The sequence below is a fragment of the Narcine bancroftii genome, chromosome 9, assembly GCF_036971445.1.
Source record: "Narcine bancroftii isolate sNarBan1 chromosome 9, sNarBan1.hap1, whole genome shotgun sequence".
In the NCBI taxonomy this organism is placed as follows: domain Eukaryota; kingdom Metazoa; phylum Chordata; class Chondrichthyes; order Torpediniformes; family Narcinidae; genus Narcine; species Narcine bancroftii.
In genome coordinates this window covers 23,075,434-23,219,612 of record NC_091477.1, presented here as the reverse complement: position 1 = coordinate 23,219,612, position 144,179 = coordinate 23,075,434, and the positions used below count along the sequence as shown (strand labels likewise).

At 39.3% G+C, this 144,179-nt stretch overlaps 2 protein-coding genes across 7 annotated transcripts; both read left to right on the top strand.

Moving 5' to 3' along the window:
• Positions 1 to 48,785: 48,785 nt before the first annotated feature.
• Positions 48,786 to 54,512, top strand: LOC138743302 (TRAF-interacting protein with FHA domain-containing protein A-like). Of its 4 annotated transcripts, none has more exons than XM_069898432.1 (2): positions 48,786 to 49,210; positions 52,449 to 54,512. In XM_069898432.1, exons 1-2 carry the CDS (start codon positions 48,988 to 48,990, stop codon positions 53,000 to 53,002), a joined length of 777 nt encoding a protein of 258 aa, XP_069754533.1. In that variant the 5' UTR covers positions 48,786 to 48,987; the 3' UTR covers positions 53,003 to 54,512. The 4 variants fall into 4 exon arrangements, with proteins under 4 accessions (XP_069754533.1, XP_069754536.1, XP_069754535.1 ...); XM_069898435.1 differs by lacking the exon at positions 48,786 to 49,210 and adding an exon at positions 49,326 to 49,426; XM_069898434.1 differs by lacking the exon at positions 48,786 to 49,210 and adding an exon at positions 49,431 to 49,511.
• Positions 54,513 to 74,785: 20,273 nt separating this feature from the next.
• Positions 74,786 to 107,119, top strand: macroh2a1 (macroH2A.1 histone). Of its 3 annotated transcripts, none has more exons than XM_069898431.1 (9): positions 74,786 to 74,965; positions 84,427 to 84,619; positions 86,883 to 86,989; positions 88,348 to 88,545; positions 92,167 to 92,277; positions 95,916 to 96,006; positions 102,363 to 102,452; positions 104,551 to 104,725; positions 106,484 to 107,119. In XM_069898431.1, the coding sequence occupies exons 2-9, from the start codon at positions 84,448 to 84,450 to the stop codon at positions 106,647 to 106,649; spliced, it is 1,110 nt and encodes a 369-aa protein (XP_069754532.1). In that variant the 5' UTR covers positions 74,786 to 74,965; positions 84,427 to 84,447; the 3' UTR covers positions 106,650 to 107,119. The 3 variants fall into 3 exon arrangements, with proteins under 3 accessions (XP_069754532.1, XP_069754529.1, XP_069754530.1); XM_069898428.1 differs by lacking the exon at positions 95,916 to 96,006 and adding an exon at positions 94,854 to 94,953; XM_069898429.1 differs by lacking the exons at positions 74,786 to 74,965; positions 95,916 to 96,006 and adding exons at positions 84,269 to 84,291; positions 94,854 to 94,953.
• The last annotated feature ends 37,060 nt before the right edge of the window (positions 107,120 to 144,179 follow it).

The following is a 144,179-nucleotide window of genomic DNA, read 5'->3' as shown; positions in this document are numbered from 1 at the left end:
TAAAATGAAGCTGCTAAGGTTAAAGGTTATGCCAGGGCATCACTCACAGACAAAGTCCCTGGAGCTGCTAATGTAAGCTGTAGTAAGAACATCCTGAAAGCACATCCACTTGAGACTAACTACAAGCTGCTCATGCCTCTCAAAGGACTTATGATGTTGACTTTTCTGTCATCGGATCCAAGCTTACGTTAAGCCCTGGAGCTATAGAAGCTTATTGACGTTTAAGCAGTGAAATAAATCCTGTTGCTACAATTCTCTTCATTAAAATAAATACCCTGAAAACAGTGGAGAAGCTAAACATCTAGTCCTTATTTCGCAAGCATTACATTATTTCAATACTTTGAAGAGCAAAGGATTATTTTTTTTCTCCTTTTTCAAACATGTATGATGTTCAATTTGTCCAAATAAACAAACAGAAAGGCAATTCAAGTCCTTAAGAAAAAACAAAAGTGAAACTCTTTGAGCTCAAGTTCATTGGGTTATCAATTACATTTTTTAAGTATGTCACTTTTCTTTCAAATGATCTAGTTCCATAAAATTCTATCTGACCTTTAATTAAATTCTTTTGTTATTATTTTGCTCTAAAAAGTTCCATAGCGGCTACTTCGATAAAAATCTGGAGATGACAGGATGTTCAAGAAACGTGTAGCCTTAGGGAGGTGAAGGGCTTTTACTGCAGCAGGTTGGTTGAGAGGAAATAATAGGATTTTCCAGGATTCACATTGATCTTCAAATGAGAAAATCTGCTTTACTGTTACTCAACACAAAAAGAGCCAAGTCCTTTTAAATCAAATGCACATTGATTCCTCTTCAAGGAATCATTATCAGGGGCTTAACAGAATTCCAATGCCTAAATACCCAAACTCTCTCATTTAGTGTTCAATGAGATATCTGTCTTAATTGTCATACACCTCTGGAGCTCATTAGAAGGAAAGAATTGTCTTGAAATGGTCAAAATATTTAATTTTTGTCTGGCGGTATTATGCTTGCTTTCTTCTAATTTCCTAAAATTTTACAAAAACTCCTGAAAATATGTAGAACGGGTTGAATTTGATTCCATGAAACCTGACTGAGCTTTGCTCTAATTGCATTCAAATGAACAGTCTTCACATGTGTGTCAAGTCACTGAATGTTGACGAGTTATTCAAGATTTCAGAGATGATGTATCTGAATCAACCCTCTTCTCACTTGAGATCTAGTATCATCCAGTACAAATGGAAATAATTAGAAAGCAGTCATAAGAATCCCTGATATTTTCATTGTCCTCCATCTTTAGAATGTTATAACATGAACACAATGTCCATCAAATCTGCAGATTGATGCAATTTTTAATTACAATACCTTGTTCTCTCTTAGCATTTGTTTCTCCCTCTGATTCAGTGTTTACTTATTTAAGATATAACTGAAGGCAATGGTATAAAACAATGCCAGAATGAGACAAAACTTTAGGAAATTATTTTAAATAACTTGCTTTTAGTGTAGGATTAATTATCATGTTAAAATATGCTTCCTTTTAGGAGATTTGATTAAACTAGTCAGTTCTTGTGGTTTTCTTACTTAGGGCAGCAGCGCCAGTGATCGGGACTGCACCTGGGTTTGAATCCCATACTATCAGTAAAGAGTTTGTACGTTGTCCCTGTGTCTGCGTGGGTTTTCTCTATGGGTTTCCTCCCACCCTTCAAAAGTTTACTGAGGTGTAGGGTTATGTGGTGTAAATTGAGTGGCACGGACTCGTAGGGCCGAATTGGCCTGTTAAAATTTAAAAATTTTAAATGAAATGCCAGAGTGCTATCCCATCAAAATTCAGATACAGTATAGAAACAAGCACTTTGGCCTGACTCATCTATGGCAACCTAGATGAATGTCTACACTTTCCGCATTTTCTTGCATATGGTCCATATCCCTCTCTTCCTTTTCTGTCCAAGTACCTATCCAAATGGGTTGCCTGTCTAGCATGCATTGACGGTTCTGGGAGGTGAGTGGAGGAGAAATTCCTCTTTTCAAAATACAGTACCTATAGTAACACAATTCTTATTGGCATCTGGAGTAGTTCCACATCCACAAATTACTTGGTCAATTTGCAGTCATCAAACAAGACTAAAACTGTATTAATTTCATTTGCTAATGCGATTTCCAATAACATCTGTGGATTGAATCATTAAGAGGGCTTGCTACAATAGAAAATTTAGTAGAAAAAATTATAATCACCAACTAATTTAGCAAATTGTACAAGCTTTTTATAATTTGTTGGAATGTTGGCATGGCAGGGCCATAGATAATGTCAGTGAATGCCGTGAAAACATTTGGAATTGCATTGCTATGAAAGAATTTATTGAAGATCAGATGAGCATGCACATGACCTGTCAATTTGCCACTGAGCTCTCCATTGAGCTCTGGGTGTTCTGCAAGTTACTGAACCAAGAGGTTGGATACAATTCATATTTGTTTCTTCAGCTTCATAAGAAGCACCCCAAATTATTTAAAAGCTGTCAGTGATCAACATTTAAAAGCAAAAGAAGGCCAATTAAAAAAAAAATTCTGCTTATATTTTTTCTTGTTAACTGCAATTTCATTCACTTTATAACAAATTTATCATATTTTGAACTTTTTGGGATTTTTTTGGCTACTTGCAAATGTCGCTGATTATCAGAAACAGAGAAAATCCTCCCAACAGCTTACGCTGTTGAAGTCCACTCGAGTAGTCCATGAACCCTAATTCATAACACGTGAGTTTGATCTCCCCTTGCAGCCTCTTGTGAAATGGCCACAATAAAGATGCAGGCAGGGCCCAAGAAGCTGTGTAGTTGCAAAATATTACTTTCGGCATTACTGTGAGTCACAGACCTAAATCAGTGCAATCCAGTAGAATTGATTCTATAAATCTATAGTAATATTACCTGGTTAAAAATATCAAATGAACAATTCAAGTAGAATTGGTGAATGATGAGAATCATTCTATAATTATTGACTTAGATGATAGCATAAAATGCACCTCCATGATAGTTTTCTTAACCTTCAAGATAGTATACCCTGGAAGAGTACTGTAAATTGTTTAAACATGTCATTTATATAACATTATGAAACAAATGACTCATCTTGCAATTTATTGAAACTAAATAAGTCTCTTGGTTTAACAAGGGAGAGTGTGGTTAAAAATTGCCCCTTTCAGCTAGGAATCTGAAGATGGGAAAGCATATCATTGCTTCACTTTTCTACAATAGATGATTGCTTCATGTTTTGATTATCCATGCAGCATCAAGGACAAATAAAATCACAGACAACGTTTAACTTCTATTTATATCCTTTTTTGTCTCAGATATTCGTGAATGAGGAGAGCAAAATTATTATGTTCATTTTACCTCGTTGAAATTTTGCTAAAAGGTTGAAACCTCCAAAGAAAATTTGATGGAGTGGCTGGGCTGTGGAGCATTCAACTGTAAACCTAAGAAGCAAATAAAAAATAAGGGATGAATGCATTCTCTATGACCACATACAGTCATTGAGTCTTACAGAGCAGAAACACATCACTTTCTTGCATATTGAGTAACTATATTGAGTAACAGAGGCCTTAGAATAAAGCCAGGAACTTTTTAAAAATATGTGGAAAGCATAGTTTCAATATTTAGATCTTGTTCTAATTTTGCAAAAAAAAAAGAATTTATTTGTGCTTAATCTGGTTTGCAATAAAACAATGTTCTTTGGAATATTAAAGTAAATTGAAAAATAACACATTAGAAGATAAATGATCAGATTTCATGAAGACATTATTATGTTTCTCCATCTAAAGTGGAACTTTCATTAAATAATTGTGAAATGTTTTATTTTTTGTTTTCCTGTGTCGGGAACTGAGGTTTTCTTTTTCTGATTCATAAAATTTAATCTTTGAACACACTAAGGTTCTAGAACATAGAACATTATGGACAGTACATGCCCTTCGGCCCACGATATTGTGTCAACCCATATAAACCCATTCAACAAATGAAGCCTCCAGCTCATAGTCTAATAATATTCTAATAAAACAGAAAATGTCAGAGCTATGGATAAGACCAGGTAGCATCTGCGAAAGAAATTGTATTCCTCAGATGCACCCCGATAAAATGAGTATTCATAACATTTCTGGTTTTTTTATTACAGATTTTTAGAATCCTGACTAAATTTATTTTGCCTTACTCCATGACCTTGAGTCAAAAGTGGCACAATATTTATGAATTGGAGGGAAATTAGAATTCTGAAATCTGAGGGGCACAGGTATTGTGCATCAGAATGGAGGTGAGGTAGGAGGAGGTGGAAAAGTAATCAACATTTTAGTCTTTCCAGAATCATCCGTTCAGTGCAGGAAATAATTCTGGAGTTGCATTATGTATTGTTCAAGTATACTCTTTCTCTTTTACCCTTTCATTGAACCATCGTCTTTCTCCAAATCTGCTTCCTCAAATTTACCATGGTTTAAGCTAGTTTGGAAATACACTTCCAAAAAAAAGAGAGCAAGTTTCTTCGGAACCCATTAACATTTTGCTAGTCTCCAAGACATTCAAAGCATTGTAATTTTTTTTTACAGGCCACTGTCAAGGCTCCCCCAGACTGACACCTATCTCTTCTATTTTACCTCATGTTCTTCTTTAAGTACATGAGATAAGATAGAAAGTTAGATAGCAATCCAGGAGCATCATCCCTTGCGTTGTTGACTTTATTTTGTCCGAACCTCCTTTGGAGTTAATGCGACAGCTAGCTATATACAGTGTGGTTTAATTGCACAAATGCAAAAGAGGCTGCTGGGGTCATTAGAGTGAGCTTAATGATAGGGACTGAAGACAACTGTTTTAGGCTTTCCAACATGGTGACATAGTTCTTGATTTTGGACAAGCAGTGAAGAGTTAAACAGTTGTTGAATGTTTCATATGTTGCCAAGGGGCAGGGCAGAACTGAAAAAAAAAAATCAAATGGATAGATTCTTGGAGAAGATCTGAATAAATGATGCAATTGAAAAAAGAGCAAGCATTGCAGTTAATTCTCCAGCCATAATTGATATGTTAAGTAGGGGGCCAGGATAGTCCAGTTCCAGCTGGCTGGATGATACGAGAGGTTAGATGATTCGATGGACAAGTGTAATCTTTGGCCCAAATTCAAATTAATATTCCACTATGAACTTGTGCACATAAAAGCATAACCTCATGTCTTATTGAGAGAGGGGAAGATGTAACTGTTCTTCAGTACTCCTAATCCTACATGCTCTTACTCACTAAGGTGAAATAAAAGATCATTCTGTTTATAGGCCAGGCTGGAATTTCATTATGAACTTTAAATGGCTTCCAAGTTCTATCAATTTCTCCCTACACCTGTTTTTATAACTGCGTATATCACTCTTTAGTTCCCTTGGAGAAAATAAACTATGGACATACATGGAAGAGTTCATTTGTGGCAGAGTCATTTAGAGAATGTAGCATTAATTATGATTTAGCATGCTTGATGCGAGCGAGTAAACAGACTGGAGACACATACTGTGAGCTCTGAGGTCACAGCAAGAATGTTTATTTAAACTTCGCGCGCTTGCTTTTCAGCTGTGCAGCCAGACCATGCATACGCCCTGCCACTTATGTCACACTGACCCAATATGCACGCCAACTTCTGTCATGGGGCACGTCACCATCTCTGCCGTGACTGCCCCACTAACTGAGGGTAACAAGCAGAGCCGATTCGTTGTGGCAGATTTGTGTGTCACCACAATGTGGTATTTGACTACAAAGGTTCAAAAGTTTAATGGAGTACCTTCTCTGGTACAATGTTGCTCCCCTGTTCTAAATGTCCTGCAGGATTTCAGCAATCTTTGGGAAGCATAGACTGTCAGAGAAGCAAAGGCATTTGGAGAGGAAAATTAATCTTTTGAGGTGAAAGCACAATTGAAGTTGAATAAAAAGTCACAAAATCTTTGATTCAACAACACCAATATACAAAGCAAACAAACCTCAACCTTTGATTTCCAGCACAAACAAAATGGTTGCAAACAACAGATCAATAATCTTGAATCTATTGAAAGGAAATCAAAGAAATTTGGATGCTGGAATTCTAAAATAAAACAAGAAAATGTTGGGAATACACAGCATATCACCCTGGACAGTAGACTGAGCAGATGACTCTTTGGAGAACAATTTGTTCCTGGAGAATATGAGGGAAATGACATTGTATAAAGACATGGATGACTATAGAGAAAAGACTATACTTGAGTACATGAACAGACAGAAAGGGAAATGTGCTCCTTCAAAATGAAATGTAGGTATGAGATGTGTTGAAATGGACCTACTGGATTAATAGAAATGAAGGTGCCACATTCCTTACCTATTCTGATCTAATGAGCTCATTATTCCAACTGTGACAACGAATCAACAAACAAGGTGACAACGAATCAACGAACAAGGTCCTGCGTCTGATTCGACACCTCCAGCTGCACGTTCTTGGGTTGACAACTCTCTCCTTTCACTGGCTTGGCTGAGCATGTCCCGGTGAAATCTGCCCTTTCACATCCAATCAGACTTCAATATCATGGCACATCACTTCTCCCTTACCATCTCTCCTTTAGATCTTTGGCAGCTTCATTAAATTTAATGTTTGCAACACACCTTTAAATTCCCATGGTAAAAATCAAATTGCCTGCAGGCTCATAACTTGAGATTAGTTAGATACTCTGTCTGCCATATTTCGTTAGCCAGTCTCACTTGCATTTTATTTCTAAAGTTGTGACTTCTTGTCTCATGCCTGTATGCCACAAATTCAAACCAAAAGCTGAATTGATAGCATGAAGAGCAGCAATAAAGGAATGCAATACAATCTGAAATTCTATTTTTAAACAATATGTTAATGAGAGGCCACATTTATCCTGCTTAGAAAAATGTTAAAAGTGCTATAATAGTACAGCATATTTCTGATTATCTGAAAGCCACTTTACTTCAATTACCAGTTATCCATGAATATTTTCGGCAGTGACATGATGTCACAAGTTGAAAATAGTTGAATTTTTTTTAACCCGCTGTGCTCAAGTGGGACTCTGATGTGCTGTTAGCACCATTTTGAATCTAATGGAGCTCTCGTGTACTCAAGTGCACTGTTAGCATCATTTTGAATCCAACAGAGCTCTCGTGTGCTCAAGTGGGACTCTGACGTGCTGTTAGTGCCATTTTGAATCCTCGTGCACTGGTCAAAGATATAGCTGCAATGGCAAAGCGGTCTGCAGATAGCACTGTCAATGTTAATGAAAAGAAAATGAGGAAGCATATGCTTGTCTATAGAAGAGAAAGTCAAGCTGCTGGCAAGACTGGACAATGGCGTAAGTGTGAAACGTCTAACTGAGGGGTATGGTGTTGGAATGACCACTATCTATAACCTGAGGAAACAGAACGATGAACTGTTGAAGTTCTATTCTGAAGGTGATGAACAGAAATTAATGAAAGATAGAAAAACACTGCATAAAGGTAAAAGTGAAGAACTCGAGCGTGTATTGATGGAGTGGCTCTGACACCGTCACAGTGAACACATGCCACTTAATGGTTTGATGATCTTGAAAGGAACAAAGCTCTCTCATGATGAATTGCGAATAGAAGGGAACAGTGAATATTCAACAGGATGGTTTACCAGATTTAAGAGAAGACATGGGATTAAAATGTTAAAGATGAGTGGCATAAAAGCATCTGCTGATCATGAAGCAGCGGAGAAATTCATTGACGAGCTTGCCAAGATCATCGCTGATGAAAATCTGATGCCAGAACAAATCTATAATGCTGATGAAACATCATTGTTTTGGCATTTTTTCCCCAGAAGAACACTGGCCACAGGTGATGAGACAACCCCTGCAGGAATTAAGGATGCCAAGGATAGAATAACTGTGCTGGGATGTGTTAATGCAGCAGGAACACAATGTGTAAGCTGCATGGGGTAGGCAAAAATGTGCATTTTCTTGTTGTTTTAAAAGAGTGAGTTACTTATCAGTCCATTGTTATGCTAACAGAAAGGCATGGGTCACCAGGGATATCTTTTCTGATTCGTTTAACAAACATTTTGTGCCAATGGTCATTCTCACTACAGGGAAGCTGGACTGAATGATGACTGCAGATTCTTTAAATTCCTCAACAACTGTTCTGCTCATCCTCCAGCTGAAAATCTCAACAAACGGAATGTTCACATCATGTACCTTCCCCCAAACGTGACTTCCTTAATTTAGACATGTGATCAAGATATCCTTACATCAATGAAGAGTGAATATAAAAACGTTTTCTTGAACAACATGCTGTCAGGAGTGAACAGAGGCTTGGGTGTGACTCCTTTTCTAAAAGGAGTTTACCATAAAGGATGCCATTTTTACTGCTGCCAATGCTTGGAACATAGTGACTAAAGACACAGTTGTACAATGCCAGGCACAATCTCTGGCTTGAATCTATGTTTCTTGATGATGATGAAAACGATGGTGATTTTGAACGATTCCATTTGATGGGGAGAAAAAATGTTGTCTGATCTCCTTTCAAATGCAAAACAATATACCTTCTGAGTCTGTCAGTAAACTGGAAGCAGAGGATATTGAAGAAGCCGTTCATTCACTGACCAATGGTGAATAGCTGCAATTGTTCTGCATCAAGGTGAGTATGAAGAAGAGGACTTAGTTGACACTGCAGACAAAGTGCCTATAGACAACATTGTGAGCATGTGTGATGGACTTATTGATGCACTAGAGCAGCGTACATTCATAGCAGAACAAGAAATCACATCAGTGTATAGAATCAAAGACAGACTGCTAAGACAAAAACCATTATTAATGAAGCAGATGACGCTGGAGGAAACATTGGAAAAGTTGTCGAGCAGAGATTCTAGTGTTTGTTGCTGCATTTATCTTATTGTTGTAAGCAGAGATCACATTTTTTGGTAAGAATTCAACTTTATTTCATTAAACCTTCCCCTGTTCTTTGTTGTTGTTTTTACCGCTGACACGATACAAGTATTATGCTGATGCTACTGGGTTGGGATCAGAGCAGGGATCTTGGGGTCCCAGGCAGGTTCCGCAATGGCGGTGGAGAGATCTCGGGGATCCGAGCAGGGACCTCGGGTGCCTGGGAAGGTTCGGCCACGGCGGTGGGGAGGTGTTGGGGATCTGAGTGGGGACCTCAGGCACTTGGGCAGTATCAGCTTGGGGAGGTGTCTGGTATCTGAACAGAGATCTCAGGCATCTGGGCAAGTTCGGTGACAGCGGTGGGAGGTGTCAGGATCAGTGACGGCCAATACAAGTATTGTTTAAAATGGGCTACAGATCAGATATCCAGAAATTGCAGTTAACCAATACATATCCGGTCCCAAACATTTCGGATAATTGGATATGTACTGTTCTTCAGAATGAAGTATAGGAATTTGCAATAGGTCTTACAAAATGCTGGTCAATGTATAATGCTGAATCCATAATACCATTATGATAGATTGACTGGCCAGAAGTTCTATATTGTCATCATTTCTAAAACGTACTTAGTTATCTGAATTTAAACCTGACATAATTTTGAAACTGAAATTTCTTTCTTACTTGAATTATTTAAAGATTGATCATATAATATTATTTTGTTTACATGCTCAATTGACTAAACATCTTCAGAGCAATAACCTCTAAACGGTAAAAAAAAAAGGTCACATTCTACACCATGTCACTTGATAAAGAACAAGGCAAACATTCAGAATAATATTCGTTTCACTATGTAATCAAATATTAAGCATTTTAATTCAGTAACTGCATTTATACTTTGGTGGTAGGGAAGTGCTGATCCTCTACATATTTAAACCTTTCCCCTTCATAGATCTTGATTTCCAGAAAATTTGAAATAGAGTTTGTTCAAGATAAGAAATAAATAATTCAGTCACTTTAAGAGTTTTTCGTCGCACAAAGAAATTAAAGTTGATACTGCGCAACTCATGTCATATTAAGAAGGGTGTAGTTAACTATTTTCAAAATGTTGGAATAGCAATCTAAATTGGAATTGACACTGATAGAAACTGTAGTATTGTTGTACAAGTGTTAATCACAAACAGACCAATTTCTGCAAAACTTTTAACTTTATAAGAACATAAGAATAAGTTTTGTGTATTTTGCCCCGAGATCTGTTGCACTGACGGTATTTTCACTTATCTGTGTAGAACAGGCCCTAGAAATAATTGACGCTCCTTCGGTCCAACCATTTCCTTGGTGATGATTCATGAACAGACATTGGGTGATAAATTGACCTTCCCCTGGTGTGGAGTGATCAATCACTGTGACACCCCCCAAAAAAGTCAAATAATAGATCTGCCAGTCTAAAGCACCGTACCTTGATGAATAAATGGAGAAATGATTAACAAACCTGCCAAGGCCCAGGCAGCAGAAAATAATTCTCAAGTTACATGATAATGCAGAGTATCTGAGCGAGACCTGTTCTGTCGTGCGTGAATGACTAACAAATTGATGTGGTGACATTAGCAGCTGCGTTGTTCCCTATACCCTGCCTTGCATATAGTATTACCATCATCCAGCAAGAATATGTCTGTTATGTACTACTGTTCAAGTAAAGATATTCAGTTTTTAACTTGCCAGTCATTATCCATTTGTTATTTTCTGGGGAAATTAGAATTTGCTTTTTTCAAAGAAATTAATGCAAGTAAATGTAAAGTTAGTTTTTCATTCAATGGTAACATTTCCATTTTTAACTACTATAAGGGAAGCATATTATTTTAAACCTACAGATAATCCCAAGTGTCCTATGGATAGGTATTTTATGAAACCTACAATTAATCCAAACCATCACTTAGACAGGTGTATGTATACAGTTCAATATCAGCCTTTGATAACCATGCTTTGTACTTTAAAACTGCTAATTTCAGGTGGCTTTGGAGTAGTTCTTTTATGTAGGACTCCTCCACCTGACAGCATGAGATTCATATTTCTCTTATGGTGGGTAATAGAAGTTTCACCTGTTTCATACACAATGTCCCAAGAGCATCAATTCATGAAGTCATAGAAAGGCTGAAAATTTTAACTCTGATACCCCATATCACCACAGAAACCCTTTTCTCCATTTGATTTCACTATCTTCTAGGCCACTCTAGTTCATTACAGCCCGTGTCATCACAGTCCCAAAGAAGCTCTACTGCAAACAATGGGGAGTGGATCTGAAAACTGGTTTGAATCTGCCCATTTCCAGGAACCATACTCGTGGCTCAGATGTTACTGCTCAGCATGTTGAATGCTGTTCTGCAGTCTGAAGCACATGATTTCAATTTACAGCTCATGCAATTGAAAATGAACATGTCTGGCGATACATTCTACAAAAACTTACTGAAAAAGCAGAATCTCTCACAAGTGACAAATGATGTTGGAGAAACTGTACATTTGTGTAAGCATGTGGAAAATTTTGGTGAATTATTGGATTTATTTAAATACATATCATTGTGGCCCAAAGGGCCTGTTTTCTATGCTGTAGTGTCTAACATGTTAATTTGAATGAATCCTTCAATTTTTAGGAACCATTCTGACTTAATTCTATTAGTTTATAATTTTATTACATGAAAATTAATTGCCTTTGGTACCTAACAAGTTTCTATGTTCACGCCAGACTTATCTTTAACATCAGCAAGTTAATAAATGTGTTTAAAAAATAAAGTATTGATTTACAGAAATTCATATGCCAGGGCATATAAAAGTAAACCTATTATATTTGACTCTACCCGCATCTTCCTGTCCTTTGAATCAAGGCAATAGTGAAATATATGGGCATAAATTTAATATCCGAGCAATTTGAAGTGCAATTCCACTGCAAGGTATGTTTTAAAAATTGTGGGCCCTTCCAATACCCCAACTAACTTACAGATCTTGTATATTTTTAAAGGGTGGGAGGAAACCAGAGCACCTGGACAAAACCCACGTAGACATGGGGAGAACATACAAACTCTATACAGACAGTGGCAAATTGAAACCCAGATTGTTATAACTGTAATAGCGTTGCTATTATGATCTATTATAACACCCAAGAAACGACTTTTGTGATTTATATAATATGATTTCAATATTTTATATTTTATCATCATAGCTCTCCAGTAAAACACAAATGATCTGATAACATAAATGATCATAATATTTAAACAAAGAGAAGGTGGAATTTCATATCAGATACAGTTAAAATGCCCAGTGAATTAATATGAGCTACAAGAAAGTGACATCCTTTACAGGTTTCAGCGACATAACAACATGTAACAATAAGGTATAGTTTGTGTTTATCTATTATCTGAAAGAAGAGCCCTATTCTTTGACTGAAGATTCAAGTCGAACAACTTTTCCATAGTGTACAAAAAAAAGCATGCTATTTTTCATTCTGCTTTCCTACTGGATTTCACTTTAGCAGACATTAATTAGACTTGCCCTAATAAGTTTAGGACGTTTTATTCTTTTTTAATATGGCAAGTTGATGAAAGTGACATTCTCAGGAATTTATTTCTTGAGGGTGCCTGTGAGTCCTTAACTTTACAGGTGGTTGTAAGAGTGGTGATGTTGGAGATGGGGGAACGGTAGTTCCTGTGACTCTGTTCACACCTTGCACATACCCTTTACCATGAACACTTAAGCATGGGAACAGAGCAAGTCACATAGCATCTCTTAAATTACAGCAATGAGACAAACAGTAATTCAGAAAGAGCTAATTCAATGTTAAATTAGCATCAAAATGTAAAATAAATAAGGAAATTTGATCAAAATTTTCTGTAAAATCCTATGAAGTCCAGAGCTTCTAATCATTCAAGATTCCATTTATTGCCATTGTACTAAAACAGTATCATTTTACATGAAATTGCTTTTGCCTGCTGTAAGGCAGACAGATTCACCACTGGCAGAAATTGCCTGAAGCACCTCTTACTGTCAGAGAAAGAGAAACAAAAGAGAGATATCCCCCCCCCCCAACCCCACCAGAGTCACTGAGTGACCGTAGATTCACCTCCAGTGCTTCCGTAGCCTCAGCAAGCGCACAATCCAATCCAAACCATTGACCACCCGAGATTCAGGTCCGAACCTCCGACACGGTAAGGAAATAATCAGCGCCTTAGGAACCCCCTCACATCCCATTTCCGATACCTGGTACCCCTTTCAGCCAGTTTAGAGCCAGTCTCCAGCAGTCCACAGCTCAGTGCAAGTCTCCCGACAGCAGTCTCCAGCATCCCACAGCCTCCATGGGTTCCATGCCTTGAGTCATCAGCAGCGTGCCGCAGATTCCCCTCACTCGTCCGTTGCTGTGGTCACTGTCCTGTGGGTCATCTCCTCTGATTTTCTTTCTCAGACGGGGGATGGTCTCCCCATTTTCTGGTGGCCTGCACCAGTCCTCTGGAGTCTGCAACCCCTTGTGGCTGCTGCCAATCATAGGCGCCGCCATCTTAGGCACAGACCCCGCAGTCGCAGGATTTTAATGGGTCATTCAAAGCCTGTGTGAAGCTGACAGCAGTCAACTGGGCAGTTCGATCCCACGGGAGCACTGTATCCCCGCTCCTAGCTCCCCGTGGGTTTGCATCAGCACAGTGCTGCCGTAACAGCGACTCTGGCACCATTGCCATGCTACTCCCATGGACTCTATGATAGATATAGCAAGCGATACTGTTGAATAAGTTTGGAATTACTGCATATGACATCACTGGGAAGCCACCTATGAGAATTATTACTCCTTGGAATGAATATTTTGGATTATTGGATAGAGAAGTAGACACTAAGTGGCAGGAGAAAGACCTGTGAGAGAACATGGCCAATCAGAGACCAGTGACAGATTTGGAGCTGACATGATGACTCTACAGGCAGGGAGGCCACTGATCATATTTGCAGGTGAGTATATCATCTTTTATAGTTTACAAATCATGTTGAAGACAAGGTCTTTGATTTTTTTTTGGGATTATTGTAGAGAGTGAAAAAAGGCCCAAGTAATTTTTAATTTAGAGCAATTAAAGTGAAATTATAAGGCAGGAGAGCACACATCATTTTATGCTCCTACTATGGAAATCAAGACACTTCTACTGTTCCCTTTGACCACTTATGCAGAACGTATATCTAGCAGCAGCTAATGATTAACCATTTTATAGAAGTAGAGATACAAATAGATTTATTGGAATATATGTTGAGGGATGTGGTCACATCGGGGGTAAAGAGTACGCAGGATGAAAGGCCACCATCACTAGGTAGAGCAGAAATCCTTTGTGGCAATTTCTATCAGTAAAAGTTATTTTCTTCAGATGTCTTATCAGGGGAAGGCAGCAGCTGCCAACTTCATGGCATCACAGGTGGCTCAGGAGGGAACAAAATACAGGGAGAAGGTCCAAGCAATTCAATTGTAACTGGAAGAGTCAGCCATTTCTGTGACTAAAAAGGATGCTATTCTAAATTTTAAAAATTTAGACATACAGCACATTTGGGCCAGGAGTCCGTACTGCCCAATTTACACACATCCCTGGTGAGTTTCGAACAGTGGGAGGAAACAAGAGCCCCTGGGAAAACTCTCGGAGACACAGGGGGAACATACAAACTCCTTACAGAAAGCGCGAGATTTGAACCCCAATCCCAATTGCTGGCGCTATAAAGGCTTTGCTCTAACTGCTACACCAAATGTGCACCCCTACTCCCGAGTGCTGGGGTCAAGGATATCTTGGAACAACTGCAGAGCATTCTGAGGGAGAAGTTAAGATTTACTAAATGCTAAGATTTACATCGATAATAACTAAATAGATTAAAAAAGGATGAACTCCTATAAGCTGAATGTCAGAAGTTGAGAAGTAAATTGAAAAGTTATCATCTTATAGGTAGTAACCTAAGAATTACTACCAGCCAGGTAGTAGTCATAGAAGAAACAACAGAATACAAGAAATCAATATGTGGCTAAAAGAATGGTATTACTGAAGGGATTTAAATAGTTGAGAGACAGGAATATCTTCTAGTGACTTTGGTAGAAGACTGAGATGTCCTGTGGGGAGTGTTTTCTAATGTTGTTGTGGAGGATTTAATCTAAAATGGCAGAGGGATGAGAATCTATGTAATGAGAGCGAGGACAGGGAGACAAGGAGAGGAACAAAGGGAAGGAAAAGAAAAAGTGGAAAGCAGAGTTATCAAGGTGGAGAAACAAACAGGATCAGAAGGCAAAATTATGCTAAGAGGACACAAAATATTAGAAAGACGAATTGAAGGTTTTGTGTCTTAATATGTGGAGCATTTGTAATAGGATTGATTAATTATTAGTATAAATAGCTGTAAATGAGAATTATTTAATGAGAGAAAGACTGCAGGGATCTTGCGCGAAACTGAATATGCAGAAGTATTTGATATTGAAGAAGGACAGGCAAAAAAATAAAAGAAAATTGGGTTATATTGCTGGCTAAAGGAATTAAAGCTATAGTGAGGAAAGGTATTAGCTCAGATAATGTGGAATCTGAATGTGTAGAGATAGGATCTCTTTGTCTCCATTTCTAGACATTTTCTATAAACTCACCAAGTCTCACAGTTGCCTCGACTACACCTCTTCACACCCTGCCCTCTGTAAGGATTCTATTATTTTCTTTCAATTCCTCTGTCTCTGTCCATCTGCTCCCAGGATGAGATCTTCCATTCCAGAATATCTGAGATATCCTCCTCCTTCAAAAAGCGTGGCTTCCCTCTTCTGCCATCAACTTACCCTGGACCCCTCTGCCCCTAGGTGCAACAAGGGCAGGATTCCCCTTGTCCTCACCTACCATCCCACCAGCCTCTGTATCCAACATATTGTTCTCTGCAATTTCTGCCACCTACAACATGAATCTATCATCAGCCCCATCTTCCCTTCTCCTCCCCTCATTGCTTTCCACAGGATCATTCCATTCATGCATCCCTTCTCACTAATCACCCCTAGTACCTACCCCTGTTGACCACAAGAAATGCTGCACTTATGCCCACACCTCCATATTACCACCATTCAGGGCCCCAAACTCCAAAAGGAAATAACACCACGTAAACCTGTAGGGGTCATCTACTGCATCTGGAGCTCTTATTGTGGCCTCTTTTGCATCGGAGAGATTAGACACAGACTAGGAGATCGCTTCATTGAGCACCTCATCTCGGTCTCTGCTCCATTCCCTTGCCGACATGTCTGTCCATGGTCTCATGCCCTGCCAGACTGTCACTACCCGTAAATTGTAGGAACAACACCTAATATTCCATCTGGGTCTTCTACAACCAGATAGCATTAACATTGACTTTTCTTGTTTCTGTTAGGTCCCTCCCCTGTCTCTTGTTTTTTCACTATCCCTTTATCTACATGACCTTATGGTGGAACACTGTATTACAGGCATTGTACTGGTTGGCCCATCCCTGATACTGTAACTCCTCCCCATTCAGGATTACTAATAAAAGCGATATTACCCAAGCCCCTCTCTCAGTTCTGCCTTGGAATCGGGCCAAAAACATGCAAGTTTATAGCGATTAAAGCCCATTAATTTGACCTGGTCTGTTGGGTCTAATTGATAGCACTACAATTTAATCGCTATACCTACATACCATGGACTAGGCTATTCAAGCAGAGAAGTTGGATACTGACCCCAGAAGCTTCTGTAAAGTTCGATCAGTGGCTGCACTACCTGAACGTCTTTATAAAGCAACATGACATTTGGGAAGAAGTCACTAAGAGAGACCTGTTTTTTGCACAGGTCAGCCTCCACGCTTTCCAGATGACTAGAAATGGTGAGACTTACTTGGGCTTCTGCAAAAGCTGTACTTGACCCTGAAGAACGTAATCCATGCTAGATACCTCCTGGACAGCTGTTGACAAGCTCCTGATGAGTCTGTTGACGAGTACATTCAAGTCTTGCGGGAGCTTATGGCTGCACCGACATTTTGGCAGCCGTTTACCAGGAGGAACTGATCAGGGACATCTGTGTGGCCAGTCTCAGGTCTGATTATATCAAACAAAGGCTCTTGGAGAAAGGCAAACAGACACTGCAAGATGTGGTTGATCTCTCCAAGGCACTAGAGACAGCTCAACAGAATGCAGAGGCTTACTCTACTGGCAGCACAGCTGCCATGTGGGGAACTCAAGTACCGCCATCTTGGGTTGCGGGGTCCCAAACAGCAGCCACTACCGCCGAGCACCCCAAGTGCTATTACTGCAGCCAAGCAAAGCACCCAGGGAAGAACTGTCCTGCCAGAAGCATGACCTGTTCCAGCTGTGTAAGAAAAGGACATTACACCAGGGTACATAGGTCCAGATCTTCCCCTTGCAGCACCGAGTGTGAACAGTGCCTATTGCCATCTTGGACCATGTCACTTCCAGTTTCACTTCTGGTCGCAGTGAACAGCATGGCGGGGACCCGAGCATGATGGCCAGGGTCAATATCACTTCTGGCTTCACTTCCGCTGTTGACCATGTGTGAAGCATGGGGGCAGCCATCTTTGGGGCAGACATCTTGGAGGTTGTCAATGCACACATACAGTAGCAGAGAGTCAAACAATGAGCTAACACTGGCATCCATTGTTTGGGACAGAGCACACCACATCAATTAGCAAGGTCCTCCATGGACATTGAGGTAAACAGCCACATTACTAACTGCTTGTTCAACACTGGAAGCACCGAAAGCTTCATACATCCAGGTACTGTACAGCTCTGCTCCTTCACAGTAACTCCAGTCCAGTGTAAAATATCATTGGGCCTGAGTCCCATTTGACAGAAATTTGAGGGAGTGGCAAAGTAATGCTAACTGTGGATGGCACCAAGTACAAGAATTTTAATTGCACGTGGTGCCACAACTCTGTGCACTGATCATACTGGGGCCTGACTTCCAGTGCCAACTTAAAAGTGCTCTGATAGAATATGATGAGCTCCACCTCTCCCTCATGTTCTGTGATAACCAACTGTTGAAACACCCGCTTGTCTCCCCGAACACAGCCAGCCAGCGACCCGAACACTACCCACTGCTCATGACCTACGGTTTGTCCATCCTCCAGGTCCCACCGCCACCCCCCTGTTTGAAAACTTCACTCCTGACTGTAAGCCTGTGGCAACTATGAGCAGGTGATACAATACTGGGGACAGAACTTTATGAAGACTGAGGTTAAGCGACTCCTGGCAGAGGGCATTATGGAGCCCAGCACCACCCCTTGGAGAGCACAGCTATGATGGTAAAGAGCAGAGAGAAGCACAGGATGGTCATAGACAACAACCAGAACCATCAACCAGTTCACCCTCTTGAACGCCTCCCTCCTACCCTGCATAGTCGACATGGTGAACGAGATTGACCAATACCAGATCTTCTCCACCATTGACCTCAAGTCATCTATCACCAGCTCCTGATCCACCTGGAGGACAGCCCATACATGGCATTTGAGGCAGATGACCACCTCTACCATTTCCTCAGGGTCCTCTTTGGAGTCATGAATGGAGTTTCGGTCTTCGAGAGGAAGATGGACCGATTGGTGGATGGCCACCAACTGAAAGCCACATTTCCCTACTTGAGAATGTGACCACCTGTGGCTATGACCTGCAGGATCACGATGCTAACCTGAAAAAAATTCCTCCAGACATCAAAAGGCCTAAATCTCATGCATAACCAGAAGAAATGCATGTCAGGTCTAATTGATAGCACTACAGACCTGTTGGCCTGCGCTCGTTCCCTTGCCTCCTTCTTCCCACCTCACCCCATCTTTTTATTCTAGCTCCTGCCTGCTCTATGCTCAAGCCTGAAATGTATATCTATTTTGCTACCTATGGACAATGTGTGATCTGCTGAGTTTCTTCAGCACTTTTGTGAATTAAGGAACAGGCATGGCTAACTAATCTACACATAGACTGGGTTTGCCAAATGAGCAGCAATATTGTGAAGTAGGAATTCTTGGAGAGCGTACAGCATTCTTTTCTGGATTAATAATTGAGGAGCCAACTAGAAAGCAACCCACTGATTTTTTTTAAACAACTGCAGATGCAGTAAATCTGAAACGAACATAGATAGCATTTATGGAAAGAGAAACATTTCAGGTTGAAGACCTTTATGCAGAACCAAAATCAGAGGCATTTGTAAATCAGTGACAGGATGGGTGAAAGTCAGCGTGGATTTATTCAATGGGAAACATATTTAACAAATGTACTGAAAGTTTGGTTCAGCTGGTAGTGTTTGAAGCATGTGAGATTGGAAATAATGGCAAAGCAAAGATGTTTTCATCAGGATGATCTTTGTTGACTACAGCTTGACTTTTAACACCATCATCCCTTAAAACTGATCGGCAAACTCCAAGACCTGCAACTTAGCACCCCACTGTGTAATTGGTTCTTGGATTTCTTCACCTCCAGATCACAATCAGTGAGGATTGGTAAGAATATCTCCTCACAATCTCCATCAGTACAGGAGCACCACGTTCTTAGCCCCCTTCTCTACTCACTATACACCTGACTGTGCAGCCCAGTATGACAAATTCGCTAATGATATCATGGCAGTGGGTTGTATAAAGGGGAAACGAGTCAGCATTCAGGGTGGAGATTGAAAACTGGGCTAAATGATGCGACAATAAAAACCTTGCACTCACTGTCACAAGATCCAAGGAGATGATTGTTGACTTCAGGAAGGGAAAACCAGAGGTGTACGATCCAGTGATGATTGGGGGATCAGAGGTGGAGATGGTAAGCAAGTTATTGGTAGTCACTGTCTTGGAGGATCTTTCCTGGGCCCAATGCACCAATGGCATTGTGAAGAAAGCATGTTACCACCTCTACTTCCTCAGGAGTTTGCAGAGGTTTGATGTGACATCAAAAACTCTGGCAAATTTCTACAGATGTGTGGTGGAAAGTGTACATACGGCTCCTTCACGGTCTGGTATGGGAACACCAATACCTCTGAGTGAAAAGCTCTGCAAAAGGTAATGGACATAGCCCAGGACATCACAGGCAAAGCACTATCGAAAACATCTACGGGGAATGCGGTTGACATCAATGATCCACATCACCCAGCACACCCTCTGTTCTTCCTGCTACAATCACAAAAGAAGTACAGGTGCAACAAGTCTCAAACCACCAGGTTCAGGAACAGCTGCTATCCCTCCACCATCAGACTCCTCAACCACAAACTCAATCAGGACTCATACTTCTGCACTTTATTGAATAATTTTCACTCTGTATTGCACAATCAGTTTGTTTACATTTCTTTATTTATTTACGTGTGTAGTTTTTTTTGCACTAGCAATAAGTACCAATTCAACCTCACCCACAGGAAAAGAATCGCAGGTTTTTATGTGATGCCAAGTATGTTCTCTGACAAATTTGAAATCTGGATCTGTATAGATAGTTGGCAGATAGGGAACAAAGGGTAGGAATAAATGGGACCTTTCCTGAAATAGCAGCCAGTGACTAGTATTTAGTACTGGGTCCCCAGCTATTTACTTTATAAATTTAGATGAAGGAATTAAATTCAACATGTTTGCAGACAACACAAAGCTAGATAGGAATGTGAGCTGTGAGGAATATGCAGAAGCTCTAGAGCAGGGGTGTCAAACTCAAATTCACGGAGGGCCAAAATTAAAAACTTGGACTAAGTCGAGGGCCGAACTAAATATTTATTGAAAATTTTCGACAACATCTGCATGTTTTCTCTTCTTTCAACATATGTAATGTTAAACTTTAGGATATAACTTTAGGAGGATAATGTTACAGGTCAGGAGTAGGTACCTCAAGTTCACCCTTTGCTTGACCTGAGGGAAACCTATTTGGTCCCTGTGGAGATGTAGTCAGCATTCACAGGCTGTGTCCATTTTGGCCTGCATCAGGACTCAGCATTTCCTGCTCACTCCTCAGGCTCTAGGCCTCTATTCACCCTCGACCCACCATGACCAGTCCTTTACCCAACCTCACTCCACTCGCTCTGCCTCTACCCACCCCATCCTATACACGCCCCTCTACTGCCTCTCCCCTCAACCTGTTCCTCCCTCTACCCGTCTCTCACCCTCTAATCACCCCTCCCCTACTCGCCCTGCCCCTCCCCTTTTACCTCTTCCCTATCCACCCCTCCTTCTACTCATTCCTCCCTCTAACTGCCCCTTGCACCACCATAACTTCCCCTGCCCATTACTCCTCACCTACACCCTCTGCCCACCCCTGCTTACCCACCCACTCAGGCCCAGCGTGCTGCCGATCAGCCTTTGCGGAACAGCGGGGGCCATGCGCAGCCTGCCATGTCCATCGCGCCGACAGGAAATCACAGGCGCTCGCCAATCCGCCACACCGCTCGACAGGTGGGAGAAGCGACTGGTTGTGCGGGGAGCCTTCCAACTGGCTTGCCGGCTGATGACATCGACAGACTTCTCGTGTTACAATTTTGTTTTCCCCATTCTCCAAGTTTGCACGGTCAACCTGCAACACTCTTGCTCCCTCCGCGTCCCGTGGATCTGATGCCCGGGTGTTGTTAGGATTCCCAGCAGAAGGTTTGTGGAACTTTACCATTCTGGATTCCTTTTTGAGAATATTCTGGCCATCTTTTAAGGGGGGTGGTTTTAGGGGGGAGGGGATAGGGGGTGGGGAAGGATGTGCAATGAAGGGGGAGGATGGTGGGGGTGACATTACCAAAAAACAGCATCGGCTCTCGCTGCAGGGCGGGCCACCTCTAATACATTTTTGAAATGATCTTGCGGGCCAAATATAATTATATCATGGGCCAAATTTGGCTCGCGGGCCTGAGTTTGACATATGTGCTCTAGAGTGATTTAGACAGGTTGAGTGTGTAGGTAAAGCAAGTAGGAAAATACATAGTTTATCCACTTTGGTGACAAAAAAGAGGAAGGCAGATAATTACTTGGATGGTAATAGATTAGCTAAGAGGAAAATGCATTGAGACCTGTATATTAACATGGACTAGCAGTCAGAGTAAGTATGCAGGTGCAGCGGATAGTTAAAAATGCAAATGGTATGTCAGCCTTTGAGTGTGCTGTAGTGATGTCTTACTACAGTTGTGCAAGGTTTTGAAGAGACCATACATTCAATATTATGTCTGGGGTCTTTATCTGAGGGGTGGCCCAACATAGGGCTCTGCTTAAAGTTTATGGTTCCCCTTTCCTGTGAAGCAGTCAATTTTTTGTTGGTTTCTTTTGTACTTCTCTCCTACCAACTACATAAAAACATAATAAAAACTTTATGATTTAAATCCGCCCACTCCCCCCCCCCCCCATTGAGATTGGCTGACTTAGACCTTGTCACTGATTGTTCAACACTTTGGTTGAGCCAGGAAGTTCTCTGCATTCAGACTACTCTGTGTAAGACAACATCGGGCTCTATTGCAATCCAGCAAAATCAAGAGCATGAAGGTAATAAATGATTATGGGATGGAAATTTTTTTTTTCATTTATAAAATCTCTTTCTTTAAAGCCAGAGTGAGAAGGACTTCTGTCAGTGAGTTTGACTGGCAGAAATTAATACATATGATGCCATTAAACAGGTGCCTAGATGTGAAGTGACAAAAACTTTCTGAAGTGAGTTTAGTTCAATACCCGTAATGGGTATTCCCTATTTCAATTCATTCCCTTAAGGAGAAATGAATTTGGAAGCAATTTTAGATTTACTGGGGCAATGGAAGGCATGCCTTGCTAGATAATGCAAAGGATATTAAACCCAAGGATATTACACCACAGCAAGTGATTTTACATGATACTTACCAGGTTGTTTATTAGTTATTACATCACATAATAATGTTCATTTGTTTGAGTGTTGTTATAGAGGTATCTCCCAGAAACTTCTTAAATACTTTGTCTCTTCTCAAAACCATGTTTCTACTTATCAAGTTGGCAAACAAAACTGTACAAAATGACTCTTAAGTGAACATGGGAATAATCACTACATGTATTCTTATTATAAATCTAACTGTACTTAATTTACCATTGTTAGAACCTTACAGGAGTTAATGCATTCTTACAGTACTCAAAACCCTGGTATCGGGAATTAAAGAAACCAGCAGGCCTCAAGCAACCGGCAAAAAAAAATCAAGCAAAAAATTTTTAAAAAATTAAAATAAAGAAGAATAAAATGATAGGCAAAAATATGTAAGTTTAAAATTGTAAAAGCAAATGTTCTCTGAAGTAACACATAAACCAAGGGTGGCCAAACTTGCTTAACATAAGATCCGCATACCATAAGCTTAAGATGTTTGAGAGCCATAGCAATCACGCAATTGCAAGCCACATCCACTAACACAATCGTTAGCCCCTTTCAGGTGGCCATAATACCTGAATGTAAAGCTGCCTAAAATACCCGAATGCGGCTGCCAGGAGGCCACCTGAAAGCAGAGAACCCGTACCCGAGGTGTACTTACTCACCCACTTCGGGGAGGTATATTCTCCACTTCCAAGCGCTCCCCCTAGGCACCTGAAAACAGCTAGCAGCTTTAAGGTGCCTAGCAGGGGGCGGGCTGATGACAATTAGCCAGAGACCCAACTCCCCGCTGCCTGATAGCTTCCCGATGTGGGAGATCAGGGCTGGGGTGGCCGGTGCGGGATTACGGGGCTGGGGCGGCCGGCATGGGAAGTTGCCCACCCTGGTACAGTTTTGTTGGGGAAAGTATTTTCCAATCCTTGTCTTGCAAATCATCCATTTGCAAAATGCTGATACATTACAGATAGTGAAGAAGCACTGTTACAAAGGGAGCAATTTTGCAAAAGGTTTTTTCTAATCAAGTCTGCACATCAAACGTTGTTATTCTCTCTTGCCCCTTTAGTCACTTTCAGGTGCTTGGATGCAGATAATGCACCTGTAGAGCCCCTTTCAGGTGGTTTTGCCTGGGAAATGTGGCTCCTTGTGGGTGTGGACCTTTCAGGTGGCAGTGCTGAAGGCGCTGTTCTGCCATCTGAAAGGTCCTCAGCGGGGAGAGGTGCCCCGATGTCCTGCGCTGGCCACCCATGCCCTGACGAACTGTTAAAGGGCAGAGGGTTAATGCAAGAGGGGTAAAGTTTAAAGGAAATTTGCGAGACTTTTTGTTTACACAGAGTGGTGGGTGCCTGCAACACACCATGAGGAGAGAGGGTTGAAGCTGATAAAACAGTGACAATCAAAAGGCAGGTACATGGAACAGGGACTGCAGGCCACATGCAAGTAGATGTGATAGTTTAGTCTGGCATCAGAGTCAGTACGGTCCATGGGTTGAAGGTTCTGTTCCTTTCTATATTTTTATGTTTATCCCCGACGAATCTCGAGTGGTGCCTGGTGCGGTATGTGTGCACTTTGGACCTTCTACCTGCAGAATTGCTGTTCCCTCAGGTGCTCTGGTTTCCTCCTATGTCCCAAATGCTAGATGCCCAATGGGTTGACTGGCCTCTGTAAGCTGTCCCTAATGGTGACTCGGGGTGAGAGGGGGGGACTATTAGGCAAAGCGGCTAGCAGCTTTCAGGTGCCTAGCAGTAGGAAGGCTGTTGACAGTCAGCTGGTGACCTGCATGCACCTCCCTGCTGCAGACACCTACCCTCCCCACTGGCGACAGCTACCCTCCCTGCTGCCAACAGCTACCCGCCCCGCATATAAGGTATTGCCGCGAGCCGCACATTACATGCCAAAGAGCTGCATGTGGCTTGCGAGCCATGGTTTGACCACCCCTGACATAAACCTTTGGTGAAGATGGGAGCAAATATTCAGCCAGCAGGGTGCCTTAGTCGTGCTTTGGTTGTAGCAGCTGTTTGAATAAAGTTATGTGAAACAGCAATGGTGTCGCCCAGGATAAAAAGCTCATAGATGCCATTGGGGTGACTCTCTTAAAGTGTCTCCTTATTCCTGCTTAGTAAGAGTCGCTCTGGTTAGAAGCTTTATCTGTAAACTTGGGGACGGAGGGTTAATTATCTCTAATGTTATTGTTCGTCTCTCGAGCAGCTCCGTGGAGGAGGAGAAACCTTCAGAGCAGTAGCGATTAAATGTTTTCAAAGAATGTGACTGAACATAAAGTAAAATGCTTTAAGGTTTATACACTCATGCAAGCGATGTTTGTTCAGTGTAAGCACAGTATAGTATTTTTGTCTTTTAAAGTGTCTATCCTTAATGCAAGTGTATTAGTTAGTCATTGTATGAGGAAGTCTCAAACAACAAGAAATGCCCTTATCCGGTATCTACCAATTCCCTTAGTGCTGGATACCAGGGGTTTAACTGTACATTTTATGTACCATCACTGTCCTCAAAGTAATTAATGTTGTCAATGCATATTAAAGTTCAAAGTTCAGATTTATTGCCAGAGTACATATATGACATCACATGCAACCCTTAGTTTTATTTCCTACATGCCAAGCAGAAATTTTACTTATCGATAATACAAAAAAACCTGTACTCAATAAAAGATATGAATACAAAAGAGAGATATGTAAACAAAGAAAGAAATGTAAACAAACTGTGCAATAGAGAAAATAAATCTTCTACAATAAATAATGTGCAAAGTCAGTGTCCTTAAATGGGTCTCTGATAGGTTTGTTGTTTAGGAGTCTAATGGTTGAGGGGTAGCAACTGTTCCTGAACCTGGTGGTACAAGTCTTGTGGCACCTACAGCTCTTTCCTGATGGCAGCAAGAACAGACCATGTCCTGGTTGGTCTGGATACCTGATGATTCTGGCTGCTCTCCGACAGCAGCGTTCCATCTAGATTTTCTTGAGGGTGGAGAGAATTTTTCCTGTGATGTACTGGGCTGTGCCCACTACCTTTTGGAGGACTTGCTGCTCAGAGATATTGGTCCCCCCCATACCAGGTTGCGATGCAGCCAGTCAGCACTCTTCCCTTTGCACATCTGTAGAAGTGTGTCAAGGTTTTCAATATCATAAAACAGATAACCCCATAGTAAAGCATGTACTTCTGACATGGCAAAGAATAAATCAATGCATTGGATTGAAGGTGGGGATATCTCCCAAAATGTCCTTGACCCAGAACAAATTAATACTCATGACTCTGGACAATAAGATCCTGGACATCTGGTGCCAGAAAGGGGTCAGGTGTATCGAGGATTGTTACAAGCAAGGGCACCTCATGTCATTCGAGCAATTGAGGAATAAATATGATTTATCTAATAGAACATTTTTCTGCTATCTGCAACTAAGATATTTTTTGAGGGACATATTGGGACCATCTATGACTATGCCCATGTGCAGTGACATTGAAATTCTAATTCGAAGGGGGAGTGTGCTTATGTTTATTACCATTATGTATTTCATATTCCGAAGTGAGAGCCCAAAGTTGGGCTTATACAGGTGAGGGAAAGGTGAGAGATGGACTTGGGCACAACAATCCATGAGCGGTGCTGGCCAAACTTGTGTCCAGATACTGGTTGGTGCAATACAATTTCTTGCATCAACTGTACCTCATATCTCAAAAACAACATAAATCTAAACAAGAAATCAGAAATGTGCTTTAGGTGTGGTGTGGAGATTAGAGCATTTAACCATTCAATCTGGCTGTACACAAAGGTGAGATCCTTCTGGGAGGACCTGGGGGACATACTGAAAAAAATTACAAAGGTGGATTTTCCACAAGATCCAGAATTGTAACTTCTGGGGAACATTATGGGCGTGTGCTTTAGATTGTCCAGATACCAAATCCAGTTTGTGAAGATCACCTGGCGGTAGCCAGGAAATGTATAGTGGTCACGTAGAGTCCGACTCCCAACTAAATATTACACTATGGAAAATGGAAATACAGAGTTGCATTCCCTTGGAGAAAATCACATATAATTTAAGGAGGAAATATGACACATTAATTAGAGTATGGCAACCTAATCTACAGTATATGGGTCTGAAAATATGAGTATCCTTTTTCAGAATAAGGGTAGTGAAACAATCCTTCCCAACAGAGAAATGATTAGGATTAATGATATGTGATGTGGTGCGGGCGACGTGCTCTATTCATCATTTTTTTTATTCCTTACCTTTAATTATTTGGTAACCTTTTCCTAGGTTTCTGTAGGGGCTGTTGACCCCACAGGTATTTGGGTTTTTACATATCAGAATAATTTATATGACTTTATTCTTAGTTGTATCGGGACAAGGGGGTGGAAAAGGTGTGGGGGATTAAAAAAAAGAACGTGTTATATTGATGTCGGAAGAGATTACATTGTATGTTTGAATTTATACGAATCTGTGAACATCAAAAATAAAATATTAAAAAAATGTTTTGGATGTCATAACAAATCTCCACAAACTCCTATGAAAGTAAAGGTGCTGATGTGTCGTCTTCATGACAGCATTCATGTGTTGGGACCAGGAAAAGTCCTCCAAGATAGGAACTCCCAGGAATTTAAATTTGCTCACCCTCTCCACCTCTGATCCCCCAATAATCACTGGATCATACACCTCTGATTTTCCCTTCCTAAAGTCCACAATCAGCTCCTTGGCTTTAGTGGCATGGTTGTTGTTAATACTTTGCTGTCCAGGTGTTCCAGGACTTTGTGTAGAGCAAGTGAAATGGCATCTGCCAAAGACCTTTTGTTAAGGTAGGCAAATTAGAACAGATCCATGTTGCTGCCCAAACAGCAGCTGATATGCTTCAACACCAGCCTCTCAAAACAGTTCTCCACTGTGGATGTGAATGCTACTGTTCGGTAGTCACTTAGGCAGGTTACCACACTCTTTTTGGGCACAGTATGATTGTGGCCTGTTTGAAACAGCTGGATACCACACCCTGCGAGAGTAGGATGTTGAAGATATTCGTGAATACATATATTACTGTAGTTAATGTAACCTTAATGTGCTCTATCTGGCCTTCAAGTTATTACTGTACATTTATTGTAATTATTGTATCCTGATTGTATGTTAACAGTACTGAATTAATTTATTGTTTTTTTAAAAAAAACATTTACAATATTTTCTGGATGCAGGCTTTTAAACTGAGTTGCATTGGCTTTTTAAAGTGATGGTGTGGGCCTTTGAAACATTGAATGGTTAACCCACAAAGTAGTAAATCAGATGCATTAATAAAGTCTCCACTAGATGGGTTTAATTGCCCAAATCCCCTCATTTGACATTGCAGTACAATTTGTGTTTACGTATCACAATCTCTGCTCTCCTCTTCATTATTTTAGCAGCAAAGTCTGGGCCGATATTAACATCAGAGTGAAATCTCTATCAACAATTTCAACAAACAATATACAATAAATGTAGAATTTAATTCATATTCTGGTTTTGCTAAAATTATTAACAAGAACATTTCACTTGCTGGTTATTCAAATGATATATTGATATTCTTTGTGAAAAGAATTAACTCTTATTCTAATTAATTTATTTTCCACCTTTCCATTCCTACACTTTGCAAATTACTTAATAAATTTCTACTCTTGTTGGTCCAGCTGACAAAAACACAACTATTGATTTAATTATCATAGAACAAACAAAAGAGATGAAGCCTACCTCAACTCTAAACTTCCGTTTTGGTTACCTATATAAAGAAGATTGGAATAATCATGCTTTGAAAATCATATTAACATGGCTCAAAATTGCACATTATCAAAACTTGAAAAGTTTTTATACATTTGAATGATTGTCTTCAAATTGTAAAGATTCCTATGTACTGATGAAATCAGTAATTTCTTGTGTGATCAACTCATAGTAACTTTCGTAACAAAAAATGTAGTTTATTTTACAGCATCCTCTGAAGGATTTTCTTAAAATTAAAATAAAAATCTAAAATCTTATATTTTTGTTTTTCCTGGAAATTAATCTTTTAGCTGCTTAGGCTGCATTAGATGGACAGGTGTGGCAGTTCTGGTCAATTGTTGAACACGCTGTTAGTTACACTAATAAAAACTGAAGTCATATATTTTCCTGTGTGTACATAAAACACAGTGAGTGTTCTCTGTGCGCTCTCAGTCGTGACCCACCAGATTATTCCGCCTCAAATTATCCATCTGTCAGTATATTTCTAACTCTTTTTCTTCCTTGCGAATCCAATCGCTGTGTAAAAGTAGCAGGGGGGCCCTTATTAAAGGAGACCTCAGCAACAGCCTCACAGCTAAACTGCTCTTGTATTACTTTTTGATGAGATTTCAATTTAGGCCTTCAGACAGGGGGAGAAGGTGACTGAAAAACTGCAACAGATGGGGCTGATTGTGCTCTCTAGGCAAATTGAACTAGACATCTGTAGCTGCAAAATACTGCTGGTCTAAAGCAATTAGGACTGGTGAAAAGAAGCCTCACCAATCATCCAATAGAATCTGAACTGCTCACATTACAATAGCTTCAGCCACAATTGAGTGGAAAAGATTAGTATGAGGAAAAACAGCAAAGCAGAGTCAGTAAGCCGGCCAGGCTGATTTGTATTTCTGAGTGAACTTTGAACAATTTAAAGCAACACTGACTATATGGAAAATTAATCAAAATTTAAATCAACAAAAATTTCCTTTGATTCCAATTTTGCTCTATTTTTTAACTCAAAGGTGGTGAGTGGCATTGCATCAAGGCTTTCTATGGGTCCATGGTTCTCCAGAATGTGAACTTTATGAGCAGCAAGTAAAAATTGTGATTTTTAGCCACACATTTATTGGCATCACTAGTGGCTTTACCACTCTAAAGTGAGTTTAACATATGGAGCATGAATCATAAATGATGGCATTTTGATGAGGGATTGGAGCACCTATATTGAATATTTCCTGAAGACATGCAGAGGGCATAGTTTCTTGAAGACATTCACAAATGCTAGTGATGCTATTTTGGATCTAAAAGGGTGGGCTAAAAAAACATTTACCAGCTGCAAGATCCCCACTGATGCTAAATATAGGAGTGACATAGAGCACACATTTATATTTCCCACTTAATGCATGCAACCAGTTTACCCCAACGTGTTCAACCCCTGTAATTAAATGAGACTATGGTTTTAAAAAATATTTTATTTTTATTTTCATAGATTCATCAAACATTATTATATTTTTAACATTCATGTAACATATAGTCTGTATTTATCCCTCCCACCCCCGTACAACGGAAAGTACAGTCAATTAAATTACATCGATACTAAATGAAAAACACCCTATAAATTCCCCCTCCTCTTTTCCCCTCCGAGTTTAGCTTTACCCCCCCCCCCACTTTTACAGGCACCAATAACCTAGCTATTGGCGCCAATTTACCCACCATTTTGAGATGTGTCCAATTGACCCATCTACCACTTGTACCTTCCTTTCTTTGAGCTCCCTGAATTCTTTCTTCTAATATACATTCATCTTTAAACATTAACATTATGAAAAAAAATCCTCTTGTATTCCTCACAATTACAATATTTACAGTCTATCTTTTCCCCTGATTTCCTCTTTCTCCTTTATTTACATTTACATTTAATCCCGAAGCAGTGGCAGGGTTCTTACAAAGTCCATTGCCTCCCTTAGATCCTTAAAAATCTTTCTTTCCTCCCTGCCCTTACTACCTTCAGTTTTGCCAGGTGAAGGAGGGTAAGCTCGATTTAATTTTGTTTAAGGTTCTTTTTAACTGGCTCAAATTCCCTACTGTGTTTCAATAGCGCCACAGTTATGTCCGGGTAGAATAAAACTTTCTCCCCCTCATATTCCATTGGACCCACCGCCGCTGCCGGTAAATTCCTCTGTCTATCCTGGTAGTGAAATAAACTTACCAGGATAGAGCATGGCTGTTGGTTTGACCCTGGGTTGGGGGGGAGGGGGGCAAGAGACCGACAGGCCCATTCTATTTGTCGTTTATTTCCAATTTGTTCCCTCCACAGTATATCTGGCATCCACTTTTTTAGGAACTTCACCATGTCTCTCCCCTCTGTACCATCCTTCATCCCCAAAATTTTAACTGCATTCCTCCTTCTAAGGTATCTATCTTCTCCCACATCCTTAACTTTTCCCTTTCCCATGCATCCATTTAGTTCTCCTTCTTATCCAATATTTCTTCCACTCTCTCAATTCTCTTTCATTTCAGATACCCTGTCAAGTTATCCAGCCTTTCTTTGATTACCCTCTACCCTGCTACCAGTGTCTTCTAAGTTTTTTTTTATCTGGCCAGTGCCCTCCAGTATCTCTCTGGCAAAACCCTTTACCTGTCTTTCCGCTCCCTGTATTGCCCTTCTTTTACCCCCTTCTTCCTTTTTTTCCTCCTCCACCACCTCACTTTCCGACTCCAGGCTGGGCCACCACATTACTTTCCAAATGATTCCTCTGGCCGCACTGCTCCTGGAGTACTCCATGCCCAACACCTTCAACACCTCGGACCCGATCTCTTCACACCCACCGGTTGAAGTGGCCTCACCAGGTAAGCCTTTATTTTCTCCTTAACTTTTTTTTCCAGCCCACGGAGTCCTTTTCTCTGCTGCCATCAGCATCACCGTCCACTCCTCCTCAGCTTGACTCCTCCGACCTCGGGCCCCTGAACTGTCCGTGCCCAACAGCGCTCCCGTGTTACTGCTGACTCCACGTCAACTCGACTTCCCCGACCTTGGGTCCCCAAATCTCCCGTCACCGTTAGCTCCTCCTTAGCTCAGCCTTCATGATCTTGGGACCCCAGATCTACAGCGCCCAACAGTGCTCCTGTCCCTGCCCCATGTCACCATCAGTTCTTCCTTGGCTCGATCCCCCTTCTTGACCTCGGGACCCCAAACTGTCTGCCTCCGACAGTGCTCCCATTGTTGCCCACATCACTGTCCGTTCCCCCTCAGCTCAGCCCCCACGACCTCAGATCCCCGAACCTTCCATGCCCAACAGTGCTCCCGCCACTTCGGTTGCATCCTTCCTCTGGCCCCCTTGAGATCCAACCTTATCGGGGTGATCCTGTTTCTCCCTCCCTACACAGACATGGGGAGAATGTACAAACTCCTTACAGATAGTGCTAAATTTGAACCCCAGTCGCTGGCACTGTAACAGCATTGCTCTAACCGCTATATTAACCATGGCACACTACCTATATGCCATTGCAAGAAACAAAAGGGGTTCAACCATCTCAATATCAAATTGAATGTTTGGCCATTAACTGCAAACTATGCAAGTCAATGCACAGTATCCAGGCACCAATTATAATAGCATTGTTCAACTGCTGTTTGATTCACTAGCAGTATTTGAGGCTGCTAAAGGATAAAGACTGAAGACTCTGGTGTGCAACCCAACCATCTGGGCAGCATTCATTGAATGAAAATCATGCGCAAAGTCTGATGGAGCAAACTATGGACAAGGTGAAACATTTCTGCCAACTTCACCACCATGGAGGAACCCTGCAGCAATCAGCGGAACCATACACAAGATACACCATTGTCTGTTGCATGCAGCACATCCTTGCCAACATGATTTGATGGCTTTTGGCATCAGATATATGATGACTTGCTGTGGAACAGGAGAACAAGGAGTAGGCAAAAGTTAAGAATGAGTCAGAAGTTAGACAACCAAGTGGAAGGGAGGGACAGCCTGCCCAGAAATGCCGGTGATGATCATTAGGTACCACTTAGTATCTAATGGCACGAAGAGCCCAGGATTGGGTAATAACTAATTGGTATGTGTGCCAACTCTGGGCTGAATGGCTGAAAGACAATGGCATTCACACTGGGAGTCTGTAAAGATGAATGATTTGTCCATGATCACCTTAATAAAATGGGCATGCTATAACATACAGCAAAACCTCATATATGCTTTATTTTCATTTTCATGAAGTGTGTTTTGTGTGGTACAATTCTATGACTAGTGAAGAGGGAGGAGGTGATACTTATGGAATTTATTTAGAAGTGTTAGAGCTTGTTCATACTAAATTCTGAGATGCAGTGAACTGAGCAGTGTCTGAGGTCAGTGGTGCAGTTGATGGATTGAGGTATTTGAAAATCCATCCTCCTCACTCTAATCACTCATTCAAGGTCATTGAATTTCTAACAATTATCCACTGTGCTAAATTCCTGGTGAGGCAGAGGTTCAATCTTCTCTATTGCATTCAGTGCTCTTGGTAAGGCCTCCTCCACATCAGCAAGACTAAGCACTTCCTCCGTGCCTAACTTCTCCCACTTCCTTTCTGCCTAGATGGTCTCATAAATGCTACAGTTAAGACTATCTCCTTCACTAAGGTCTCCAGAATATAAGCTATTTGGAGCCAGCTATCTCCACCGGAACATTCTTCACTGTTTCCCAAGTTAAATTCACTTCTTGTATCATTCGTGCCTCCTTCAGCCACTATGTACATAAAGACGAGCTTTAAGTTGTGCAGACATGCTTTTACTGGCACTAACCTCTCATGATATTAGCCTCTTGTTTGATGGATTTTAAATGATCAGATGGCATGATGCAGAAGTAATTCAAATAAACTTGTGCCAGAAAGTAGGGATGATGTCCCAATGTCCCAATGCATGGCCTAACCATTCATACGAATCCTTCTGACCATTTCCAGGGGTCATCTACTTCAGCTCTTTAAGTGTTACCATGCTATGAAAGCACAGGGTATCAGAAACTAGCTCAAATATGTTTTCCAGCACTGCTTACATCTGAAAGAAAATCAAGGGTGAGCAAATTTAAATTCTTGGGAATCACTATCTCGGAGAATCTTTCCTGGACCCAACACACTAATGGCATCGTGAAGAAAGCATGTCAGTGCTTTTACTTCCTCAGAAGTTTGCAGAGATTTGGTATGATTTTGGAAACCCTGGCAAATTTCTTCAGATGTGTGGTAGAAAGTATACTGACCAGCTGGTATGGAAACATTAAAACCCTGCAAAAGGTAGTGGACACAACAAGTAAAACCCTCCCCATCACGAGAACATCGACAGGGAAATGCTGCTGTTGGAACTGCAGCAATCATCAAGGATCCACATCACCAAGCGTAAGCCCTGATCTCACTGCTACCATTAGGAAAGAGGTGTAGGTGCCACAAGACTCGCACCACCAGGTTCAGGAACAGCTGCTCCCCCTCCACCATCAGACTCTTCAACAACAAACTCATTCAGGGACTCATTTAAGGAGTCTTACTTTTGCACTTTATTGATTTTTTTTCTCTGTAGTGCAGAGGTCAGTTTCTTTACATTTCTTTATTTGTTTACATTGGTGTGTTGAATACAGTTTTTTGCCCTACTCTGCCTCGCCTGCAGGAAAAAGAATCTCAGGGTTGTATGTGATGTCATGTATGTACTCTAACAATAAATCTGAAAGCCGATCAAAACTTGCAGATGCTGGAAATCTGAAAACAATAAAAGCTTGAGGCACATAGTAGTTATGCAGAATCCATGGGGGGAAAAAAAAACAAGATTAACATTTTAGTGTAGTAACCCTTCATGAAATGAAACATTAACTCTGTTATAATGAAGAACCTGCTGAGTACTTCAAGCATTGTCCACACGTGTGCCTTTTCATCAAGGACTATGATTGTAACAAGCAGTATGACTCAATTTAATTTCCTTGTTCCAGGGGCTTTTCAGGTCCTTTTTTATAAATGGACTCACAATCCACTGGATTTTTCCTAACTGATTGTATGGCTCCCCTGAATTTTAACGCACTGTTGGCTTATTATTTGTACCTCAGATGAAACAAGACAAAAAATATTTTGAATAATTCTTGGGAGGTACATGGCAGGTATGTTATTTCTGTCATTCAACATCATTCAAAATAAAATTGCGATGCTATTTAACACAGTTCACATTTTGACTTTATAAGTTTACAAATAAATAAAATATCCTTGGCCAAATAAATTTGTTTTGGTGAATACTCTGCCCCTTTAAATTGAATAGGTAGAAAAGGAGAGCACTTGGGGAATTGTGGTTTGTGTGACAAGCAGACAAGGATTTTTAAAAAAATATTTAATACCTGATATTATCGTTAAGACCTATAATCTACAAATTGAATGAGGAACCCACTTTTCTGACAGCAAATTGTTCCAAAACAATGTCTGAAGAAGCGGCAGCGCTTGTGGTCAAAATGATCGCAAAAGAAAAAGAAGGAAAATAAGTGAATGCTCTGTTATCTGATAACAGCCTCCCTGAAAGTGATAATTATAAATGATTGTTATGGAGCTGGAGTATAGATCTTCAATAAAAAATGGAACACCAACTGAGCTAATCCTGTGGTGTGCTCTTGTAATTCCATTCCCCCACTTTGTACGGAAGCTAAGGTGGAACCTCAGAGGATTTTATCAGTGTTAATGAGAGCTGCAAGCTCTGTTATTCATGCATATTTATGATCAGCACATCTTGACTGAGGAAAACAATAATGAAAGCAGCTGATGAGGGGTCATGCCACCTTTAAATTATACCTCATTCTTTTGTTAGGCCAAACATTTAGACCATTGCACAGAAGAATGGTTTTTTTGTATCAGCGTACATCAAAATTCTTTCACAGATTTAGTTTATATATGTATGAAAAAACTTTTAAAACCCACAAAAACTTGATCCGCTTCGCATTCTGTTAATAAGCTGAAATCTAATGCGGCAAAACAGTCCTGTTTTCATGTCTTTCAGGATTCTTGGGTTCCCTGCCTGCAATCCTGACTGGCCAGACACTTCTCATTCTTGTCACAAGCTCTCCTATCCAGGAGTAAAGTGCTGCACATCATCCGACAAAGTATTGTTTTTCAGGCTTTCAATGAGTCACAATGAAGCTGAGAACAAAGAGTTGCTTCTATATTGCACCTTTTACATCCTTGTAGAACATCACAAAACAGCTTGAGCCAAAGAACAGTTGAAGGGTAGTCACTGTAAATTACAGGAATCACAGAAGAGTGACAGAAAGAAAGATCATTTGTCCCATCTTATCTATACTGGCAAAAAGAACAACCTGGCTACTCCCATTCCCCTGCCTTCCACCCATAACTCTGCCAGTTCTTTCTGGTACTTTTATCAACTTTATGACTACCTTCCATCCAACCCTAAAATTTAATTGAATTATTTCCGATACCTCTCTTGCCTCTCTAGATCTCACTCAAGAGGAAAACTATCTGCTGACATTCACTGTAAATCTACTGACTCTTGCAGCTACCTAGTCCACATTCTTCCCATCCTGGCTCCTGTAAGGACGTCACTTCTTTCTCACAGTTTCTTCATCTCTGCTACTTCTGTTCTCAAGATTAGACTTTACAATCTAGAACATCTAAAATGTTCCCCTCCCCACCTTTTCAGGAAAAATGGCTTCCCATCTACTGTGGTTGATGGGGTGTTCTGCTGCTTTTTCTCCATTTCCCACCTTCCCAAACAGGACAGATATAGCGTTCTCTTGGTCCTTACCTTTCATTCAGCTCTTTGATTCTTGTCATTTCTGCCAGCTACATGCACCACCAGACACATCTTCCCCTCCTTACCCCTTTCAGGGCCCACTTTCTTTGTGACTCCCAGGTTCACTCATCCCTCCCCACTCATCCCTCTCTGTACCTCTTTACTCTGCCACCAAAGAAGGTGTGACAATTACACCTCCTCTCTCACCACCATCCATGGACCTAAACACCCCTTCCAGGTGAGGCAGAGGTTCAATCTTCTCTATTGCATTCAGTGCTCTTGATGAGGCCTCCTCCACATCAGCAAGACTAAGCACAGGCCACATTGCTGAATACCTGCACTCTGTTCATAATAGCCTCCTTGAGCTCCCTGGATGCAATCTATTTTACCTTCCCACTCCATTCAACACCAATTTATTTGTCATCAGCCTCCTCCATTGCCATGGTAAGGCCAAATTCAAGCTAAATCCTCAGCACCTTATACTCCATCTGTACAGTCTACAAGCCAACAGTAGAGACACTGAATTCTCCAATTTCAGGAAACCCACACCCCTTTATTTTCTCTCCTGAACCATTCAGGCCCCCTCATGGGCACTGTTCTTTGCAATGAAAGCCCCTAGCCCAGTTTTGCTTCCCCCACATCGTTCTATCCACCTTTACCCATGCACTTAACCCCTTGGGTCCCCTAACACCTTCCCAACCTGGTTGCATTTGCCTATTCCTCCATACTCTACCCTCTGGGTCCCTTACTACCTCCCCCTACTGTTCTATCTACCCATCATCTCTCTCTTATCTGATTCTACTCATTCCTTCCTTTCTAATCAGATTCCATAATCTGCATTTCTGTTGTTGTCTCCACTTATCATCTTCTCTGTCACCATTTCTACCTGCTCCTTTTCCTTCCCTTCTCCACCTGGGTCTTTTTGCCCATCAGCTCCTGCCTCATCTAACCTTCATCTCTTTATCCTGGCTACCTCCACTCTACACTCTCAGTCCTGATACGGTACCATAAACTAAAAAGTTGGCCATAATTTTTTCTAATCTGTCTCTGCAGATGTTCACCGACCTCTAAATTTCTCCTGCATCTACATCTCTTGTGCGTCTCTTTCAAGTACTTGATCCACTCCCTTTAAATGCCATTACCACCATCACTACTATTCCTGGAAATGCATTCCAGACTCTACACACACATTGTTTTTAAAAAAATAATCATTTCACTCTTTGGTATTCTGTGGCCAATCACTTTCACAGTTAGCAAAATAAAGGAAGATCCCACAAGTCCTAATGATGACTCAGTTCAACTTCCGAACTACCCAAGACTGACTGAGTGATACAAGTGTTGTTTTGTACATTTTAATCTAATCATAGGTTGTCAAATCAAATAACGAAGGAGAAAAAGAACAATGATCTATAGTTATCATAATAATTATGAAGGAGTTCATGGTTGACAAAACGTCTGCAGTAGAATGGTATCATAATTTAACCAAGACGGGAGACATTATTTCTTTTGACTCTTACTGCAAGCTACAGCCTATATGGACAGCATTTTAAATGGAAATACTTTCATGAATCATGTTAAAAATATATATTTTGGTGAAATTGTGTCCATTTTGTGAATTGACTCACATCTCTGCCCCTACCTTAAACAATACTTATCCAGCTTTCTTTTAGAAATACAGCCTGCCCCTTTAAGAATTAAAGGGAAATTCATTGTGGCTAAAAGGTGTCAAAAGGCAGTGTCAACACTGCTGAAGTTTCTCCCCCTACTGTTTCAATTAAGAAGTTAACTTGCTGGAAACAAATGAAAAATGAATTCATCGAGCACTACAGCACCACGGAAATGCCTGTATCAAAAGACTACAGCAGGAGGGAGATATTGGATGATGAGCTCCAAAATTTCTGTCCAGAAACAGCACAATGCCTCCAACCCAAAATGGTTTTGTCTTGGAGAGGAAGTTACAAGAGATGATGCCATGCCCATCCACCCGCTTCCTTGTCCTCATTGGTGGAACCCAAACCTGGAAGATGTTGCCAAAGAATGAGCAGGTTTGCTGTCGTGCTGGTGCATACAGCAGCTGCACTGAGGGCGATTGGAATGATGAAGTTTAAATAAGATGGAGAGAGTGACCAACTATTGCTGATTTATGATGACATGGAGAGGCCCTTCAGCCCTCAGTCGATATTGAATTTTCAGATTGACCCTTTTTGTCCTGTTTCCCCCCCCCCCCACTTTTCCCTAATTTGCTCCGTCCCTGCAACTTATTGTACATGCCCATCAATTCCCCTTGGAATCTTTATGTCATTGACCTACATTAAGTTGAAATTTCTAGTAGACAATTTCTATGTAGAGCATCTAATCTTTGGGATGTGGGAGGAACTTGGAGCACCGAGAGGAGACTACATGTTTTTGGCTCTGTGAAAAGAGAAGGAGAGAGACAGACAGAGCTGGGTGAAAGGCAACAGGAGGAAGTAGAGGAGATGAGGGTTAAATGGAAACCAGAGAAGCCATCTGATTGGAGGATGCCCAGATGGAAGATGGGGTGCTGTTCCTCCAATTTGCAGGTCTCAATCTAGCAGTGCATAACCCCATGCACAGACATACCAGCAAGGGAATGGAATGGGGAATTGAAATGGGTGGCCACTGAGAGCTACATGGAGCTACAAGCTTACACTAGCAAGGCTCCTCAACTCTTCTCTGTGACGTTGACAACTACTTTGGTGCTGCCTCATGCATGCATGATGCACTCGTCGACTTTATCAACTTTACTGCCAACTTTCACCCCAACCTCAAATTCACTTGGTCCTTCTCTAGTAACACTCCCTTTTCTCGATCTCTCTGTCTTCATCTTGGAAGACATCTTCTACAAACCCACCAATTCCCACAACTACCTCAACTACACCTCGACAGCCTGTCCCCTGTAAGATTTCAATTTCTTTCTCTTAATTCCTCTGTCTCTGTTACATTTGATCCCAGAATAAGATCTTCCATACCAGGTAATCAGAGATGTCCTCCTTCTTCAAACAATAAGGGATTTCCTCTCCCACCATCAAATTGGCCCTCACCTGCATATCCACCATTGCCCACCCATCTGCTCTGGCTCCTCCACCCCTACATGCAATAAAGACAGGATTCCCCTTGTCCTCACCTACAACCCCACCAGCCTCCATGTCCAACATATCCTCTTCTGCCATTTCCACCACCTACTATGTGATCACACCACCAGACACATATTCCCATCTCTGCCGTCCACAGGGTCTGCTCCCTACGTGACTCCCTTGTCCACTCCTCCCTTACCGTCAATCATCTCCTTGGTATCTACCCCTGTAACCACAGGAGATGCTCCACTTGTACCCACATCTCCTCCCTCACCACTATTCAGGGCCCCAAACAAGTGAAGCAACATTTCACTTGTGAATCTGCAGGGGTTATCTTCTGCATCCAGGGCTCGAGTTGTAGTCTACTCTACATTAGAGGGACTGGGCCCAGTCTGGGAGATTGTTTTGTTGAGCACCGGCTGTCTGCCACAATTCTCCCTGTTGCCACACATTTCAATTCCCTGTCCCATTCCCTTGCTAACCTATTTATCCATGGTCTCATGAACTGCCAGAGTGAATCCACTGAAAATTAGAAGAACAACATTTAATCTTCAGTCTAGGCACCCTCTAATTGGATGGTATTAACATCAACTTCTCCAGTTTCCATTAAACCCCTCCCCCACTTCTTCTTCCCCGTTGCCTTTCCCCAAGCTGTGTTTCTCTCTTTCTTCTCTATTCCCTCTGTTTGCTTTCACAGTACCAAAATCAATTCTCACCTTTCTTCATCATATTCAATTAACACCTTTTGGCTCTTAGTTTGGACTCCACCACACCCATTCTTCCCCCTTATCTCTCCAGTATTTATCCCGACACCTTCATGTTTTTTTGCTTATACCTTGAACAAGGACTCAGGTACAAAATGCTGGTAATATATCTTTACCTTCTATGGTTGTTGTGAGTCATGCTGAGTTCCTCTAGCAACTCTGTGTGTTTTATTTGTATATCTGGAGCCAAGGTGTGCTGTTCCATTGTGCATGTTGCTTCAAGATATTGTCAGAGTCCTTGGCCTTACAGTATCTGATGTTTTCATATCAGATGGAGTGAATTGAATAGGCAGAGGTGATGGTAGGTCCTTGCGTGAAATTTGCAATCACACAATGGTCTCCTCTATGAACTTATTGTTTCCTCTTTCTCCCATATGTTGTTTAATCATGCATCACCACATATGCAGCAACTTCCTTTGAAGAAGACTGCAGAGCCCACCTCACTGACAAAAGGCAAAGGAGGAAAAACCCAACACCCAACCCCAACCAACCAATTTTCCCCTGCAACCGCTGCAACCGTGTCTGCCTGTCCCGCATCGGACTTGTCAGCCACAAACGAGCCTGCAGCTGACGTGGACATTTACCCCCTCCATAAATCTTCGTCCGCGAAGCCAAGCCAAAGAAAACCACATATGAATAGGTGTGACAGGAATACAATACTTTGATTTAGTCTACTGTTTCTGGGATAGTTTATCTCAGGTTATCATACACTCTTTCTACTATTCAGAAGACACACAGGTTGATATTTCATTTTAGGATGTTTTGAATCTGCCCCAGGCATATTCTTCTCCATTCCTGTTAAACCAGGTTTGGTTCTTGGATCTGATGGTGGATCAGTCAGGCATCAACCAGGACGTGAGGCCACATGTACTTTTGAATATTCCATTTGGCAGGGATGCCAGGCTGCATACTGGGGAATGTTCAATCTCCGTAGATGTGACTTTGCAGATGACCACTTTGACCAATATTATGATGGACAGATGCATCTGCATCAGGGAGATGGTAAAGAGATACTCCAAGTTAAACACTCATTTTGGTGTTGACATTTCCTCTGTTGATCCAGATTACAGCTATGTCTTTCAGAAGTCAACTGTCTCAGTGAATGATGAGGATATCCTTGACACTAGACATTTAATTTCCCCACCTGTACTGTACTAACGTCCTTACAATACTTTGGGATTCTTCTAATAAGGCTAACTGATAAAATGGAGCAAATAAATGATCAGCAGCAATCTTCCCTGCCCATGTTTGACCTAATGCTAATATTTCTCCTGGGCTCATGGATAAATGTTAAAGCTACATGGGACTCTTCCTTTCTGAGATAATATGAGAATATTATCTCAGAATATATTTCACCTCTGGAGAAACAGGACAAAGTCCGCAGGGTTTATTGGTTCTTTGAATTTCCGTGGATGATGTCAGGTAATCCATTCACATGTACTCTTAAAGCATTTTGATATAGCAGTTGGATAAATTGGTTGGGTAGTTCAGAGGCAGTTCAGCTATTTTAGAGGCCAGTTAACAGTAAAATAGATTGTTATAGGTTTAGAATCACTGTAGGTCAGATCAATCAAAGATAAAAGTTTTCATTCCATGCAGACATTTGCTAAACCAATGTTAGAAGATAGCACAAAAAATACAAAAACCAGAACCATCAAGAAGCTAAAATGAATCTGCCTGAGAAAAAGCCTCATCAGCGTTTTGGGTTGGAACAATGTTGACAATTCTTTTTCTCCCACTGATACTGCTCAACCTGCTGACTCCTGCAGCCGACTGTTTTTCATGATCCACATTCCATCATCTGCAGTCTCATATCCACCACAATATGATCCGAATATTTAGAGTTTTAATTTGACAAAAATTGGTAAAATCTCCACTTATTTCTTTATCCAAATGTGATATCTCTCCCTTTAGATTATTGCTTGAGATCCATTTGAACCTTTGTTTCCATTTTATTTGTATAATAATTTTAAATCTGACCATTGCATCTTTAAAAACAGCCTGACATATTTCCACATATATATTGAACACATATAATTTTGATTAACACCTTTTTAAAATCTCTCATTTCCAGATTTATTTATTGTAAGATAATTTTGCTAAAATTTATTTAAAAATTACAGGTTTTGCTAATCCTCTGCACAGAGGTATAGCGCCACTTCTTGGTGGCTAATGCAATTACATACTCTTAAAGATTCAAAATAAGGCATTCTGTGGCACCCATTAAACAAATTGATTTCAGCTTGGTAACAGATATGTACATATATGTAGTGCAAGTCATGCCAGTTTCCATATTGAAAATAATACTTAATGGTATAATGTTAATGATCAGTGAAAATGGTCAGAATAGGCTGATCATGATGTCACTCATCATACAATGTTAATTTGACTCCAATATAACCAATTCAGACCTGCAGAGTCTCATAAACCCAATACAGCTGAATAAACATGTAGCAAATGGAAAGAACCATCAGCTCATTATTAAAGGTATTATCTGCACATCACAGTTTCAGGGTTTCAATTAGCTGTTGATACCATTCCATAAGGATGTTGTGCTTTTTAATGTTTCAGTAAAGGTTCCAGTTTCCATAGGAAATAATGTGTTTGGTGCTGAAGGTCATTAACATAGCTTCAAGCTACTGCATAAACCAATTGTCTCCATACATGGGACTATTAGTAGTTATTTTCCTTGAAGGGCAGCATGCTTTGCAGAATGGGAAGAGAGAGAGAGAGAGAGAGAGAGAGAGAGAGAGCGAGCGAGAATTTGCTGAAGGATGAAGGATGGAAGGGAAACAGAATACCACCAGGATGCCATATGCACCTGGGGAGTACAGGAAGGAAATATTTGGTCTGAACATCAATGAGGCATTTGTATTTTGGAAAGAGTCTCTGTTGTGTCGCGCCATTCTTCAGTGTTTCTCTGGTCAACATGAGTTGCAGAATTCCTAGAAGCATCTCCTGAAACTACAAACCATCCCATCTTTAAGAAGTATATATTCGCATTAAATACTACAAACTTGATTTAACGAGCGCTAGTCACTCTCAAAACTACATTCCTTACTCCACAGATAAACAAATGGAAGGAATCCTCACCCACACAACCACATCATTCCTATAGCATGGTGACCAGAAATGCACACATTACTCAAATGGGGTCTAGCATTGTAATAACATCCAGTCTTTTCTTCTACTGAGGCTTGCATACTGTAATCCTTCATCACCACCCTGGGTTGCCACTTTTTAAGGAGTATGAACTTGAACCCCTCTGTTCATCTCTGATCTCTTGTCAAATCTACTCACATTATATGATTTTTTAGCAATTTAAAAGTATTTGACAAAATAATTAGGGTTCAACCAAATTCACCATATACATATCCTTTTATTAAAAGCTGGCTTTGGGTCTTGTGGGTCATATGCTCTTACTGTCACTACCTGATTCTCATGTCTGCAGCCCTACTTACAGCAAGTGCAAAGTACAGACAATGAAAACTCAAGTTAGCAAATGCTTAGGCATGGTATCACAAGCACTGGTTTCCTCATTCATTCTTCATCATTAACTTTGGATGCTTTTATGATCTGCAACCATAAGAACGTCAGAAATCAAATCAGTATTGTAATGTAAAATTTATGGCACTGAAGAACTTTTAGTCCTGTCATGTCCATAAATATGCATCAAGTAGCGAGGGAATTATTATCAGTTTATCACACATGGTTTGAAGATGCCACGGGAAACTTGAGTCCCACATTATCAAAGGAATTATGAGAACTTCAGACTGTAAGGATTCATCAATGAATCAGCTGAAAATGAGCGAGCAAAGAACACTTTCTTGTTGGGGAGTTGCAGTAGTTTTCCTCCAATAACCATGTCTGAAGTGCTTAAGCTACATTGGTTTTATTCCATGGCTCCAAAGATTAAAGTCAGCCCTTGTAGGTCTGGGTTGCTGATGTGTCAGAATCAGAGTTTATATCATAGCACAATCATCTTACATTACTTTAGAAACAGGGCACGAAAAGTCAGGCAGTGTCTTTGGTTCATTGATCATTCAGGAATCTGATGGCAGCGGGGAAGAAGCTGGCCTTGTGCCACTGAGTGCTCGTCTTTAGGCTCCTCTACCTTTTTCTTGAGGGTAGCAGAGTGAAGAAGGCATGGCCTGGGTGGTGGAAGTCTTTGAGGATCAAGCCTGCTTTAAGACACCGCTTCATGTCGATGTCCTCGATGGAGTGAAGTCTGGTGCCTGTGATGTCACAGGCCGAGTTAACAACCCCCTGGAATTTATTCTTGTCCTGAGAGTTGGTGCCTCCATACCAGGCAGTGATGTAACCAGCTAGAATGCTCTCCACAGTACACCTGTAGAAGTTTTCAAAAGCCTTCGGTGACCTACCGAATCTACTCAGACAGCCCACAAAGTATAAGCACTGGAGAGCTTTATTTGTGATTGCATCAACACAGAAGTTCCAGAACAGATCCTCGGAGATCCTGAAACACAAGAATTTGAAGTTCTTGATCCTCTCCACTACTGAGCCCTCAATGAGGACAGGGCCATGTCCCGTCTTCCTTGGTGTCGTTATACCATTCAACGAGCTGCTCTCTCTCCCTCCTATACACTGCCTCATTGCTGTTTGTGAATCTGCCAACAACTGTGGTGCACCAGACCTTAAGAAATTCATTTTTTAAGTTGTCCAAACTTAATCAACAACCATATAAAATATCTTTTGTTGTCAAAAGAAAGATTGTTGACTTTACATATTGATTAAATGTTTTACACACTTCAAAGTTGAATCAATATGGCAATACAAATACTGCCATCTGCTGGTGATGGATGATTCCCCCAGAGAGTTGCCATTCACTGAAACCAATGGTCATTACCAACATGTTTATTATACTGCGCTCCAACATAAATGACATCAAGATATAATGGGTCAGGTTTCGTTTAGCCTGCCTGTTCTGAAATTCATTCACATAAATGGCTGTAAATTACTCTTTACAGTCATGGAAGTCCTTTGTCAAGCTGACTAAATTCTGCAGATAGAACTGGACCAAGCACGTGTGTGGCAACAGAAGAGAGAAATATAGACGTGTGATTGAATGGTCATGAGTATAAAGAGCAAAAATGTTTGAGAGGGTGGTTTGAAAATTCCAAGACCACCCAGATCAATGTACCAGTAATGGCCAAGAAACATCTTCCACAGATACACAATTAAAAATATCCTGTCAGGGTGCATCACTGCGTGGGTCAGGAACTGCTGCGCCCAAACTGCAGAGGATTGTGAGCGTGGTTCAGTCCATTACACAAACTGCCTCTCCCACCATCGATTCCATTTATAACTCCTGCTGCCTTGAAAAAGAACCCAATATATTAAAAGACCCCACGTACCATGGCCACACTCTATTCATCCCCTACTCTCTGGGAAGAAGATTCATGAGTATGAAATCACACAAGGATAGCTTTTTTTCTGCTGATATCAAACTTGGAATGAAACCCAAGATAGTAAAATTATATTGCTTTTGCTTTGTACCAACTAATCTTTGAGAATGTAGAGTGGCCTGCTTCTGAATCCTCTTGCAGGTCTCTATTGATACTATTCAACTGAATGAATTCATCCTAAAGGACTGATGCTTGTGAAAGCTGTTGATCAGTAACAGGAGATAAGTTAAACATATCCTCAAACATTTACAAATTTTACGAGGAATAAATTGAAATGGTGCAAGTGGTGTAAATTTAAATCTTACCTAGTAAAGAACAAAATGCTATTTTGAAACCTTCAGACAATGTCCAGGCAAGACAGACTGTAACTTTGGTGTCTGTTCCAGCTGGAGGCATTTATAACTGGAAGAACAAGGAGAGGGTTCATTGTGTATGGCACCTATTGCATAGCAGAGGACTATGCAACAGTTCTCTAAAAATGAGGCCCTGCCCACAGAAGATATTCAGAATTTGAATTTATTATCATGAACAAGTCACGAAATTTGGTGTTTTGCGACAGGGCATTGTGCATTCATAATAGGAACCATCTTACAATAATAATATAAAGAAATAAATAATAGAGCATGAAAAGTAAGGCAGTGTCTTTGGTTCAGTGATTATTTAGGAATCTGATGGCAGTGGGGAAGAAGCTGTCCTTGTGCCGCTGAGTGATCGTCTTTAGGCTCCTGCACCTTTTTCCCAATGGTAGCAGAGTGAAAAGGGCATGGCCTGGGTGGTAGTGGTCCTTGATGGAGTAAAATCTGGTGTCTGTGATGTCGCAGGCTGAGTTAACAACCCTCTAGAGTTTTTTCTTGTACTGAGATTTGGCGTCTTCATACCAGGCAGAATGCTATGGATGGTGCACCTGTAGAAGTTTACAAGATTCTTCAGTGACATACTAAATCAACTCAGACACCTCATAAAGGCACTGGAGAACCTTCTTTGTGATTGATTGACATGGAGGCTCTGGAACAGATCCTCAGAAATTCCCAGGAATTTGAAGTTCGTGACCCTCTTCCCTTCTGAGCCCTCGATGAGGACTGGGTAGTGCCCCCCTGACTTCCTCCTGAAGTCCACAATCCTCTCCTTGGTTTTGCTAATATTGAGCACAAGATTATTGATGTGACACCACTCAAAGAACTCCTTCCTGTACATTTCCTCATTGCTCTTTATGATTCTGCTGCTATCAGCAAACTCATTTGCATTAGAATTGTGCCTGGCCACACATGTATAATGAGTAAGACAGTGGGCAAAGCACCATCCACGGGGTGTGGCCATGTTGATAATCAGTGAGAATGAGCTGTTGCTTTCAATTTGTGGTCTTCTGATGAGAAGGTCAAGGATCCAGTTGCAGAGTGGGGGGGGGGGGTTCAGTGGCCCAGATTTTGCAGCTTCTTGACCAGCACTGAGGGAATAATGGTATTGAAGGCCGAAGAGGAGCCATATGTATGAATTGCTGTTTTCAAGGTGTTCCAGAGCTGAGTGGAGAGACAGCAATATTGCATCTTCTAAGAGTAAGATTCAGCAGACTTGAACCATCTTGTTTGTTGAAGCTAATTGGAGCTTTGCATTTTGTTGGTCAGGAATGTCAAGGAGACTCTGATCACCAAACAAAATTTATATCTTTTTCTTTAAAAGGGAATGCATGAGGGGAGGTTTTTAAACCAATTCGTTCTTCCCCAGTTTAAGGGACAATGAATTTTACCTATGTGTTGCTAGATTTTGCTGCATTTTAATAGCACACAAGTTCAGGGTTTCAATACATGCAAGTTTCAAACTGTACTCCAACAGAAGAGCATGAACTTTGCAAATTCCTGGTGGCTAGACTAATGCAAAATACTGATATCCTGCACCAAATTGGACTCATGCACTACACAGGAATGCACTGACTTGAATTGAGATATTAAGGCTAAAAATCCCAGAACTGTAGTTGAAATTTGATACTGATAGAACATATCTCCTGGATATGTGATCTGAAATTGACCTGCATGCCTTTTAATCAGTGCAGAATGTAAATAAAGTTTATGGTTGTGTCTTATTGTCATACTGATATGGTGGCAGTAGTTTAGTTACCAGACTGGTAAACTGGAAGTCTGGTCTAATAATCTGGAACAAGGATCTTTGACAGGGTATTACACATTATGGACCTGCTCTCCAAAATGCATTTTGAGAGAATGACAGGAATTAAACCCAGTTGTTTTACACAGACAGAAATAATGTATTCTAAATTAATAAGTGGAGAATATAAAATGCTTTGTTAAGTCTAGAGTCAGGAAAGGTTGCCTACTATGAGGGTTTTGTTTGGATCTTACATCAAACTCTTTGTTGAATCTATCAGGAGGATGCTGGCAGATGAGGGACATTCAAACCAAAGCCTCCCCAGACATAGACAATGCCGTTATTGCTCATATCCACGGTTGGTCAATGATTAACATCTGCGACGAATTTGAGGTGGCCTCTAGGGACAGAAGAGTGTTGGAGAAACTCAGCAGGTCATACAGCATCTACAGAAAGCCATAGATAGTCAATGTTTCAGGCCTGAGCCCTTCTCCAGGTATGTCAAAAATCAAGCAGGCACCCAAATAAGAAAGTGGGAAGGGGGAAGCAACACAAACTGCCATACCTTGACAAAGGGCTCAGGCCCGAAACATTCTACACGCTGCATGACCTGCTGAGTTTTTCCAGCAATTTTGTGTATTGTACAAACTAGCAGTAGGTGTCCATTCCAGTGGGTTCATAACCTTTTTCTCCACTCATATACCACCTTAAATAATTCCTAACTTACTAGAGTATCCAAGTACTCTACGCCTTATGTGCTGTGTTTAGTAAGAGATGACAAGGTGGTATGTGGGTGGATAAAAAGGTTAGGAACCACTGGAATGGACATCTAGTTTGTACAATACACAAAATTGCTGGAAAAACTCAGCAGATCATGCAGCGTGTAGGAGGTTTCAGGCCTGAGCCCTTTGTCAAGGTATGGCAGCTTGTGTTGCTTTCCCCCTTTATTACTAAACACAGCACATATGGTGTAGGATGTCTTCGGTACCCTGTGATAAGTAAGGAATTATTTAAGGTGGTATGTGAAAGGTTGAGAACAATTGCATTAGACCAATGGTTTTCAAACTTTTTCTTTCCACTCCCATCCCACTTTAAGTAATCCCTGTTCCAGAGTAAGGGATTGCTTAAAGTGGGATGTGGATGGGGGAAAATAGGCCAATACAATTTTTTTTCTCAAACAAAATATTTCAGTAACAATTGGGTTGAGAGGAGTGATTCTCAACCTTACCTTCCCACCTTCAGCGATCCCTGACTGATCACAGAGCACCTCTGGCACAGGGATTACTTAAAGAGGGATGTGAGTGGAAAGAAAAAGGTTGAGAACACACTGCATTAGACAGTAACTTTCCCAGCACTCTGTCCCCTCTTTATCAGCTCTCCCCTCCCCTCCCTCTCCCTCTCTTCCTTCTTGTTCAGGTCTGACTGTCTGTCCACGGAAGAAGGGCGCAGGCCCGAAACGTCCACCACCCAGAGCATGTATTTATTTATTTATTTCCCCATTTTCGACTACCTTGAGTCCGCCTCCGACGCACCGGGAGCGAGGGGAACAACGCAAGACGGGCCCGGGGAACCTGGCCCTGGCGCAGGCGCAGGCGCTGCGTCCGCAAGGGTGGCCGGATGTGCGGGCGGCCACGGGACGGTATGGGGGCGGCTCCGGCGACAAGAGGCGGCTCCGTCCATCGGCTGGCGGGGGGGAGGTAAGTGACAGCAGTTCGTGGGCGCTTTTTTTTAATATATCTATATAACCCGAGCAGCTGGGTTATTGGTACCATTTCGGCTTTATTCTTACTCCGGTAGATGCTCTGCGAGGAGGACGTGCGGGGCAGAGGGAACGCTCGGTTCACTTTCCCGCGCATTGTGGCCTTTTGGCGCGTCGAGGGGGAAATGCGGACGCGGTGGCAGCTGTTGGTGAGGTCAGGTTTGCAGTATGGCGTGAACGTTTGGTCACCTAACTACAGGAGAAGATTTACAAGGATGTTGCCGAGCATTGAGGGAAAGGTTAAAATGGTTTGAGCTTGATTTTACATATATATATATATGTGTGTGTGTATATATCTATCTATATATATATATATATATATATATATATATATATATAAATATAATATATATATTAATATATAATAAATATATAATATATAATAATATATATAAAACACACATAAGGAGGAAAAACCCAACCCCAACCAACCAATTTTCCCCTGCAACCGTGTCTGCCTGTCCCGTATCGGACTTGTCAGCCACAAACGAGCCTGCAGCTGACGTGGACATTTACCCCCTCCATAAATCTTCGTCCGCGAAGCCAAGCCAAAGAAAAGATATATTATATATATATATATATATATAGTATATATATATATATATAGTATATATATATAGTATATATATATAGTATATATATATAGTATATATATAGTATATATATATATAGTATATATATATATAGTATATATATATATAGTATATATATATAGTATATATATATATAGTATATATATAGTATATATATAGTATATATATATATAGTATATATATATATATAGTATATATATATATATGTGTGTGTATATATAATATATATATGTGTGTGTGTGTGTATATATATATATATATATATATATATAAAAGAATGTCTTTACTACATTCACAATTTCTCCAGACTTCCTTGTTTCACTCGAGATTCAGAGCTTCATCTATTTCTATTTCATTGCTTGTGGATTGTGAACATTTCACCCATTCCTCTAGTTTGCTCATTGTCTAACTTGAAAGGGCAGCCTGTTTTCAGGACAATGCTACAGATGCTGACGTGGGTACATAAATATGAGGGGTATAGATCGGACAAATGTAAGCACGCTTTTTTTCTCCTGAAGTTGAGTGAGACATGAACTAGAGGATGTGGGTGAAGGTGAAAGTAATTGGGAAAGGTGCATAGATGGAAGACATATGGAGGGCTATCCAGGGGGGGGAAATAATTTGGCATGGACTAGATGGGCCCAAGGACCTGTTTCTGCACTGTAGTGTTCCATGATTCTGGTGAGAGGAGGTTTGTGAGAGGTTTACAAAATTGAGGGATTGAAGGCCCTTTCACATTGGCACTTGGAAATGGGCATTAACAGGGTCACCTGCCAGTGTAAACATTCCCAACCCAGTATGGGGAGGTAGTATCAAAGCTGATCTATTTTGAATGGGTGATCTGGTTTGCAAGGATACATTTGTGAAGCGCTGATGATGTTCTTGTGTGCGTAGGAGGTTCTTAAAGAGGCAGGAAATGGAAAGAGCAAAAAGATGAGAACACTGTTAACTAGCATATGGAAAGAATGTAGAATGAGAACAACAGGAACTTGTCGGGTAGACAACAAACAGTCCAAATGCTGTTCATCAAATTGAACATTTGTGGTATGGAGTAAAATAAAATCCTCAATTACTTCTAGAAGTTCTGATGGTTGGGTGGCAAGACCCCATTTTTACGCATGTGTTTCATTGCACAGCAACCTTGAGGGATCTAATGACCTGGACCCAAAGATCTCTCTGTTCCTCCACATTGTTAAGAATTCTGCCATTAAATATGTACTCCACCTTCAAGTTCGACTTTTCACTTAGCTGGATTGAACTCCATCTGCCATGTCTCTGTACAAATCTGAATCCTGATTATATTTTGTTGGAACGTACAACATACTAATCACAACACATCCAACCTTTGTATCATCTGCAAACTTACTGACACACCCCTCCATATTTTCATCCAAGTCATTTATAAAAACAATCACAAAGCATAGAGGTCCCACCACAGATTCCTGCAGAATGCCACTAGTTACTGACTTCCAGGCAGAATGCTACCCTCTGCTTTCTGCAAGCAAGCCAGTTCTGAATCAAAGAAGCCATGTTTCCATGGATCCCATGCCTCATGACTTTATGAATGAGCCTACCATGGGGAACTTTGTCAAATGCCTTACTGAAATCCTGCACACCACCTTGCCTTCATCAATTTCTTTTGTCACCTTCTCCAAAAATGAAATTAGGCTCATAAGGCATAGCCTGTCCCTCAGAAACTCATGCTGACTATCCCAAAGAAGACCAAAACATCTTTAAATGCTCATAAATCCTGTCCCTAAGAATCCTCTCCAATAGTTTGCCAACCAAGGGAAGATGCAAAATCAGCACTGACCCCTCAGCAATCTCTTCCTTCATATCCTGTAGTAACCAAGGGTATATCATGTCTGGTCCTGGGGATGTAGCTTTATTTTTGAGAAGATCCAGCACTTTGTCTTTCTTAACCTTGAGATTCTCCATAAGTGTAGCCTGTTCTACACTGACCTCACATTCACCAAGGTCTCTCTCCCTCGTAAGCACTGAAGCAAATTATTCATGTAGTTCATTCCCTTCCTCCTCTTTCTCCAGGAACTTGTTCCCACCCTTTATCCCTATTAAGTCTTAGCCTCACTCTCATCATTTTGTTCTTCTCATAATGCAGAATGCATCAGCGTTTTCCATAATTCTACTTGCAAAGGTCTTCTCATGTCTCCAACTCTCCGAAGTTCTTTCTTTCTGAGTACCATATAATTCTCATGAGCTCTTCCTGACTTTTGCTTCCTGAACCTTGTGTAGCCTTCCTTCTTCCTCTTGAATAGCTCTCCCACCTCTTTTATCTTGGGTCCTTTACCCTACCATCTTCTCGTCTCAGTGGGACAAACCTATCTACGACCCTGCACATGTGGTCCCTTAACATTCTCCACATTTCTACAATACATTTCCTTTTGAACATCTGTGCCCAATTTACTTTCCCAAATTCCTGCCTAATCCCATTGTAAATAGCCCTTCCCCAATTAAATACTTTCCCATTTTGTCCAGTTTATTTTTAATTTTCAACAAATATTTTGCCTGTAGGTTTATGAAACTTTGGGATAGAATACTAACTCCCTTCAACTCTCCTGTTAGGAATACCCTTGAAAATGGACAGCATAAGTGAAAATCTTACTCAAGAAAATGTGCCACGCATCTTCATCAGTGTCTACAATCCAGAAGATAAGCAAGATGTTTTCAGCTTCAAGTTCAATGAGCCACAGACATATGAAGCACACGAGATGGTGACCTTTGGTAGGAAGAATACTTGCAACTTCCAGTTGAACCATGGAAGAGCTTCCAGACTGCAGTTTCAGATTCAAGCTTTCCTTACAACTGACAGTTCCAATCTTAAATTTGAGATTAAAAACCTGAGTAACAGATTTGCACTCTTTATCAATGGCCATAAACTAGACTACCTTCAAAAACAACTCCTGCCTTGGAAATCTGTCCTCAAATTTACTGAATTTAAGTTTTATCTGGAACAAGAAGAAGGTGATTCAGTATCCAATTTTGAAGTTGTTTTTAGGAAGGGTTTTCCTTCCTTGTGCCTGGAGACAGATGCCAGATATATTTTTCCTAATGGTCACCATGATCCAAGGGAACCACTAGAAGTTGGTGAAGATCTCGACCAAGACATGCTTTTATAACAGGATGCACATTTTTTTAGGTTTTAATACATTACCTTTATGTTCATCCTTGCTGGTTATTGTAAATGAAAGTTCCAAAACTCCATGGAATAAAGTTAAAATTTTGGATGATGTAGCTTAATATGAAGTACCTAGACTACTGGAGATCTGCATACTGAGTGGATACTGTAACGATTGCTTAACAAGCAGTAATAGGCAATGAACCAGACAATGTTTAATTTTGAAACACTTATTTCTAGCTTTTAAACTATAGTCATAACTTTTAAACTATCCCTAACTAAATCTATCCCCAGTATGTGCATGTGTCTGGTGTGTGTTTGTTATACTTCAAAGTTCAGACTTTCAAATTCAATGTTGAAGTGTAGGCCTTTGAAATTTGATGCCCAGAATTAATGTTGAACTGATGGGAAGACTGGAGTTGTGGCTGCTACAGACTTACGAATTCTTCTTGCATTGCCTTTAAAGAAATGTTGTCCCACACAAGCTGTGGTCATGTCGGCAAGGTGTGAACTGAGCAGCCTCCATAAAGCTTGGAACCCTGGAACCTGTCTCTCCAAGTGACTTCACTGATAGTAACATTTAAAATGAAGCAGTCTCTCCAAGTGACCTCCACTGTTAGTCGCAATCAAAGTGAAGCACTTTGTTTCTCAAAAAGACCCTCCTGGCACAGGTCATTCCATCTATTCACAGAACATGCTTTGCTCTGAATTCCACAAAAATGGGTGGCCATTTTGAAGAGCTGCTTCAAAAAGCTGTTTTTCTCTCCTGCAAAATCAGTGTCTTTGCAAATGTATCGAATTCTGGAACAGACTGTAACAGGCTTCCTCAGTTCTGTCAATGTATCGAATTGTCGCTGGTCTGTGACTTGTGCTGTGATGTTGCTTGTGTTAAATGGTAACTGATCATTCAGTCCCTCCTGTCTTTACTATCCTTTATAATGATAATGCTATTTTACTAAAATGGGAGCTCTTGTATTCATATGTATGAGTTCTTAGACAACACATGGATGAAGGAAAAGGTTCTTTACTTTAAGGTTGTTGTAAACAGCACCATGAGACAGGCCATGAGGCTGCAAGATTCCATTACAGATCTGCATATTGTGTGGCAGCCAAGTCTAATCAAACAGTAAGGCATTGCTAGTTTCCATGTAAACATGATCTCTATCTTTACAGTAATAATACAATTAAGATCCTTGTAACTTTCCTGGTAAATGTACTGGGAATTTTTAATATAGTTTGTATGCCTCTTGAAGTAAGCAACAATTTCACATTTGCTGAAGAGGTAACTGTAGAATCAAAATCTAATAGATCATGATTATTGTAGCATTAACTTCTGATCCATTATGATTAATGTGTACTGCTTTTCGGGTACTTGTATTTTCAGTTATTTTGGTTCATATTTGTAGACTTTTTAATAGTTTTTCCCGTTTTGAGTTTTACCTATCTCGGCTGCACCATTTCATCAGATGCAAGGATCGACAATGAGATAGACAACAGACTCGCCAAGGCAAATAGCGCCTTTGGAAGACTACACAAAAGAGTCTGGAAAAACAACCAACTGAAAAACCTCACAAAGATAAGCGTATACAGAGCCGTTGTCATACCCACACTCCTGTTCGGCTCCGAATCATGGGTCCTCTACCGGCACCACCTACGGCTCCTAGAACGCTTCCACCAGCGTTGTCTCCGCTCCATCCTCAACATCCATTGGAGCGCTTACACCCCTAACGTCGAAGTACTCGAGATGGCAGAGGTCGACAGCATCGAGTCCACGCTTATGAAGATCCAGCTGCGCTGGATGGGTCACGTCTCCAGAATGGAGGACCATCGCCTTCCCAAGATCGTATTATATGGCGAGCTCTCCACTGGCCACCGTGACAGAGGTGCACCAAAGAAAAGGTGCAAGGACTGCCTAAAGAAATCTCTTGGTTCCTGCCACATTGACCACCGCCAGTGGGCTGATAACGCCTCAAACCGTGCATCTTGGCGCCTCACAGTTTGGCGGGCAGCAACCTCCTTTGAAGAAGACCGCAGAGCCCACCTCACTGACAAAAGGCAAAGGAGGAAAAACCCAACACCCAACCCCAACCCACCAATTTTCCCTTGCAACCGCTGCAATCGTGTCTGCCTGTCCCGCATCGGACTTGTCAGCCACAAACGAGCCTGCAGCTGACGTGGACTTTTTACCCCCTCCATAAATCTTCGTCCGCGAAGCCAAGCCAAAGAAAGAAAGAATAGTTTTCCCCTACACTTGGCTGTTTGGTCTTTTCATGTTGCATTATTTCTTTTTCTTTCCGTTTCCATAAAACTTTATAGAAAGTTAAATTAAGCGGCAAAATACATTTTGGAAAATACCATTAGTTAAGCTATTAATCCCAGTATCCCATATTCCAACTTGTTATTATGTGAGGTCCTCCAATGGTGTTATACGTGAATTTATCGAAGGAGTTTGAAATGTTTGGCTACACAATCTTCAATGTACAGGGAGTATAATAGAGGACCATGTACATAGCCTTGTGGGACCCAAGCATTCAGGATGATTGTGGAGGAGGTGGTGTCACCAAACCTCACTGATTGGGTCCTGCAGGAGTGGTAGCTCTGGATTCAGTTGCACAGGGAGGCGCAGAATCCAAGGTCATGGAGCTTGAGGATGAGTTTATTTGACACTATTGTGTTGAAGACAGAGCTACAGTCAGCGAGGTGGACAATGAGCTACAGTTAGACTATTATGTGCTCCCATTTTTCAGTCCATTTTCATTTGTATGGGAATGTCACTTAAAAAAAAATCCTGCAGGCTTTTGAGTGTTTGTGAAACTGATTGCTGGCTGAAGACAACACGTTCCTAAATAGCAGAGTCCTTAAAACCCAGATGCAGAGACCATGTGACAAACAGATTAAGACTGAGTACACAGTTTTGCTTGGGTGGGGGTGTTTTAAGGAGACAGCACAGGAGCAAACAGCTCTTGGAAGAAATATTGTGCTGGATTGGCCTCGTGGTTATAGACTATTTGATTTCCTCCTGTCTGTTATAGAGGATTGAGAATATAGACAATCTGCCCAATTGAGGAATGAAAATACCACTCTGACCAAAAGAGTGAAGGCCATTTTTGTTCGGCTGACGAATGGAAAGGGTTCTGGAAGCTTTGTGAACTTCACTTGCTTTGTGTCCCCTACACCAAAGAAGAGGGGAGTTTTGGTTGGCACTCGTCTAAAAAGAACATTTCATTGGAACCACCTCAACAAGGGTTTTGTGAGCTATAAATATTCTGTCACCCCCAGTCTCTTTCACCCACTTCATGAACTGCTAATTTCATCTAAAGCATGTGTGGCACATCAATTTCAAGCCTATGTGTCAACACTGAATTTCTGAAACAACTTTGAACTCCCTTCCGAGAATTGTGCCTTGAGCTGTAGTGGCTTAGGGTATTCCACACATGTGCCAGTATATTTGCACATAGTAGGGGGTTAAGTTAGATAAATGTATAGATAAGTTAGTTAAATTAGATCAAGTGTTATATTATTGTTTATTAATAATTAAAAATATTGTTTTAAATATAACACTGACTGGGCTAAATTCTATTAACCATATAACCATTTACTGATGCTGTCTGGTACATAAAACAGACAAGATATGGGCTTAATGCAGGCAATTGGGATTAATGTTGATAGGCTCACAACTGGTGCACATTGCTGACCATGATATGTGTGACAAGATGTATTATATTTTATATTATATATTAATATCTCTTTAAAAGGAATGGATTGGCGGGGAGGGGGGGGGGAGCTAAGTGTAGGTCACCACAAGCAAAGACAACTCATTTAAAATGCAAAAGCTATGCATAAGAAGAGACGTCATGTCCACAGTGACTTTACAGAAACTTGGAAGAATGCCTATGGAGACTTCACAAGTAGGTGTTAATTGGACTGATGCTGTGGAGTAAATGGATTATTGTTTTAAAGCAACAGATGACCAGGCAGAAACTGATTCCAGTGCCGGAAATCTGTCTGCTTTCAGTTTGCTGTTCTAAGAGGGGTCATGTGGTTTTGCACGCAGAGAGAGAGAGAGAGAGAGAGAGAGAGAGAGAGGCCAGACAGGATTATCTGAAAGAGAGAACTAACTTCAGGAGTGACTTTTGGCAGGCTTGTTTGAAACCCCATTGTGAAGATGGGTTGTGAGTTCTGAGTTCAGCCTGTTCAAAACCCCTTGTAGTCCTTACAAGAGGAAATGGCTGGCTAGAGTGTTTCTCCTGAAATAAGGGAAACAAGAGGAACTCTATGGTGACCTGGAAGAAGAGGTTATCATTTGGAAAACCCATGATGGGGCAAGTTTCTTTGGCAAGATGCTGAAGTACTGATCATGGGAAATCAGTTTGTGTGTGTCCAATGAGCAACAAATCTCTCTCTGAAACCAACTAGAACCTTCCTGACTGGTAACCATTTACCTTTTCGCAAGAGCCTGGTGAAAATTCATAAATGTTAAATTCTGTGCACAGTATAAGAATTTCCTGATACTGGTGAACTTTGAGAAGTGAGATTGGACTGTGAATCAAAGAACTTTCCTGAACATATACACATTACATTCACATGCACTTAGAATTAGAAGGAGGTTAAGTTGATAGTAAAAAAAAGTTAAAGTTTGATCCGGTTCTTGTTTAAAAAAAAGTAAAAGTAACTATTTGTCTTGGTGAATTTCTATTGCTGCTGGGTTTTGGGGTCCTCTGGGCCTGTAACATATGTATATCACACAAAGATATTGTGTGACTTTTCCAAGATGAGATGAACTACAAGTGTTACAGGCATTAATGAATCAGTAGGCAATGAGAGTGCCTGCATTTCTTTTTACCCTGGAAATGTTGTTGATTGAAATGCTTTAATTATATTTAAATGAATAAGGCGCAACTTTATTAACACAGCTAATGATATAATACAAAAAAATTAACACGTTCAATACTTTGTTACCAATAGTTTAAATCATTGAAATATCCCTATGATGATCCTTCTGTCTCATTTACTAGCTTCATTACATTGTTTTCAAGTAATTTCAATTTATTTTAATGTTTAAATTGTCGACTAATGTCTGTATACTCAATAAAACAGCTTCATTTCTGAATACATTCACAAAAACTGCTTGTTTTCATTATTTTGATCTGGGACATGAACTTCCAACAGTTTTTTCTTTGATCTTTAAAGTAACTTTTTAGGGCTTTTAAAGCTTCTGCAGTTCTAGTTCCCCCTATGTATCTATGGAACTCTTTTTTTAAAGTTTCCATGACTGATTGAAAAATAATATTCAGCAGAGACTAATACCGTCCACTCTAAACTTGTGGACAGGAATCACAAAGTTGAAATGCAAAGTAAGGCAAGTGAGAGAAAAAGATGGAAAAGTTAAGCAAGTCAAATTTTAATGTTAAATGACATTATAGTTTGATATCTTGACTGTGGTATCTCTGACATAATATGCAAATATTATGTAGAATTTTATTTCAACTGGGATCAGTGAGCAGTTTTGGCACCAATTTCATAAACTTAAGATACATTGCTGTTATATCTTGTATAAATGTTCTATTCATTATGTTAAAGATGTTAACACCATACTCTTTTAATTGAATAGAAATATCAAAACATCAATAGACTAGGATTTTAAAAAATGAATAACCCTTTACCAATGATTAAATGTCTAGGTGGACAATTTTAAACATGCTCTAAGGCTCTTGATTAAGTATATTACATTGGAATGCAGCTATGTAGCAACATGACCAGCCAATCCAGTTTATGTCTGTAAATTAATTTTCTGGAACATAAAACAATAAAGTTGAGGTAATGCTGTGTATTATTATTGACACATCACGAAGGTCCTGAGGCAGTTTTCCTTGGTCCCAGCAAAGCTTGAAAAACTCATGCAGTTTGGCATGCAGAGTTTTGCCGCCAGCCTTCCAGACCTCTGGGGGGATTCCATCTATACCTGCTGCTTTGCCACTTTTCAGTTGTTCAATTGCCTTATATGTCTCTTCCCGGGTGAGGACCTCATCCAGCTCTAGCCTACAGCTCGCTTCTTTGCCAGCAGCTCCTGGATTTCCTGGCTGTTTTCGTTGAACCAGTCCTTGTTTTTCCTGGAGGAGAAGCCCAGTACCTCTTCAGTGGATTGCAGTACTGTAGTCTTCAGCTGATCCCAGAGGGTTTCAGGGGACGAGGCGGATTGCATCCTCGAGCTTTGCTTTGAGGTTTGCCTGGAAGTTTCCTCTCACTTCGTCTGACTGCAGGTTTCTAACATTGAACCTCTTTCTAGGGGCTCTACTGTTCCTGGGGTTTGGCTTGAAGTGAAGGTTGAGCTTGCAGCGAACCAGCCGGTGGTCAGTGTGGCATTCCGCGCTGGGCATGACCCTGGTGTGGAGCACATCTCGTTTGTCTCTTTCTCGCACCAGGACGTAGTCCAGGAGGTGCCAGTGTTTGGATTGGGGATGCATCCAGGTAGTCTTCAGGCTGCCCCTCTGCTGAAAAAGGGTGGTTGTAATGACAAGCCGCTGTTCTGCGCAGAGCTCCAACAGGAGGCGACCAAGGAAAACTACCTCAGGACCTTCGTGATGCCATCATCATTACCCTGTACAAAAGCAAAGGCGAGAAATCAGACTGCTCAAACTACAGGGGAATCACGCTGCTCTCCATTGCAGGCAAAATCTTCGCTAGGATTCTCCTAAATAGAATAATACCTAGTGTCGCCAAGAATGTTCTCCCAGAATCACAGTGCGGCTTTCGCGCAAACAGAGGAACTACTGACATGGTCTTTGCCCTCAGACAGCTCCAAGAAAAGTGCAGAGAACAAAACAGGACTCTACATCACCTTTGTTGACCTCACCAAAGCCTTCGACACCATGAGCAGGAAAGGGCTTTGGCAAATACTAGAGTGCCTCGAATGCCCCCCCAAGTTCTTCAACATGGTTAGCCAACTGCACGAAAACCAACAAGGTCGGGTCACATACAGCAATGAGCTCTCTGAACCCTTCTCCATTAACAATGGCGTGAAGCAAGGCTGCGTTCTCGCACCAACCCTCTTTTCAATCTTCTTCAGCATGATGCTGAACCAAGCCATGAAAGACCTCAACAATGAAGACGCTGTTTATATCCGGTACCGCACGGATGGCAGTCTCTTCAATCTGAGGCGCCTGCAAGCTCACACTAAGACACAAGAGCAACTTGTCCGTGAACTACTCTTTGCAGACGATGCCGCTTTAGTTGCCCATTCAGAGCCAGCTCTTCAGCGCTTGACGTCCTGTTTTGCGGAAACTGCCAAAATGTTTGGCCTGGAAGTCAGCCTGAAGAAAACTGAGGTCCTCCATCAGCCAGCTCCCCACCATGACTACCAACCCCCCCCCCCCCCACATCTCCATCGGGCACACAAAACTCAAAACGGTCAACCAGTTTACCTATCTTGGCTGCACCATTTCATCGGATGCAAGGATCGACAACGAGATAGACAACAGACTCGCCAAGGCAAATAGCGCCTTTGGAAGACTACACAAAAGAGTCAGGAAAAACAACCAACTGAAAAACCTCACAAAGATAAGCGTATACAGAGCTGTTGTCATACCTACACTCCTGTTCGGCTCCGAATCATGGGTCCTCTACTGGCATCACCTACGGCTCCTAGAACGCTTCCACCAGCGTTGTCTCCGCTCCATCCTCAACATTCATTGGAGCGACTTCATCCCCAACATCGAAGTACTCGAGATGGCAGAGGCCGACAGCATCGAATCCACGCTGTTGAAGATCCAACTGCGCTGGGTAGGTCACATCTCCAGAATGGAGGACCATCGCCTCCCCAAGATCGTGTTATATGGCGAGCTCTCCACTGGCCATCGTGTCAGAGGTGCACCAAAGAAGAGGTACAAGGACTGCCTAAAGAAATCTCTTGGTGCCTGCCACATTGACCACCGCCAGTGGGCTGATATTGCCTCAAACCGTGCATCTTGGAGCCTCACAGTTCGGCGGGTAGCAACCTCCTTTGAAGAAGACCGCAGAGCCCACCTCACTGACAAAAGGCAAAGGAGGAAAAACCCAACACCCAACCCCAACCAACCAATTTTCCCCTGCAACCGCTGCAACCGTGTCTGCCTGTCCCACATCAGACTTGTCAGCCACAAACGAGCCTGCAGCTGATGTGGACATTTACCCCTCCATAAATCTTCATCCGCGAAGCCAAGCCAAAGAATTATTGACACATAAAAGTTTCTAGAAACAGTTATTTATACGTTATTACATTGGTTGTTTTCAACATTTGATGAGTCATTTATGCTGTATGCAAAAATGCTTGTCTAAAGTGTGCCCACAACTATTCATGATGCTATCATTTAGAAACTCGGCACAGAAAAGGACCAATGCCCAATTCTGCAGGGAATTCAGCTTCAATAAATGTAAGGTTTTCTACAGTGAAATGCTAACGTGAGAATCTGTTGAATTATTGTGGGTCCAATAGAAGCACTGAGAAAGTAGACTGCTCGTAAACAATCAACCTATTCCTCTCTTCCCTAACCCTCTGTCTCCTTTCCTCTAGCTCTATTCCCCTTCCCTTGTAGTGGCAGCTACTCTTCTCCTGAAGAACACACACAACCAGACGGGGTTGAGCTCAGTGAGCAGACTGGTCTATTGCAGGCTGCTGGGCTGCACTTGTACTCCCAGCCCAGACCTGGCTGAGAACTGCGCTGGAGGGTGCTGACATCACCCAGGCGTCACGTGGTCCCCCGAGCCCCGTGCTGAGAGGAAGGGAAACCCCCAACGGTGCCATTTTGGCCGGCTGCCCTGCCGCGTGGCTTACAAGCGGGGCCGGTTCGCCTGCCTATTGGTGAGCCGCCACACCCTCTCCATTTACAGATAATCCACCCCAGCCCATTTTCTTTTGTGCTCTCCTTCCTTATCCATCTATTATTTCTTTGCTGTGGGACTGTGCTCTTACTCCTGCCCCTCCCCCTCCTCGCCACCATTTTATTCAGGTGCCTGCCTAAAGTTTGCTTATACGTTGATGAAGGGCTTAAGCCTGAAAAGTTGGTTATAAAGATCTTTGCTGCCTTTCGATTTTAACGGAGGGAGCACGCAGGAAGACGACTCCATTGTTGGAACTGCATCAGGTAGCACTTCAATCGAAATAATTGATGAAAAAACAACGAAATGCGGGGGGGAGGGGGGAGCAGTGGCGACCCCTGAGGAAGTCGGGGTGCCGTCGCTGGGAGTCCAGACCTGCAGTAAAACTTTTAAAATGCTTTCTGTTGAGTTGCAGCAGGAGCTACAATTACCTTGTTCTGCCACTATGTCAGAGAGAGCAGAGCTGAGATTTACAGATTCACAATGTATGCAATTAAATGCAGTTATTCAACCTATGTTGACATCTCTAATGAATGAGATGGTTCAAATGAATGCTGGTACAAGTTCAGAATTAAATACGGTTAAACCACGTGTGGATGCATCTTATGAAGAATTTTTAAAATTTCAGACTGCTTTTTTGGACTAAACAACAAGTGACTTCAAAAACAGAAAAAGTGTTGAAGGTTGAAAAATCAGTCATAGAACTAGGAGAACGTGAGAAGGAGCTCAAAAGAAAAATAGACTACTTGGAGAATCAAAGCAGAAGGAGTAATGTGAAAATTGTTGGTTTGCCAGAAGATATAGAAGGACAAGATCCTCTTTGTTTCTTTAAAGACTAGATCCCGCAAATATTAGGGCAAGAATTTTTCTCCGGGGGATTGGTACTGGAAAGAGCCCATAGAGCTTTAAGAAGAACATCTTCAGCTAGTCAACCACCGAGACTGGTAATAATTCGATGTTTGAGTTATTTGGACAGAGAAGCAATACTTCGTCGAGCAGTGCAAAATCCAAGACAACAACAAACTCCGTTATTGATTCAGAATAGCAGAGTTTTTTTTAATCCTGTTTTGAGTCAAGAGGTCATTTAACGTCAACGTTGATTCAATCCAGTTAAAGAAGTTTTGTGGCCTAAAGGTTATGTCTACTTTTCGCTATCCTGCAGTGTTGAAGGTGTTTTATGGAGACTATCAATTTTGGTTTTTTGAAAATGATCGTGAAGCAATAATTTTTGCTGATTCATTGCCAGATATAAGAGGACAAAGACGAAGTCCACTATTATCTCCTAAAGAAAAATCTGGTTGTTCTGGAAACGGAAGAAATGGCAGAAATTGGAAAAACGGGAATGGAAAAAGTCTTCCTCCTTCTGAAATGGGATCTCCGAGATTAGAATCTTTTGGATGAAAAGAAGAATTTTCTTATTCTTTTTTTTTGTTATTATGATATTTTAATGTTATTGATTGTTTGGCTGGGGAGGGAGAGATTTGCACTAAGTCCTTTACTAGTCATCAGCCACTGGTGGGTGACCCACACCCAATTTTTGTTTAGGTGATTACTACCTTTTTGTAGTTTTTTTTGGGAGGGGGGGATTTTCTTTATTTTTTCATTATTTTTTTTAATTTTCATTTTAGTTTTTTAATTTGTGATTTTTTTTTCTATTGGAAGGCCTATATGCATTGATTTGAATTTTTATATAAAGATATTATTGGTATTTAGTAATAATAGTAGGTATGTCAAAGTTGAGGTTTGCTACTTTTAATGTTCGAGGATTAAACAGTCCGATTAAACGTAAGCGAGTCTTGGCGTATATTAAGAAAATGAAAATTGATATTGCTTTTTTACAAGAAACACATTTGAATGTGAAGGAAAGGATGAAATTAAAGAGGGACTGGGTTGGGCATGTATATTCTTCTTCATTTAATTCTAGAGCTAAAGGTGTAGCAATTTTGATACATAAAAATTTATCTTTTGAATTACAATCAATGGAGGAAAAGGCAGGATGTTTCTTAAATTGAATTGTAAGATTTTTAGTGAATTTTGGACTTAATATTTATCCCCCAAATGCAGATGATGAAATATTTATTTTATGTTTGGGTCAGGCTAATGATAATATTTTAGTTGGTGGTGATTTTAATTGTGTTTTGGAACCTTTATTAGATAATTCTCCAAAGAAAGTTAAGAAATCCAAGATGGCAATTCAGGTCCAAGAGTTGATGAAAGATCTTAATTTAGTAGATATTTGGAGATGTCTTAATCCGACAAAGAAAGATTTCTCCTTTTATTCATCTAGACATGAATCATTTTCAAGGATTGACTTTTTAGTATCGGCACATTTACAAGGGAAAATACAACAAGCGGAATATAAAAGTAGGGTGATTTCAGATCACTCTTTGTTATAATTTACATATGCAACTTCTGAGAAAATTCAAATGGCTTATTGTTGGATGTTTAATACAATGTTAAAAAATATGGAATTTATTGATTTTTTGAAAAAAACAAATTAATTTTTTTTGAAAGAAAATTCTAATTCTGTTCAAAGTAAGTTTGTATTATGGGATGCTATGAAAGCCTATTTGAGAGGACAAATAATTAGTTATACTTCTAAAATAAAAAAGAATCGATTAAATCAGAGTCTTGAATTAGAGAGACAGATTGATGAGTTAGACAAGGAATTTCAGAAAGATGCTACAGAAGATCAGAAAATAGAATTATCTAGGTTGAAATTGGAATATAATACTTTGCAATCTTATCAATTTGAATGTGTGATTAATAGGTCAAAACAACGGTATTACTAATGGGGAGAGAAAGCACATAAGGTATTGGCGTGGCAATTAAAGAAAGAACAGATTTCGAGGACTATTAATGCTGTTAGACGGAATTCTCTTATTACTTATAAACCTCATGAGATTAATGATGAATTTTATTCATTTTATAAAAAGTTATATACATCTGAAGGAAAAAAAGAAACTGGATCGATTGATCTTTTTTTAATCACAGTTGAATTTACCGATATTAGAGGATGCAGATATACAGGAGTTAGAAGAACCATTTACTGATTTGGAAATTAAAATAGCTATGCTGGAAATGCCGAACGGTAAATCGCCTGGTGATGATGGATTTTCAGTTGAATTTTATAAAATTTTTAATGATGATTTATCTACAGTGTTTGGGGATGTATTACGTCAAGTTGGAGAACATTATGAATTACCTGTGTCTTGTTCTAGTGCTTTAATTACAGTAATTCCTAAAAAAGACAGAGATCCTTTAAAAGTATCTTCATATAGACCAATTTCGTTGTTAAATGTAGATTATAAAATAATAGCTAAAATATTAGCGAATAGATTGGCTAAATTTTTACCCAAGTTGATTCATATTGATCAAACAGGTTTTATAAAAAATAGATATGCTTCAGATAACAATTTGCGCGTGATTAGTTTGATTAATAGATTTTGACAATCTTTAGGTCACCCGATGGTGATATCCTTAGATGCAGAAAAAGCATTTGATAGAGTTGAATGGAATTTTTTGTTTAAAGTTTTGGAGAAATTTAAGTTTGGTCCTTTTTTTTATTGGTTGGATTAGGGCTCTATATAGTAAACCGGTAGCTAGAGTATTGACAAATGGTTTGATTTCGGAATCCTTTAAGTTAACTCGATCAACTCGTCAAGGTTGTCCTTTATCACCAGCTTTGTTTGCGTTAGTGATTGAACCTTTAGCACAGCTGATAACAAAATACACAGATACAAGGTATGAAAGTTTTAGATGAGGAGTATAAAATTAATTTATTTGCTGATGATGTATTGGTGCATTTAATAAACCAAGCTCAGTCACTTTTGCACTTGAAGGAATGTTTAATACAATATGGATTTCTTTCTGGATATAAAGTTAATTGGTAAAAAAAGTGAAATATTACTGGTAAGTGAAGGAGATTATTCAGTTTATAAGAATATTATTAATTTGAAGTGGACTGATCAAATTAAATATCTGGGTATAATTTTGAATGTTAATTATCAATCTTTATATAACAAATTATGTTCCGTTAATGAAAAAAATTAAAACTGATTTGATTAAATGAAAAGATTTACCTATTAATTTAATGGGTAGGGTAAATACAATTAAGATGAATATCTTTCCGTGTATACAATATTTGTTTCAATCTATTCCGTATTTACTTGATAAAATTTTTTTTCAAGATTTGAATAAAATAGTTAGGGAGTTTTTATGGAGGGGTAAATTTTCGAGAGTAGCTTTGAATAAATTAACTTGGAAATATGAGTTAGGGGGACTACGTTTACCACATTTTCAAAATTATTATGAAGCAGCCCAACTTAAATTTATTAGTTCATTGATGGATTTGGTACGGCCTCCTAGTTGGGCTAAAATTGAGATGGCAAGTATTTCTGAATTTGAAATACATCAATTTTTGTTTAGATGGAATATAAATTTGTTACAACAATATAATGTGCCTATAAAACATTTAATGAAGTTATGGATAAAGAAAAATAAAATGACATGCTCTAGGGGTAAATTATCGGCTTTGACTCCATTGTATAATAATCAACTTATTTCTTTTTCAATACATAATTAAAGTTTATTGCATTGGAGATTTAAAGGTATGAAAAATTTGGGAGATTGTTTTAAAGAGGGTAAGTTTTTATCTTTTAATCAGATGAGGGAAGGTTTCGGTATTGATAAGAACTCTTTATTTCTTTATTATCAAATTCGATCTTTGGTAAAATGTATGTTTGGTAGAGATATGATTTTACCTAAAATGACTAAATTTGAGACTTTTCTTATGAAGGTACCAGAGAAGGGTTATATTTCATTTATGTATCAAATATTACAGGATGGTATGGATAAAAAGGGTTGGGATAGATCTAAAATTAAATGGGAAGCGGATATTGGTTTTATTTTTTTCTGAAGATGATTGGTTAGATATCTGTTATGATAGTGTAACTAGATTGATAAATGCACGTTATGCAATGATTAATTAGAGTTTTTTACATCAATTATATTTGATACCTGAAAAATTAAAAACATATTGTTTTCATGAATCAAATTTGTGTTTTAGATGTGGTGATGCGGTTGGAACTTTTTTCATGCTGTTTGGTTATCTTTTTGGAAGAAAATTCAATCTTTTTTAGAATACCTGTATAAGATTAAAATAGTTTTAGATCCAACAGTATTTTTAATTGGATAGTTTGCAACCTCTGAAAGGTTTGGGATTAGATAAGTTTCAGCCTGCTTTTGTGTATTTAGCTTTACCTGTAGCGAAAAAATGTATTGTTAGTATGTGGAAAGATACAAATATGATTGATATTAATAGATGGCATAATGAGATGAAATATTGTTTAATAATGGAAAAAATTACATATGTTTCACATGATAATTATATTTTTTATTAATAAGTTGTTATACTCAGAATATTTACATTTCAATTTATATTGATTATATTTTAATATGTATATTTAACTTTTTCTTTAATATTCTTTCTTTTTTCTTTATGGCTTTCCTTATGAGAGTTGGCTGAAGGGTGGGTGGGGGGTTCTTTTTTTTTTCTATATATAAAAAAAGTTCATGTTTATGTTTAATTGCTGAATATGCCAAATACTATTTGTTTTTTGAACGAATAAATAAAGTTTAACAAAGATAAAGATCTTTGCTATATAAAAAACACTGTTTGACCTACTGAATTTCACCAGCATTGTGGTTTTACTTCAATTACTGCATCTGTAGACTTTCGTGGTTTACAACATATCAAAGAGTTTTGGTTACCCTATCAAAATCAATCTGAAATGATAAACTATGATTCTCCCTTCACAGTTGCTGACTGACTTTTTGATTATATCAATCTCTGGCCATGGCCATTCAGATTAACCTTCCTCCATTTTGTCATTGTTACCAAATGATCAAAATCAACTATTACAATGACTGCCTGATCCATGAAGATTTTTTTAAAAACTGCCTCCTAAACAAAACTAAAATCCTGCTATTGATACTGGTAAGGAGCTTAAGCTTGCCAACACCCACCCACTGTAGGTCTGTGGGTTTGCTATTGGTGATCTGTGGTAAGAGAAAGTTTACTCAAGGTAGTTTATGGGTTAAAATAAAAGGCTAAGAACTACAGTCTTAGCACATTGATGTGCTTATGTTATACTGTATGGCAAATGAAGATATGTAACTGATTTTGTATTGGAGACCACTGCTGGTACCACTACTAGTAGTGGATCATCACCTCTAATGATTCACTACTCTCAGTATCCAAAGATGATGTGTGGACAGTCTTCAGGAGAGTGAATCCAAGGAAAGCATCTGGTCTGGATGGAGTACTTGGCTGACTACTCAAAACCTGCGTTAACCATCTGGCTAGTGTATTCATGGATGTCTTCAACCTCTCACCCTGACAGCATGTGGTACCTAGCTGTTTAAAACAGGCCTCAATCATACTGGTGTTCAAGAAGAAGGTGGTAACCTGCCTAAATAACTATTGACCAGTGGCTCTCACATCCACAGTGATTAAATGTTTTGAGAGGCTGGTGTTGAATTATGTCAGCTTCTGTCTGAGCGATGACATGGATCTGTTCCAATTTGCTTACCACAGCAAGCAGTTCTACAGCAGATGCCATTTCGCTGGCTCTATATAAATCCCTGGAACACCTGGATAACAAAAATGCTTACTAAGGATGTTCTTTATTGACTACAACATTTAACACCATCATCCCCTCAAAACTAATCAGCAAACTCCAAGACCTGGAGTTCAATTGGATCCTGCACTTCCTCACCTCCAAACCCCAGTTAGTACGGATTGGTAAGAACATCTCCTCCACAAACTACAGCATCGGAGCACCACAGGATTGTGTACTTAGATCCTGTACTACATGCTTTATTTCTGATGTTATAGCTTGATTTGACAACAATATATACAAATTTGCCGACAATACCACCGTAGTACAGGAGGAAGATTGAAACTTGGCTGAATGTTGTACCAGCGACCTCGCACTCAAAGCTACCAAAACCATCGAGTTGATTGCAGACTTTAGGAGAGGAAAACCAGAGGTGTACAATCCAGAGGTGGAGAGGGTGAGCAACTTTAAATTCCTGGGGGTCACCATCTCATAGGACTTTTCCTGGACCCATCATATCATGAAGAAAGCACATTAGCAGCTCAACTTTCTCAGGAGTTTGAGGAGGTTGCATATGCAATCAGAAACCTTGGCAAACTGCTGACTGGCTGTATTACAGCCTAATCTAGGGAGAACCTCTGAGTGAAAAGCCCTGCAAAAGGTAGTGGTTACAGCCCAGTATCAATAATGTATCCAAGAAAAGTTGCTGCCATAGAGCAGTAGTAATTATCAGGGATCCACACCATACAGGACATGCTCTGTTCTCACTGTTGCTGTCAGGAAGGAGGTACAGGTACCACAGGGCTTGTACCTCCAGGTTCAAGAATAGTTGCTACCTCTCAACTGAAGATTCCTGAGCCACACTCATTCAGAGACTCATTTAAGGATTCGTATTTTGCTCATTATTTATTATTATTTAATTGTTATATTTCCGAATTTCCAGTTTGTTTACATTTCTTTCATCTTGACTACAGCTTACAGTTATGGTAACTAGAAATTCTGCTTGGTCCACAAGAAAAAGAATCTGTGCTTTACATATTGTCAATATGTACTCTGACAAGAACATCAAACTTTGAATTTCCTTTCCAAAGCAGAGATATTAACTACAACTGAAACAAAAATGTTAATTTTAAATTTTAATTTTTTTAAAATTTAAATTAAAAAATCTATAATTTAGACATGCATCACATAGAAAATAGGTGTAGGAGTAGGCCATTTGGCCCTTCATTCCTACACCTCCATTTTGATCATGGCTGATTGTCTACTCAGTACACAGTACCTGCCTTCTCCCCATACCCCCTGATCCCCTTAGCCACAAGGGTCAAATCTAACTCCCTTTTAAATATAGATAAGGAACCGGCTTCAACTACTTCCTGTGGCAAAGGATTTACCACTCTCTGAGAGAAAGTTTTTTTTTCATCTCGGTCCTACCTCCTTATCCTTAAACTGTGACCCCTGGTTCTGGTTGTCCCCAACAATAGGAACAACCTTCTTGCATCTATCCTGTCCAATCCCTTTAGAATTTTATGATGCCCCCTTCAATCTTCTTAATTCCAGCAAGTATAAGCCTAGTCAATCCAGCCTTTCTTCATATGTGAGTCCTGCTTGTATGGCAAGGAGACCAAAACTGTACACAATACTCCAGGTGTGGTCTTACCAGGGCCCTGTACAACTGCAGTAGAACCTCTCTGCTTCTGTACTTGAATCCTCTTGCTATGAATGCCAACATATCATTAGCTTTCCTCACTGCCTGCTGTACCCACTTTCAATGACTGGTGCACAGCGACACCCAGGTCTCGTTGGATCTCTTCCTAATCAGACACCATTTAGATAATAATCTTCTCTTCTGTTCTTGCCTCCAGAGTGGATAACCTTGTATTTATCCACATTATATTGCATCTGGCATACATTGGCCCACTCACCTAACTTGTCTAAGTCATCCTGCATCCTCTTAGCATCCTCTACACAGCTAACCCTGCCACCCAGTTTCGTGTCATCTGCAAACTTGGAGATGCTGCTTTCTATTCCCTTATCTAAGTCATTGATATATATTGTAAATAACTGGTGACCTAGCACTGAGCCTTGTGGTACCCCAATAGTCACTGCCTGCCATTCTGAAAAGAACCCATTTATTCCTACTCTTTGCTTTCTGTTTGTCAACCAATTATCTTTAAACCTCAATACCATCCCTCCTATACCATGTGCTTTATGTTTGTACACTAATCTCCTGTGTGGGACCTTATCAAAACCCTTCTAAAAGTCCAGATATACCACATCCACTGGTTCTCCCTTATCCACTCTACTAGTTACATCCTCAAAAAATTCTATAACATTCGTCAGACATGATTTTCCCTTCATAAATCCATGCTGATGATTTCACTACTTTCCAAATGTGTTGCAATTGTATCTTTAATAACTGATTAGCATTTTCCCCACTATCGATGTCAGGCTCTCTGGTCTATAATTTCCCTTTTTTCCTCTCTCTCCCTCCCTTCTTAAAAAGTGGGGTTATCTTAGCCACCTTCCAAACCTCCAGAACTAATCCAGAATCTAAAGAGTTTTGAAAAATTATCACTAATGCATCCACTATTTCTTGGGCTACTTCCTTAAGCACTCTGGGATGCAGACTATCCAGCCCAAAGGATTTATCTGCCTTTAATCCCTTCAATTTACCTGACACAATCTCTCAACTTACATTTATTTCCTTCAGTTCTTACCTCACATTAGATCCTCGGTCCCCTACTATTTCATGAAAATTATTTGTTTTCCTTAATGAAGACAGAACTAAAGTAGTTATTAAATTGGTTTGCCATGCCCTTGTTCCCCATGATCAATTCACCAGTTTCTGACTGTAATGGACCCACATTTGTCTTAACTAATCTCTTCCTTTTTACATATCTACAAAAGCTTTTACAGTCATTTCCAAACTGGGATGTACAACTGTTGTATTTCATCCAAGTTATCTTTAAATGATTGCCATTGCATAACTACCATTAGTCGTTTAAGTATAATTTCCCAATCTATCTTAGCCAATTCATGTCTCATATCATCAAATTTACCTTTCTTTTAAGTTCAGAACCTTTGTATCTGAATTAACTCTGTCACTCTTTAACTTAATGAAGAATTCCACCATATCATGGTCACTCTTGCCCAAGGGGCTTCACACAACAAGATTGCTTACTAACCCTTACTCTTACTCAATACCCAGTCTAGAATGGCCTGTTCCTTGACATGCTGGTTTAGAAAACAATCCCCCATAGATTCTAAGAAATCCTCTTCCTTGTTACTCTTACCAATTTGGTTCACCCAATCTGCATGTAGATTAAAGTCACCCATTATAACTGCCATACCTTTGTTGCATGCATTTCCAGTTTCCTGTTTAATGCCATCCTAACCTCACTGCTACTGTTGGGTGGCCTGTACACAACTCCCATTAGCATCTTCTGCCCCTTCGTGTTTCGCAGCTCGAGTCATCAAAGCTGAACGAGATAGTATTATTGCTGCCACACATGAACACTTCTCCATCACAACCTTGTATGATGGCACATTTCATTGTGTGTACAAACATATTAATTGTAGAAACAAAGACTGTATTTGGAACACAGAAGAGGCTTAAACGCTCCTCAACTCCTTCCAGTGGGGGTGATGCCAGAAAATAAAATACTTTTTTCAACAAGATTGAACATCACTGAGATGTGAGACCCAGGATGACGCTGTGTTGATATTTGTGCTTGAGGAGTTTTATCCCATTTAGATATCTAACCACCCCCCACCCACATTCCACTTTCCCATTTTACAGCTAATTCCAGCTTTTTCCTTCACATTCTGGAAACTTGCCAACACTTTACATGCAGGGGCTGATTTTAAATAACTTGTTGGTAACAAAAATATTCATATCTTCTCCTCTGCTATGAAATGTTGAACAAAAAGAAAGAATAATGACCCACTTCATCCCATTGCCTTAAAGTTAAACAATCGACTAAACCTGGGGCTATCGATATATCAAAAGGAATTTGTTTGCACGAACAAGAATCTCATTTAATTGAGTGTCTTTACATTACTCGGTAAGGGTAGATAGTTCTTTACAACATACCTATCTGTAACTTCATGGCAATCCTATCAGCCTGATTTTTTAAAATTATGTTGTAAAGATTCCTGTCTTTATAAAATAATTATATACATTGAGTACTGCAAAATAGTATTTAAATATACATGGCATACTGGTGAAATCAGGCTATAGTCACAGGTGCTGTGACAACATTTAAAAACTATCTGTATGATCACTTGAATTGCCAAGGCCGGGAAAGCTATGGACAAGTGCTGGTAAATTTAATTAGTGTATATGGGTACTTGATAATACTCTAAAAGGCATATTTTGATGCTGTGTGGATCCATAATTTTCAATTTTGGAACAGATGGAAACATTTTTGAATCAGCTGAAATTATAAAAGCACATTTCTACTTTTAAAGTGTCTGGCAATATAATAATTACATTATGATTAGGCTTTGTTTACTGAGGATCACAAAACCTGTATTTTCCCTCAGGTAGAAAATGTGATGGCTTTTTGAAGCAATGACATATTAATTATATTTCTAAAATTGTCAGTCTTATGCTGGGGAAACTGGATTGGTCAATTTGTGAATGAAATTGTGAATTGAAAGAGCATGAAATGTGAGGAAATTTGAATGAAATTAGAGTGCATTGCGTTGATATTTGAATTAGGCTGTGTGATTCTAATACAGTAAAACCCGTAATCCAGAATTCAAGCAACTGGGAAAAAAATCTCAGAAATAAATAGGTAAAGAATGCAAAAGTTTAAAATCGGTGCACCTTGTCATTGGTTTGCCAATCTCAAGCAACTGGAAAATTCACTTATCTGGCATCTAATTGAAAATAATCACATTTATGATGAGAAAAATCACAGGATATCTGTCAAATTACAGAAATAAAGAAATTAAAAGATAACAGCATGATTTAAAAAAAAAGATTTTTGCTGAACAAGTGACTTTCCTCAATGTCACATCTGGACATTGGTTTATATGTTTTGTGAAATGAGAAAAATATTGGATTGGTTACTTAAATAAGAACATTTCCTCAGTTTTTGGATGTTTGTTCAAGACTAAATGAATGATGCAGGAAATAGGTGCTTAGCAAACCTAAACCCTTTCTGACACACTCCACTGTCCCTTAACAACATGTTTTTCATCTTTTCTGCCAAAAAAATATATTAAGCATTGTGGGAGAGACTAATTTGAACTCTGACTTGACACCACTTCTTTGGCTCAAGGCTCTATTTCACCCTGAGTTCAGGATTTCAAACCTCATTTGTAATGGTCCGAAGACCAATTTTTTGTTTGGAGCAGATGGAACACCATGCTATGAGGAAATATTCAGAACAATGTGAAAGCTCATGATTTGTTTTAAATTGAAAAACTTAAGATCTAAAGTTTATTATACATAATCTAGATTTATAGCTGAGGAGGTAGGGTGGAGAGTTGAAGAAATGTAAGGGTAAAATTGAATAGGAGGCCGGATTTCAGCAGTCAATGGGTGAAGGAAATGAAAAGATTGGATAGGAGCTACAAATAAATATTTTGGAAGGGAAGGATCATTAGAGGGATCAATAAATGCTGCACCAAGGAGTGAGGTCGTTGAGGAGGTGAAAGAGGATGTGCGAGTGAAGAAGTACAATAATTTGGCTGAGGGAGGGGAGGGAATGGAAGCAAATCAGTGATATCAGTGTGTCATCTTCATGCCCGTTCCTTGCAAGCAGGGATCATGGGGAAATAAGACAAAGGAGAATTTAGACAATAGAGCAGAAAAGGATGGTGAAGAATTTGAAGGGGACTGCAATGTTGGCTTTTTGATATTTCTCCAATCAGAAAAGCACCATTGTGGTGGGGTGGGGGGCAAAAATGTGGGCTGGAGTTCCAAAGGTCGAGCCACCCAAGGAGCCCACCATCCAGTACACATTGTCTATTATTGTGCCCAATGACAGAGGAAATCCATTGGTGCTTCAAATAAAGGCCGGCTGGTTCCCTCCAACATTCCTGTCTGTTTTGAACTACAATCACAACATTTATAATAGACTTCGGTGAATTTTCTCGTTTTAATAACTGCAATCATTATTTCATGGAAATCGTGGCTATCGGTTCATTTGGAATCGATGCCCAACGCTCAACATGAGAGTCGCATTCGTTTAATTTTAAGAGGCCGTTTCTTTCATTAAAAGCTGCCAAAATTTCAACCATGCAATACATTTTAAACCCGACGGATAAAGATCTCCCCCCCACCCCCTCTCTCATTTCAGCGTGGCGGCGCTTCCACGTCGCAACCACTTGCCCGGACACTGGACCCCTCGGGAGGATGACCCGGAGCCGCTGATTGACAGGTCGGCTGGAGCCGCGCGGCATTTTGGGACAGCCAGACGCTCCCCACTCGGAGTGGAGCGGCTGCCTCTGCGAAGGAGACATATTGTCACGCTGTCATTGTAAGTGATTGACGTTATTTGTGCACTTCATTTGCTTGTAATCGTGGTCAGTGTGTCATCTTCATGCCCGTTCCTTGAGCGTTCGTTTATAATGTGGGTTGTTTAAAGGAAAACGCCCGAGAGGAGTGTAGAGGAGGCCTGGCGATCTCTCATGAAGACTGGACGGTCATTTTTAAGCCATTGGAGTTCTATAATTAGTCGTTGTTAAACATAGCCAAATAATTGCAACCTTCCTTCACGTGATTATCTCACGGCGCTGGAACAGCGACGGTCCTTGCTGCTCCTTGTGGCAAGGAAATGCGAGCCTGGTTGACCGACTGTTGAAGAAACGGATGTTTTTAATAACCCACCAGGCCAACCCGGAAATTGCCAGTCGATTCCCTCTCCCTGTTTTAATGGATTTGCAGCGTCTGATGCCCGTGAGGAAAGATGCAAAGAACGGAGCTCCTTGGAACAATACGCCGCACCACATGACAAAGGCTCGACTGAATCCGGCCGTCAATATTGGGATGCAGACACGAGCTGACGAGAGGAGCCACCTTAGGGGAGACGTGGCTCATGCGAAATAACTCGACCGTAACTTTGCAGTTCCCCCCCCCCCCGTCCCCTCCCCTGCAAAGCTGGACGCGGACACACGTACAGACACTGCAGCATTTTGCTGATAGGGTGCAGTTTGCCCACCTTTGTGTGTTTTAACTTGCCTTGTATTCGTTTCAAACATTTTAAAGAAAGGATTTTAACTTCGACGTGTTCCCATGAGTGATGCTTTAGTCGTGGCAGGCGGTACCGACTTGAAGAACAAGGCTGTTGCCGGCCTGTTACGAAGCCACATTCCCAGAGGCTGCGGTGTGGTTGTAACTTTTAAAATAAAAATGGTTTATGCATCCTGATAAAGAGCGAAACATTGGAAAAATCTGACCCCACGCAGGTCCTTCCTTGCAATTACGACCTGTTCACCATCCAATCAGCTGCTGAAACCCAGCGCTGTATTTTTGATTGAGTCAGCGTGTGGAAGTTTAAAATCTTGAACCAGACTGTGTATGGCCATCGATTCCACGATTATCAGAATTAGCGGGGGTTGAATTCATCGGCAGATCTCAAATGAGTAACTGCAAAGTGAATTCGCATGAGCCACGTCTCCCAGAAGGTTGCTTCTCTCAATTTGTCGTCGATCAATTATATAATGATGTTTGCATTGTTTGAGATTAATTCTGCAATCAATGGCTTTCCTCCAAATCTATTTATTGCGATAACAATTTATTGATTGCTCCAAAGCATATAGGGGATATTGAAGGAAAAACAAAAGTTTACAATAATACCAGATGGGTCGGAGAATAGTGCAGAACTTTGCTTCTGTGCAAATGGAATGGATTCCAACCCCTTTTTATTGGCAATCAGTCTGGTTGTAATAAGTTTTTATTGTAATTTTTGGTTGTTTTCCGAGGTCTGCATAATGAAGCAGAAAAAAAAATTGCACAATTTCAGGAAAAGAAAACATTGCTTTGATTTTTGGAAAGGTATGAATCGTTGGGTAATTGTCAACGAGTGGGAAGCTGTGGGAATTGGTCTGAACACTGAATATTCATCTTTGACAAAACAGCAATTCCAAATTGGTTAAAGTATCATGACATGGTCGTCCATTCTGTTTGATTTACTCATGGTGTGTGTGCATGTGCAAAAATTTCAATGTGGCGCGCGCACACACAGAGCGATAAAGCTCCTCTTGATGCTGAAGTGAGGTGGATCAACTCAACTGCAGGGCCAACAACATTGAATGATGTTCTTATCAGGGAGGTGTATCTGTCCGTTATTCTTCCTTCCACTATGCAATGTCCTTGGTTTATGAGCGTGAAGTTCTATTCTGGTACTGATATTACCATGTAGGCTGAAATTAGTTAACATTGCAGAATTCAAGTAACCTGATTGTTGAAGGTTACTTCATAAAGCGAAGAATGGCCATCTCTATAGTTGACAAACTTTTTATTATTTTGAGGGAATTCTGTGTTATAATAAACTTTTCAGCTTTAATTTTTTTTGTCACATTTTAGCTGGTTCAGTGAGAAGAGTACTTTGCAAGCAGTCTAACAGGGTAGCTCGAACATTCATACAACTATTCAAAGTGCAAGAGCACAATTAGAGTATAGCATTACACTAAGAAAGGAAGGGCAGCATGCAAGCACTGTGATGGGGCTAATTTAAGAACCTGATGGCAGCAGGGGAAGAATGTCATTAAGCACATTGGTCTGCTGAAAGACATTCTTGAACCTTCTTCCCAAAGGGAGGAGGGAGAAAGATAGTGTATCCAGGGTGTGATGGGTTCATGAGGATGGTGACTTTCTTTTCTAGACAGTGGGAAATGTAGATAGGGTCCACAGATGGAATGGAAATTTGTGTGATGTTCTCAGCTTCATTCATCACCTCTGCAGCTTCTATTAATCATGGGTAGAGCAGTTCCCATACCATGTTATGGTTGACCACAACTGTTACTGTGGTCAACAGTGCTTTTTTTAAACACCAGCATGATTGCACTAAGGGATTTGAATCACATAGTACTTTATTTATCTATGCTTCAGATTCATTTTCTACAAAAATAAAGTTGTAGAAATTAAAAAAAACTAGTTGTGAATTTTCTACTCACTGCTGCATGTACAGTGTGGAACTCCAGTTGATAGTTAAAGTTCATGGAAAAGAAACACTTGATCTCTATTGTCCAATCAGCTTCCTGCTGAACTGAGCTTTTCAAATCCAACTGCCTGATTCACCTGACTCCAATTGCCAGGTGAAGCCTTCAGATAAAATCCCTGCTGAAGTCTGCTACAAAGTTGACACAAAATGGAAACTTGTCAAATGGTTCAAGAAGTCTACAATTTTCAAAGAACAGACATTTCTGGGCAAGTATAGTTATAGTTACATCCAAAATACAACTGGAGGCAATTCTGAAGTTTTCAGTGGTACATTGAAAGGCACAAGAGGGTTGAAGGTTGTCTCTGCATTCAACATGCCAACAATTTTTCCTCTTTCACAGAACCTGTGTTCTGGGCTTCTGCTAAGATCCTCACTAATAGGGCTCATCTTCAGTAATTCATTTGCCCAGCTCTATCTAGCCATGCCTGTGTGCTTCACCGGATCCTTCCTCAATCGTTTCCCCCTCCCTGCAACACATACAAATCTACCAATTGATCTTCACCCCCAGTTGGCAATTGGAATTCCCCTCCAAGCAATACATCTCCCTGACTCAGATCAACCTAATTGACTACTAATTGTTGCTATTTTAATTTCCCAACCCCACTGTAGCTGAGGGACTTTTAACCACACCACCTGCTGATTGAATTGAATCTCTTTTTAATAATGTGTGATCTCCCTTTTCAGCAAAACAAAGGTTTTAGAGGATAGAAAGAATAAGTAAAATAATTATGTTCTAAAGAAAGCAAATTTAACATATTGGTAGGGCAAATAGCTTTACAATGGAAATAATTGGAAGTGGGAAAGATAAAATAACATGCCTCTTTAACAAATTTAAATATGATATGTAAATATTATTATGAGGCCAGTATCTTGTCAGCAAAATTTAGTTAGAAATATATAATTTACATCAATGTGATTCTCTGCTAAATAGCTTCAGTAAATTTGCAAGGAACACACAAAATGCTGGAGGAACTCAGCAAGTGGAAGGCAAAAGATAGCTGATGTTTTGTCCAAATCCCTACACCAGGAATGGTCAAAACAGTGAATATCTTTTCCCTTCCATAGATGCTGCATGACCTGCTGAGTTCCTCCAACATTGTGTGCAATTCTCCAGTTTTCCAGCATCTGATGTCCTTCTGGTTTACCTTAGTAAATTTGCTGTTGATGGATGATAGATGAATTATTGCAAAAGGAATGAATCAACTGAATGACCTGAAATACACATACAGAGCCTCAGAAGCTTTGTCCCTAAACATTTAATGAAATTTCTATTAAGATTTTATTTCCTGACATAATGTGTATTACAATAAAAATAATGAAGTTACAAGAATAGCACATATTTTCACTATGGTTAATTAATTTTGGCATTCAGAATCCTGCTTAGCTGTTGGATAGATTGGATGCAGAACAGCGACCTCTGTACTGAGTTTATAATGTGCTTCATCTATGAGCTGAAAGGAGCATTCCTCACTGCAGTAGCACAACACTGTTTTATCTTAAAGAACTTAAAGGATTTCTGAACAGTTCCATATTTCTTTTTTTTGGGAATGGTTTTGCCAAAACCTTACTAATTCTACCTCTGGTCCTATATTATGAAGATTTTAGATGTTCACCAATCAATTTTTCTGAAGCGATTTTTATCAAATGTGGCATTAACTGCAGTTTAAAATATCATAGTCTACAGATCCATTCTGCATGAAGTCTTTTATGTTGTTTCATACCCATATCCTTTGAAGAGCATAAAGCAACTGCCTATGGCCCTTGGTAATGTTGATTGTTTCTCATTCTGCCTTGCTTGTTTACTGCTGAACCTCCCAATATATAATTTTATCTCGTGCTCGATGAGTCCCATACACTCTGAGCTGGCCCCTGTTTCCCATATACATTAGGTTATTCAAAATACTGTGAAGCAATATATCAAAATTTAAATTCTCATCTGTGTTCAGGTTTCTCTACAAGCTCACTGCTCTCTAACTTTATATCCTCATCCAGTTCTCTGAGTCCTTCAGTCCTCCAACTCTGACCTTGAATCTTTTTTGCTTGAATGTCAACAACAGCAGTGCTCAGATTTGCAATTCCTTCCTCAACCTTTCAATTTCTTTACTAACTCCATTAAAATTTCCTTGAGGATCAAGCTTTTTGAATTCTTTTATAATATTGCCATATGTCACTTAGTATGACACTGTTTAAAATTGCCTCCTGGATATTTTCAGTATTAAACATAAATCTAAGCTATTGTTGGTGTTACTGCTGTTGATTCCTAATGTGGCCTTTTGTGTAGTCAGTGGCAAAGAATGTAAAGTTGCATTCATTGAAATGCATTAAAACAGGCAATATTTGCAAATCAAAGGAAGCTTGTAAGTCTGCTTCCCACTCCACAATGTTTCCCTCCCTCCACCACCTTCATTGAAGATATATATGACGAACCTCAGAAAACAGAGTGCTTTTTCCATATCTCAGAAACCATCTATCTAATGATGAAGGTCAGCATTTGGGCATCTGAAAACAATTGAAATCTCAAAACCACTGCTAAATTTATGATCTGCAGCATCAGGTCTGTAATTACTTAAAAGACAGGCATCGAAAGGCAGGCTACATCAACCACATGCCTCTGGAATTCACCTCCATGCTTTGTCATGGAAAGTCGTGACTAGAAGATGGGGGAAATGCTTTAAGAATGTTCTCAAAGCAACCCCATCAATACTTGACAATCCTTGGCCTATGGCAGGACAAACTGCCTGGGTTGAGAATAAGAACATTAAGTTCTTTCAAGTATGTCCAGTAGAATGATTCTATCTCCCAAATTATTCACCTCTCCCACCATGTCAAGTGGCTGTGCCTAACAAGTGAAGGATTTGCTGATCCATGTTGCTTTCATCACACACTTTCAAATCCATAGTAGTAGGATGGAAGCAAGTCACCCTCAATTCTACTTAGGAAAAAGCCAACAAGATTTCCTGATAAAAAAGAAGCAGTTTCTTCTGAGAAGTTGGCTTAGTGAATCCATTATGTTTATTAAGGGAATTCCAGGAATATACCAGAAAATGAGCAGTTATAATGTTCACAGAATTGCTTTCAATTAGTTCTTTAACAAAAAATGTTTATTATAAGATTTATATTTATTCAATTGATGCCAGAAAATGGTATCCTGCATCAGCGTGTGAAGTATGCAGGTAACTTGCTAAACTAATACGTAATCATCTGCTGGTAGCAGCAGTTAGTCACTTTACATCTTGGTTGACAAGTGAATCACGTGTTGGAGAATTGGGACTGAGTTCAACTTTTCTTCTGGTTCGCTGGATTCTCCCAGCTTTATGTAAACTAAAAAATACAACTATGAAACCTGATTTTTCTTGAGAGCCAAAAAATGAAATAGAAGCACTGACATTCTGCTAGTGAACCTTATTTTGTGATTTGCTGGCCTTTATTTATTCATGGGGGGGGGGGGTGATTTGTTTTCTTCTTTGTTGAACCTTGACCTTTCAACACCTTAAATCATAACATTTTGGCTTTGAGCTTGTCCTTCATCCTGATGTTTCTGTAACTCATTCTTCCTTGCCTCATTGTTTTCAGGATTGGTACCAGGAACAACAATCATTTTGCTGAAATTCTCTCCCATTTTGCCCTCTGAAGCCTTAACCCTCCTAATCTTTCTTCACTTGACATTTAGTTTCCAGGTGCCTCTATGAAATGGCTTTGGCTATTTTTTTTTCTTTAAAGCTACTAGACAAATTTCATTGAATGTTATTTTTATAAAGCTTTTCAAAGACATATCCCTTTGACAGACCTACCCAGTGATGCAAATAATGCTTTTAAAATTTAATTCCAATACATTTATTGCAAATTTTATTTTGAAAATCACTAGAGTTCACTTAGGGCTCTACAGTTACTGGAGCAAAAATCAACCTGTGGGAGGATGGGAACTAGATTGTCAGAGCAGATAGAGGGAGTGGAGAAGGGAAAAGGTAGTGAAAATTGAATGTATCATTAAAGATCAGTGGGTTGTACATGGTGGAAGTATTCTCACATGTCTCTATTTCAATGCAAGGAGTATTGTAGGAAAGGCAGACAAGCTTAGAGCATGAATTAGCACATGGAATTATGACATTGTGGCCATTAGTGAAACTTGGTTACAGGAATGGCAGGGCTGGCAGTTCAATGTTCCAGGCTTCCACTGTTTTAGACTCAATAGAATGGGGGGGGGGTGTGAATGAGGGGATGAAAGGGAGAGGAGAGGCATTGTTCATCAGGGAAAATATCACAGTTGTGGTCAGGCAGGACAGACCAAAGGGTTTGTTTACTGAGGCTATATGGGTGGAGCTAAGGAACGCGGAAAGTATGACCACATTCAAGGGGTTGTATTTTAGAACACCCAATAGTCATCATGAATTGGATGAGCAAATCTGTAGAGAGATAGCAGACAGCTGCAGGAATCATAAGGTTCTGATAGTAGGAGATTTAAATTTTCCACAGGTTGACTGGGATTCCCATACAGTAAAAGGGCTGGATGGCTTGGAATTTGTCAATTGTGTTCAGGAAAGTTTTCTAAATCAATATTTAGAGGTACCAACTAGAGAGAGTGCAAAACTGGATCTAGTAGGGAACAAGACAGGACAGGTGATAGAAGTATGCGCAGGGTAACATTTTGGGTCCAGTGATCATAATGGCATAACCTCGGGTCAAGATTCTAAATTGAGAAAGGCCAATTTTGAAGAAATGAGAAAGGATCTAGAATGCGTGGATTGGGATAAGTTGTTTTCTGGCAAGGATATGCGAGGTAAATGGAGGACCTTTAAAGGTGAAATTTTGAGAGTACAGAGTTTGTAAGTTCCTTCCAGGATTAAAGGCAATGTTAGCAGGCAGAGTTGGTTTTCGAAGGATATTGGGGATCTGGTTCGGAAGGTGTTTAGCAGGTATAGGTAACACAGAGCAAATGATCTACTTGAGAAGTATAAACAATGCAAGTAAAACCTCAAAAAAGAAATCAGGACTGCTAAAGGAAGACATGAGGTTGCTTTGGCAGATAATATAAAGGAAAATCCTAATGGTTTCTACAGGTATATTAAGAGCAAAGGGATAGTAAGGGGAAAAATTGGTCCCCTTGAAAATCAGAGTGGGTCGGCTTTGTGTGGAGCCAAAAGAGACAGGGGAAATCTTAATCATCTTTTCATCAGTATTCACTCAGGAAATGAGCACAGAATCATGGAAAGTAAGGAAAACAAGCAGTGAGTTCACGGAACCTATACAGATGAAAAAGGAGGCAGTGCTTGCTGTCTTAAAGCAAATTAGAGTGGATAAATCCCCAGGGCCTGACAAGATATTCCCTCAAATCTTGATGGAGGCTAGTGTAAAAATTGTATGGGCTCTGGCAGAAATATTTAAAATGTCCTTAGCCACGAATGTGGTGCTGGAGGATTGGAGAGTAGCACACATTGTTCCGTTGTTTAACAAAGGCTCCAAAAGTAACCCTGGAAGTTGTAGGCCAATGATCCTGATGTTAGTAGTAAATAAATTATAGGAAGGTGTTCCAAGAGATCAGATATACAATTATTTAGATAGCCAGAAACAGATTAGGGATGGTCAATGTGGCTTTGTGCGAGCTAGGGCATGTTTAACCAAGGAGGTTTCTCAAGGAGGTTACCAGGAAAGGATGAAGGATGTTGTCTACATGGACTTTGACAAGGTCCCACATGGAAGGTTAGTCAGGAGGGTTCAGACACTAGGTATTCTATTAATTCATAGGAATCTTGATGAACAGTAGCAAACATAATTTGTGAGACAAGGATTAGGAAATAAACAGAGAACATATCAAGAAAGAGAGTTAATAAGAGTGAGAGTTTGATAAATCAAATGAAACAAGAGAGAAAGAAATTGGAAAGAGAAAAAATATTAAAATATGGCATTTTAAAAATGACAAATACCAATTCGCTATCTGAGAGAATGATATTCCACATCTTAAATTGTTAGTCTCTGGACAAGATGGTGGTTTATGGGCAATTAACAAACAAATGATTATATGATTAATTATTTTTTTAACTTTGCATGGGAAGTTTAGTGGTCAGTCAAAGTACAAATGGGGCAACGTCTTGAAAAGCATGATATAGATGTTATTTCTGATATTATAAGTAGAATAAATCAGCCAAGCAACAGATGGTATTTTGTTATTTGTATTGTTTCTTCGGTGTAACATATTACTAAATGATTTGTGTCTTAATAATGTTGTTCAGATTATTTTTTTATCATAACAAGCTTGCCTGAAATTACAGAGAAGTTGCTGCCAATTTAGCAGTTTTTTCCCCCCCAAAATATTGTGTTACATAGCCAGCTAACTTAAAACATAAAAACAATCAGAATTCCCAATCCTTATGTTATTTCGAGAAGGAAAGAGAGGAAATCCTACTTTTGAGTGATTTTCCCATTTCATTCCATTCCTTCCATCATAACTAGTGGAAACAGTAAGCTTGCTCCAGGATTTCTGTACTTTGCAATATTTCTCAGCATATATACTATGTGGCCCATAGTCCATTTTAAAGTTGTTTATGAGTTGAAAACAGGAAGTGCTTGTGCTTTTTTTCAAACTTTGGTAAGTTTTCAGTTACACAGGAAGGATTTGTGGTCTGTTGGTTCGTGTGGGATGACAGGTGGGAACTGAACTGTTGGGTTCTGTAAAATTTAACAAAATATTTTATGTTCAACAGTTAAGAATAAGGAGGTTTAACATGTAAGGACTTGGATTTACTGAAGTGATTAGTGATTCTGGTTTTTATTTTGGTTAGGTGTAGTTCTTTGTGATCATCATGTCTAGCAGAGGTGGAAAGAAGAAAACAACCAAGATTTCACGGTCTGCAAAAGCTGGTGTTATTTTCCCTGTTGGGCGAATGTTGCGTTACATAAAGAAAGGTCACCCTAAATACAGAATTGGTGTTGGTGCTCCAGTTTACATGGCTGCAGTTCTGGAGTATCTGACTGGTAAGTCAAAATATTTTTCAGGCCTTAAAATGAATATGACTGAATGGCATTATGGAAGATATTTATTCATAGGGGGGTGATTAAAACTGCTAAGATGATCACTGCGACCTTCCTTCCCTCTAACGACGATATCTACAGGGAGTGGTGTTTAAAGAGGGCTCAGAGAATCATTGAAGACCCTTACCATCCAGCCCGTAGTATCTTTGAGATACTGCCGACAAGGGAGAGGTACAAGAGCATAAAAAACAGGACTGCCAGGCTGTTTCTTCCTGCAGGTAGTGAATAAAAGCTTAGAAATTATTTATATATGCAATGCCCTCCATAATGTTTGGGATAAAGACACTTTTTTTTCCTTTATTTGCTTCTGTGCTCCACAGTTTTAAATTTGAAATCAAGCAATTCACATGTAATTAAAGTGCACATTATAGATTTTTTTCAAGGTTATTTGATTATTGGTTTGACCATGTGAAATTACAGCACTTTTTATACATAATCCCCTCATTTTAGGGCATCATAATGTTTGGGACATTTGGCTTCACTGGTGTTTGTGAGTACTCAAGTATGTTTAGTTGCTTCATTGGTGCAGGTATAAGAGAGCAAGGCTTGTTTCAAAGCTTTTGATTACGTTTGGTGTCTGTTGTTGTCATTTTTCAACATGAGTTGTGCCAAAGAAGCCATTATGAGGCTGAAGAACAAGAATAAAACAGTAACAGACATCGCCCAGTAACAGAATCCTAAACTTTAGGATTACCAAAATCAATGGGTTGGAACATCATTAAGAAGAAAGAGTGTACTCGTGAGCTCAGTAATCGCAAAGGGGCTGGTATTCAAAGGAAAACCTCCACTGCTGAAGACAGAAGAATTCTCATCATAATGAAGAAAAATCCCCAAAGCAGAAACACCTCAGGAGGCAGGCGTGGCTGTATCAATGACTACTGTCCACAGAAGACTTCATGAACAGAAATACAGAGGATACGTTGCAAGGTGCAAACCATTAGTTAGCCACAGAACGGATAGCCAGATTACAGTTAAAAGAGGCTGCAGAATTCTGCAAAATTGTTTTGTGGACAGATGAGACCAAGATTAACCTGTATCAGAGGTGATGGCAAGAGCAAAGTATGGAGGCGTAAAGGTACTGCCCAAGATCAAGAGCGTACCACCTTTGCCATGGTTTGCATCTTTCAGGGTAAAAAAATCTTTACTTTTTTGCTGAGATAAATGGACCCTTTGATCTCTTTAAGGAAATCTTGATTGCAAAGCTTCATTGTGTGGATTGCATGGTGCTTATCATTTGCAGAGTTCAGAAGGAACTTCAAGCTTTGCATTTGGAGATTTATACTCTAAATTGTTGAGAAATCATGTTGAATACTTTCATGACAAGTTTACGATTTTCATCTTTTCTGGTCTTTTACATATTTCAATTTTCTGTTTGATATTTAAACAGCATGTTTCCACTTCTTTCCTTTGTCTTGGGCATTATTAATCAATATAGTGGAGAAAATGGAGGAATATAGTACAGAGGGTCCTGTCTGGCTGCATCATTTTGTCAGGTATAATAGCTGCAAAGCTATCAGCTGAGAGGATCACTTTTCTCTATCAACGACATTTACTGGGAGCGCTGCCTAAGGAGGGCTCAGGGAATTATAGAAGACCCCTTCCATCCAGCACACAATATCTTCAACCCACTACTCTTAAAAAGAAAGTACAGGAGCATCAAAATCAGGACTACCAGGCTGGGAAAATAGCTTCTTCTCACAGGCTGTGAGACTGCTAAACAGTATCCTATAACGGTGACAACCGTTCCAAGTATTTATATATATTTATTTTGATTATTTATTTGATCTTTATGCACTGTGTATTTTGTGGGGTTTTTTTCAAATTTGGTCTGAAGAGATGCTGCTTCGATGAACTTATGAAGCACAATTGTACTGCCACTTGTAAATACATAAGGGAGGGGACTTGGAGCAAATTCCTGTGCTATAGTTTGATGGAAGTCCACACATGAACAAAATCACATTGGAACTCAGTGCACCAAATTCAAATTTATATTTAAAAAAATGAAATTACTTGATATTTTTAGAAATTCTTGCTGGTTGCAAATTTTGGATGCTTATGCTTCGATGAAAGTTGACTGTATGAGATGTAATATGTATTCTGTTTACAAATGCACATGCAGGCAGCTTTCTGTTGTTCTCCATTCTGCGTTCGGGACAGTCTAATTAAATTGATAATAATTTTATTAAACTAAATACCAATTTTTCAGCTGAAATTTTGGAGTTGGCTGGAAACGCTGCTAGAGACAACAAAAAGGGAAGGGTCACTCCTAGGCACATTCTGCTGGCTATTGCAAATGATGAAGAACTGAACCAGGTTTGTGGTGGAAGTTCTTTACATTTTTAGAAATTATTTGAAATTTTGAAGTTTTCTGTAGTTTCCTTCCTGTATGTAAACTAAAAAGATGACAAAATATTTGTTTATTAAATAATTGTTTTTAATTCCATAACTGAAGATGTTAACAAAATAGAGTAAAGGAGAAAATGTATGAAACAAATAATCAAAATAAGATTAACTGAAAATATATTCTCCATTTACATGTTAATTATTGGCAAGGAGTCCTACAGTCTTTGCAGTTCCTGTTATTTCACGTCAAGACATAGTGGTTTCCTAGACTGGAAATACTGTAATGTAATGTCTTTTAAATCCTTTACAACAAAACATGTAACTCCTCAACTTTGATTATGTGGATTTATTTGTATAACACTGGACTACATTCTTTTTTCAAAAGGTTTGCTTACTGAAAAAAAAATTGGGGATTATGAGAGACAACCTCAAGATGAACACAAAGATAATTTCAGATTTGCTGTATCATTTAGGAAGTTGGAGAAACATTAAATTAACTTTTATTGAATTTAGCTCATTTAATCGCATAATGATGCTGACACATTGAGTTAGTTCATTTGATCTAAAAATGCTTTTACGCTGATTTTCCTTTGTACTCACCAACTGATGCTTCTGATGGTAATTTTATAGACCACTGAAAATTACTCTCTAAAAAAGGTTAATTGCTTAAAAAAAAAGAAACAAAAGGGGAGTTTGTGGTCAGGTGAGAGAACGAAAAACTTTCAGTGTTACAATAAGGAATGGGACTGTCAGGATTGCTCTGAGAGTCAGCAATAATTCAGTGGACCAAAGAGCATCCTTTGTTTAAAAAAACCTGCCTTAAGTTTTTATTATGCAGTCAAAATTATGATATGAATTCTTGTTATTCTGCCTGATAGCCACAACTGCCATGTTTGTTTTATTACTTTCTGTATCTAAGAATTGATTCAGATTATTTTGTGGTAATTTCCATGATCATATGCTAGAATCAAGGTAATGTGGAAAAATAAAACTTTAGTGATAATAACCTTTTCAAGTCAGTCCTTGATTTTCTGTGCCACTATCTGTTGTCATTTCCAAGCTGCCTCAAAATTTAGTTATCCTGATGGTTTGTTTAGTTTCAGTACTTTACATGATTTCTGTGGTGTCCAGATGCTATTTCATTCAATACTTGAACAGGTAAATTCCAGCAACATACAGTCTGGAAATTTTGAAGTTCAGATACAAAGGATACTTTGGATGGAAGCTCCTCTCATGATGTGTTTGATTTCATCTCATTTGAATGTGGAAATATATTTCATGGTGCAAATAGAATCGGACGTTTAACTTTTTACCCTCTTTTTCTCTAGCTGCTCAAAGGTGTTACTATAGCTAGTGGAGGTGTCCTACCAAACATTCATCCTGAACTGTTGTCTAAGAAACGAGGGTCCAAAGGAAAACTTGAAGCCATCATCACCTCACCCCCAGTAAAAAAAGCAAAGTCCTCACAATCTACAAAGAAAACTGGAGGAAAGAAAGGCAAAAAAGGGTCTGGAAAAGGGGCTAAGGTATAAATTAAAAATATACTTCATAAATTTTGACTTTGTGAAATGTTACACAATGTTAAAATACCTCTGCAAAATCTATTTACTCAAAAAGATAATATTAAATCTCATTTGTTTAGCAATGATATTGATACAGAGAGGTAAATTTTACTGGGAGGTAAATTTTTAAGGTTCACGGTTCCTTTTACTGTCACGAAATAATGCATAAAAATGTAATATATATGATATACTTCAACTTTTGTCTGCTGTAAGGCAAAGAAAGAGTCGCCATGAGCATTGCCCGGTCCCCTAACAACAAGAGAAAAGCCCTTCAAAGTCACTAAGTATCTGTGGATTCACCTCCAGCATTCCCATAGCCTTTACAATTACACAGATTCCTCTTCAAACCATTGGCAACCCGAGCCCCAAGCCCAAACCTCTAATACGATTGGGAAGCCTTCAGCGTCCAAGGCCCTTCGGGAGCCCTTGCCTTCTGCATCCTCTTGAATCCCTGTTCCAATACCTGGTTCCCATCAGCCAGTCTCTAGCAGCCCACAACCTGTGTGGGTCCTTCAACTGCAAGTCCCAGCAACCCCAGACTGAGTTGGTCCTTCAGCCGCTGACCCCTTTGCTAGTCTGCTGCCGTGATCACCTTCCCTGTACGGTTGTCTCCCATGCTTCTATTTCTCAACAGGATGTGTTCTCCCCATTTGTGGTGCACCGTGTCAGTCCACTGCTCCTCCAGAGTCTGCAAACTCTGTGTTACAGTCCCCAGTATAGGTGCCACCATCTCGGGCACAGACCTCCATGATTGCATGATTTACACCTCCATTCCCTATTAGGAAGATCTCAAAGCCTTCTGCTTCTTTTTTTTTATATTTAAGAATTTTAAAACCACATCTACAATTATTAAATGAATAATTTAAAAAATACATGTGTGGTGTGTATATATAAAGTTCCCTTATCCCTCCCTCCCTCCCTCCCCACTCTCCACCCACCTACCCAACATAAAAAGAAAAGCAGAAAAAGATGAGAATGCCCCAAAAAAATTAATTTCACATAATACTGAAGCTAAGGGTTACCAGTGTGGCAAGCTTTCAGAGAGTCCTTCAAATTTTCAAACCAACACATTGTAAGTATGGGCTCTATATTTTCAAAATGAAATTATATTTATTATGCAAATTATAAGTTATTTTCTCAAGTGTAATACAAGAGCGCAATTCAGCATGCCATCTCACCATTCCTAAATCTGTATTTGATTTCCAAGTAATGACTATGCACTTTCTAGAAACAGCCAAAGATAATCATAAAAATTCAATTTGATACATAATTCATTTTAATTTGAAACTAATCACTTTAATATTACCCAACAAAAATAACATTAGATCTAATGGGAGTTTTACCTTTAATATTTTCTCCAAAAATATTTTTATTTGTAACAAAAAAGGTTTTACTCTAGGACACTCCCAAGTAGAATGAAAAATAGAACAAGTTTCTTGATCACATCTAAAACATAAATATGATAATACTAAATTCAACTTTTTTAATTTTTGGAGAGTTAAATATAATTGATGTAAAAAATTATGTTGAACTAATTTTCATCATACTATGTTTACATAATTGGTTCCAATCATTTTCATCTATTTGTCTATCTAAATCAACCTCCTTAATCTTGATTTATGTATTCCTAACTTACGTGCTGTTTTTTGAAGTAATTTATACATTCCTGAAATAAATTTATTCATACCACAATTAATTATTAATAATTCTAATTCATTTTGTCTAGGTAATCTCAGATTATGACCTAACTTATCAATCAAAAAGGCTCTAACTTGATAATAATGGAAAAAAGTATTATTCAGGACATTAAATTTTTCCTTCATTCGTTGAAAAGTAATAAATTTACCAGCTTCAAAACAATCTTCTATTTTTGTAATCTCCATTTGACTCGAAATCCTTAAAAATTGATTATTCATAGAAAAAGGAAGAAATCTTTTTTGATGTAAAGGCATTCTTCGAGAAATTAGACCTTTTCCACCTATCTCATAATCTATTTTATTCCATAATTCAATCAAATGTCTCATGTATCTCTGATTCATATTAATAATTTAGAATTCCATTTATAAATAAAATCCTGCATATGTTCTTTGCCTATTTTACTCAATTCTGCTTCTTCATGGAATAATATTCCAACCAGTTTCTCTTCTCCAAAACTCTCAGCCACCTGGCAGAACTTGGCCTCATCCTAAATAACTTCTCTTTTGATGTTTATCATTTCCTTCAAATCAAAGGTGTAGCCATGGGCCCTAGCATAGGTTCCAGCTATACCTGCCTTTTCATTTGGCTACGTGGACCAGTCTTTGTTCTGAACCTACCCCAGCACCAATTCCCAACTCATCCTCCATTACGTTGATCACTGCACAGGACAGAATTCATCAGTATTTTCAACTTTGCTGCTAAGCATCCTGCACTGAAATTCATGGGCCATTTCCAATACTTCTCTCCCTTTCCATCTCAGGAGGCTGGCTTTGTAGTGAACAGGAATGCTCCCCCCATGACTCTCTCATTCACTCCTCCCTACCCACCAATCGCCCCCTTTATACCTAGTCCTGTCACTGCCTACATGTCATCCCTCACCACCATTCAGGGCACCAAAGTCTTTCCAAGTGAAGCAATATCTGGTGCTCCCATTGTGGCCTCCTCTACTTCAGAGAGACTAGGTGACATTTACTACAAACCCACTGATTCTTACAGCTATATCTACTCCTGTCTCCTGAGAGAATGACATCCCATTCTCCTAGTTTCTCCACCTTCATTCCATCTGCTTTCAAGATGAGGCTTCCGTTCCAGGATATCCGAAATGTCCTTCATTTTCAGGCAATGGAGCGTCCCCTCAACTGTAGGCTTTAGAGCCATTTCCCACATTTCCTCTGTTTCCTCTTACCTTCCTCTCCAAACAGAACGTGGATAGGGTTCCTCTTGTCCTCACTTTTCACCCCACTAGCTTTTTCATTCTGCATATCACCCCCTGTAATCTTTGGTAGCTGTAATGAGACCCTGTCACTAGATACATCTCTCCTTGACTTCCTTATCTGCTCATCCATCCCCACCCACTTCTCTGTGACCCCTGCTGCTTTCCCTTGTTACCACAGGAACTGCAACACTAGCTCTTGCACCTCCCTCAGCATCATCAGGAACCTAAGCAGGGAAAGATTCACATGCATCTCCTCTAAACTAATCTACTGCATTTGGCTCTCCTGATGTAGCCACCTTTACATCAAGTGTAGACTTGAAACTCTTTCACAGAGAAGATACGCTTTGTCTGCAGTGACCAATCTGAGCTCCCTGTTGAATGCCATTTCAGCTCCCATTACTATTCCCACACCAGTCTGCCTGTCCTGGGCATTCTCCACTGCCAGAGTGAGACCCAATGTAAATTAGAGGAATAATTCTGCCTCGACAGACTGTATCCATTAAGCAATCTAATAAGCAGCAACAAAATTAACAAACAAACTCTTGTGCAGCAAAAGAATATTTCTTTGAATTTTTGCAGTCAGGCTTAGATTTTAAGAATTAATTCATGATCTGAATGTAAAACACAGATCTTAATCTAAAGCTAAAAAAGAATGTTTTCTCCCCTCACAGAAGAAACAAACAGAAGTGAGCAAAGCAGCATCAGCAGATAGCACGACTGAGGGGAATCCCGGGGACACATTTACTATTCTCTCTACCAAAAGCCTCTTTCTTGGACAAAAGGTACAGGAATTAATTCTCAGGAATATGGAAAGATAGTAGTCTTTGTGAATTTACACAACCATGTCTTACTCACACATGGTGCTAATGGTGCTATATTAACAATAATGGTGCTATATTAACAATATATTAACAATCAGCCCAAGAATGATCACTTTGAAAACTTGCAGGTAAAGGAAATTGGCTTTTTTATTGCAAATATAGTGAAACCCCTGTTATGTGGAATTGAAGCATCTGGCATCCTCAAGCAACTGCCAAAACAAAATTGCGGAAAATAAATAGGTAAATAATACAACAGCTTGAAATTAATGTTCCTTGCCATTCGCTAATCATGCAGTATGCAATCTCATGCAACCGTAAAATTCACGTATCCAGCATCTACTAATTCCCATAGGTGCCGGATACCAGTGGTTTGACTGTACCTTGAAAATATCCAATTGACATTTGTGCTGAATAGTGCATTTTCATCTCCATTCTTTGATTATACACATTTTTGAACGATTGCAAATAAATTCTAGTTTTTTTTTTTGAGAAAATTATTTCACAAGAGAAACATTTCTATCAAAAGACTTCCATTATCCTTGACACTTTAAAAAGTTACAATTCAGGGACTGTTTTTCTTAAAGGTGTTTCTAAAACGTGATCATATGAGAATTGGTCTATTTTTTGATTGACAGTACAAAGTCAGATATTAGACACAGGGGAACATTCAGTCCATTGTACCATGTCATCTTATAAGTTGAGCTATCCAAAGAGTCCCTTTCCCCATGCAACAATTAACTATTTCTATTCAAGTATTGGTATAATTTCCAAACCAAAGTTCCTATTGAATTTGCTTTCATGATTCTATCACCAATACTTAAGCCTTTGAAATATTTTTTGTAATAAAAATTTATAACTGACAGTTTTTATTGGTGACATGATTTGGTAATTCCTATTTTATTACACTAACAATAGTAATTAATAAATCTGATTTCTTAAAAATGAAGATCCATAACCTTGAACCAATTTTCTGAAGGTCACACATCTACTTCTCCCATTTATTGTTTCTCTCTATTCTCTGAATAGAGAATATAGTCAGGAGTTATAATAAAAAAACAAATATAATAAAAATTTGAACCCATAAAATAGATTTCTTGCACACAAACTACAGAAGCTTGTATGCATTGCATTGATGCATTTTTTTTAACTACAAAGTTAAGAGTTTTATTAAACAGGGGAATTGTACTGGTTCATGGATGAGGCACCGTTGTAAGATTGATCTACATGAAATCTATTAGATACCACTACACTGAGCAACCGGAATAGGTCTGGAACATTACAGCATTGTTCCCATTGATGATGGCTGCCACTGTTTTGACATTCCAGGCTTGCACCCTTCTTCCACCTTTCCTGGCATGAGTGCAGCACAAATGAATGTATAAACTTGCAGCACCCTGAAGTCAATATAAATGTAGCTCTACTGCTTTTTTTTGCTGCAGATCTTTATTTGTTTCTGCTTAAAGTATTTATTAGATTTTTCCTTGGCAAAATATTCTTTGCTGTTTTCAGCTTGCTGTGAAATGAATTTCTTACATTGTTGGCACACTTCTCTGTCATTTAAGACAATAGATTTAAATCCCTCTGCAGGTTGAGCATGTAAACTGAGACAGCTCTGCACTGCTATCTAAACTAGGGCCATATCCACATAACAGAAGACATTTCACCATTTAAAGATTAGTTATCAAAAGCATCAGAGAACTCCATTGATATCTTTAAATGGCTATCTTTGCATCTAATATTCCTCACATATTCCCAAATAAACATTTCTTACACAAATAATTTAGTTACCAACCTCAATGCTGTTTATCCAATCTTGCCATCTACAAATTGGCTACCAGTTTCCTCACATTAAATTAGCAGCAAATTGAAAAATAATTGAAAAGATTGAAATAGTTAGTCCATATCACTTTCTATTTTGAAGGTAGAGTGTTAAATTGCTATTTAATTGTCAACTACGAACAATGTCTTGACTTTTTAACAATTTAGAACATAAATTACATTTCAAAATGCTTTACAATTTAAAATCGAGTTTTTTGTAATCTTAAATCCCTGCTCAGTGTGATAGTTCACCGCCTAATAATAAAATATTCAACCATTTAAAGTTAAAAGTGGATGTTTTTCAGTTCATTCAATCTTCTTTAGGCTTACTTTTTAATCCATTAAAAAAAATCCATGACATGAATTTCATTGCATTGTATTTAATCTTCAGCAGTAGACTTCTACATAGTCATGACACATAAGTTGCTTTCTGCATGACCCAGAGGATCCATGTACAAAATAAGGTCAAGGTGGGCAGTCACCACAGAAACTATTCAGTAATTCAGGTATCAACAGCTATAAGAATGGTGGATGGAGGAGGAAACTGGAGATTAAAATACAGCTTCTGCTTTTGTTTCATAACAATGTATTGTGTTTCTGCAGAGCTTGCTGTCCTTTATCCTTTGCTTCAGTGTATTTTCTTTGTTGTTTCACCCACCCCTCTCCACCCTTGTTTTTCTTCTACCCTGTTACTTTAGTATCAATGCTTTTCCTTGCAGTTACACCTTATTCACAGTGAACTCAGTAACATAGCGAGCTTCGAGGTGGAGGCCATTATCAATCCTACCAGTGCTGACATTGAGCTAAAAGATGACCTAGGTAAATAAAATGAGACTTTGCAGGTAACGTTGGCTGAGAGCATTATGGAATTTAAAACTTGCATCAGATTCTGGGCATTCATTATGACAGAAGATTTTATTTATTCTCACTGTAAACTTTTTGAGAATTGACAGTGAGTACTTTTCCATAATTTATTCCAGTTCACCGTTACCTATTCTAACAGACGGGGCACTCCTTCCTTTGAAAAATCCTTCCCATCGACCAAAGCAAAGTGCTTGGAAACATGAACAGATTTCAAAATATGCAGTTATTAAAAAATGTCATGAAAATCATTCAAAATCTTTGGCTTCTCCAAGAAGTGTTTAGCTTATCTTTTTGATTTGGGGCATAAATATCATAAGGTTTTTTTTAAACTATGATGCTGTACACAGAGTTCCAACATTAGGTTTTTTTTAAATATGTTTTTTTTTAAAAAAATGAACAAAAGGTTTTGCTAAACACTTTTCAAATGGACAAATCTAATTTTAAAATAATTTTCAAAATATAGGCATAATATCAGAGGAACAGAATTTTAAAAAACTCAAAAATTCCACACAAACTTTAGATTTGGTCACTGTCCTATATATCAAGGGTTCTGTTTAGTTCTTCTTTGAAAGGAATAAGAGATTGTTAAAAAGAAACTTTGCTTGTCAAGGGAAGTAGGATTTTTGAAAGATGGTTTATAAGATTTAAAAATCAAATGTTGTGGTAATGTGCTGGTTGATTAGAGTCGAGGAAGCAGATTCAGGCCTAGAGACCAGTGTTGAGGCTGAATCAATTTGAAGATTTCTTTTCAGCTGATCATCAAGTTTTCAATCTGTAATGTCTATGATTTGCTTGCTCTGTGCAATATAAATAGATGTTCTTTGCAGGAATCACCTGTGAAAGACTGCTGATAATCCAGTCTGTCACTTTTCTTTCCAGCATGGTTGATGTTTTGTATGTTTATTTGCCTGTTATAGTTACAAGTTGTGCAGGCTGACATTGCAACAATTGACAGTGATGTTGTCGTTCACCCTACGAACTCTGACCTCTACACTGGTGGGGAAGTAGGTAATGAAAACTTCTGTGCAGTGAGTGCATGTCGATCAGTGGCAAAATATGTCCTATCTTGATTGGCAATTCCTGCTTCCAGCAAAAGCAAATTAGTATATCTTATCCAGTTGCCTAAGTTTTGATTTTGTAAAAATCCTTTTGGTGGTGGCCAGGTTGTTGGTGAATGGGGATAATAAATTTCTCATGATTTTAGGGAGTCTGGGCTTTAATGCAACTTGGACAAGTTTAAAAAAAAAGCAATATTTGAATATCTCAGTTCTGGCACAAGTTTCATTACTTCTCCTTGAATTCTTTGCTGGAAGGATGAAAGGAACTAACAAATAAATTTAAAAACTAACTTTGCTTTCAAATTTCAATTCATGCATTGGTAAAGTCTCTGTTTGTTAGTGTTTCAACTGAGGCTCTATGCCCCAGATAGCATCTTTAGTCCAAATACTTTGTCAATATGATGTGTAGTAGGAAATATTGGTGATGCAAAGTGACCATGCCAAGACATAAAACAAATTATAGTCAAAATTTACTGCTGCAGAAGATCCTCATTATTTTTTGTTCATTAAAATAAATTATTCAGGCTGGAAAATAGCATTCAGTTGTTGAATCCCTTTGTCAAAATTAACCATATCCATGTCATGCTTAATATGCATTAAGCATGGAGCAAAACAACATATTGCCACACAGACTTCAGAATGGAACCTTTCTTAACCAATTTGGCAATTCCATATTCCATGTCTGTTGATTCTCATCATGAGATTACTGCCAGCTTGGTTAATGAAAGTTTTGTGCTGTGTGCTTTGCTTGGAACTTCTTACATTGAGCATTAGCAGAATTTTTGGAGTCCTTGTGATCATGGTTTTCCCATTATATTTTGGTTGGACTTTAGAAAAAATGGAGGAGAGCTTTTTATCTGGATGGTTAAGGCCTGTAAGAGATGTATTTATGATTTTTTTTTTTGTCCTTCATATTAGAAGAAGCAGAGTTGTGAGATTGGTCAAAGTAAGCTTGGTGAGTTTCCTATGCGATCAAATGTACTGCAGCCCCAGAAGATCAGTGGAAACAATGTATATTGATTTTTATCCTAGATGGTATGGAACTTCTTGAGGTTTCTTTCAGCTGCATCTGTTGTACGGAGTAGTAACATTCATTAACATTCATTAATAATCCTGACCTAATTTGTAAATAGGAGAGAACAGGCACTGAGTCTTTTGTTGTGGTATTTTCATCCTTTGCTCTGGTCTTGTAGGTGTTGCTGTTTGATTATATATCATCAGTAATCGAATCTAAGATGTTGGTAATAGAGGTGGTTGGAGATTACTTTTTTTTGCCATGTAACTCAAATCAATATTACCTGCCAGCTCTACATATTATTGGATTTTTTTATCAAAAATGAAGCAGTTATTAGTGAAACTAAAAATTGATAACATCATTGAATAGTTTTCCTCCTGACCATATGATGCAGGGAAGGTAACTGAGGAAAAAGCTGATGTTTGAACCCATTCCCAGATCTATCTAGGTGTTCAGAAATTCATAACTTCCAACTCACTTCTGTTCATATGTTGGCATCTCTCCATTACCTCCAAATAAAATATCAAAAATTTAACATGTTGGGCATTTCTGGACAATGCTTGGAACTTCAGCATAACTACTTGGAATATAGAGTTTGAACTCAATGAAAAATTGCATTTAAATGCCTTTTAAACCACAAAGACTGAGAATTTTTGAGAAGCAGTTATGCAGCTTTCAGAAAATTGAACTGTGAAGCTGGGTTCTAAAATTCCACCGCTAATGTGGCAAATCAGATATGTTAATTTAATTTGCTGTGCATAAAAGGAGAAAACATTCTGATTCATTTGACAAATACAGTCATTAAATGTGGTCACACTGCAAAATTGTGTTTGCTTTTGCAGTTTTTCTTAGACAGGCAATTAACATCAATCTTCTGAACACTAGAGCTATTTCTAACAGCTGGGGGCTCATCACAAGACATCTTTTTAAACTTTAGTTTCCTGGTGGAAAAAATATTTTCAATTTTTTTAAAATAATCTTGCAATTTTAAAAATGTACATGCCCTCCAGATGCATTTGTTGGTTAAATAAATGCCAATCTTGCCACTTTGCCTCTGGTCTTGATAGAATGGGGTGCTCAGAGGGTTGATATCAGTCAGAAATGGGCTAGTGGCTGTGCTTTGTTACTTGTGATACTGCACACTGTATACATCACAGTGAATGAAAATGGTTTGAATTACAGAAGCAAATGCATTTTTAATAAGGCTTGCAGAAAGATTTAGAATCTTTTACTGATCTTCATCCCATATCAGGCACATGATGAAAATACAAGGTATGAGTAATTGAGTGGAATTCAAAAAATTAGACCATCGATATAGATTTTAGATTACAAAAAAAAATATTTTAAAATTTATTAAAATATTCTGTTCTCGTCCAAATTATGGAAGATTCCCACAAATAAATTTGAGAGAGACTGGTTTGAATTGGTTTTGAATAAAAATAATGGAAAAAGAAGCATCAAACACCGAGATTAGTTTTTATGGAAGTGTGGGACAAATTCAAGCAAATATTTAAAAAAAAAAAAAATTAGGATGTAAAAAACCAGGCAACCCGGTTGGCGTAGCGGTTAGCGCAATGCCTTGAGAGCGCCAGCAATTGAGACAGGTCCTGGATTTGAATCCGGCGCTGTCTGTAGGAGTTTGTGCATTCTCCCCGTGTCTGTGTGGGTTTTCCCCAGGGGCTCTGGTTTCCTCCCACCCTTCAAAATGTAGTGGGATGTAAATTAGGTGGCATGGACTCGTAGGGCAGAATTGGCCTGATACAGTGCTGAATGTCTAAATTTTCTAAAAAAAATAATTATTTAATTCAGTATTCCACTGCATTTTGAAAAATTCTGGTGTATACTCAGCTTCACAATATTGAAAACTGTCTTACTAATTTTACAAATAAAGTTATATTCCATGAAGGTAAATTTCCACAATTTTTTAATAATCTGTCTCTGGGACATTGAATGCACTGACTAAACTACTGCTAAACCCAGGGAGTATTTGAATCTTCATGAACTGATTTGCTTCATGTGGTCTGTCTTTAACTGTTGCATGATTAGAGAAAGCCATTACCCTTTTTTTCAATATTGGCACAAGTTTACAACAATATTTAAGATGTAGTGTTGACAGTTTCTGTGCCTCACCATTTTCTGATTAGCCTCCAGTGCAGGGCATTGTCATCAGGGGTGCTTCAAGCCATTTTCAAGTCATTCTTATAACCAGAAAGCATATATTTACTGTCTGTATAGTTACCATAGAAGCCAGAGTTGGTGACCTGCATTATGTTGTATTAATGGGATTAAGGTTAATCCTGACCTCTGCTTTGTCTTATGGAGAAGCATGCAAACTATTTTCCTTCAATATTCCTCCACTGTCTAGTTTAGCAAACTCTCAGTTGGCTCCATTCTCATGTTTCCATTCTTAACATCTTCACCAATGGGTTTGGTCTGGCCTCAACACTGTTAAGCTTGCATTCATCTTTTATTCAAATTGGGATATAATTCAGAACAATTCCACTGCTTTTCTTTTTGGGTTTGCATTATTATGGAAGAGTTTAACTAAACTTATCCTGTGGATAGAGCAATACCATCTCTATTAATGGTATTCCAAATGATGTACAATTTGTGTCATTTGACCCAGATAAAAGAGAATAATAACAAAATTTTTATGATGCCACTTGTAATTGATTCTCCAAAACTTAAGTTCCAGGATGAATCATGTCTTACTGTGGAATGCATCTACTATCTCTTTCCTGGCATCTATTTTCATATTGCCTCCACCAGTATATCAGAGCAATTAGTCTGAATCATGCAAAGAACTTTATTTGTCCACTGCACTGCTGTACTTCCTCCTTCTCCACCAATTTTCACCCACCAAACCACATTTATTTTGCTTCCTATCTTTCTCAATGATGTCTAGTTTATCTCTTAATTCATTGCCATTACTCTGTGGCCAACTATTTAATCTATGGTTGTAGAATTCCCTCCACTTCCTTCTCTTGATACCCTACCTTTTGACAAACCTTTATTCTCCAACTGATAGACCTCTGTCCAGTGCTGGTTTAAGGTATTGCGGGGCCCATAGCATTTATTTTAAAGGGACCCTAATTTGTGCCGGCTGGCTCATGCGCGGTCCTAAATAGTGCTGGTTGGCGCATATGCAGAGTGGCGGGGCAATGAGAGGGAAATGTGACTGTGCCATCCTCAAACCACCCCAAGAGAGTGTCTGACACTAACCCTGCATATCCTTCTTGGTAAGTTTGAAGTAGTCTTAATTATTCTTAACAAAATGATGCAAGCTTTCTCAGATTATTATATATTTAATGATGACTAATGACGTATCTAGGGAACGTAGCACCTATGGCAATAACTGAAATTGCACCCCCCCCCATTAAAATGTACTTACACATTTTGCACTTACACTGTAATTACACTTGCACTTCCATTGCGCCCTCCCCTCCCTTTCCCTGTTAAAACTTAATTACACATTTTGTTAAAACTTACTGTGGCAGTGGTGGTTGGCTCAATGCAGGATCAATGGTTGTCTTCCCTGGTGCTGGCAGGGGAATTAAAGGCCACAAAGATGGCCATTGTTCCCGCATTGAGCCATTGCCATGAGCTGCTGGGGCAGCCCCGAAGCAGCCCAATCAGATGCCGGAGCGGTGCTCCAGTGAACTCTGGCAGCACTCCACCTTTGCTGCTGCGTCGGGAGTTAAATGGGGGCTGGGGTGGTGGGGGAAGGACAGCCAGGGCAAGGAGCGAGGCGAGGATAGTGGTACCCCCCTTTAAGGTTAGCGATTTTAGCCAATTGTCTTCATTATCTGGGGTTGTTAACACAGATTATCGGTATGGCCGCTGCACAAAAATCAAAACGCAAATGTTTCTCATAATTTATGGTATATAAACACAGGGGCTCTTGAAAATCCAAGGCCCATAGCATGAGCTACTTTCACTACTATGTTAATCTGACCCTGCCTCAGCCTCATTTTTGTTTGATTGTATCTCATGAAATGGTACAAAGTTTTTGATTTCTCGATTCACAATTTAAATGCAGCTTCTTGTTGCACATGATCAGAAGGCAACAGCATCTAACTGAGTGCAGAAACCCTGCATTTGATTTTGGACCTTACAGTTGATTAACATGACTTTGCTTTAAAATAAATTGAGTTAGGTGCAGAGTCCTGCTATTGATCTGCCCTTCTGACGTATTGTTGGGATACTGTAGAAGAAGCTTTATATTCAATCCATTTGGCAATACCTGATACCAGCTTTAGGAGATGCAATGAATAGATGATCCCTGTTATTACGGAGTTTGCAACTTCTGATTTGCAAGTAACTGTATGATTGATTTATATAATAGAAGATATTAAGAGATCAATTTCATTTTGCATTGGAGCATACAATCAGTTATGTAGAAAGGGTGGTTTTATAGCAGTTGCCTGATTTTTTTTTCTTTCAATGGAGGGGAAATCATCAATTTCCTAGAAATGGATTAACTGACCTAAAATACCTGCTTACATAAACTATAATCCACCATGGAATTTTGCAGGTCGATCATTTTGCAGGGACAACACATTGAGTAGCACCTGAATTGAGTGCAGAGTATCTTGGCAGATCTTGCTGTGGAAACAGCCTTCTGTATAAAATGACCTCTCATAAATATTTGATCATGTTCGACATCATACAATGAATTTATATTTTGCAGTATTTTCTTGGGGATAAAATATTAGAGGGTCTTATTTGCAGATTAATTTGAATTAAACTCAGATCATGACTAGAAACAAACCATGTAGATTGATTTGGATAAATTGATAAATTTGAAGGAATACCATAATACCAGTTTCCATGAAAGGTAAATCTTAATTATGTTAATTGGTAAAATATACATTCTGAAGAACTTCATTCTGTACAGTTTTATTTAAATATTGAATGTCAACCATAGTAACTGCTCAGTCATCTGGAACATTTTTTTTGATTGCTCAATAATTTTAAAAGACGTATAAGGGGATTGTTTTTCTACAAAGGATTTTAGTTGCCCTGAAAATAACCTTTAAAAGATATGCGGTGATATAGCACACATTTAACAATTTCCAGAACCCCCCTCAGTGTATGAAATCAGGTGCACCTTAACTTTTGACAAATATATTTATGGCTTTCTGTCTGTATAAAATAACCTCACGTGAGATTTCTCAATGGTTCTTACTAACTTGCAAATTCTGTAGCATTTTTTCAGTATTTGGCCATTTGATGTTACCTCAGTTGCTTTTGTTAGAGTAGTACATTTTAAATTCTATCTTCAATATCAGGAAATGCTTTGGAGAAGAAGGGTGGCAAGGAGTTTACAGAAGCTGTGAATGAACTGCGCAAGAAAAATGGTCCCTTGGAAACAGCAGGAGGTAAAATCACTTGTTCCATTTCATAAAATTGTTGAGTCATGTAGCTCAGAAATAAGCATTTTGGGCTTCCTATACCAATCTCATTTGGGTTATAGTGGTGATTGCATTGCTGTTTTAGGTGTTAATCAAGTGTTTTTGGATTCCAGTTATATTTTTTGCGTTTAAGGAAAAAAAAAAATTCTTCCTCAGATTCTGTACAAGCTCCTTTCTCAAACCTATGCCCCTCTACTATGGAGAACATTTCTTACCACCTTACCATCGACCATTATTATAAGCAGGAAACTCTCTCCTCCACTCAAAAGTAAACAAACTCAGTTGAGGATCCAGTACGCCTTGTGATGATCTGATTGTCTCAGCTCCAATTGGAGTCTGCATCCTTGCAACTAGACCTCAGTGAACCCATACTCCAATACAAGTCGGTATCTGTAGAACTGGAACATATTCATATTGTGTCTTTGTGGGATATACCCCAGTGAGAGAATTGCCTATGGAATTGTACTGTATTGATTGAGGGAGAGGCACAAAGAAATGTGTTTTTTTCATGTTAAAATTAACATGTGAATTGGCTGGTAACACACTGTATATAAGGAATGAATAATTGTAGCCTGATATGATCAATGCAAACAATCTTGTCTTCAATTGGTGGCACTATTTTTGTGAAAAAGAAAAAAAAACTATCAGATAATCAAACTGCTTATTTCTGAGCTTTGATGGAACCATTTTCTATCAAGTCTAATTTCTTCTGCTTGCCAATTTTTTAATAATATACTTTAATATTTCTGTTTGTAAACACACTTTATTCCATAGAGGCTAAAGTATTATTCAGGTGAATTACTGCCAGATAACAATAATTAGTTTGACCATACTGCTTGGAATATAGATACATGGACATCCTCCTCTATATTTTTGTCCCTGCTGGATATTTTTCTGATTCATCTTTGTTAGATAAAGCTTTTCAAGAATCTTGGAATTTGTGTTTATAATTGCAAAGCTGGCCTATACCTATGTATAAAAAAAATGTGAAAATTACTGTAAGTATGCTCTTTGCTGCGCTTATTGCTTTGTTACAATCAACACAAGCTGAATGAGTAGAAAGTTTAATTTTACTACACTCTTATTTGTGAAAGCCATTGAAAATGTTGTGCTTTGTTTAATGAGGTAACTGTATATACTAAGTCCTAGTTACTACTGAGAAACCTCTTTGCCCCAGGGTCCCATTCCTTTAGAATAATTATTTCAAAATTCTATGGATTTTAAAATAATAACTTTGAGGTTTATGATATTTCTACCCTAATCTGTGTATCAGTTCCATTCCTTATTTTGCTCTAAAAAGTTATAAAACATGGAGATTTTTATTTCCTGGTTTGCTGATGGTTAATTACACTTGAATGTGATAGGCTGCTCAGTTTGCTTTGTCATCACAATGTCAGATGCCATTGATCCCCAGGAAAAATACTCTTGTCAGACTCTTTACCAAATTGTCATTGGTAAAGTTGAAATCCTGTCAACACCTCATTGATACTTTGTGAACAAATTATTTCAAGGTTCTGCCTGTGCCAGAAAATCCATGTCTGTGCATGATGTTATTTAATTTACATCATTTTGAGCTTTGTTACTACTTGATTTCTGAGTATGAATAAATAACAAATGAGCATTAGATCAAACTAGTAAATTACTCAGCATCTCGATTTCCCCCTTTTACCCTTCAGAAATGCAAAGGAGGAGACCAATGGCATCCCCTAGTACTTTGCTGAACTATGTATGGATCTAGGTAACTAGTATGCCACCGCTGAGATCTGAACTTTTGCAGATTCTAAACATCTACCTTTTCTAACAAATTCAGTAGTTTTAAATCTTCGTACTTACTTCTCTAATATAACAATTCACAATATTTTCACTGGTTCCTTCTAGAAATTAGATAATTCAAAACAAAAAAGGATCTTCTGATGCCCATTTGACAACCCTTTGAATTCCCAAGGTTGGACGTTGCAGATTTTATTTTATTAGGTCTTGGAAAGTACCTTAATCTCATTTCTTCTTTGGGGGGGGGGGAATAATTGTAATCTGATTTAAAAATATTTCACTTTTTTCTTGCTAGCTGTGCTTAGTTCAGGCCATGGACTGCCTGCCAAATTTGTTATCCATTGTAATAGCCCTGGCTGGGGGTCAGACAAATGTGAGGAGCTCCTGGAGAAAACGGTGAAGAACTGTCTGGCATTAGCAGATGAAAAGAAGCTGAAGTCTATCGCCTTTCCTTCAATCGGCAGTGGCAGGTGTGGAACCATTCTTTATCCTGTGGAATGTAAATGCAATTGATATCCATGCACATAAGATGTTGTTTTTAGCAATGCTAAAATCTGTATGGAAGAAATTTGTCTTTGGTGAGTTCTTAACACATCTTACATTTAACAAAACAATCCAGCCTAGTAACCTTATCAAGTAGACAATTTTGTTTGTGGGCTAGACCATAAAACATTATCAAAAATCCTGCCACTAAATCCATATTGGTACATGATGCACCATCAGCATCTTTTCAGGAACCAGATTCCAACTCACCCTGCTTATTGATACACAGAGGCTGCTGAGCTCATACAATGGCATAAAATCCATGTAACTATTTTGATGTAATTTTTACTGCATATGTGGTGTTATGCTGGACTTGATCAGAAGGTTCAGAGCCTCATTTAGATTACTTAAAAAAAGACAAATTTGACCTAGGCCATTGTTGGAAATGTAGGACTTCGAACCAGCCCATCATGTCTTCACAGCTTGTAATGTCAATCTAAAATAATCCCATCTGCCTGCACATGGCCTGTATCCCTCTATTACCTGCCTATTCATGTGTCTGGTGAAATGCTTCTTAAATGTTAGCACCGTATCTCCTACCACCTCCCACCCTATGGGTGTTTTAAAAAAAACCACACGCCTGCATCTCAAATCTCTTGTTAAACCTTCATCGTCATCCTAAGTCCTCTGGTGTTTTTCACCCCAGGGTAAAAGATCTCTATCTCTTATATATGCCTTTCATAATTTTATATACTTCTATTGGGTCAACCTTCAACATTCCAAGGAATACAATCCAAATTTGTCCAACCTTACAGCTATTTCACTCTAATCCAAACAACACTGCGGTAAACCTCTTCTACACTCTGTCTAAAGCCTCCACATCTTTCCAATGGCGTGGCATCCAGAACTGCACACAGAACTCCAAATGTGGTCTAAACAACGTTTATACTACTGCGATTTGACTTGCTAACTTTTTATACTCAATGCCCTGACCAATGCTATGCACCCTCTTCATCACGCTATCCACTTGAGTTGAAACTTTCAGGGAACTATGGACTTGCACCCCAAGATCTTTCTAAATATCAATGCTCTGAAGGGTCCTGCTATCAATTTTATACTTAACTCTTGCATTTGACCTCCAAATACATGACTTCATATTTGTCCAGATTAAACTCCAAATGGCATTTCTCTATTCAAATTTCTAACTGATCGGTTTTTGCTTTGACAATCTTTTCGCTCTCCAACACTCCACCAATTTTTGATTCATCTGAAAATGTACTAATCAGGTCAACTACATTTTCATCCAATTCATGAATACATTTTACAAACAAGGCTAATTCTTGAGGAATATACAGTATATTACAAATTGCACTGGTGCTTGTGGAACACCATTCGTCTGGTGTGAAAAACAAATCTCTACCCCTACTCTCTTACATCTTATGACCCTGGCAATTTTGGACACAAATTTACCAAGTCGCCATGCATTCGATGTGATTTAATCATTTGAACTAGTTTTCAATGAGGAACCTTGTCACATGGTGGGAGGTTAAAAATCACCCACTGCATTAACTCTGTTCTTCCATCTTTCCATGTTCTACCTGCTTATCTGGTCCTCTAGCTCTCGTTGGCTATTGGATGGTATTTTCTTTTGGGTCAATTCTTCTGAATGGTCTGGGTTTCACAACTTGCATTTTCCTGTGTACCAGTGGCTATGCAATTCTAACCAGTTGTTGATTCCTCAACAGAAATGGGTTCCCAAAACAGAATGCTGCTCAGCTGATCCTGAGAGCCATTTCCAGCTACTTCGTATCGACAATGTCATCCTCAATCAAAACTGTCTACTTCGTTCTCTTTGATAGTGAAAGCATAGGGATATATGTCCAGGAAATGGCTAAACTAGACGCCAATTAAAGATGGAGACTCACTGAAAGAGTTCCTCAAACATTGTGATGCAGACCACTTTTTTTGTAAGTCACTAAAGCCACAAAGGGCAGGCAATTCAAACGAATCTGGTTCTTAATTTTACAAGGGCACTGACATTTGGCTTGAAAATGGATTGTGCATTGTTGTCAGAAGTCACTAGAATTCATTGTAATTTAGTATATATTTTGTAGGTTTTAATTTTACATCAGAAAAAGACAAAATGGATTGCTTGTAGTCCAATGTTGCTAATCTGAATATTTTTAATCCTTAATCGGGGAAGATGGGAGATACATTTTGTGACTCTGTGGTGGTACATTGATGCATCAAGATAACTCTTTGAAATCACATGGTGCTACAAAACTGTACTTTGTTTACATTACATCTAATCACCACAAATGGTTGTCAAGAGTTATGATAAAATGGAATTTGTCATTTGTTTATTAAATAGTTGGACTGTGGTGGCACATTTCTCTTTTATAAATATGTCATCGTGTTCTTTCATTCTGTTTAAAATCAGTTCACAGTTACTAATGCAAACAAGAAAAAAACTGGCTTGGAAGAGGAGCAGTCATTATGCATAGCCATTTTCAGACCTTTGAAATTTATTAGAAATTCTTCCCACTTGTAAAGCTGAAAAATAGGAACCTTTGGTGGAAGTAAATTTCTTGATGTCAGTGACACAGAGGTTAAAGTCAATTGTTAGTTGTGGCAGAAAGTTATACCAGTCACTAACTAAAGAGGCTCCATAAAACGTTCTATATTTAAATAGTCTGACTGTCACCTGAGTGGCATTCAGTGCACCCCTGCTCCCTTCTCTCCTTCACCAAATTACCTCCAGCCCATGACAATTTGCAACATAATCATGTCATCATCTTATTTTTGGCTCCAACAAGCACTCTTATATGTCAGCAGTTTCCACTGACTTTTGCACAAGAACCACAAATAAAGCACATTCAGCATCTCTGATTTAAAAACCTCACCAGATTCTCTCAGGTATGACGTGCAATTACCACACTCCTGTGTGGACATTTCACCGAGCCAGCAATTGTCCTGCCCACTGAGAACCGACACTGACAGGGTCTCCCTCACACCCAGCACTGACCCCACTGAGCACTGGCACTGCCAGGGACTCTGTCATACCCAGAACTGTCTTTACGAAGCATGGTATTCCCTCAGACCCAGGGCAGGAGTGAGTAGCAAATCACTGTCGTTCATGCCTCGGTCCCATGCACTATCCACACTCCTAACTCATCACTTTTGATAAGGGGGTGCATTATTCCCTGTGGAATTACCCTGGTGAATACAAACGGTTGAGCAGATGTATATATAAAAAAATACAGCTCACAATGACTGAAATCTACTTGAAAGGCAGTTACAAGGGAACAGTTGACTGACAAGATCTTGCCAGCTAGCTAAAACCGATTATATCAATATCTAGCAGCCTCGATCCATTTGCCAAAGTAACAACACAAAATGTTGGTATAGCCAGGAATCAACCTACAACAATAGGAAGTCATTTAGGAACAGATAATGCACTGACATGAGAACTGCAGATGGAGCAGGAGTTGACCATGCCAGTCGAACTCAAACAAGATCTCTTGTCATAGATGGCCTACCGAGGAATGTGTGTGCACAGCATTCAACACCTGTTGGGATCTGTGATTTAAGTCGTTCAAATGACTTGAAAGTAGAACAATGATTTGTAAAATTGGCAAGAGGATCAATGGTAATTGTAGAAGGTATAACACAACCTATCTCATTGGCCTGGAGACTAAGTGGCGACCTGGTGGTGACTCGAGTCTCCATGACGTCTCCTGGAGACTAGCCGGGTCTCCAGGGAGGCGCGGAAATTCAAACATGTTTGAATTTTTTGGAGACTTTCTCCGTCAGTTGCGGCGATGTCGCAGAGACTAATTTTATCCGCAACTGGGGTGATGTCTCCGCGACCTGCTGGAGACTGTGGCGACGTCACCACGACACTTCTTGACTTAGAGACCACATGACTGAGCGTGTGCTGGCATCACTCCTGGTCCAAGTCACAGGTACATACCGGTCAAGGTCTTCATCATTTGGTACTTGTTCCTCCTGCTGCTGCTCCTTGTACTGCCTTGGAAGAGGCCCCACCATCTTGTACTGGGTCAGGTACACTCTCTGGTTCTTGACAACAGATGGCATGTTACTTCCTCTTCTCTGCATTCCCTCCAACTGGTTGGTATGCTGTCTCCACTCTCCAGGGGCAACTTCATGGGTGTGTGGGTCCTCTCTGTCAGCTGAGAGTCTGATGTCTGTCATATTGTGGAGTGAACAGGCAGCAAGGACCACCTTTTCAACCTTCTGGGGGCACATCATTGTCATGGTGTGGAAGCATCTGAATCTGGAAAGAAAAAAAATAGAAGTAGAATTAAAGTAATTGTATTTGGTGTGTTTACAATCTGGCACATATGACTGTTTGGCAGGAAAAAAAAGTGCTGCACACCTGTTTGCCAAAATGCCAAAGCTGTTCTCCACAATAAGCCTGGACCTGGACAGCTTGTAGTTGAAGATTCTCTCTGCTTGGGTTATCTTGGAGTAGGGCTTCATCATCCATGTCCTCAGGGCGAATCCATCGTCACCAACCAAGAAGTAGGGGACATCTTGATCTCCACCAGGAAAGGGTTCAGGAGGTGGCAGGTTGGCTTGACTTTTAGCCAGTGCCTTGAACAAACTGCAGTCCCTGAAGATACCAGCATCTGAGGCAGCCCCAGAAGTCCCCACATTGAGGTACATGAACTTATAGTCAGCACCTACCAACGCCAGCATGATGATGGAAAAGTTGCTTTTGTAGTTGTGGTAGACACTGCCTGACCCTGGAGGTTCAAGAATTCTGACATGCTTCCCATCCAGTGCACCACAGACGTGATGGAAGTTTCACTTCTCAGAAAAACCCTTGGCCACTTCCTTCCACTTCTCTGGTGCAGATGGACACTTGATGGCTGCCTCATGATACTCATCATAGATGGCTTGGCACACCTCTGGGACAATACTGACAATGGTGTTTGGAGCCACACGGAAGCCATAGGACAGGCACTTATAGGAGTTTCTTGTAGCAAGGAACCTCAGAGTGATGGCAACCTTCAAACCAGGGGGCAGGGAGTACCTGACCCAGTACTACTCTGGGGTTGGAGCTGTCCCCTGGCAAGACAATATTGTGGGGCCTCTTCCAGGCAGTACAAGGAGCAGCAGCAGCAGGAACAAGTATCAGATGACGAAGACCTTGACTGGGACCAGGAGTGAAGGCGTCTCGATGATGCCAGCACACGCTCAGTCATGTGGTCTCTAAGTCAAGAAGTGTCGTGGAGACGTCGCCACAACATCTCCTCAGTCTCCAGCAGGTCGCGGAGACATCACCCCAGTCACGGATAAAATTAGTCTTCGCCACGTCTCCGCGACCTGCTGGAGACTGGAAAATGTCTCCAAGAAAATTGAACCTGTTTGAATTTCCCGCGACTCCCCGGAAACCCGGCTAGTCTCCAGGAGACGTCACGGAGACGTCTCCATAACCAGAGGAGACTCAAGTCGCCACCAGGTCGCCACCTAGTCTCCAGGCCAATGAGATAGGCCCTTAAATAAAGTTATTTGGTTGAGGGGTATCTGTCTTGTAAATTGAAAGTTGAACTTCTTAAGGGGGATAAGGGTTGATATGATTCTGTTCCTGTCACCCATCACCCCTGTCAACTTGCAATGAAGTCAGCATTTGTCTGGCAGACACTGGGCACTTATGACCATTTTTGTAGGAGTAATTTAATAATCACATAATTTCCCGTAGAAGAGAATTCCTGACAAGATACCTTCAACTTTCAGCATTATCTAAGAACAGGGTAAGTGAGACAATGAGCGACAAAGCAAGAGGCACATGATGTCTGATCTCTGCAGCCTCCTTGAATAAGACCTCCAACTAATCAAACCAGAGGTTACACCCTGCCTGTATCTGTCAAAGTGGCCACAGCCCTTGGTTATAGTCTTTCAAATTATCCCAATGTGTATTGCCTCAGCTATGTGCAGGATTTAGCTGTATACAGATGTACTCTTGGGAAGTTGTTTGAGGCCTTGTTCATAGGGACTGCCATGTAGGTAAACTTGTTCATGGAGATAAGTGGCAGAACAAGGGACTGTTGCTATGACAGGATTGGGATTGGTGCAGTGATGGTGGATCACGCTCACATAGCCATCAAATACAACAGAAGTTACTTACTGCATCTAGAGAGTATCTTTCTCGACTTGTTCGAGATCCAAAGGAAGTTTGCTGATTCCTTCATCCTGCAGCTCTTTCCCCCCCACCCCTCACTGATCCATCCCTATCACCCATGAGTTAGCTGCTTGGGGAAGTGGGGTGGGGTTAAAGGCTACTCAGTGAACAAATAACAAGAACATTTAAAAAACTAGAAGCTAGAAATCTGACAAAAAAAATTGCTGAAAGCATTCAGCAGGACATGCAGCATCTGTGAAAAGAGAAACAGTTAACATTTCAAGTCAGAGCCCCTTGTCAAAAACAGGAGAGTTTAAAAAAAAAGGAACTAGCAACTTCCAATTACCTTTTAAATCTCTTCAATCTAATGAAGGGTCTTCATCCTGCAAAAAAAAAAGCACATGCTATTGATTCTTTAAAATACCAAAAGTAAGTCTTCATGATGTGAAAAATGTCTGTTGGATACATTTGTGAATGTGTCCCAGGAATGGCGTAGTAAAATGTGTTCTGCTTAGCTATCAGCAAGCATTGGATGTAGATGTGAGAATGGATAAAGGTGCTTGGGCTGAGGAGAAAATACAGCAAGTAAGAAAAAATTAGTACTGCTCAGTGCCTGGAAATGGTAGGCCATTGACATTGCAGCCACATTATACAAGTATCAATACAGAAACTCAGTTACTTGCATAAAGCAATCCTACAAAAATTGATACATTCCTTTCCAGTCCCAATGATACATGTCAGTCTGCTGGTTCCACACAAATGAATATGAGATAGGAGTAAGTAGGCCAGGAGCTAGTTCCAGTGTTCAACAACATTCTGACCTTGACCTCAGCAGTACTTTTCTGTCCAATACCAATAATCATTGTGAAACATATAACAAAATGCTGGAGGAATTCAGCCTGTCTTTTCAGCATCAATAAAAACCTGGAGCCTTTCTTCCAGAAATAAACAGAATAAGCCAGAAGCAGGAAATCTCAGAATTCAGACAATGCTGGCTGGAGGAAGAATTCAGAGCAACGAAAGGTGTGATAAGGGACAAGAATTTATGATGTTTGTGTGAAAGATGACATGGAAAAGGGAGAGAGAGACAAAGGTGACGGGGGGGGGGGGGGGGCGTTAAATGAAAGTTGATACTAATGCCATCTTGGAGGATGCCCATTTGGAAGATGAAGTATTCCTCCAATTTGTGGTCTGACAGTGCATGAGGCCAAGGGCAGATATGTCAGCAAAGGATTGGGTTGGGGAATTGAAATGAGTGGCCACTGGGAGATCCACGCTGTTGCAGATGACTGAGATGAGATGCTCAACAAAGTGATCTCCCAGTCTGCGTCCAGTCTCTCCAATGTTGAGAAGGCCACAACGGGAGCATCAGATGCAGTAGATAATCCCTGCAGATTCAGAAGTGAACGTTGCTTCACTTAGAAGGTGCCCACACCTCCTCCCTCACCAAGAAGGTGCCCCAAACAGTCCTTCCAAGTGAAGCAACATTGACAAATTCTTACCTCATCCTTTATCATATCCAATTAACACCTTATGTTGATCAGGATTCCTCCCCCATTGTTTGAATTCTGAGATTTCCTGCTTCTGGCTTATTCTGCTTATTCCTTGAAGAAGGGCTCAGGCCCAAAATGTCAGCAATATATCTTTTTTGGGTTTTTTTCCTGGATGCTGAAAAGACCGGCTGAGTTCTTCCAGCATTTTGGTGTGTTTTTACTACAATCACAGTGTCTGAAGAGTTTCGTGTTTCACTCACCCATAATCATTAACATCCCTATATTCTATAGCTATGTTTCAGCCTTGAATATATTCAGTTACTCAAACTCCACTGCTCTCTGGGATAAATAATTCCAAAACTTCACAACATTAAGAGAGAAAACACTGGACCACAATTTTTTTTCAAAAGATTTGCTTCCTGACAAAAAAATTGGGAATTATGATAGACAACTTCAGATTTGCTGAATCACGTAGAAAGTTGGAAAAACATGAACTTTTATTGAATTTAGGATAATGACGCTGACACGTTGCATTAGTTCAACTGAACTAAAAATGTTTTGCTGCTGATTTTCATTTGTACTCAACATCTGATGCCTCTCATGTCAGTGTCCAACAACAGTTGGCCAGCACTGATGGATTCCAGTTCCCCTGATGCCACTTTTCCATGGTCGCAATGTCCTGGTGAAACATTTCACCATGTTCGTTACTGACTGCACTAAGATCAGCAGGGAAGAAGTCCAAGTGCAAATGCAGAAAATGAACTTTCAATGACGTGTTGCACTTAATGGTTTTGTATGTGTGACGTAGACTTAAAACATAACAGGAAATCACAAAAATAGGTTATATTTTTTTTAAAATGGTACATGATAGGAAAATTTTAAGATGATTTTTATGATCAGCAGTCCAAAATCCATAAAATACACCAAAAAGGGTTCAGGGAGCAAAATCTTTGTTGTCCGGTGGAATCCTCATCCCCGAGTTGAATGGTGAATCCGTTAGTCATCAATGTCTATCAGTTGTGCCATGCCTCAGGATGAGGCACGTGCCCTTTGCTACCACTGGACCATTCAATCCAAGAGCTGGCATCCACACTCAGTCTCTGATTTCTGCTGCTACCTCCAAGCATTAAATCTTTCTAATGGCTGCAGCTTTTGACCTCTCGCACCAAGGAATATACAGTTCCTATCGATCTTTATAGCTTGCAGCATCACCTGCTGAGAGCTACCTGTGATCTAAAGGCGACCTCTCCATGCTACCTCTGCATTTTCTCCTTTGCTGTGCAACCATTCTATGAAATGTAATCGGTGTCATAGGGCTTTAAACACACATGTTGAAATTGTGTGAATTTGTTATCAGGGCAAAGCAAAATAATAAGTATAATGTGGCTGAATCTAACAAGTGTGTTATCTTTAAAAAAAAAATTAGCTTTCCTGTGCTATTTAACATATCAGATGACTGTGTAAATGCAAGATGGCAGATAATATGCCAGTGATGAAAGAACATCAGTCAAACTAGTTTTAGAAGAAACTCATAGGCTTTTAACACACAATCTGCTGTTGGACTACACCTGTGATACTAAAGTGAGTTCTCAACTCATGCAGTGAGTACATGAATTTTCTTTAGTCAAATCTTCAAAACGAATTGTTTTGTAAATGAATTTGAACCCATTTTTAAAAACACGGCCTCTTTGGAAAGCTCCACTCAGCAACAGATTCCGGATATTGTTGGCAATTTAAATTCTTGTCACTGGGACCATCCAATTGCCTCAACATTTCACCAGATGGCAGTAAATTTCCATTGAATAGAGGAACACAGGTATTCCTACCTTGAAGAGGGCTCAGGACCAAAACATTGGTTATGTATCTTTACCTCTTATGGATACTGTGAGACCTGATGAGCTCTTCTAGCATTTTTGGTGTTTTTTTTTCTTCAGACATTCCTAAATAATCATCAATCACAAAACAATCTCATAAGGTAAGATTGCAGCAAAGTGTCGGAAAAGTTTATGAATTTTATGGTCAATAACAGAGGAGAATATGGCATATTAATGATGGCTTCCACAATTGATTGGGAATTATCAGAATCCTTGAATGTACTTTGGATGCTTTTGCAAAACAAAACACATTATCATTCACAAATGCAAGAAAAAGAAATAAAAATATTATTCCACATCTATGCATTTACAACTGTGTAACATTTTGGTGATTTTTGTTATGATCCTAGGATGCTGAATGGTTAATGCTAATTTATATCGACCACCAGATCCAAAAGAAATATCAAGAATTAGAATTTAAAAAAACAACGAAAGAACAGGTTCATGACAGTTCATGTTGAAAATAATTGTTACAAAGCATCAATTTTTTCAGGATGCAGAATTTAAAAAAAAGTTAAAAATTATTTTAAAAGTTATGCAAATTTCTGACACAGTTGCATCATGCAAATTTTATTCTGCCACATTTATGGTAAAGTAAACAATCCCTATTGTGCAAAAATAAAATATTGCAAATGTTATAAGTCTGAAGCAAACAAAGTGCTGGGCATACTGGGCAGTCTGCATGTGAGAGAATGAGGGGGAGAGGGATAAAGTATAAAGTTTTAGAGCAATGATCTTCCTGTCGAAATGGGCATCCCTATTGACATTGCATATTATATTTCAGGGGCCATGCTTTTCCTCTCACATGTCCTTTCCTTAGATAAGGTATTGAGTTATGTCCCAGAGGAAAAAATGCAGCCACGAGGCATCCCTGGAATCCTTAGGTGTATTTTAGCTGGTCACAGGGAGCCATGCTGTAATTAAACAAAGCTTCATCATCATCTTCAGTGTCAGGATACATAATCTAGCTACCTTGATAGCTCACGTTTTGCTTGGGCTCCTCAACAACAAACTCAATCAGGGACTAAATGACTCTTACTTGTACACTTTATTGATTTTTTTTTAAATTCTCTCCGTATTGCACAGTGGGTTTGTTTACATTCATTATCTGTATACAGTTCTTTATTTCTTCACATATATATCACTGTGTATCTTTTTTTTTACACTACCAATAAGTGGTCATTCTGCCTCACCTGCAGAAAAAGAACCTCAGGGTTGTACGTGATGTCATGTATGTACTCTGACAGTAAATCTGAAATCTGTAGCTTCAAAGACAATGTATGCTACAATGAGAGATTAACTTTGTACAATTGTTCTACTATTGAAAGATGAAAATCCAGGATGCTGAAGAAGGCACAGTGGAGAATGTAACCTACTTGCCTCCATAAGTATTAAATCAGTTTAGCTCTGGCATATGGTCCCCCACCACCTAGGCCATGCCCTCTTCACACTGCTACCATCAGGAAGCAGATACAGGAGCCTGAAGATAAACACCAGTGACATTAGGACAACTTCTTCCCATCTGCCATCAGATTTCTGAATGGACAATGAACCACAGACACGACCTCACTTTCTCCTAATTTCTTACATTATTTATTTATTTTTGAAAGGTAATTTATAGCAAAATTTGCACTGTAATGCTTCTGCCAAGTTACAAATTTCAAGATGTTCATGACAGTAAATTCTGATATTCATCAAAATATTCTGCAAGGCTCTGCATTGAGGTGAACTGTCCTGACTTTGCGATGCACTATTGATTCACTGCCAGCAGAGGGCACCATTTTCCATTTGGTGAGTCAGTGTACCTTGAAGGGAAACCACACAGATTGGAAAGGCCTTTTAAAAAGCAAACAATCCAAACTTAAAGGTGGAGATACTCTGCCCTCACATTGGAAAACTTATCTTCATAAATGGTCTGTGAGTGGCTGTAAGGCAGCGACTCCAATCCCTCTCTAAGTTATTGCTAGAGGTGGAGTGGTGCACTCAGTGTCGCTGCATAAAGGTACATCAGCTGCAAGCGGCTGGCTTGGGCCTGGCTGATGACATCGTGATGACACTGTTAGCCCACTACCCAATTTACTTCTCCCTCTCCCACTCACTCACCCCTCTCCCTCCATGAACTTCTCAGGCCTGCGGGGGCCATCAGGGTGGCTGGGGTGGGCTGTGACAGCCCCGTCGGCAGCTCCGGCCTCTGGCACCTCACTGGGCCGTTTCAGTGGCAGCGGCTCAATACACAGCAGAGTAATGACCATCTACCCTACCCATAATCCCCCCACGCAGCTGGAACCATTTCTGAGAAACAATTTTATGGCTGCTCCATAAACAGGTAAGTTAAAAATTTTATCCGCGTTTGAAGCTGGTCCTGAACCGGAGGCCTGGCAATAAAAACACCTATAGATTCCTTACAGCACCACAAGAAGCAATTGGACCTTTGAGTCCTAGCTAGTTACCTGTAGAGCAATCCAATTAGGATGCTTCCCCTTACTTGCAGTTCCCCTCAAAACACAAATATCACAAATCTACCCCAGTGGCTCAGTCAGTCAGGAAATCAGCTGCACTCTCTCTCTCTTCTTTACCAAGCCAATTTTCAAACCAATTTACCAAGTCACTGTGGGTCTAGTGACTTAATCTTCTGGACCAGCAAAAGGAACCTTTTCAAATGTTTTACTAAAGTCCATTTAGGCAACAGCTACTGCTCTACTCTCATCTATCAACCTTGGCAATTCCCCAACAAACCGCAGCAAGGACATCATTTACAACGATGACTGCCCTACCCTCATCTATCATCTTTGTTGATTCGTCAGAAAAAAAATCAGATTTGGGGTCCATGCTTTTCCAAATGTGAGTAAATCCTGTCCCAAAGAATCTTCTCCAAAATTTAAACTTAAATTTAAATTCCAAAAAGAGCGTCATGGTTAACATAGCAGTTAGCGCAACCCTGGGTTCAAATCTGGTACTGTCTGTAAGGAGTTTGTACATTCTCCCTGTGTTTGCATGGGTTTCCTACAGGTGGGTGTCATGTTGGGAAGAGTATCAGGTTTGGTGGGTTCACAGAGAGACGAGTGTGGACACAAGTGTTGCAATCACATGTAACTTTAACACACAGGAGACAAACAGGGGAGACAAACAGGAGACAAATACGTTAAACGGTATTCGATTACTATTTCATTTAAGCAACAATATCGACATTTACCTCACAATTAGGTTGGATTCCCACAATAGTGAACTTTTACTCGACACACTCACATACTTGAGTACACACACTACAAACAAGGACTTTTGTACACATCCAGTTCCTTGTATCATTGAGGAAATGCCTCTGCAAATATTGATCTATCACAACACTATAGCTCAGCTTCACTGTAGCGCATACCTTACCCACGACACTTCCAGCAATGTCTACAGTAGCGACCTGGCATGGAGGAGATGTCCAGAGCTTGGACCACGAGGCAGAGAGAAAGAATGTGCTGTGCGTTGGTGTTAAAAACCGTGCTGATCTATGCTTCTAGCCAATAATGGCCCTAGGTGATTTACATTAGCCAACGCCAAGATGTACACTAATGGCTGGCAGAGTCCAACCTTGATTGACAGGTGATGTGACTTCCAAATAAGTTTCAGACAGGGAGGACATGCGACAATCCACAAATTCCAGACAGGCAAGGAGACCACGTTTCCTTCACACACAAATGTTCTGGTTTCCTCCCACCCTTCAAAACCTACGAGGGTTATAGGTCAATTTGGTATAATTGGACAGCATGGGCTCATGGGCTGAAAGGGCCTGTAACCATGTTGTATGTATGTCTAAATTTAAAATTACCAACAATATGCAAATTCTGCAAAATAACCACAAGTTGTGGAATACTTGACCCCATGTATTTTCTTCCAGTTTGTCCTCCACTTCCCTACTCCTGACCTGCAGGTTCCACCCAATAGTGTAGCTGAAGCGTGGTAACCCAAAGCTGCCTTCAGACAGCAGAAGAATTGAAGATGGGTGTGAAGGGCAAGAATGAGCAGTCGTGAATCTCGATTTGCACTACATCATTTCATGGTGAGAAATGCCAGTGTGTGCATGCCATTAATGGGCAATGTTGAGAACTCTGCTGGTGGTGGGATCAAGAATGCTGTCACCCTGAAAGAGGCAGTATGTTTGTACTCTGAGGTTCACTGACTATTCCCCAGAGTATAGCATTCCCCAGGTGTATGGACCTTTGGAATGGCTGTCACATCTTCAGGAGAATCCAGAGCCACATCAACTGCACACCAAGCTTGACTGCAGCAAGTTCCACTCATGTGGCAAAAATGAATACTTCTCTAGCAAAAGTCATAAACTGCCTGGCTCCTGTTGTGCTCAGTATGACCATTTCCACTTGATTCAATTGACACATTGACTTGGAATTGGCCACTAATTTCATGTCAGAAAAATGGGCCCCAAGCTCCACACAAAATTCTGTGCAAGGTTAGAGCTGCACTTCCACTGTGTTCCTAAACTTTTGAGACAAGTGGAGAAATGTGTAAAATATGTTTGCCAAAAATTGCAAGGCCATTATTCACAGCACATTCTTGAATGCCTTGAGGTAATATCAATAAAAGTCCCTTTGTTACCTTGTATGTTACTTAGAATACAATGGGCCAAATGCTCCTTTACAATGTTGTCAATTTCCATAAATCAGTGCAAACATTCACTATTGATGTCCGAGATAATGCATGGTACCATGTACAGTATACACCTAAAATTCCATATCTGACATGTAACTAGTTAAGTAATATGTCTGTAATTACAACATTAAATCAATTTATTTTGACATGAAGCACAACTAATTATTTATGCCATTCTTTATACTGTATTCCTCATGACTGATTGAAGCAATGATGAAGGTTGACAAAGTTTATTTCTCTGTCTCAATTCTTCATTGAGACATTAGCAAATTTGTATTCACTTTAACAAACATCAGGTAGACTTTTTGAACTTAGAGCAAAAAAAAAATCACACAGTCAAAGTTTGTTCCCTATTCAAACTTGCCCACCTACAATGAAGTCTACTTTGTCGTCCAGAAGAATCAGTGTGGGAAATAACTATTTTGGTTTTTGGGCTATAATTAACTTTGATATTAATGTGTCAAAATAATCACAACTATTTATTAAAGTATTAAAGAATTAAGATGAGTTCAGTTAAATGTATAAGGACTTTAGTGTCATAGATAGCCTTGGACACCTGAAAAAACAGAACTGTCATTCCCTTTCTGTTCTTGACATTGACAATTGCTGGCACTCAGTGTATATCAAGTGTCACAGCTGTGCTCCACCTATCAATTAAAGCTTTGCATCTCCTCCCACAGGCAAGCACCAATACCTATTTTAACTTGTGCGTGGAAGTTCAGTTAGGGGTCAGTTGTTTATGATTTGTTCACTCTCTAGTATCATTCCATATTGGAATAAAATAAAATTATTATTGTGTATTGGAATATTTTAGATCTAGTGTTCATGAACTTGGATAGTAGGGCATGAGAAGTTTAAAAAGGATCTCTCAAGTTGTATCCTATCTCTGATCTGCACTTGACATATTCCTAAATAAAACATCATTTGCACATACTTTGGTAAAATCCTTTACCAAAATAAACATCTTCCCAAAATAATTTGATTCCATGGAAATAATGATAGTGCATTTTATTATAATGATTTCTTCATTGACCTTTGCTAACAGTTTTAGGCCCTGGACCTAAAAGAGATCTTGGTTTATAACTGAGCACCACCAATTCTCTCATCTATTTTTTTCTTGTAATAATTCTCTCAACTCAGTTCAGTTGGAGAAAATGGACTTAAATTTAGAGAAATGCTTAACATGTCCCTGGATAAACTTAAGCATGCTTAGAGCTAAAAAAAAAAGTCAAATAACAATTTACATTTTTAATTGTTAAAGACATTTTAGATAATACAGCACAGTAACAGGCCATTTTGGCTCGCAAGCCAGTTCCACCCAATTTAAACCCAATTAACCTACACCCCAGGTACATTTCGAATGGTGGGAGGAAACTGGAGCCCATGCAGATGCAGGGAGAATGTACAAACTCCTTACAGTCCCAATGACTGGCTCTGTAAAGTCGTTGTGCTAACTGCTACTCCAACTGTGCTTCCCCCATTAGATTACTCATTCCAGTGGTCACAAGGCATTCACATTGTTTTTGAGCCCTTGATAATGGAATTTTGGTCCAGAAATTTGGAAATACTGTACTCCTTAATAATTTAAGACATTCAGATACCGCTAATCGAGGGTCCACTAAAATGTTAGATCAGATAAGAACTTTTAATCTAAGGGAATGACAATGATTTTCAGGAAATTATAGAAATTAGTATGAACTCCAAAAATAAATATAATTATGGGTAATTAGTCTTTGACATAAACCAGTGAATATAAGTGAGATGGTAAGCATTGGCTATGAGAAAGGATCAAGGCCTCAAGTTCTGCTCTTCAATAAATTATGGCTGATTTTAATAAGAACATTATCTATCTTCCAATTCTTTTATCACTCTTTCTCCTTTTCTCCAGCTCTGCATTTGCAGAGCTACCTTCCTTCCTCTGATCAGCCTAGTGGTAAGCACAATGCTGTCACAGCACCAGTGACCTCGGTTTGAATCTGGCACTGTCTGTGAGGAGTTTGTACGTTCTCCTCTTGACTGTGTGTGTTTCCTCTGGGTGCTTTGGTTACCTCCAATGCTCCATAAAATTATACAGTGTTTGTAGGTTAATTGGTGTGGGTTCATGGAAAGGCCTGTTACCATTGCTGTATCTCAAAATTAAATTAAATTTAAAAAATTAAAAGAAATGAACAATATGGTCTCATTCAATTACTTTGCAGCTGGTAACCTTCCTCATTTGGCTATTTCTGGAGAGTGAGATTTGAAGTAAATTGACTAAAACCATGGAATTCAGGTTGCACATTAAACAAATCTGTCTGAGACTAAATTTCTAGATATTTAAATATCTAAAGATAATTGGACCCACCTCAAACTACTGAAGCAGCAATAGTCACTTTTACCTCAATGCCTGGGTGGCAAATTTTCATCTGTTGAAGCATCAATAATGATGGCGACAATTATCCCCAACAACTCAACATTCTGTACTACAACACTGCAATCAAAAAAATTACGATACTACAAAGTCCGCAGGATTTTTGCTTTGTCTTTGTAGTGATCTTGTTTACAGTGTTGTAACCTTTATTCATCAGAAGAAAAAGAGAATAGGATTTTCCGCTTAACATTACCTTCTGAAAAGGTAATGTTAGTGTAAAGGCAGTGGGAGATGAATTCATCATCTTAGAAATAAATATCTCAGCTAGAATTTGGTGGCTACAAAATCAGAATTTATAATTGAAGAACATAATAACTGCAGATCCTAAAGCTTGGGCAACAAAAATTGTTTAAGTTTATTGTCCCATTATATCAAGTAAAGTCATTGGCGGAATTACACTAGGCAATGAGAAAGCATAGAGGAGGGAGCTAGATCAGCTCATTGAGTGGCGTCGGACAATAAATCTTTCACTCAACCTTAGAAAAACCAAGGAGCTGATTGTGGACTTCAGGAAGAATCAGGAGAACATGAACCATTCCTTATTGAGTGGTCAGCAGTGAGGAGAGTTAAGAAATTCACATTCCTGGGTTTCAACATCTCTGAAGATCTCTTCTAGTTCCTTCATGATGATGCAATCATTAAGGTGGCTCGCCAGAGGCTATACTTCATGAGGAGTTTGAGGTGATTTGGAATGTTACCAAAGACCCTTGAAAATTTCTACAGATGTTCCGTGGTGAGCATTCTGTCAGGTTGCACCACTGTCTGGTCCGGAGGTGACAATGAATAGGACAAGAAAAAAAACTCCAAAGAGTTGTTAATTTGGCCAGTGACATCACGGGCACCAATCCTTACTCCATCTCAAGGACATCTACAAGAGGCGGTGTCTTAAGAAAACAGCCTCTATCCTCAAGGACCCCCACCACCCAGGCCATCGTCTCTTCAAATTGCTATCATTGGGAAGGAGGTACAGGACCATGACGATAAACACCCAATGGCACAAGGACAGTGTCTTTACCTCTGCCACCAGATTTCTGAATGGACAATTATCCACAGACACTACCCCACTTTATCCTGTTTTCTTACACTATTTATTTACTTTTATAGCAATATTTGCTCTATAATGCTGCCGCAAAGCAACAAATTTAATTCCATCATGGCAATAAATTCTGATTCTATAGTGAGAAGGGCTCTTCTGCAAGCAGTCCAACAGGTTATCTCTTCATACAGACATGTAAGGTGTACAATTTACAGAGTATATAATTACCATAAAAAGAAAGACCAGAAAGGGCAACATGACAGAACTAGTGTTGAGATCATTCAGGAGTTTGATGTCTGCTGAGAAGAAAATGTTTCATTCGGACAGCTCTGCCTTTATTTCCATAGTCCCTGGTAAATTTATTCCCAAATTTTGGGATCTCAGCCTCAGTACTCCCTCTGCAATTGGATCCTTGACTTGGTGTCAAACAAACTATAATCAGTGAGCGTGGGTAATAACAACTCCTCTACAATCACACTCCACACCAGTGCTCCTCAAGGAGTGCTCTACTATACAGTCCCCTACTATACTCCCTGTTCACCCACAATTGTACAGCTAAATACTATTCCAACTCCATCTTCAAAGTAGTGGCCTAGGTATCAAATAATGTTGAGATAGAATAGAAGAAAGAGATTGAAAGTCTAGCAGCATTATGCCAAGACAATAGCCTCTCTCAGTGTCAACAAAGGAGATAATCATTGACCTCAGGAGAGGGGTTGGAGTCCACATCCCTGTCAACATCAAAGTGATGAACTGGAAAAAAAATAGATGTTCAACTTCTTCGAAAAGAACATCAACAATTAACTGACCTGGGACAACCACACTGGCGTGACAATCAAGAAAGCGCATCAATGCCTACACTTCTTAGACGACTAAGGAAGTTCGACATGTTTCCCTTGTCCCTTAACATCTTATATAGATGCACAATCAAAAGCATACTTGTTGGATGTATCACAATGTAGTCTGGGAGCTGCTCTACTCAAGATCAAAAGAAGATACGGAAAGTAATGAATGCCACTCGGAACATCACACAAACTACCCTCTTATCCATGAACTATGTCTACATCCACAACTGTTTAGGAAAAACAACCAACGTACTGAAGGACCAATCAAACACTACTGACACCCTCTTCTTCCTCCTCCCATTGGAGAGAAGGCTCAGGACTGTGAAAGAAGAGGAGTTGAAGGGACTTCACTGGTCAGGCAGTATCCTTGAAATAAAATGGACAGTCTGTGTTTTGTCGTAAAAACTTAATGCTGAACAAACTCAGCAGGTCAAATAGGGTACTTTATACAGCAAGTATAAAGATATATAACCAATGTTGAGAAAAGTCTAGACAGGCACCTGAATAAAATAGTGGGGAGGAGCACAAGCCCACAGGCAGGAGGTGATAGGTGGATAAGGGATGGAAGGTATAACAGCAAACAGGGGGAGAGAGATGGCTCTGTGAATTCAGAGGGAAGGGGTGGAGAGCTGGAGGAAAGGAGACAGAGGGATGGGAAGAGAGGAAGAACAGGGAGTGATTTCTCTGGTTTCTGCTGGCCAATGTTAATACCATCTGGTTGGAGATTGCTCAGACAGAATATTAGGTGTTGCTCCTCCAGTTTACAGGTGGCCTTGATTTGGCAGTGCACGAGGCCATGAAGTGTGGGAGCAGGGTGCAGAATTGAAATGGTTAGCCACTGGGAGATCCCTGTCATTGATGCAGACAGAGTGAAGGTGCTTAGCAAAATGAAATTCCAGTTTGCGTCTTGTCTCTCCAATGTTGAGAAGCCCTCAAAGGGAGCACCGGATGCAGTAGACAACTCCCACAGATTCACAATTGAAGTTTTGTTTCCATTGGAAGGACTGCTTGGGTCTCTGAATGCTGGTGAGAGAGGAGAAGTAGGTGGAAGGGGGTGATTAGTAGGAAGGGATGAGTGGACGATGGAGTCAAGGAGGGTGCAGTCCCTATAGAATTTACACAAAGTCAATTTTTTTGTGTTAGGACTATTGATATATATATATGTGTGTGTATATATATATATATGTGTGTGTGTGTATGTATATATATATATATATATATATATATGTATATTTATTTATTCATTGTTTTCTGTCTTTGTATGGAAAAAAAAACAAGGAGAGAAAATTGTGTTTGTCATGTTAACTTTTACTCCTTTGTGGTTTTCACATAGGCCAGTCCAATCCAATATCACCTCCTTTGTTGATGTTAATACTTTGTTATTCAGCTCAGCATTTTTTTTTTAAATGGCAACGCCCTCAAGAGTGAGATTAATTGTATACAAAGGCATCTGCTCACACGGAACAGTTTGTGTAAAGGATGCTGAAAACAGAAATTATCAGGAGTGTTTTGAAGCTGGCAACATTTGTCTGTTACAAAAATCCCCTCTCCTCTTCTCCCCTCTCTGCCTTCACAGGGTCCATTCCCTCTCTGACTCCATTGTCCACCCCTCCCTCTCTGGCAGTCATCACTTGTGAATCTGTACGTCATCTACTGCACCCAGTGCTCCCATTGTGGTCTCCTCTACATCAGAGGGATTGGAAGCAGATTGGGAGATTGCTTTGTTGAGCACCTTAACTCTGTTCACTACAATAGTGTGGATCCCCCAGTGACCTCCCTTGCTGATATGTCTGTCACTGTCAGATTGAGATCATCTGAAAATTGGAGGAACAACATGTCTTCTGTCTGGGCACCCTCGAAATGAACGGCTTTAACATTGACCTCCAGTTTCCATTAAACCATCCACCCCCACATCTTTGTCCCTGTCTCCTTTCCTCTAGTTCTGTCACTCTCTCTCTCTCATCCCTTTTTCCTGTCTCCTTTCATACAGCCAAAATCAATTCTTACCTTTCGCTCATCATATCCAATTCACTTCCTTTGTTTGTTGGTCTGGACTCCTCCCCCTCCCATTCTTCCACCTTTCTCTTTCAGCTTTATTGAGACACCTGCCTGCTTTTTGCTTATACCTTGAAGAAGGACTCTGGCCCAAAACATTGGTAAAATATCTTTACCTCCTATGGACGCAGTGAGACCAGCTGACTTCCTCCAGAACTTCTGTGTGTTTTTAATCAAAATATCAATAAACTCTTGGTGTTCTTGAAATCCCATGTATTAAAACTGAATTTAACTTCTGTTATCAAACTTAATGTCCATTTTTTAAATGGACAAAATTAGATCTTAAAATTCCTAAAGGCTGGAAAGGGGTACTGATGGTAATGATCAGCCATGATCTAAAATGGCGGTGCTGGCCCGACGGGCCAAATGGCCCACTCCAGCTCCTATTGTCTATTGTCTAAACATAGACTTCCTTGTAATTAAAAGATAACATAAAATATTCATCCTGACCATGAAGGGTTTTTTTGTCTCAAAAATATCCTTGACCATGCACTTCATCTTCCAAATGAGCATTCTCTATTTGTCAATGTTGACAATTAATTTTATCTCGTTATTTAACAAGCACTCAATGGCACATTCTTCTCCGCTGCTATCAGATTCCTTTTCGTGCACTGTTATTTTTTTTAAATAGTAATGTTTTAAAATGGTTATAATATTAATGTTTGCACTACTGCAAAACACCGAATTTCATGACTTGTTCATCCTAATAAATTTTGATTCTGATCTGAGCCAAGTTTGCTCCTTTTCTCACATACTTTGCAATAGGCTCATTAGTTAAGATGCTACATCATCATAAATTCCAGCCAAGTTAGTGGAAACAGTACCAGCATATGTGTGAGGCCAACTCACTGTCTCAATGCAGAAGTTCACAACTGGCATAGTTGCTGCCCCACAGTACAGTTATGACCTTTGGTGCTGCATTTGTGGAGTTTGCATGTTCTGTATTTGACCTCCAACCTTTCCTTAATCATTAACCCTGCCATTCTTGGTAACTTGAATCTTTTCTGCGCTCTTTCAAGCCCAATGATTTTTTTTCCCCACAGCTGTATGACCCACACTGTGCACAACATCACCTCCCTACCTTTCTGTACACTTCTAACAATTAACAATAGTGTTCTGTCAGCTTTCTTAATTACTTGCTAACCTTTTGAGAACTGTGCACTGGGATACCCATCTCTCTTTAATCACAGCTCTGCAATGTCTCGCCCTTTGAATAATATCTTTTTTTAAGCTTTCCTCTCAAAAGGAACAATTTCACATGTTCCCATTTTTCAGACCTTTGCTCTCACACCTAACCTATTTATCTTGTTTTGAAGCCTTACTAGTTACTTCTCACTAGTTACTTTTCTGTCTATCTTTTGTGCCTTTAGCAACCATCATCATAATTTACATGAATGGGGGAAAAGCTGAGACTGCAACATCAATCCAAGGAGCCCACTGGTTCTTCCCATCTACCAATCAGAATATGACCCATTTTGGCTCACTCTCTGTTTCCTGATTACCCATGTCAATATATTACCTCTTTAGTGGTGATCATTAATTTTCTATTATTGCCTTTTGTGAACCCTATACGTTTTCTAGTACATATTATTTCATCCAAAACTCCAGTAAATTGGTCAAATATGAATTCCTTTTTGATAAAAATTAGTTGTCCTGGCCAGAACTATTTTTTTCTAAATGTGCTGCCAGAAAAGTTCTGGTAATAGCTTTTAACAATTTCCTTCTGACAAATGTTTAGCTAACTGCCTAAACTATCCTATTTTCTGTTTCCTTCTATATTTGAATATAAGAGGTATGTGCACTTGATTTCAGTCTAATCGAACAGTCGCTAAACTTAGAGAATTTGGGAAAATGCTAACATTAGCCATAACAAAATAGTAACAGAAAATGCTGGAGACAGCAGGTTGGGCCAGATTCATGGGAAAAGGAAGTAGAGCTAATGTTTCCGATCAAAGACCCCACATAAGATTTTCAAATTACACTACTCATTTCTTTAAAGAACCAGGTGTGGAATCTCACAGACCCAAAGGCTTGTTAGCTCACAGCTCCAACAGTTTGCTCAGTAATTTTTCTTGCACTTCCACTTGCCTATCTCATTCCAAATTACAGCTGTTTTTGGTGTATTGCTTTTATCCTTTATAGGGAAGACTGATGCAAAGTACCCCTGTTTAATTAATTTAGCAGATGCTTGTCTTCAAGCATATATTCCCAAGCCTCTATTTCTATAAAACTAATGCTCACTTTGCTAATTCTTTCCTTTTTAATATATATTTCACATCTCTTTTACAGTAAAAACTCAATTATCCAGAATTCTAGCCTCAAACAACTAGCAAAACAAACTGAGGAAAATAAACATGAAAAAAATACATACTGTAAGTATAAAATTAGTGTGCCTTGCCATTAGTTCACCAATCATGGAACGTACAATCTCAAGCAACCAGAAAGTACACTTATCCAGCATCTACCAATCCCCATTGGTGCTGGATACCAGGGGTTTCACTGTAATTGTTTTTTTTTAAAAAACATTTCTTGTTAACTTTTCCTCGGTCTAATTTTTCCTTTTTGTTTTTCTTTACTTCTTTTAATAATCTATCCAATCTCTGACCCCTCTGTATGCAATTATATGTTTTCTCTTTAAATTTCATGCTCCAAAGTTTTTAGTTAACTGTGGATTGTTGATCCTCTCCTTGGAGGATTATTTTCTTTCTCATTAGACAAATGGGCATTATAGGTGACTCCTGCTTCTTTGTAGTATATTCTCATGTTCCATGAGAGAAAAATGCTCATCATTTCAAGACCACTAAAGATCAAAATAAAATGACAGAGGGAAAATATAAACTGCCTTCTTTTACAATTCGAGGCAATTCTTTTTGTCAGAACAATTAATTTATACTTGCCACACTATTTGTATATGCTGTTGAATGAGTCATGGGATACATTTTACCAATCTATGTATAACCTAGTAGTTCAATATTACCAGAGAAAGTTTTCAACCATATTGTAGAAAAAAAATAGTACTTTACTTTGGATCTTCTTGGTAACTGGTTCATCCAATTATGGTCTTCTGAACAAAAGGATTCCACTGTAAGTAGAAAGAAATAGAATGAAAGCCTTTCTTTGCCCTCTCATACTACCATGCTAATGAAGGTTGGTTATCACAATCCTCAAATGTGTGTTGTTAATGTGTTACTCAGCAATGCGCTGGCAAAAATGAGAAATATGATATTCTTATTCTTTCCAACCAACTTGTTCCCTAGCTTAAAGGAATAAATTAAAGTAGACCTCAGCTGCAGAATATGGGTAAACTGATTTTTTTTGTTCATTTGGGAGCTTAAATCACCCAACAAGAAATGACTCGATGTAATTAGCTGTCAGTCAACCTTCAACAGGGGTCATATTGCATTATCTAATTGTGAGCTCTGCAGGCCACCATTAGATGTTACTGCAGTTTTATTGTCTCTTCATCTTCCTGGTGAAGAACCTCCTCTAACAGTTTGAAAGGTTGTTCTCAAATATTTGAAAAACCCCACATTTTAACTGTTCGTTTAACTTTTGAACGTCAAGAAAATTGTGCTTCTGAAATTATTCTAATAGCTTGCAATATTTTACAGTTTTAAACATATTAAGAATACCTGCAAGCAAAAATAATGATTGATGTACTAATACATCTTTGCTGTGAAATTATAAAATAGTGGAATCTAGAAATTTGATTAAACAGTTTCAGAACAGAATTACTACAAATAGACTTCTCATAGAGTGAAATGTGATCACTTCAGGCATTAGACTAGGCTAGACTGGTGTAGACCTGGTGTGATTTTGGTATTTGCTGGGGAAATTAGTTTGTGGTGTCCAGGGACTTGACAGGGTCTTCACTCAGGAGATTTACCAGAGTTATATTTTATTATTTGGTATTCCCACCCTCAAGGTATTGACACCCACCATACGTCAATTTCACCCCAAACCTGACATTAAACTCAACGCAAATTATTTTTTGCTGTTTTCTGGGAAGCAAAAATAACGACCAATTCTTTAATAGAATACATACAACATGGAATTCTTTCAGCCCAAGAAGAGTTGGCTCTTTTAATTGTTTTGGACCATAAGCTTTGCATTGCCAGGGACTATGTGCAATTACCATTGCAAATCATTATATCATTCTTAAAAACTGAAAGTAAAACCTTTTAGATCTAACAAATTGGGGAAATGCTTTTTACACTTCAAATGGTATCTTAATTAAATGATTGAAAAGTTTTTTTTTAATGGTCTCCAAGGCCTAATCCCACTGCCCAAATGTAGATGAACAAAACTAAATCAGCAATGTAAAATTATAATGAGGTTGGAAAAATGAAGTGAATGAGATTACACTGACTTGTGAACAACCCTTTCCTGAACTACAGTCTTACAATACAGAGCAGATTATTATTTAAAAATTCATAATTGCTGGCTTTGCCATGATGTTCAGATCTCAGGTATAATTATGCATATTTGCTATTTTATACTCTATTGTGGTTTCTGATATACATTTTTTTTTTTTTTACACAAACATGTGGTAACACTACAATTAGAGTAACTTTTCCCTACATTTGATTTATGATGCATTGCCATTAATAATGAACATTTTCATCTTTATGAAAATGGTATATTTTCCCAATGATTTCTGACAGAAAAGTTATTGTTTGATTGCAGTGGGTAATTTTTAGTTTGAATTTGAAACAAGGATTTTCAGTTGACTGACTGACTGCATGACTCATAGCTGCTAGACAGTGATATGCAGTGTACACAGACATCATCTTTCCCTGCATTTTTTTGCTGCTATTTGTTCTCACTGGCGTTAACTCTTTGAAGACCAATCAGGATGGAAGGAATGGCAAAGACAAGCAATGGCAACTGCATTATTGCTGTTCATGAAAGTGTCCATCGCTGCAGATGTTTACAAGCTCATAATATTTTATATGAAGTCATGTGGAAAGTATACAACTTGCCTGGTCCAAGCAGATCCTCCCCCACCTTCAGCTCCAAGAAGGATCTACTATTTTAGAGGTTAATATCTGTAGATGTGAGAATTATTGAATCAAAGAATTGAACAGTACAGAATAGGCCCTTTCAGCCCACCTCATCCATGCCAACCAGACTACCTATCTGGGCTCATCCTATTTGCTTGCATTAGGCCCATATCTATGCCTTTCCAAGTCAAGTATTTGTCCATATGCATTTCAAATGTTGTATTTGTATCTGCCTGCACCACCTCCTCTGACAGTTTATTTCACCTAACCATCGTCTTCAGTGTGCGAAACTTACCTTCTCAGATCTTCTTTCAATTTTTACCCTCTCATTTTAAACGTGTGGCCTCCAGTTCTAGACTTGCCCACTTTCTAGGAAGAAGACTCTATCTATTCCAATAGCCCCTCATAATTTTATAAACTTCTAGGAAGTAATCTCTTAGCCTCTTACATTCTGAAGTTTTGGAGGTAGCAGCTACTGTAAGGTAAAAACATCATGAGATGGGACCGGAGAAGGAGTCACCCAGTACTAAGGAGTAACAGAATGCAGATGTGACCTTGTACACTCAAGATAAGCTTTGCACTAACAAGAATGATGTGCAGCAGACTAACAGAGAAGGGTAGCAACAGCTAATTCATTGGACAAATGTAATGGTATGATAATTTACTGTGCGTGTCCTGGGGTATAAAAAACACCACTTGCTGATATCGGGAGAATGCGCCTTCTCCAACTAACACTGTTAGTTGTAAGTGTTACAATCCGGTAATAAAGAACCTTGATTTCGACTCAGTCTGGTGTCTGACTCACTCATTCTTGAACAAAGCAGACCTAACACTACCCAATCACACCTTTTAATACAGCCCTCCATTCCAGGCAACATCCTGGCAAATCTCTTCAGTACTCCAAGTTGCTACCATATCTTCCTGTAGAGTTGGTGACCAAAACTGTACTCCATGTGCAGTCCAACCAATGTTGCCTCTATTTGTAGGGGAGGAAGAATTGTCGATGGGAGGAAATATAAAAGGCTGTATTCCTCAAATCAGTAAAACCTCCGGTATCTGGCACCTTTGGTCAATACCTGATAAGTGAATTTGCTGGTTGTTTGAGATTGTATGTTGCATGATTGGTGAACCAACCACTAGGGGCACTAATTTTAAACTTCAGTATTTTATACCTATTTATATACCGCTATTTTTTTTGCCAGTTGCTTGAATTCCAGATAATAGAGATTTTACTGTACTATCATTTCAAGTAGTTAGCTAGTTATAGAAATTTGCCATTTTTACACTATGCAAGGGAAACTACCTAAATACTTAAACATTTAAACAATATGTCTAAAGAAAAGATAGTCTTTTACCTCTGGGAACATCAGTTTCAGGCAGCAGGAGAGAAGTCCAACCACAGGAATAGAGAGATTGCTTCAACCTGTTGGAGAGACCACCCAACTGCAGGAGGTTGGTGGATGCAGATTCAATTGTAGCATTCAAAATAGAGCTGAATAAGTATATGAAAGAAAATATGGAGAGAGTGGTGGAGTAGGACCAGCTAGACAATTCTGATACTGAGGCAGTGCAGGCTTGTCAGGATAAATGGGCTTCTTCAGTACATGCTAACTGTTAAAAAATTTAGATATACAGCAAGGAAACAAGCCCTTTTAGCCCATGAGTCCATGCGGCTCAATTGCACTCAATTGACATTCACCCTGGTACGTTTTTGAATGGTGGAATGAAATCAGAGAACCAGGAAGAAACCCACGTAGACACAGGAACAACATATTGCCTTACAGACAGTGCCAGATTAGAACTCTAGTCTCTGGCACTCTATCAGTGTTGTGCGAACCACTACACTAACCATGCTAACCCTTGTTCTGTTAGTTCATTATTGGAAATGCAACCCTGCAATAGAAGCAGAACAACTAAGTCAATTTTGGAGGTGGATGGGCAGGAGGTTTGACATCTGAGTTGATTTCATGAATTGAACAGGTTTCCAGAAGACAGGTTTCCAGTATACACCTGGAGCACTGGTATAAGTTGCATTCTCAGTGATAGCTAACCAATCCATCTTCCTAAGCCTTTAAAAATGCACATAACTTTAACAAGTACTTGATTTTTAAGGCAAATTGCAGAAAGAAAATGTGGAGTTAGCTCTGAAGTAATGGTTTGTTTTCAGCCCCTCTCAAATGTGTGTGTTATATGTGATAACTCAATAAACTTCCAAAGCCTACATCAGAAACTTGAATCAAGCAAAACATTCTCATCTGTACTTTTCTGTGACCCCCTCAATCCATGAATAGTTTTTTTTTCACAATGCATTTTGTCTTAACTTTCAGAGAGCTTAACACATAACATTGCAGCTTTCAGATTTTCCGGGCGTGCCCTCAGCTGAATGCATCACTTTTCTCCTGAATGGATAGACTGAAATTGTCCTGAACGAGGAACATTTCTTTCATGGCTTGCTCATTAAGCAAAGTATACAGAGGAAAGGGTATGTAGAAATAACACAGATAACTTGATTGACAACATGATCCAGGTTGGTGGCCCTTCTTGCATGCATCAAAGATGAAGTGCAAGGGAACTAATGATTGTTTCAGTCCATTTACAATTTTGTAATGAAAGCAAAGCAAGACTAACACTAGTTGCTGCTACCCCCAAAGCTGTCAAATTGCCTTTTCAAATGTCTCTTCAGTTTACGTTGAAACCTTCAAAGTAGAAGTGGACCAAACGAAGCAATTAGAGGATTAGAAGGAATTCAAAATGTCAGGCAGAAGTGAATATCCCTTAAGCAGGTTACCTAATATAACCCAACCTCTAGTGTTGTATGCCAGGTGCACACATAATACAAAAGGCTAGCAGAATTGTCAGATGCTTAACTGAAAGAAACTACAAGTGAGTTAATAGTTTCAGGCACTTTCCTTTCAGAGATTGGTACCTGATGGAATCAGTTGTGGTTGACTAACAATTGGAGGTTCCATTAAATCAAGACTTAAAAATGTTGGTTAAAGCCAATGTACATTTTGTCCTACTTCCATTATATATAGATGGGAGAAATTCATTTCATTTAGACTCCATGTAAAAAAAACCCAAAACAAGTTGTTTACAAAATTGACAAGCCTATTGAAGCCAAAATAGTATTTCTGCCTCATTGATGCATTTAAACTATTATTGCAAAAACAACTACCATGTTAGATAGAATAAAATTGTTGTTTCGTGAAAATGAAATATACTTCCACACAGATAATTGCCTGAGTTCTTCAAAATGGGACTCTTAAAATCTGGTAAGCAGTGGAATTTGAAGTTATAAAATAAGCATCAATAACTTCACCAGCAGAGTTCCTGAGCTATTAGAGTTATTAAAATATCAGGAAAGACGTAATCAACAATGATTTATGTAAGTTTAGAGGGTTAGGGCATGGACAATTACTGATTCTTTCTCCATGAGGATAAATTTGTCATATAAAACTGATGCAAGTTCAAATTACGAATAGATTTTGGCAACTTTGCATGTTATGGTTAATAATTCTATTACCTTTCTCTGTTTTATTGTCCCTTCATGAACTCTTGTCACTTGTCTTCATGTGTGCTATTTGCTGAAAAGGTATTCTGTGTAACAATATTTCAGCTGTCAGAATGTACACAAGATGATATGAACTGCAAAAGTTATGCAATCGAGCCTATAGGTTCTGCTCTTTAGATTCACATTCAAGGCTTGCACATGATCCTTATTTCCCTCTCATCTGCTCCCAAAAATGAAAGACTTCAGTAGTTTTGACAGATACAAACCTCAGTATTCAAATTCAACAGAGATATTCAAACACAAAAATAATTTTGATAAAGAGAAAAAGGAGAAATTGCTTCCAATGGCAGACATGTCCATTACACTGGACAACAAATATTTTCAAAAGATTTGCCTCCTGAAAAAAAGGGGATAAAGATAATTTCAGATTTTCTGCATCACATAGGAAGTTGGAGAAACATTACATTATTTTTTATTGAATTTTGCTTAATGATGCTGACACACTGCATTAGTTCAACTAACCTAAAAATATTTTGCTGCTCATTTTTCCACTTGTACTCAGCATCTGTTGCCTCTCATGTCAGTGTCCAAGAATAGTCAGCAAGTATTGATGAAGTCCAGTTGCTCTGATATCACTTTTGCATGCTCACAATATCCTGGTAAAAACCTTTCCCCATTTTCTTCACTGACTGCACCAAGATCAGGAGTGAAGTTCAAGTACAAATGCAGAAAATGAATTGCCAATGACATATGGTTTGAATGCTTGAAGTAGACTTAAAATATGACAGGAAATCATAAAAACAGATTATATCTAAAAATCAGTATGTGACAGGAAAATTTAAAGATGATTTTCATGATCAGCATCCTAAAATCCATAAAATACACCCAAAAGTGTTCAGGAAGCAAACTTTTTGGTGTCCAGGGTAATCGGAGGATAATAAACTGGAAACAAAAACAGCCATGAAAGGAACTTCTTTATCGAGTTGCGATGATCTGAAATGGACTAGTGGAAGGGTTAATGAATACACACTAACATTCAGAAAGGATTTGAAAATGTAAAAATTTCAGAGTTGCCTGGGAAGAGCAGATCAATGGGAATGAATTAGCTGAAAAGTGGGTTCAAAGAGCTAGTACAACCATGCTTGGGAAAATGGTCCATTCTTCAAATCCATCTGTTTCAAATATGTTTTTAAGCTATTATTGCTCTAGTCTAAACCACTTCCTTGTCCAATGATTGACATTGTCTCAACTCAAGCGACTATATTGTGTGGCTCTGTAACAGATTATCAGATTACCATGGAACTGGGTGATGGAAAACAGCCAGAACTTCAGGACTGTAGAACCATGGATCTTTAAGAGAGAGAATCCAGAAACTGATTTAATTTAGAGTTTAGCAGCTGGCAGAGAGAAAGGACTTCCAGCCTATTGTAGATGGTCGAGACATTTAACCTTTTTCTCGTGTTGAATAATCAGTGCTTCAACCGCTGTTCCAGTTAAATGAGGAAACTGACTGAATAATTCATTCGGTAAAACTTTGTATCATTGTTCTAATTATCAATATTAATAGCATACAATCAATAGAGTTTTAGTGATGGAAAGATACTGGGGAAATGCACCATAACAATTCATCTTGATCATTTAAAAAAAAATTATTGCCCTGCAAATTCATTTGGGTGGCACTCATTTTATAACACTGCATTATTAATCCAAAGTGTAAAATCAAAACCAAATCATTTTCCAGATGTCATAAAAGAAGCTACCATTTGTCTTCCACACAGCACTACTCTGAAGCATGTTTTTATTGAGGGATAATTCCTGTTCCTTATCAAAATATGGAACTTTCAAAAATAATTCTCCAAAACATTGTATTGAACTGGATACAAATCAAAATAACTTTCAAGTTTAAAGTAGTGAAGAGCCACCTTGAGCAAAATGCTCCTAAAGTTATTGTGAAGGTAAAGCACACCTCACTGACAAAAGGCAAAGGAGGAAAAACCCAACACCCAACCCCAACCAACCAATTTTCCCCTGCAACCGCGTCTGCCTGTCCCGCATCGGACTTGTCAGCCACAAACGAGCCTGCAGCTGACGTGGACTTTTACCCCCTCCATAAATCTTCGTCCGCGAAGCCAAGCCAAAGAATATGGATCTGAGCTTGAATATATCATAATTCAGGAAGTAGTGAAGGAAAGGGAGATCTTGGAATTGGAGCAAGGGGGGTGCATCACCAAAGGGTGTGGGATAGACATCTGTTTCCTTCTTGATCTCCCAAGGGTGTGAGATAGACATCTGTGTTGCCTTGCTGATCTCCCTGTTGTTAATACAATTATTTTTAAAACCACAGTTGAAAGCAGCATTCGAGTGACGCTGTTTCCCATCTAAAATTTGTGGTGTACCTTTTCTGCCAATTGTTCGACCCTGAGCAAGTGCTATGGAATCAGGACAACTGAAAATTTTCCTGAAAAGTTCTTTCCTCTCTATAACCATATAACCATATAATCTGATTATTTCCATAAATAGAACCCAATTTCTATAAGTGGAAGTGAGTATTAGCTTGTCATGATACAGGCTGAGAAGATTAATAACAAAATAAATATATACTGTATAATAGAGCGTGACGATTTTTATCCCAGTTGTATCTTGTACAATGTCAGTTTAAAATTTGAGGTGGTGCACACCTGATGATAGGACTCCTTCATTTGTTCTTTTTAGTTTGTGTTTATCATAACAGAAACGTTGTCTAGACAGCACGGCTGCTGTGTGTAATCCTTAATATCCAGTAAAAATCAGTTTGAAATCTAACACCAATGAGAAGCAGAAAGCAAATGGATCACATTCATTTACTAAACAAATGACTCCTGTGTTTGGCTTTGATGTACTTATAACATGCTTAGTAGCTAGCTTGCATTTCTTATCAAGTTCTAAGAAGCAAAAATTTACAGCACAAATTTTAATTCTTCATTGCAAGCTTGATTTTTTTTTAAACAATGCACAATTTTCAAGATTTGACCTGGGTATCATGCAATATTTTCTGTAATGAGTTTTGTCAATGAAATATAGAATATAACCTGAACAAGAATACCCCTGTAATTTCCTTTCCTTTGTTCACGTGTTATTTATAGCACCGCTATAAAGAGTAAAATTGATTTTCTGTTACTTTCCATCCATTTAAGGGCAGACCTTGTAAAGCACCATAACTCCTGAAGACATATTTACAGTATAAAGACATTTTAATGAGTCTGAGAAGTGTAAAATATAGGATTAACACTACCCAGACCTTATTAGTTTTCTGATTAACATTTTTTTGAAATGGAAAAAGGAGGAGGGTTCTAATTTCCTATCTGAGTGTAAAGTCTGAAGTTCTATCAAAGACGAACATTTTTATAGGAGGAATAACTTCTCTGCGACATATCAGAGAGTGTTTCATCAGACTCGATATTTCTGATATTGTTCAGAGATTTCTGCTGAAAAATATATTTGATTGACATTAAATGTGAATTACTTTGCTTTATGGTGAGTTAACCCATGCTTGATTAGCTAACCAAGGCTCTTTGGTTTTAGCATTCAGAATGAGTTGGAAACAAATCTAGAAATAGGTTATAGATCTTTCAGTGGATTTTTGACCCACTCCTTGAATTACAATGTGACTTCCATGTCTCTGGCCATTTAGTATCAGCATGAGTGGTGACAGTACTTGAAGGAACATCTCAAGTTCAAGTTCAAAGACATTGTCAAATACATGACAACACATACAACCCTGAGATTCTTATTCCCTGCAGGCCAGGCAGAATTTCTAATGATCAGAAGTGTACACAAGAAAAAGATATGTGCACAAAGAAAGAATTGTGAACAAACTGTGCAAATCCAGAAAAAGTAAACATTCAGTAATAAATAATTCACAAAGTAAGAGTCCTTAAATGAGTCTCTGATTCAGTTTGTTGTTTAGGGGTCTGATGGTGGAGGGATATCAACTGTTCCTGAACCTGATGGTATGAGTCTTGATGGGACTTATACCCCTTTCCTGATGGCAGCAGCAAGAACACTGCATGTCTAGGTTATGTGGATCCTTGATGATTGCCACTGCTCTCTGATGGCAACATTTCACATTGATTTTCTCAATGATGGAAAGAGTGTTGCCTGTAATGTACTGGGCTGTGTCCTCTACCTTTCGCAGGGTTTTCCGCTTGGATGGATTGGTTACCCCCATATCAGGACACTTTACACTACACATCTGTAGAAGTTTGCCATGGTTTCCAATATCATACTAAACCTCCCCAAACTCCATAGGAAGTAGAAGTGCTGACGTGCTTTCTTGGAATTCAAATTTTCTCACTGTGTCCACCAATGATCTCTGGATTGTACACTTCTGGTTTCCCCTTCCTAAAGTCTACAATCAGCTCCTTGGTTTTGGTGAGAGGTTATTGTCAGAACACCATTCAGCCACATTTTCAATCTCCCTCCTGTATGTTGACTCATCATCCTTTTTTATAATGCAGGGTGAGGAGGGTTGGGAGGGAGAAAGAAGGCAATATCACAATGGAATAAAAAATCAATAGCAGCATCTTCTTTCAGTTATCTCATTGATTCTTCTAAGAATTTATCTTGATCCCTTCCTAGTTGTCATTATTTTCCATTTATTTGGTCATTGTTAGTAAAACTATAATTTATTGCCCATCCTTAATTATTTTTGAACTTGATTGCTTGATTGTTTGCAAGGCCACCAGAGGATCGTTAAGAGCCTCCCGTATTGTTGTAGAGCTGGAGTCATTTCTAAATCTAATTGGGTAATGGCAGCAGGTAATTAGAATTTATTGTGATGCACCTAAATTACTTATGCTGCAGCCAAACAGGAATACCAGTTACAATGGTATACATTAAATCACCACTATATGCCAACAGAAAAAAATAGGTAATAAATACTAATGGATAGATAAATATTCACAGTTCCACTTAGTGCAAAACATTTCAAAAGTGCAAACAGATCTTTTGGTGGTCCTAGAGTAATTTAGTGTTAGAATTAAAGTTGTATAAAGAGGTTTGAGAGCCTGATAGTTGTTGAATAAAAACTGTCATGGAGTCATGCAGCCATGCATCATGGAAGCAGACCCTTTGGCCCATTTTGCCCATGCTAAAAAGACCCATCCTTATGATTCCCACCAGCCTGCATTTAGCCCATATCCCTCTAAACCTATCTTATCCATGTATCCGTCCCAATTTTTTCTTAAATGTTGCCTCAACCATTGCCTTCAGCAGCCTATTCCATAAATTCAACAACCTCAATTGTTTAATCCTGTTTAATCTCTCACCCTCCTCCCTCGCAGATCTATGTCCTTTGGTTATCAATTCCCCTATTCTGGGCAAAAGGTTCTCTGTGTTCACCTGACCCATTCCTCTCTTGATTTTGTACACTTCTGAGAGATCACCCCTCATCCTCCTGTACTCCAAAGAATAAAGACCTAGCCTGCTCAACCTCTCCCTAAAGCTCAGGACCCGCCCCCCCCCCCCCCCCCGAGTAAATCTTCTCTGCACCTCTCCAGCTCGACAACACATTTCCTTCAGCACAATGACCAAAACTGAACACAAAACTCCAAGAAGGGCCTCACCAACTTGTACAACAGCCTCATTGTCTTCCAACTTCTATATTCAGTACTCTGAATGATGAAGGCCAATGAACCAAAAGCCTTTTTTGACCACACTATCACCTGTGATGCAACTTTCAAGGTACTATGTACCTGTACTAGATCCTTCTACTATCTACAATACACCACGGATTCATACCATTCACTGCGTAGGTCCTTCCCATCTTCAACCTCCTAAAACGCAGCACCTCAGATTTCACTATATTAAATTCCATCCCCATTCTTCTGCCCATCTGATCAAGATTCTGCCACAATCTTTGGCAACCATTTTCATTATCTACAATACCAGACTTTAGTGCCATCTACAAACTTACTATTCATGCCATGTATGTTTTTCTCTGAATTTAATTTTTAATTTAGAGTTACAGCATTTAGAGCCCTTTTGGCCCACAAACCCACATTACCTGAATGCACTCAATTAACGTACTAATCCTGTACATCCTTGGAACATGTGAGGAAACCGGAACAACTGGGCAAATCCCACACTGACATGGGGAGAATGTACAAACTCCTTTACAGACAGTACCAGTTTCGAACCTGAATTGCTGGTGCTGTAATTGCATTGATATAGATTATCCATTCTCAACGAGGACCATATGCCCCTCCTCCCCACTGTGGCCACACCACATTTAAGGGGGCCCACGAACTGATATCCAAAAACAATATTCAGTTGGTAAGAGAGAAGGACAGAAAAAACCCACTAAACTCGACTGCTTCACAAAAAAAGGAGGCACATAAACTTTGAGCGTAGCCAAAACAAAGCTGAGAATGGCTGATATAGATGACGAACAGCACTGATCCCTACTCCAGAGTTGTGTGCTCAAGTCAATAGAATATTGTTAAAATCAATAGTGCAGCAACAATGAACAACAATTACCACATATATTTCTAATTAAAATCCAGCTATGAAAAATTTATAGAACATTTCGATGAAAAAAAATTTATTAAAGGCATTTAAATCTAATTTTCAAAAACATCTGGAGGCATATTTGATAATTTCTTGCAGTCTATTAACTTACAACTTAATACTGTAGAGCATAATTTTGTTACTGTTATATAGTATTGGAATGGAGAAAGTAAATTTTTTAAATATTTTACACTTTTCTGAATAAAACAGTTTCTAAATAAATTGTTAAAATGACATCTACCGTGACACAAGTGTGGAAATAGAAATATTTTCCACACTCTACACACTGAAACACACTGATAATATCAAGCATTCTTAGATCTCTTATAAAAGAGGTTCAGAAAATAACAGATCTCCTGCAAATTAAATTGTAAAACACTGTTTTCTTCTGTGAAATGTAATTAAAAATTGACTATTATTTTTATGGAGTGAAAATCACAAACCCTTTCCTGTCATTTTGGAAATCTGACAGGGCCCGGCAGGAGTCACCCTTAAGCTGCTGGCATACTCTCTGTGTGGGAAGATGTCAGTACCACTGCAATGTTGAAATAAATTGGTCCATTTGTCAAGGAACCTGCCACTAAGTTCTCCTGAACTATGACTTCTGGGTCTAACTTGGATTTCTCAATTCAGTTCTTTACATTTCATTTTTCTAATTCCTACATCACTGCAACAATGCCCTCCACCAGCTTCTGATGTCACTGGGGTTGGAGTAAGGTAGAATGGGATTACCCTTCCATGATCCTATTCCTATCTGTCCTTTGCTCACTCCTGTTTTACTTTCCTCCATTAAACCCTCCCCTTCTCCCTGTGGATTTCTCCCCAATCTGTCTTTCCACCTCTCCTACCTTCATTACTCCCATATTCTATAATCTCTTGGCACCTCACAAGCTCCCCTTCCCCCATTTTGTTAACCTTGCCATCTCCTTTCCCAATTTAATCTCAAGAAAGGGTCCCAATGGAAAATATTGACCACACTTCTCCCCAGCAAACTGCCTGACAAAAACCCATGTTCTACTGGGCACGAATTCCTTTCTGCTTTGGAGACCTGGACTAACAGCAACAAGCTCCTCAAGACACAGCAAATACAACACTAACACTCTCTTTAGCATTGAAGCACTGATTACTCCTATTCGTGTTTATTGAGCAGGCCACATTGTTTGCAAGCTAAACACATGACTCGCAAAATGATCACTTATTTTGAGTTCTGTCATAAGAAGTGTCTACAATAGAAAGAAGATAAAAGTTTCAAGGATGTACTCAAAACCTCCTTAAAGAAACTAGTATCTCTTTGGACTTCTGTATGGCTCTGGTCAATGGCTTGCCAGCCACAATTTCTCCATTACATTCCACCGTGATCATCCAATCTGACACAGACAAGCTGCACTTACTGTTTTCAAGGGTCAGGCTCCGCATTTCACCAATGTTCAGAGACTGCAAGACATTCACTATCTTTTTGTTGGTTCCTGTATCTCATTTTTGTTTATGTGTGTGTGCAGACACTGTGGTTATGACTATACCTTCATTTTAACTGGCTTTTACACTATCACTGAACTTTTTCACATGCTGCAGAGCTAATTCACTGGCGTGGCATATCTTCACAGTTCCCGTCAAGGTAAGCTCTGTCTCTCACACCAACCTCTCTCACTTTCTTATCAACAATCTCAAACACAATTTGAATCTTGCATCCATCCAAAATTGCATGTCCTTTCTTATAGTTTTATGTCTGTTTAAAAAAAAGTATCAAAGCTCTCTCCCTGCAGCTGCATGCGTGAGCAAAGCACTTACCTCTTGAAGGTTTTATTTTGCTTCGGTGAACAGAGTTCATCGACCATCTCGATAATCTTGTTGAATTCTGTCTCGGCAAAAACAAATGTGTTAAATACCTCTAGAGCTTGAGGCCCTGCTGGCATGCAATCTAAGTAGCAGTGCAATCTTCCATGTTGGCTATTGATTCCAATGGCTTGTGGGTAAAGCATAAATCTTTGCTTAAACTGCCTCCATTCATGGTTGATTTTTCCAGTCCAATTTACAGTGTTAGGAGTTTTTAAACTCTCCATATTTTCTCTGCTGATATCAACTGTTACTCACTATGCACACTTTTATTTTTAAATTTCACTCCTGTGCGCAGCAGAACTTGGCAGTTTCTTCCATTCCTGGTACCATGTGATGCTCTTTTTAAAACAACTATATTAACTATGTAAAAAGCATTAAGGACAGGACATACACATGCAGACCTTATGGGCAAACATCCATCTTCAATCTACCCAAGATGCAACAGCTTCACAAGATGCAACATTCCCCAGATGCTACACACTCCATCTCCAACTCCTCCTGGTGGTAGCACTCTATCACTACAACCACTAGCACTTTTTTAAAATTCAAAAGTACAATGTAGATTTGTGTCAGATATTATCATTCAATCATTAAGATGTAGGAACTTCCTTAAATTTTGTTCCCCACTCACTCACATATTATTTATTTCCAAACATAGGATTAATATAGATTTTAAAAATGGGAGCTCTGCCAGAGCTGATGTAACAGTGGTGCAGTCCCAGGAGAGCAGAGTGTGGAGACACAGCACTGCTCCAAAGGATTCAACTGCCTGGGCCTAATGTTGGTGCTCTGTAAAGTTTTAAATGAACTTTTAAAGAAGCTGAAACTGTTTAAAATCCTGCAACAATTTGAGCACTGTGCCCACGTTGGCGGCCTCTGTGCTCAGTAGCAGCAAAGTAGGATTACAGACTCTAAAGAAGCAGCAGATCGGCGCAGGGCACCATAAATGGGGAGAATACTCTCGGATTAGAAGGAGAAGCTGAGGAAATGACCCTACAGGATGGTAACCACGGCAGTGAACCAGCAAGGGGCTCATTGGCTGAGGGATACACACAGGCTGTGGTGACTTGTAGTCAGTGAACCCACATGGCTGCAGGCTGCTGGAGACTGGCTCTTGGGAACCAGGTATCGGAACTGGAATTCGAGAGGGTGCTGAGGGCAAGAAGGGCTCCAAAGGTGAGGTTTGGATCGAGAGGTCAAGATTAGAGTAGCCATTCCAAAAGGAGGACATGGTCATAGGTTACTGTTAGATGTACAGTGTGTTTGCATTTGTTGTTTTTCCAATATGGTTTAAATGTTATTAAATTTTTTTGAAACACACTGCATATATATGGTAACCTATGACCATGTCCTCCTCTTTGGAAATTTGGAAATGGCCACCTTAGACTTGTCAGGTTGCTGATAAATAGAACAGGAGTCTGTGAAGTTGCAGTTGAAGCGCTGGGGGAAAATCCAGACACTCAGTGACTCTGAAAGGACTCTTTTTTGCTGCTCTTTCTATTCTTCTGTAAGGGGCACTGAGCGACACTAATAGCTACTTTTTGTCTGACTTGTGGCAGGCAGAAGACAATTTTGTACAATATTAAATGTTCTGTGCTATTACTTAACAACCAAGGAATCTTGAATCTTGAGATAGATATTTGATGGCTGACAAAATGAGAAGGTTCAAACTCCCACTTTGTGGCACCAAACACTCAAAATTTTGAGGGATTATACCGTGCCTTGTAATTTGTCTATATTTACTGGCTTCTGGATATTTTAGTAGCTTAGACAATAAGATTCAAGAATGCTGCTTCTAATTCCAGTGGAGACCAATTCAGTCACCTCTGAGTTTGTGTTATCAGAAAAAAAAATTATTGTCAATTGCTTTAATGATGTTTAATTAATGCAGCCAATATAATTCTCTCATTGCGGAACTCCCACATGTTATTCTGAGAAATTTACTGTCTCTATGACTCCACTTTAAAGTCAGAACAGTCTATTTAATAGATCAGTGTCCTACTACACTCTCTCTCTCTCTCTCTCTCT

Bases quoted from the DNA above. Each gene is read 5' to 3' on its own strand.
- LOC138743302 (XM_069898432.1), top strand. From the start codon at position 48,988: ATGTATTTATTTATTTATTTCCCCATTTTCGACTACCTTGAGTCCGCC. The intron at 49,211-52,448 runs GTAAGTGACAGC...CTCTCCTGTTAG, and splicing joins CATCGGCTGGCGGGGGGGAG to GAATACCCTTGAAAATGGAC.
- macroh2a1 (XM_069898428.1), top strand. From the start codon at position 84,448: ATGTCTAGCAGAGGTGGAAAGAAGAAAACAACCAAGATTTCACGGTCT. The intron at 84,620-86,882 runs GTAAGTCAAAAT...CCAATTTTTCAG, and splicing joins AGTTCTGGAGTATCTGACTG to CTGAAATTTTGGAGTTGGCT. The intron at 94,954-102,362 runs GTAAATAAAATG...CTTCAATATCAG, and splicing joins TGAGCTAAAAGATGACCTAG to GAAATGCTTTGGAGAAGAAG.